Source organism: Arachis ipaensis, chromosome B2 (genome assembly GCF_059453495.1).
Source record: "Arachis ipaensis isolate K30076 ecotype BB chromosome B2, ASM5945349v1, whole genome shotgun sequence".
NCBI classification, from domain to species: Eukaryota; Viridiplantae; Streptophyta; class Magnoliopsida; order Fabales; family Fabaceae; genus Arachis; species Arachis ipaensis.
The window spans coordinates 21,277,777-21,421,955 of record NC_142437.1 but is presented as its reverse complement, the minus strand read 5'-3'; the positions used below and the strand labels follow the sequence as shown (position 1 = coordinate 21,421,955).

General features: G+C 38.8%; 2 protein-coding genes, 1 non-coding gene and 2 pseudogenes across 7 annotated transcripts; 1 reads left to right on the top strand and 4 right to left on the bottom strand.

Moving 5' to 3' along the window:
- Positions 1-69,586: 69,586 nt before the first annotated feature.
- LOC110268769 (putative WD repeat-containing protein C18H10.05) lies at positions 69,587-73,475 on the bottom strand. 5 transcript variants are annotated; one of them, XM_088505307.1, is made up of 8 exons: positions 73,275-73,475; positions 72,760-72,851; positions 72,119-72,170; positions 71,922-72,004; positions 71,641-71,734; positions 71,326-71,436; positions 69,914-70,083; positions 69,587-69,824 (listed from the first exon to the last, which is right to left on the bottom strand). In XM_088505307.1, the coding sequence occupies exons 2-6, from the start codon at positions 72,841-72,843 to the stop codon at positions 71,429-71,431; spliced, it is 321 nt and encodes a 106-aa protein (XP_088361433.1). In that variant the 5' UTR covers positions 72,844-72,851; positions 73,275-73,475; the 3' UTR covers positions 69,587-69,824; positions 69,914-70,083; positions 71,326-71,428. The 5 variants fall into 5 exon arrangements, with proteins under 5 accessions (XP_088361433.1, XP_088361435.1, XP_088361436.1 ...); XM_088505309.1 differs by having other exon boundaries at positions 73,255-73,454; XM_088505310.1 differs by having other exon boundaries at positions 69,914-70,045; positions 73,275-73,454.
- Positions 73,476-78,446: 4,971 nt separating this feature from the next.
- LOC148573230 (uncharacterized) lies at positions 78,447-86,202 on the bottom strand (annotated as a pseudogene).
- A 9,141-nt stretch (positions 86,203-95,343) lies between these two features.
- LOC148573229 (small nucleolar RNA R71) lies at positions 95,344-95,451 on the bottom strand. Its single transcript, XR_015906795.1, has one exon. It is a non-coding gene; the product is annotated as a small nucleolar RNA R71 (small nucleolar RNA).
- A 22,602-nt stretch (positions 95,452-118,053) lies between these two features.
- Positions 118,054-119,821, top strand: LOC110269189 (SWI/SNF complex component SNF12 homolog pseudogene; annotated as a pseudogene).
- Positions 119,822-120,351: 530 nt separating this feature from the next.
- On the bottom strand, positions 120,352-121,712 carry LOC110268768 (protein RETICULATA-RELATED 4, chloroplastic-like). The gene is made up of 5 exons (XM_021115646.2): positions 121,584-121,712; positions 121,419-121,472; positions 121,237-121,281; positions 120,554-120,693; positions 120,352-120,457 (listed from the first exon to the last, which is right to left on the bottom strand). Exons 1-5 carry the CDS (start codon positions 121,710-121,712, stop codon positions 120,352-120,354), a joined length of 474 nt encoding a protein of 157 aa, XP_020971305.2.
- Between the last annotated feature and the right edge of the window lie 22,467 nt (positions 121,713-144,179).

The window sequence follows — 144,179 nt, the reverse complement described above, 5'->3', positions numbered from 1 at the left end:
CAATAATAAGGCACACGTTTGCAATTCCCCGGTAACGGCGCCATTTTGATGAACGAATTTTTGCTAGTAAAGAATTCACAATAAATTCTCGTTGCAAGTATAGTTTCTAAACCAACAATAATCCTTTCATACAAAAATTTGGATGTCACAAGTAACAAACCCCTATAAAAATAATAACCGAAGTATTCAAACCTCGGGTCCTCTCTCAAGGAATTGTAGGGAGGTGTACTTATAATTGGTTATGAGATTGTATCTTTTTGGGGTTTTGAATAAGGATCAAGAAAAGTAAATTGCAAGAATTAAACTGATAGCTAATAAAGCTCTTGGCAAGGTATGAGAATTAGAAGTCCTATCTTAGCTATCCTTATCAATTGTGACATCAATTATCCATTGCTCCCACTTAGTTAACCTCTAACTATGAAGGAAAGTCAAGTGGATGAATCAATTTGATTCTTCAAGTCCTAGTCAACTCCTAAGGAAAGACTAGCTTTAGAGGGATCCAAATCAACTAGCAACTTCCAATTATCAATCAATAAAGGAGTTTGAAAACTCAAGAGTCTCCAATTATTCAACCAAAGCCAAGAATATAAAAATCTAACTTTAAATCCTCCTAAAAATTTTATCAAACACTTGGAAGACACACTATAAAAGCATAAAAAAGCAATAAGAGATAATAAAATCTAAACAACCAATTGTAAGTATCAATAACATAAATTGAAGAAAGCAATCATAAATATGAAATACCTCAAATTATATTAAATAGAAAATCAAATCTAATATGAGAATTCATAAACTAAAGTGGCAACATAAAGTAATCAATAAGGTAATTAAATAAACTAGAATGATGAGACAAATAAAAGTAGAAGAGAAACTAAATTAAACTAGGATAGAAATCTGAAATTGAAAATAGCTAAACCTAAGAATCCTAAAACCTAGAGAGAGGAAAGAGCCTCTCTCTCTAGAAAACTATATCTAAAACCTAAAATTATGTGAATGAAAGTTGCGTGAATGAATTGTCCCTCACTCTGTAGCCTCTAATCTGTGTTTTCTGGGCCGAAAACTGGGTCCAAAACCAGCCCGAAATCGCTTCCAGCGTTTTCTGCAATTTCTGCACGTGGCGCATGTCACGCGTACGCGTCAAGTACGCGCACGCGTCACCATGCAATTTTGTTTTTAGTGCGCAAAAGTCAGGTACGCGCGCGCGTCGTTCCTCGCTGGTTAGCTTATTAGTTTCTTGTGTTCCTTCCATTTTTGCAAGCTTCCTTTCCATCCTCTAAGCCATTCCTGCCCTATAAACCCTAAAAGCACTTAACAAACATATCACGGCATTGAATGGTAATAAAAGAGGATTAATCATAGCAATTTTAAGGTCAAAGAAGCATGTTTTCAATCATAGCACAAAATTAGGAAGGAAATTGTAAACATGCGAATTTTATGAATAAGTGTGAGTTTAGTGGATAAAAGCCACTCAATTAAGTACAAAATATACCACGAAATAGTGGTGCATCACTCAAGTTTAAATTTTACATCATTTTTTAATATTACAAACTAATAAAATAAATAATCTGTAGTAATTTTAACTCTTTTAATTTAAAGGGTTAAGTACTTTTTTCGTCCCTAATGTCTGGGGTGAAAATCAAATTCGTCTTCAATCTTTTTTTTTTTTATTAAAATCATCCTCAACGTTACTAAACATTTTAAAATAATCATTTTCATAAAAAATAATAACGCTTTGACGATTTTGCCCTTAAAACAAAAATAAAAAACCTCTTTTCCACTAACCTTCTCTGTCCCCCTGTATCTTTATCATCTCTCTCTCTCTGTCTTTCTCTCTCTCTCCACTACCACCACCACCACCACCACCACCACCACCAATTATCCTTAACTCTTTCCACTTGAATCCCTTACCCAACACAACCCAACACCCAACACAAAACCACACTCAGACCTCAACAAGCCCCAACAAAGAAAGTGAGTGTTTAAAGATGCGATGGAAAGTACGACGAGGAGGAAAGCTGCTGCTGCTGCCATTGGCTCACCAGAGAGAGAGAGAAAAGGTATGCGATAGAAGAAGGGGTTATTGCCGCATTCGGCGCTGTTGCTGCTGGTTCATCGCGGTTGCCGCTGGTTCGTCACTTTTGTCGTTGGAGCCTACCAAATGTGGGTGTTATTCCAGTGATACCAAGTTCTGTTTGAGATGACGCCGGTATTCGAAGCCATCAAGCTCTTCCACACTCCATCGAACTAATTCTGCCGCTGCTTAATCGTTTGTGATTCTTACTTCAAAATTGAATTGCTGTTGTCATTTGTTGTTGTTTAGATGAGAGGGTGGCTGACATTTTGATAGATGAAGAGTTATGATTGGTGTTAGAGTTAAGGGTAGTGGGTGGTATGGTAGTGGTGGTGTTAGAGATGAGAAAGAAAGTGAGAGAAAGAGATGTGCGTTGATGCAGGGGAACAGGGGGTTAGTGGTAAGGGTGAGGGAGAGGATTTTTTGTTTTTATTTTAAGGGCAAAATCGTCAAAGCATTATTATTTTTTATGAAAACGATGATTTTAAAATGTTTAGTAACGTTGAGGATAATTTTAATAACAAAAAAAGGTCAGGGACGGATTTGATTTTCACTCCAGACCTTAGAGATGAAAAAAGTATTTAACCCTAATTTAAACTAGATACAATATAACCAAAATAATTTATATTGCATTCGATTACTCCAAAGGACCACCTGCAACCCAAAGGATGCAGGATTAATATAATTGGCAATAATATTGAGTTTTTTTTTTCAAATTTATTTCTTCAGAAAGATTAGATTGTTCCTATAGAAATAATTAAACTTTTCTATTTTTCAAATTTTTTTCTGCCCTAGTGTATTTTAGTTGCTAAATAAAAAAATAGCAACCAATTGTAGCAATTAATTACTTTTATACCTTATTTTTTGTTGGCCATAAAATCTGTTGCTATTTTAATCGTTGGACTCGATTTAGCGACTAACAATTTCTAACCTAGTTTTGTGTCGGTCGTTAAATTAAAAATTAGCGATTAACTGCTTTATGCCTTATTTTTTATTATAAAATCCGTCACTTTTAATTATTAGTGACCGATTTAGCAACCAACTTTCTATCCACTAATTTAATGACTAACTATATTTTGACCTAGTTTTACATTGGTCGCTAATTTCTAATACCAAAAGTTTCCAAAGCCTAGGTTTTTATTTTGGTCGTTAAAATAGAAATTAGTGACAAACTAGAATGAATTTCATGGTGGTTATTGTTAAATTAGTTCCTAATTAAAAAATATAATCGATTATAAAATCGATTGCTATTAGGAGAGCATTTATTTTTGGAGACATGACATAGAGACATGGACAACAAAAGTTTAAAAAGTGTTTGTTGGCAGAGGCATGGACACGAACACATTGTCTCCGGGATAATTTTTTGATATTTTTTTGTCCACCCTTTTATGAAAGACAATGACGGACACGGGATTTAATAAGGTGGACACGGATTTTTTAATAATTTTTTCTTTCTTTTTTATCCATAGATATTTTTATTATTCCACCATTACCCTTTTTTAAACCTATCAAAAAACCCTAATTTGACATCTTCTCTGCAACGCCGATCTCCTCCACAATATTCTCTTCTCCCTGTTCTTTGTCTCCTATCTTCTTCTTCTTTTTTCTCTGATAGGTTCTTTCTTCATCTTCCTGTTCTCTATCTCCTCTCTTCTTTTTCTTCTTCCTCTGCTGATTCTCTTTTCGTTTTCTTTGGCAAGTTCTATCTTCTTCCTACTCTCTATAGTCTGTAGTCTCTGTAGCTGGCTCCAAAATCACCTTGTAGCAGCTACAACCTCTTCACTTTGCATTTTCAGGTCTCTCTCTCTCTCTCTTTCTCTCTCTCTCAAATTCATTGTAGTTTGTTCAATAAAAAAGACTTGCTATTTAATTAGTTTCTGCACTTGTTGAATCTAGAAAACACTCTCTAGATTTCAAGAATCTCAAATGCATCGGTTGTGTTCATATGGGTATTCTCTATTTAAGTCATTCTCAAATCCCCCATTTATGAAAGCATTACAAGTTTTTACGCATGCCACCTATTTGACCATTTGCATAGCCCAATCTAAAGCTGAAAAGGAGGATCCTACAGAGAAACCAAATAATACTGAGTGAATTGAAAATCTAAAAATTAAATATAAACAAGAAAAATTGTATTTTGTATGACAAAATTGGTGAATTTTTCAATTATGCTATGAATGAATGAATAGACAAAATTAAATGTGTTTCATTTGAATTGTATATGTGACAAAAGTGATGATTTTTTTAATGATGCTATGAATGAATGGACAAAGTTGTATGTATGTTGTTCTTAATGGAAGAATGAATAAAAAAAATTATACTGAACTCTTCTTATTTGTTTGAATTCAAAAATAAAATAATTAGTAGGTTATGTTGCTGTTATTCTTATTGCTGTTGATTATTTTTAGTATTTGTGTAAATTTTATAATAATTTATTATTTATATTTTTGACCTGTTGATTAGGGAATAATGGAACCATTGGACCACTCTGAGTAATTTAGACAATTTTTTGTTTTTTATTTTATGATTCAGTCTGAACTTCAGGCAGTTTCAATATTAGTTTTGATGTTTGTATTTTTCTATTTGAGAAACAGGAGAAGAGGATATTTTATTGATTAGGAATAGAGAAATTAATACTAATCCCTTAAGACAAGATGTGTTAAACTGCATAATAGGAGAAGGCGATAGAAATTGTATTTGGAAATTAAGGATGAGTGTAGACGCATTAGGAAGATTATGTGAGTTACTTAAAGTTCAGGGTGGATTAAGCGATGAATGTCAGGAGAAACAATTTTTGATAATATTATCTCATTATAAAAAGAATCACACACTTCAAGTTAGATTTTATAGGTTAGGAGAAACAATAAGTAGGTATTTTAATAAGGTGTTATACTCGGTTATACGTGTTCAAAGCTTATTGTTTGCAAAGGCTGTTCCTGTTCCATATGACTGCATAGATCCCCGATGGAAATGGTTCAAGGTAAATCTAGTGAATAACTGAAGTAGTGGTTTTGTCTTATATATAATTTTATAGAGCTAGTATTGACACTTAAATTTCTTTGGTTTAGGGTTGTCTAGGAGCATTAGTTTGAACATATATGGATGTAACTATTACTGAAGAAGATAAATCAAGATATCGAACAAAAAAGGGTAAAATATCAACCAACGTCCTAGGCGTATGCAATCGAGATATGAATTTTATGTACATACTTAGTGGATAGGAAGGATCCGTGATGACAAGTCATCTTAGGCTATTTTCACAAGCCTTTTTCATTAGTTTTTACTTGGTTTTCATGCATTTTTAGGCAATAAGTAAGTGTTTGAGTGAGAATTTCATGCTTGTCTTGATTCAATCAAACATTGGTAATTTTATGCATTTTCATTAGATTTCTTGCAAGATTTAGTTGATAATATGAATGATGCAAGATTTGATGATTATGCCAAGGCTTTAATGTATCTGTTTGGTTGATGATATGTGAAAAGATGAAAGGAAAAGAAGCAGAAAGCACAAAATAAGCTAAAAGGAAGAATTCTGGACACATTTTTGAAGTTTGAGCATGCTTTGGAGCCTTAGGCCACGCTTGCCCATGATTTAAACAAGGAGAGCACTCTTGGCGCGAGAACGCTACGATGCGCACGCGTACAAGACGCTTACGCGTCGCGCAAGGATTTTTGAAGACCCACGCGTACGCGTGCATGATGCATACGTGTGGATGTGATTAGCGCTCATTTGCAAAGAGAGCGCTACGTTATCTGAATGAGCACCTTCGAGCAAGTTTCGAATTTGGGATTGAAGATTTGGTAGTGATAAGCACACGTACATGACGCACACGTGTCGATCGAGCATCTATGAAGAACCACGCGTACACATGGCTGACGCATACGCGTGGATGTGGCATGTTCGAAGGGTCACGCGTGCGCGTTTGGGACGCGTACGCGTGGGTAGCATTCTTTGCATGAACGCTACGCTCGTTTGGAGAACGCTATGAGGGACGCGCAAGCCTATAGCACGCGTACGCGTCAAAAGGGCAAAAGTTGAAGGCCACGTGTACGCGTAGGTGACGCATATGCGTGGATGGGCCAAAAAGCAAAATGATGCGCAAGCGTATGGGACGCGTACGCGTGGGTGCAAAAACGCTCCGTTCTCCAAATGAACACTCGATCTCGTGGAAGTGCAACTCTGGCTCAATTAATCTTATTCAAAGCCCATTGAAAATTCAAAGCAAGCAGAGCCCATTGACATCACTCAAAGGCACAAGACACAGTTAGAATAGGAATTTCATTTATTTGTAATTTGTTTGCAATTTTAGTTTTCACTTTTGAAAAGCCTATATAAAGGCATCAGTTTCATTTCATTACAGTAGGCTGCATTAGTAGTAGGCAGCAGTAGGAGTAGGAGTAGGAGTAGAATAGAAGGCTCTCTTAATACACTTTTTCTTCTCTGCACTTTACATTTCTTCTGTACTGAATTCAGTTTTATTTCAATGCAATTTTCAATTTCTGTGATTCTCTTCTGCAAATTTACTTTCTGCCAATATTACATCTCTGTTCTTATTGAGATTGATTTACATTTCTGCAATTTAAATTTTCGGCATCTATTCTTTGAGCGATAATCCATTGAACGCCAACTCATTGGGGGGAGGAAATTTGTTATGATTCATATGAATTAACTAAAATTCTTCTTCCTCTCAATTCAATTGAATAGCTATTGGATTTCTTCTGTTTTGTTTGATGATTCATTCACTCCGGAAGGGGGTTTAAATCTGTGAATTCTTGTGTAAGCCTCGGAAGGGGAATCATGAGCATTAGAACTGAGGCTCTATCCTTCACAAACCTCTTGATCAATACTATTCGAGAGGAATTGAGATCTTGAGGATTTGTGTGGCTTATGGATGAGAAAACATGCTTAACCTCTTCTTATGACAATTATATCAAGGAATTGGCAATATTGATTGTGATTAGAGAGATTGGATTGCCAAGGAATTGGGATCCAATCAATTTCAATCTGCCATAGATCTATTCATATGATTGAGAAGGAAGTTGAGACCCATTTGATTTATTGTGGATTATGATATCTCCAATCCCTGATGAGTCTTCCTTTCTGTGTTTACGTTTTTTGCCATTTAAGTTTCTGCTGATTTACATTCTGCACTTTAAATTTACTGCAATTTACATCTTGTTAGTTCAATTTCACTCTATTCACCACTGTTAGCTTGACTAGACTAATCACGATACTAAAGTGGCTTGATCCATCAATCCTCGTGGGATCGACCTCACTCACGTGAGTTTTTACTACTTGATGCGACCCGGTACACTTGCCAGTGAGTTTGTGCGGAATCGATTTTCTCTCATCAATTTTTTGGCGCCGTTGCTGGGGATTGATTAAGATCAACAATGATTAAGTGGGTGATAAGTCTAGATTAAGTGTTTTCTTTGTTTCTGTCATTTAAGTTCTTTTAATTTTCTATTTTCTGCTGATACTAAGGTGTTTGTGTTTTTGCCTCACTAAGAAATTCTCATCTGTGATATGAATTTTAATTTTCATTGGTGATTGTGTTTTTACAAAATTTAAATGGAGTTCACCTTATCTCTTGATTAAGCCAATTTCATGGGATATTACCCACCACCACAAAATGATTCATGTCAGTATCCTAATGGTGGCTGGGAATATCACCAAGAATTAGCAGATTATGAGCAATCCACCCAGTGAGGATGTGCTCCAGAAAATGATCAAACAGATTACATGAGATATTGCCCACTGACGATGATCAATTTGCATAGGTTAGGAATTCGATTATCAAAATAGATTTGGCGTTGTAAGTATAGTCCTAACTCAACAAAGTGATCATGAATCAAATGTTATCACAATACAAAACAAATTATAACCGAGAGTATTTAGCTCCCGGGTCGTCTTCCCAAGGAATTGCAATGAAATGTACGATTATTGGCTATGAGAGAGAGAGCATGGGAAATTGGGAATGAAAGCAAGAGAGAGCAAGGGATGTAAATAGCAAGAAAGCAAGTAAACATGCAAGGAATGTAAATGGCAACTCTTGGCAAGAAGTGGGTAATCTAGGTTTCCTATCCTAGTTGTGGATCACAAACATGGCAATTGTGTGGAATCAATCCAAATCAATCAATCCTCCTTGAGAATTAGTCAAAAGACGTAATTGATCTCCATCCATAAGTCCTAGTCAACTCACTAATTACTTAGTGAAAGACTAGCATCAATGGAAACCAAATCAATTAACTAATCTCACACAATGCGGAATGGACATCCACAACTCAATTCCACCCAAACACCCAATTTCTCAACCAAGGGATTAAACGAGCAAGAAATTAAACATCAAAGCAATAAAAGTTAAAGCAATTAAATGCAAGGAAAAGAAATGGCAAGAAAGTAACTTAACATGCAATAAAGTAAATGAAAGCAAGTAAAAGTCAAAGCAATAAAATTCAAAAGCAAGAAACCTCTTGGCAAGTAATTGAGGGCTAAGGCTACCTATCCTAGCCATTGACCACAAACATATGATGATTATGAAGAGTTAATCCTACTTAGTCAACCTTATATCGAAGATAAGTCAAATAGGCATAGTTAATTTCAATCCCTAAGTCCTATGTCAACACTAAGGGGTCACATAGAGTCAAGAGAAACCAAATCAACTAACTACTCTAATATATCAAACAAGAATGGACATCAATGACTCAAGAATCACCAAAGTCATCAAATTCAAGCCAAGAGTGGAGAAAAATTAAGTAAAAACTAAGCCAAGCATTTTATCAAATACTTGGTGTGCATGAGAATAAAATAATATTAAAATACATTAAAATAAATTCTAAAACTACCAAAGCAAGAAAATAACAATAACAACTAAAGAAAGCAATAAATGACATGGAAACATAAATTTGCATTAATTGAAAGTAAAATGTAACAAGAGTGTCAAAAAACATAAATTGACAAAATAAAATAAATAACAAGAGAAATGAAGAAGAACAAGAAGCAATAACAATAAATGACTAGGAAAAGTAAATGAAAACAAGAATTAAAAGTAGAAATTGCGAGAAATTAAACTAAAGAGCGCTAATTCTAGAGAGAGGGGGGAGCTTCTCTCTCTAGAAAACAACCTACATAATGCTAATCTAACCCTAATTTCTCCCCCTTCACATGGAGTGAGGGCTTGTCTAATATAGGAAGAATCAGCTTCAGAAGGTCCAAAAATTGGGCTCTGGAGGCCCAGAAATTGCCCCCAGCGATTTGCATTAATGAGGTCACGCACTGGGACGTGTGCGGACGCACAGGTGTGCGTCCGCACACATGCTGATTTTCCACTTGTGTGTACGCACAGGTCATCGTGCGTACGTACAGATGGTTTTGCGGCTTTTGTGCGTACGCACAAGTGGTTGTGCGCACGCACACTCCAATGTGTGCTTCTCCTTTGTTTTCTTCATGTTTTCTCCCTTTGTGCATGCTTTTCCATCACTTCTTCCATCCATATTAGCCTTGTAATCCTGAAATCACTCATCAACCACATCAAGGCATCGATTGGAATAAAAGTGAAATAAAATTAGCTATTTTAAGGCCTAAAAAGCATGTTTTCACAATTAAGCATAAATCTAGAGAGAATTACAAAACTATGCTATTTAAAGGAATAAGTGTAGGAAAAGTTGATGAAATCCACCCAAATAGAGCAAATAAATATCATAAAATGTGGATTAATCACCCACCACCACAAGATGATTTATGTCATTATCCTCATGGTGACTGGGAGTATCAACAAGGAATGAGGGAGTATGAACAATCAAGTGAAATGAGCTACCTCCCAGAGCCACAAAGTAACTCATATTGTTATGACAGTTACACAAACTATGGCTGGGAAGGGAATTTCAATGATTCATATTCTAATCATTTAGAGACATCATCATTTAATTGTGCTGTCAATACATTCATGCAAGATTGCTCCCCAAGGCCACAAAATGATCCATACATTGATGAATACAACAATTAGTCAAGTTGTGGGTGGGAGGATCAAAACCAAACAGCATTCAATAGTCCATACTCCCTTGATCAAGAGCCATCATCACTTGTGCGTGCCTTCAATTCATTTTTGCAAAATTGTCCAACCTCATCTCCCAGTTATTCACTTGCGAATTCTTCATCACTTGATTTTTCCTCAACACAAAGTTTCCTCCAAGATCCATAAAACTCATCTCACCAACCACACAATTCATTTTACTACACAGAAGACTCATTTCAATATTCACAAAATTCATTTCACAACTCACAAGACTCATTCCATACCCCCTGAAAACAACTTCACCACAACACCCACTTATCCACAAAATCAGTCTCAGCCTTCATCCCTTGAGCTGGCAGTCGAACAACTCTGTCAAAGACAAGAGCAATCTTGGACAGAACAAGGAATCCTCTTCAAGAAGATGGATGGGCACTTAGAGCAAATAAGGAGAAACTTAGAACTGCTAAGCAAGGAAGATGAAGACCAATCTGTGGGTGTAAAGGAGGAAGTAGAGGAGCAAGATGAAGAGGTCTCTGTGTCAAGCAAAATTTCAATGAAGAATGAGGTGGTGAAAGTATTTGAACATGAAACTACATATCCATAGAAGCCACTTGATATGACAACGGAACATGAAAACTCACAACCCCCACAAGCTTCCCTGAACTAAAGACTCTCAACACTTGAATCTATGATTGAAAGATATGGAGAGGAGATGAAGAAATCTTGGGAAGAACAACAAACTTCTTCCATAAAAGTGCTATTAAATCAAATGTTGAGTGCAAAGGAGGAAGTGGAAGAGCAAGATGAAGAAACTCATGTACCAAGTGACACTTTGATGGATAAGGAGGTTGTGGAGGTATGTGAGCCCAGGATTTTATATCCACAGAGGCTAATTGAGGTGATAAAAGACCATGAGGACTCACTCCCAAAGGACTTAATGGAAGATCATGCAGAAGGAAGGGAGGAATCCAATCAGGGAAGTCCACACTCAAGTGAAGCAGAGAATTGCATAGAGGAAGGGTTCATTGAACCATAAATTCAAAAGGCTTTTGATAAAGATAATGCTCCAACAATCACACAACAACCATATCTTAAAATCCAAGAAGTGAAGGCAACCAACAAGAACACCGAAGAGAGGATTGTGACCAAGCTACAATTGATCATATCAACAAAAAGGAAGAGGTCAACCACAAGCAATCCAACCCCTGAACCACCAGCAAGCAAGTTCAATCAAGCCATTAACAAAAGGAAGCTTACTGGGAAGAGGCCAAGAAAGGGGGCACTGACTGGCTCCTCTTTACCCTTGAGGTCATTCCTCTTGACAAACTGGAAGAAGAGGAAGAAAGTCATCAGCTACATGTCAGTAGTTTTCCTTTCTTAGTTATTTCAATAAAGGAGTTGAGTAGGTTTCTCTGTATTGTAAAGAGCTAAGTTTGGTGTTCCACCAAAAATTTTATTAAAAACACAATGCACCCTCATCATGACTAGTTCTCAGCTCCAAACAATCAGAGAAACTACTTGACTATTGTTTAGTTTCTAGTTCAGAGTTTATTTTCTAGTTTTCGAGTTCATAGTTATTTTCTAGTTCATAGTTTACTTTCTTAATAAAAAGTACTTGATGTTTCATGCATGTATTTATTCTGCTGCATATAGAAGTAGGAAAGGAACTAAGTTTCGTGTTCCCACACCAACTTAGGTTCAGATAATCAGAAGCATAAATGCATACTAACTATTTCTCAAGTGCTTGGGAAATAAGCAACTTTCAATATCTCTTGTAAGAAGTCATTCAATCTCTTGGAGGGAAAGATACATCATCATGTGGATGGACAAAGGGAGGACATGGAACCCAACAATAATGATGACACAGAGGAAACAAATGGACTCCAAGAGGTTGTATTGTTCTCTGACTGACTTTAGCTAATATGCTAATTGAAAGTGCAAATGTCCCCTGTTGATTATTGTCTATTAGATTTATTTACTGTCTATTTGTTTTCATGCTGTTGTGGCTTGCTAGTCTAAGTGCTTGATTCACTTTCATCTTACTTGAATTATATGCTTTATTCCTCATGCTTGAATAAAAGAAAAATTATTGTGAAACAGAGAATGAGTAAAAGTCTGGTTTAATATGAGATAGAATAAGGTTATGTGGTGGTATGTGCTGGTTCATTAGTTGATTTATGAATAAGGTTAGAGGTTGGCATGACTTTGTGATGTGAACTTGAGTTACATTTCATGAGACTTGACAAAAGAAAGAGGTTCATAATAAAAGAAAAAAAATGCAAGAGAAAGAAACAAAAAGAAATAAACAAGGCTGGGCACCAATGGCTTGAGATTTGCATATATGCCTGTGATGTTCTTGTACAAAGATAAGCTTGGATAACTAGGTTCTAAGGGGTGCTTCATCCCCCGGCAACTTGGGTTAACTAACCCGGGATTGCCAACCAAAAGTCCACCATGAAGAGCTACTTTGAGACAAAGCATTTAGTGACCCAAAGAGGTGCTGTGCATCAATTTCCAAAGAACAAAATAAGCTAAATGCTTGTGATGTGTGTGTGCTAAGGAGAGGCTTGAGCAAGTAAGCCCATAGGGGTGTTTCAACACCTAGCATCTTGAACCAAGTGGGGCGGGAATGCTGGCTGAAAGCTTACTCTAAAAAGCTACCTTACCACATAGCATTAAGCCTCAACTAAGCAATAGATCTCAATCAAAAGAAAGAGAACAAGAAAAAAACTAAGGACCAAGCAATAACAAGTCTCATTTTTTGTGTAATTCAAGTAAGGATCCAAAGGAGTGTTGATGTCTCAGCCACAGAATAAAAGTCTCTAAGATACCATGCATGAAAACCGCATTAACCTGAATTGAATGTTTTCCAAATAAAGGCTTATACTCTTCTCTGTCTTCATTCATTCTCCCTGTGTTTTGCTGCTTGCTTGGGGACAAGCAAGATTTAAGTTTGGTTTTGTGATAAAAATTCATCTTAGGCTAGTTTCACAAGCCTTTTTCAATAGTTTTTACTTGATTTTCATGCATTTTTAGGCAATAATTAAGTGTTTGAGTGAGAATTTCATGCTTTTCTTGATTCAATCAAGCATTGGTAATTTTATGCATTTTCATCATATTTCTTGCAAGATTTAGTTGATAATATGAATGATGCAAGATTTGATGATTATACCAAGGCTTTGATGTATCTGTTTGGTTGATGATAAGTGAAAAGATGAAGGAAAAGAAGTAGAAAGCACAAAATAAGCTCAAAGGAAGAATTCTGGACACATTTTTGAAGTTTGAGCATGCTTTGGAGCCTTAGGCAACGCTTTTAAAAGCGTGGCCCATGATTTAAACAAGGAGAGCGCTCTTGGCACGAGAACGCTACGACGCGCACGCGTACAAGACGCTTACGCATCGGGCAAGGATTTTTGAACACCCAGGCGTATGCGTGGCTGTGATTAGCGCTCATTTGCAAAGAGAGTGCTACGTTATCTGAGTGAGAACCTTCTAGCAAGTTTCGAATTTGGGATTGAAGATTTGGTATTGACGCGCACGCGTACATGACGCACACGCGTCGATGGAGCATCTATGAAGAACCACGCGTACGCATGGCTGACGCATACGCATGGGTAGCATTCTTTGCATGAACGCTACGCTCGTTTGGAGAACGCTATGAGGGACGCGCAAGTGTATAGCACGCGTACGCGTCAGAAGGGCAAAAGTTGAAGGCCACACGTACGCGTAGGTGACGCGTACGCGTGGATGGGCCAAAAAGCAAAATGGCGCGCAAGCGTGTGGGACGCGTATGTGTGGGTGCAAAAACGCTCCGTTATCCAAATGAATGCTACGCTCTTCTGGAAGTGCAACTTTGGCTCAATTAATCTGATTCAAAGCCCATTGAAAATTCAAAGCAAGTAGAGCCCATTGACATCACTCAAATGCACAAGACACAGTTAGAATAGGAATTTCATTTATTTGTAATTTCAGTTTTCATTTTTGGAAAGCCTATATAAAGGCATCAGTTTCATTTCATTAGTAAGTAGGGTATGTTAGGCAAGTCAGGCTTCATGGACATTAGGCTGTATTAGTAGTAGGCAGTAGTAGGAGTAGGAGTAGGAGTAGAATAGAAGGCTCTCTTGATACACTTTTTCTTCTCTGCACTTTACATTTCTTCTGTACTGAATGCAGTTTTATTTCAATGCAATTTTCAATTTCTGCAATTCTCTTCTGCAAATTTACTTTCTGCCAATATTACATCTCTGTTCTTATTGAGCTTGATTTACATTTCTGCAATTTAAATTTTCTGTATCTGTTTTTTGAGTGATGATCCATTGAACCCCAACTCATTAGGGGAAGGAGCTCTGTTTTGATTCATATGAATTAACTAAAATTGTTCTTCCTCTCAATTCAATTGAATAGCTATTGGATATCCTCTGTTTTGTTTGATGATTCATTCACTCTGGAAGGGGGTTTAAATCTGTGAATGCTTGTGTGAGCCTCGGAAGGGGAATCATGAGCATTAGAACTGAGGCTCTATCCTTCACAAACATCTTGATCAACACTATTCGAGAGGAATTGAGATCTTGAGGATTTGTGTGGCTTATGGATGAGAGAACATGCTTAACCTCTTTTCATGACAATTACATCAAAGAATTGGCAATATTGATTAGAGATATTGGATTGCCAAGGAATTGGGATCCAATCAATTTTAATCTACCATAGATCTATTCATATGATTGAGAAGGAAGTTGAGACCCATTTGATTCATTTTGGATTATGATATCTCTAATCCCTGTTTCTGTATTTACGTTTCTTGTCATTTAAGTTTCTACTGATTTACATTCTGCACTTTAAATTCACTGCAATTTACATCCTGTTAGTTCAATTTCACTCTATTCACCACTGTTAGCTTGACTAGACTAATCACCATACTAAAGTTGCTTGATCCATCAATCCTTGTGGGATCGACCTCACTCACGTGAGTTTTTACTACTTGATGCGACCCGGTACACTTGCCGGTGAGTTTGTGCGGAATCAATTTTCCCTCATCAATCCGCATCAGATTCAAGAGTCCTTAGAGATGCTATTTCACATCGTAATAACCTTAAGATACCAATTGGTATGTAATAGTTAATTTTTAGGTAACAAAAACACTTCAAAATGTTCGCTCATACAAGTTTTTTAATCCTTATAATGTATCTCTTTTAATTTATAAGGAATTATTGTTTAGTGGATGCTGGTTATACTAATTGCAAGGGATTTCTAGCACCATATAGGCAAACTCGATATCATGCACAAGAATGGGCCCATGGAAGAAATGCACCTAGAAACTTTCGAGAATATTTTAACAAGAAGCACTCTTAAGAAAATTAAGAAGATATGGTCAATTTTGAGGAGTCCTTGTTTCTTGAGAAATTAATAATTATTTGTTGTCTACTGCAAAACTTTATTCAACTTAATATGGACTCCGATCCTGAAGAGGACATCTTACTTGAGGATGACTACGTACTTATTGGAGAGGAGCACGGTGGTAATGAAGATGGTGACGATGAGATGATTGATAGTGTAGAGGGCAGCAACAAATGGACTGCTTGGTGAGACAACTTAGCACATGAAATGTACACTGAGTGGATGCATAGCCATATTAATTAGTTGGCTTACTTGTTATATGTGTGCTTCATTTGAATTATTTTGATAATTTGTTGTCTTGGATATTTATTGTAAGACCTAATAGTGAAACTGTACTCATTATTGATGTTGTGTTTTGACTACATATACCACTTGCTTTAAATGTAACGTATTCATAAGTTTATTTGTTGTATGTGTGTTTTTTTGAATTAGTATGGTAATTTGTTTACAATGATGTCATAATGTGTTTAGGATGCTCACTAGAATTTTGATTGAGTTAATCTAGATAGTAGAAAAAAATGGACAGACATGTCTAGACTGATGAAGAGACCGAAACATTTGTTGGTTTTATGGAGGAGCTTGTCAGTGAAGGAAGAATGGCTAATGCGGATCAGTTTAAACCTGAATCTTTTGAGAAGCTTGCTGCGAAAATGAATGAGAGATTTTCAGGTGGTGGCTTTCAAATAAGTCATTGCAAGAACAAGGTTAAGAGGATAAAAGAAAAATATCAATTTGCTACTAACATGGTAGCCTGTAGCGGTTTTGGATGGGATGATGTGAAGCAATGTGTGGTTGTGGACAACAAAGAGATTCTAGCTGCATATATGAAGGTTAATTTTTGTGTTTGATTTGATTCAGTTAATTCTATTCTACTGGACAATTAGTTCTATCCCTCTTTGATGATCTTTTATTTGTTTTCTAGAAACAAGGAGTAAGATTGTATACTCCAGGAAAGCATTTTCCCCTTTATCTACTGTAAGACCCTGGATTTTGAAAAGTTATTGATAAATTAGTTATGATTTATTATACTTAATTAAGATTATAATTTTTTAGGGATTTTCGTATACAAGTGGAGTAATTCTTATTTATAATTTAGAGTTCTTGTAATTGAAAAATAATAAATATTTTTGTCTTAATTTTTAATATCTAGATTTTTTAACCTTAATTTATAAATAAAAGAGAGTTAATTTACTTATCTCCAATTTTTATTAAATTAGCATTTGAATGAAAATAATTTACAAATTGTAATTGGAAGGTATTTTAAAGATAGAAATTTTATATTTAAATTGGTTTTTGATTATTACTTTATCTCTTTAATTATTTTATGAAATTATACTACTAACCCTATTTTTAATAAAAATACCTAAACTACCTCACATTGAACAGACGGATTTTCTGCTGGTAAAGAATTTTACAGATAAATTCTTGTTGCAAGTATAGTTTCTAAACTAAAAAAGAATCCTTTCATACAAAAGTATGATGGTCACAAGTAACAAAATCCAATAAAATTTATAACCGAAGTATTCAAACCTCGGGTCGTCTCTCAAGGAATTGCAGGGAAGTATGATTTATTATTAGTTATGGAGAAGGGTATATTTATGGGTTTTTGAAAGGTTGAACAGAGAAATTAAATAGCAGGAAAGTAAATTAATAACTAGAAAAACTCTTGGCAAGGTATGAGAGCTGGAAATCCCATCCTAGTTATCCTTTTCAGGTGTGATGAGAATGGTTTATTGCTCCCACTTAGTTAACCCTTACTAAATAAAGGAGAGTCAAGTGGACTAATTAAGTTGATTCCTCAAGTCCTAGTCAACTCCTGTGGAAAGACTAGATTTAGAGGGATCCAAATCAATAAGTGATTCCCAATTTTCAATCAACAGCTGAGTTTGATAACTCAAGTGTCGCCAATTACTCAACCAAAGCCAAAAGGGAAAAAATCTAAATTATTTATATCATAAATAAAAGAAAGCAATCATAAATCTGAAATACCTCAAATTGTATTTAAACATAAATTCAAATCTAACATGGGAAGTTCATAGGCCAATTTGGCAACATAAGTAATTAACTAAAGTAATAGAATGAATAAAAGTAGAAGAGAAACATAAATTAAAGGAACATTGAACCTGGATTGAAGAAATAACCATACTATAAGAGAAATCCTAATTCTGAAACCTAAGAGAGAGGAGAGAGCCTCTCTCTCTCTCTAAAACTACATCTAAAACCTAAAATTCTTCATAATAAATGTTTGTTCAATGAATGATTTGATTCCCTCATTCTCCAGCCTCTATTCTGTGTTTCTGGGATTGGATTTGGGTCGAAAAAGGGTCCAGAAATCGCTGGGGGCGTTTTCTGTAATTTCCTGCATGTGGCATCCGTCACGCGTGCGCGTGGGTCACGCGTGCGCCTCATTGGAGATTTTCCTTGACACGCGTACGCGTGAGTCGTGCGTACACATCGGTCGTGCTTTTTGCTAGGCGCGCGTCCGCGTCGTCCATGCGTGTGCGTCGCTGCCATTTTCTTCAAAACTCCATTTTGTGCATTCCTTCCATTTTTGCATGTTTCCTTTTCTGTCCTCTAAGCCATTCTTGCCCTATGAAGCCTGAAAATACTTAACACACAGATCACGGCATCGAATGGTGATAAAGGATAATTAAAATTAATATTTTTAAGGCATAGGAAACATGTTTTCACATATATCATGGAATAAGGAAGGAATTGTAAAACCATGCAATTCTTATGAATAAGTGGGTGAAGAATTGATAAAAACACTCAATTGAGCACAAGATAAATCATAAAATAGTGGTTTATCAACCTCCCCACACTTAAACATTAGCATGTCCTCATGCTAAATCCAATAGAAAAGAGAAGGTAGAATGGTGGAATCTTATGCAATGCAATCTATTCTAAATGCAAGCTACCTAAATGAATCAGGCAATTCTAATTACTATCCACTTATATATAGAAAGCTTACATGTGGTTAAATTGAGTCAAATTCTTCAAGGAAACATATATGCACAGCCAAGGCTAAATTATGTTAAAACACATTCACAATTGAGTTGAGTTAATCAAAAGATTTCACAAACTTGCAAGACAATAAAAAATTAAATATGGATATATGGAAATGAGCTGTTGAACCCTCATTGGATTTGTGTATATACTCTAGTCATTCAGTGTTTGGGGTTAATCACTCTATTCTTCTCTAGTCATGCTTTTTAAAACTTTGTTCTTCATTTAACCAATCAACAAATATTTAATGTACACATGCAAACATCATGAGGTCTTTTTCAAGGTTGTAATGGGGCTAAGGTAAAGGTGAGGGCATATATATGAGGCTAAGTGAGCTATAAATTGAATCCTTGATTAGTCTAAGATCTCACCTAACATATACATACTCTATACAATTTTAAAATTATGCCTAGCTTCCCATAATTTTCCCACTTTCTTGTCACATACTCATGCATCAAATTATTTTTAATTTTATCCTATGTGCATTGATCTTTTTACTAAACTTATTAGTGAGGTAATTTTGTCTCCTTATTTATTTATTTACTTAAAAGGTTTTTTTTTTAAAAGAAAACATAACATTATCAATGCACATGGATTCTTTTTAATTATTTAAGTTTCACATGAGCATGCTCCCAAATTCTGATTATTTTATCCATTTAATCCTTTCCTATCAACCCATGTTCCCACAGTTCCCCACACTTAATTGTTACACAATCTCTATCTTAAGCTAACCAAAGATTCAATTTGGGATATTTGATTTGTTTTTCTGCTTAAGGCTAGTGATGTGGTTATAGAACAGAAAGGGATTTAAAAGGCTCAAGGGGCTAACAAGGGTGACAAAAAAGGGTAGGTTTATTTGGGATAAGTGAGCAAAGAAGAAGTAATGGCCTCAATCATATGCAAGAATGTAAATAATTAAATATTGGACATATAGAATGAAACAAAGTAAAGTCTGCAATTATAGTGACGAAGGAAGAAACACACAGGAATGAAAACTATGGTTAAATAATGTAACCACGCAATTAAGCTCAAAAACTCACAGGTTGTGTGTTCTTTGGCTCAAAAACCATATATCAGTTATGTATATCATGCAAGTAGGAATTAAGAGTTTCCATTCAAATCAATGTAAATCTTTGAATGGCTTGTATAAAAATAAGTATTTTCTTTGAAAAATGTTGTCAATTTACCAACATTTATTGCTATATATATATATATATATAGTCCAAAATGCAAAATGTAGAAATAAACAGAAATATAGCAAAAGAAAACGTGCAAGTACTGAAGGGACAATAAGATAAAATAAAATAAAATAAAATAAAATAAAATACAGAAAAATAAATAAAATAGGATAAAGAGTTTGAAATTGGTTCACCAAAATAGAATTCGCCAGAGATGGCGACCTCCCCATACTTAAATAATAGCATCGTCCCCGATGCTCAATCAAGTAGGGTGTGAAGAAGTGGCATCTCTGGAAGGGTGCTCTGCTGGTGTCTCTATGGTGGCCTGAGTTACTGCTGTAACGACCCAATTTTCAATATGTCTAGATCATACCGGAAACTGAGCGCTACCAATTTGTCTTCCTAATTATTATCTATTATTTATCATATGAGCCTGATTCGTTGTTAAACGCGTAGTTAATTTGCGTGGTGTATTTTTTTTTGAAAACGTTTGGATTAATAGACAGAATCATTTATAATCAATTCACAAGTAAAAAACGATTAAAACAGTTATAAACAACCACACAAAAATACATCACAAGTAGTTGACAACATTCGGTGATTCAGCCTTTATTAGCATATAGACTGTTAGTTAGAACACCCCTAGATATAGCTAAATAATATCTATATACATATATATACATACAACATCCCAGGTCCTGACCTGTTCAAGAGGTCCCTAAGCTGGCACCTAGGCTAGCCTAGACTCTATACTCACCTAGTCCCTCTAAACTACTAAAGCGAGGGAAAGTACGTTCTAGGTCTTCAAAACTCAAGTCAAGTGGAACGTCATCAAAAGATAGAACATCATCTGCTACTCTTCTGCACGATCAGACTTTTCCACAGGACGTCTCTCTGGTACCTCATGAAGTAGCCACACAATAGGAATCTCGTACATCGGATTTAGGTTAAAGTGCGCATAGGAACGGGGTGCAGACGTTGGCTGGTCTCACAGTATATACATATAATCAGAGAATGATATTCACCCTAGACTCAGAAGACTGCTTAGAGTGGAATCCCTTTTTGCGTACAATCGTCAGCGAACTACGGAAAGGAACTCTTACTTCCATCTGAAGGGGAAAGGGAGAGAGAAGGGGTAAGAACTGGGGAGTTATTAGTAGGGCGGGGGTTATTAGTTACGTTCATTTATTTGTGGTCGATTAGTAGACGAATAACATAATATAGCGAAGCAGTAAACAGAAGATAAAGATAGAAAGAGAAAGTAGAGAGAACAGAAAACAGAACACAAACAAAAGAATAAAAGAAAATAAAGCACAGAAATAGCATACGAGCAGACAAACATAAAGAAGTAGATCACACACAGAAAGGAATGCAACAAAGAATGATGCGCAGACAAGAATGATGCATGTTTAGCCCTAGCGCAGGCCATGAGCTCATGTGTCGGTTGGCTGCCCGCAATCCCGACATTTATCCGGTCACGAGTAATCCCGATTTCCCGAATACGATTTTCCGTTCCTAAATAAATGCGCATATAATAATAGCCGCTCATTTGAGACAGCCTCTGCTTACTGCAGGAAAATATATATATACTCTGCTTTGCTCTGGGAAGCGGAAAATAGCTATAGGTAACTTAGTTTCCCTACAGAAGCTCTGGGTTGCATTAAGCAACTAATATATATTAAATATAGCTCTGGGTTGCATCAAGCAACTAATATATATATAAATATAGCTCTGGGTTGTATTAAGCAACTAATATATATATATATATATAGCTCTTTATATTATGTTACTCTTCTCTTTATATCTCTTTACTCTGTTCTGGTTTCTCTTTTCTCTGTATCTCTTTACTCTGTATCTCTTTTCTCTTCTCTGATTACTCTTTTCATCTGTATCTATATTACTCTTTTTCTCTTTATCTCTTTACTTTACTCTGGTTACTCTATTTTCTGTGTTTCTCTACTCTGCTCTGATTTCTCTGCTTAACGTATGTATTTAAAGTTTATGTAAATTTCGGTATGAATAGTTCGCTTGTCCCAAGTATAGGTTCATTAAGTCTATACTGAAACAGTTTAACTTTTTATATAATACCTAACCCTAGTCGCAACTCAAGGACTAACTATGTTGCCCTAGTTCGTTCACTAATTTCTGTCTGTTTTTCGTTTATTAAAACCTTACAGACTTTTCTTTAGTTTTTATCTTTTCTTCAACTTCTTATCTTTCTTTTATCTTTGCCTCACTAATATGTTCTTACCACTCCCTAAGTGTTTTATGAAGGTAATTATGAGATTCTGCGCTTAAAGTTATATTTCTAATACTTTTACAGAAAACTGCCTTTTCCGCATTATTTTATTATTTTTATTAAAATATTATTTTTAATTAAATATTATTATTTAATATTTTATTATTATTTATTATTTTATTATTAAATTTTCTAAAATTAACTTTACTTTAACCTTTAACCTTTAAAATTCACTTTTTACCACCCGTAACTTTTAATATTTCTACTTTTACCACCCTAACTTTTGGAAATTACAAAATAACCCCCCAAACACCAAAATATTTACTTCCTTGCCCTTTTATGGATCAAAAAGGTGTTCTTCATTATTCTTCACCACACTCAAAGTGTTCTTCGTGTTCTTCGTATATTCTTCAGATTCTTTCTTTGTTTTTACCCGTTTTTCAGTCTTTTCAGCAACCGATTTTTACCATAATTCATAATAAATTTGCAGCCACTAAAACCCCATCTTTTCTACATTATTTTAACACAAATTGAACCCCAATTTAAGGTTTAGGGTTCGTTTTTCCAGCAGCCATGAAGAACACAAATTCAAAGTTGAATATCATCAAATTTCATCAAATTTTTACCAAAATTTCAACAAGAATCACTCATATAAAAAATCAATTTCAAGCATAACCAAACTATATCATAATCACTCAATTCAAACACAATCAATCAAGATTAATTTTACCAAACCCTACCAGGTTTTGCTGCTCCTAATTCGGTTAGACTTTTAGGTGGTCCTTAAGCACTTTTTCCTCCTAAATCACATCAAGAACAACTTTAAATCCAAAAACTCTCAACTGACCAAATCTCACTCAGTATGTTAGGAAGAGATATATCACCTTAGACTTGCTGGAAATTCACGTTTCTTGGCCCTCAAGTCAAGTTAAGCATGATTCCTAAGGAAGAACATCAAGAAAACACATGTTTTGCATGGTTTTCCTTGAAAACCGAATTGAAATGGGAGGGAGACAGCCATCTCACCTTATTTCCATCCTTTATAAGTTACATGGTTATGTAGAGGAAGAAGAGATGATCATTTTAGTGAAATCAGAGCTTTGATTTGAGTTTTAGTTCAGAAGAAATCAAGCTTTGAAGATTAAGTGTTCATGAAAGTTTCTCTCTTTTCTCTCTTGTTATTTTCGGCCAAAATGATGAAATGAGACAGCCTTGGAGGTCTTGGGGGTATAAGGTGAGTTGTGATTGGTTGGCTTGGAGGTGGATTAAAATAATATTAAAATATCTCTGGTATACAACTACTAAAACTAGGTGTACCGGAACACTCGTAAAAACATCTCTAAAAATTATTTTCTGAGCTACTAGCATAAATGACACTAGTAAAATATTTATTATGAGAATAGAACATGTATAATGAGGCCTTAGCATTGCTAAATTCATCAGAGAGTGCTGGTGCTAAGCTGCACCAGTAAACAGTAAACCCGGTTTAAATCGATTTTCTGTTTTTAACAAAAACAGACCAGGTAACCTTATAATGTCATTCAAGCATTTTCTAATACTAATATAATGATAATATTATACTATTATCTCTCTCCTCTCATGAATCGAGTCCGGTTCATCAAACAGAGACTATTTACGAAAATCAGAATCAAAACTGCTAACCGATACGGTTCAAAAACTAGGTTCTTCGCGATTGCATTATCGAGCTTGCCTCAAAGGAGGTTCTAGCTTAAGGATGACATAATAATAATGAGGATTGAGATACTTGATGATATAGCAGAGGTGTTCCCTTTACTGATCTTCTGGAGAAATCTGTACTTTTAGAAAAGATCTCATGTACTCGAAAATCAGGGTTGTTACATTCTACCCTCCTAAAAGAAAATTTTGCCACACAAAATTTTAGTTACCTAGGAATATATGCGGGTAATCAGCTTTCATCTTATCTTCTAGTTTCCAAGTGTGCTCTTCCTCTCCTCTTGGTTCCCATGCTACTTTGACTGAGCGAACAGTCTTGCCTTTTAGCTGCTTATCACTTCTTTCTACGATTTGAACCGGTGATGCTTGATATGTCAAATCATTTCATAACTGTACTGTCTCTGGTTGTAAAATGTGACTCTTGTCGGGAATATATTTCTTAAGTTGCGAGACATAAAAAACATCATGAAGGTTTGATAAATAAGGAGGAAGGACTATTTGATAAACTACTAGACCGACTCTTTTAAGTATTTGGAAAGGTTCTATGTATCGTGGGTTAAGCTTTTTAGTCTTAAGGGCTCTACCTATTCCAGTAATCGAGGTTACTTCTAGAAAGGCACGGTTTCCGTCACTAAACTCTAAGGGTCTACGTCTATTATCGGCATAGCTCTTTTGACGGCTTTGTGCTGTCTGGATCTTCCGACAAATCTCCTTTATCTCCTCAGTAGTTTCTTACACTAAGTCTCGACCTAAGACACTAGCTTCTCCATCGTCATTCCAACACAATGGTGTCGACATCTTCTTCCATAGAGAGCTTCATATGGTGCCATCCCGATATTTTATTGGAAACTGTTGTTGTAGACGAATTTGACCAAAAGCAAATACTTATCCCAGCTACTTTGGTTGTCTATCATACATGATCGTAACATGTCTTCTAACGTCTGGATTTTCTGCTCTGATTGTCCGTGTATATGAGGATTGTATGCTATACTCGTGTGCAATTCTGTTTCCAACGCTTTCTGAAAAGCTCCCCAAAATCTAGTAATAAACCTCGAAACTTGATCTGAGACAATTTATGAAGGTATCCCATGTAGTCGTACGATTCCTTGAATATATATATTCATTCTAGCCTTTCTAGAGTATAGTCAACTCGAATCGGAAGGAAGTGCGCTGACTTTGTCAACCTGTCCACAATTACCCAGATGGTATCGTGTCCTGTTGTGGTCTTTGGCAATCCCGTGACAAAATCCATAGTAATCTGCTCCCATTTCCATTGTGGTATTTCTAAGGGTTGCAGGGTTCTTGACAGCTTCTGATGTTCCACCTTCATCTTCTAGCAGGTTAAACATTTTGAGACATAATCAGCTACTTCTTTCTTTAAGCCCGGCCACCAGAACATTTGTTTCAAATCTCGATACATCTTTGTCACTCCAGGATGCATAGAAAATCTACTTTGGTGAGCTTCAGCAAGAATCTTTTGTCGTAATTCTCCAGAGTTAGGCACACAAATTCTTTTCTTGTACCTCCATAGGCCACTACGATCCTATCTCACAGCTTCTTCTACTCTGCAAGCAATGGTGACATCCAGTACAGTGCTATGGAAATCGGTCCGGCTCCAGGTACTAGATCAATGCTGAATTCTATCTCTCGCTGAGGAGGAGACTCAGGTATGTTGTCCAAGAAAACATCAGGAAATTCCTTCATCATTCAGATTCGTTCTAAGCTTAATTCACTATCATTTGAGCTAGCCGCTAACAGAACGTACCCCTCACAATCACTCCCGCCTAAGGTAACTCTTACAGAATTCAGATATAAGGTGTGGGACAGAAATGGTTTAGTACATAGACTATCAGATGGAATAACATCAGTTCTTTTAAAATAATCAAGGAAAGCATGATACTTAGATAACCAATCTAATCCTAAAATAACTTCTAAACCACATAGAGGTAAACAGATTAGATCGTGTATAAAAGTCCTGTTCCTAATAGCGAATGGTACTTGCAGGCACATTAAACTGGTCAAAGCATTTTGGGATGCAAGTGTATGGACAATCAAGTAAAAATTCAATTTAAAGGAATATAATCCTAACTCGTGAGCAATAGTTAGAGAAATAAAGAATGCGATGCACCCGAATCATACAGTACAGTTAGAAATCGATTCTTGACATAACCTGACCTTGAATGAGGGCGTTCGATTGCACAACATCGTCAATAGTGATAACAAACACTCGTCCTTGTTGTTGGGTTCTGACTGGATTTCGAGTAAATCCCTTCGGACAATCCTTGGCAACGTGTCCAAGTTCTCCACAAGCATAGCAGTTAGGTGATCCAAACTGGCACGACCTGTTACTATGCTCTTTTCCGCATTGCTTACATGTAGGGTTTATGTAAGCCTGACGGGCTCGTTTACCATTCCCTTGCCTTACTTTACCTCAAGCGATAAATCCAAACTTTATAGTATTGCCAGCGGACTCATCTACCATTCTTTTTCGACAGTCTCTTGCCCGATGTCCTTCCTTATTATAGTAGTAACATAAACCTGTTCTGAACCGGCAAAGCCTACTACCATGATGCTTTCCACGAGTTGGGCATACTACACCACTTTGAGCTTGGTGAGGTTGACTCTCATGTCCTTGTTCAATGTCACGGTTATTGTCACTACCATTATTGCGAGTTAAAAGGCTGACATCTCGGTGGTTTCCATTCCAACACTGGAATTGACCAATGGCTTTAAAGTTGCGACCTTGAGGGGCTAAATTTTGAACAAAGTCTCTTTGTGAATCCTCCCTACGTCTTGCTCGAGCTATCGCCACCTTCTTTGAACATTCTTCCACTAGTTTACTTTTATTCACCAGTTCAGCAAAATTTCATATCTCTAGCGAAACAACAGAATTCATCAGTTCTTCTCGGAGTCCTCCTTCAAACTTTAAATACTTCCATTCCTCAAAGTTTTCTGGGTTCCCTTGACAAATCTTGGAGAAACGGCACAAGTCATCGAACTTATGGGCATACTCAGCAATAGTCATATCCCCTTGTTTCAACTGCATAAGCTCCATCTCCTTAGCATCTCGTGCTACTCCCAGAAAATACTTTTTATAAAATTCGTCCCTAAAGATATCCTAAGGAATGTCATTTTTATTCTATTGTAGCAGTCGCTGTATCCCCTGCCACTAGTACTCAGCTTCTCCCTCGAGCATATAAGTAGCAAACTCCACGTGTTGTCCTTCCGGAAAATGTTGCGCTTTCAGTGATCGTTCAATACCTCGAAACCAATTATCAGTGTCAGTCGCAACGAGTGTACCCTTGAACTTAAGCGGATTAACCTTCAGAAATGTCGCAAGGGTCATAGGTCTTTCAGGATGCTCTAAGTTGTTCTCATCATTCCTATTATCTTCTCCGTATTCATTCTCGTTCCCATTTCTCACTCCGAGACGTTCAACATCCCTAGCCGCTGCTACAGCAGCTTCACGCACTACTTCAGCCACGTTGTTCATGGTAGCCATAAACGTTTCATGTTCCCTCTCGTAGTTAACATTAGGAATTCCTTCCCGTACGCCTCGTCTCCGTGAACCCATTATAGTCTTGTTCACACCAAACAATCATTGTTAAGGTGATCAGTCTTAACACTTCAAGTCAAGTGTGAACATTCCCAAAATGAAAACACAGAGACAATCATGCAACATATATCACTGGGATATCCTATACGCATGAGACACACAACAGAGTATGCAATGAAGCATAGTCAGTCCACTCCCCAGGCTCTACTGGGAACGAACTGCTCTGATACCAAATTGTAACGACCCAATTTTAATTATGTCTAGATCATACCGGAAACTGAGCGCTACCAATTTGTCTTCCTAATTATTATCTATTATTTATCATATGAGCCTGATTCGTTGTTAAACGCGTAGTTAATTTGCGTGGTGTATTTTTTTTTTGAAAACGTTTGGATTAATAGACAGAATCATTTATAATCAATTCACAAGTAAAAAACGATTAAAACAGTTATAAACAACCACACAAAAATACATCACAAGTAGTTGACAACATTCGGTGATTCAGCCTTTATTAGCATATAGACTGTTAGTTAGAACACCCCTAGATATAGCTAAATAATATCTATATACATATATATACATACAACATCCCAGGTCCTGACCTGTTCAAGAGGTCCCTAAGCTGGCACCTAGGCTAGCCTAGACTCTATACTCACCTAGTCCCTCTAAACTACTAAAGCGAGGGAAAGTACGTTCTAGGTCTTCAAAACTCAAGTCAAGTGGAACGTCATCAAAAGATAGAACATCATCTGCTACTCTTCTGCACGATCAGACTTTTCCACAGGACGTCTCTCTGGTACCTCATGAAGTAGCCACACAATAGGAATCTCGTACACCGGATTTAGGTTAAAGTGCGCATACGAACGGGGTGCAGACGTTGGCTGGTCTCACAGTATATACATATAATCAGAGAATGATATTCACCCTAGACTCAGAAGACTGCTTAGAGTGGAATCCCTTTTTGTGTACAATCGTCAGCGAACTACGGAAAGGAACTCTTACTTCCATCTGAAGGGGAAAGGGAGAGAGAAGGGGTAAGAACTAGGGAGTTCTTAGTAGGGCCGGGGTTATTAGTTACGTTCATTTATTTGGGATCGATTAGTAGACGAATAACATAATATAGCGAAGCAGTAAACAGAAGATAAAGATAGAAAGAGAAAGTAGAGAGAACAGAAAGCAGAACACAAATAAAAGAATACAAGAAAATAAAGCACAGAAATAGCATACGAGCAGACAAACATAAAGAAGTAGATCACACACAGAAAGGAATGCAACAAAGAATGATGCGCAGACAAGAATGATGCATGTCTAGCCCTAGCGCAGGCCATGAGCTCATGTGTCGGTTGGCTGCCCGCAATCCCGACATTTATCCGGTCACGAGTAATCCCGATTTCCCGAATACGATTTTCCGTTCCTAAATAAATGCGCATATAATAATAGCCGCTCATTTGAGACAGCCTCTGCTTACTGCAGAAAAATATATATACTCTGCTCTGCTCTGGGGAAGCGGAAAATAGCTGTAGGAAACTTAGTTTCCCTACAGAAGCTCTGGGTTGCATTAAGCAACTAATATATATTAAATATAGCTCTGGGTTGCATCAAGCAACTAATATATATATAAATATAGCTCTGGGTTGCATTAAGCAACTAATATATATATATATATATATATATATATATATATATATATAGCTCTTTATATTATGTTACTCTTCTCTTTATATCTCTTTACTCTGTATCTCTTTTCTCTTCTCTGATTACTCTTTTCATCTGTATCTATATTACTCTTTTTCTCTTTATCTCTTTACTTTACTCTGGTTACTCTATTTTCTGTGTTTCTCTACTCTGCTCTGATTTCTCTGCTTAACGTATGTATTTAAAGTTTATGTAAATTTCGGTATGAATAGTTCGCTTGTCCCAAGTATAGGTTCATTAAGTCTATACTGAAACAGTTTAACTTTTTATATAATACCTAACCCTAGTCGCAACTCAAGGACTAACTATGTTGCCCTAGTTCGTTCACTAATTTCTGTCTGTTTTTCGTTTATTAAAACCTTACAGACTTTTCTTTAGTTTTTATCTTTTCTTCAACTTCTTATCTTTCTTTTATCTTTGCCTCACTAATATGTTCTTACCACTCCCTAAGTGTTTTATGAAGGTAATTATGAGATTCTGCGCTTAAAGTTATATTTCTAATACTTTTACAGAAAACTGCCTTTTCCGCATTATTTTATTATTTTTATTAAAATATTATTTTTAATTAAATATTATTATTTAATATTTTATTATTATTTATTATTTTATTGTTAAATTTTCTAAAATTAACTTTACTTTAACCTTTAACCTTTAAAATTCACTTTTTACCACCTGTAACTTTTAATATTTCTACTTTTACCACCCTAACTTTTGGAAATTACAAAATAACCCCCCAAACACCAAAATATTTACTTCCTTGCCCTTTTATGGAACAAAAAGGTGTTCTTCATTATTCTTCACCACACTCAAAGTGTTCTTCGTGTTCTTCGTATATTCTTCAGATTCTTTCTTTGTTTTTACCCGTTTTTCAGTCTTTTCAGCAACCGATTTTTACCATAATTCATAATAAATTTGCAGCCACTAAAACCCCATCTTTTCTACATTATTTTAACACAAATTGAACCCCAATTTAAGGTTTAGGGTTCGTTTTTCCAGCAGCCATGAAGAACACAAATTCAAAGTTGAATATCATCAAATTTCATCAAATTTTTACCAAAATTTCATCAAGAATCACTCATATAAACAATCAATTTCAAGCATAACCAAACTATATCATAATCACTCAATTCAAACACAATCAATCAAGATTAATTTTACCAAACCCTACCTGGTTTTGCTGCTCCTAATTCGGTTAGACTTTTAGGTGGTCCTTAAGCACTTTTTCCTCCTAAATCACATCAAGAACAACTTTAAATCCAAAAACTCTCAACTGACCAAATCTCACTCAGTATGTTAGGAAGAGATATCTCACCTTAGACTTGCTGGAAATTCACGTTTCTTGGCCCTCAAGTCAAGTTAAGCATGATTCCTAAGGAAGAACATCAAGAAAACACATGTTTTGCATGGTTTTCCTTGAAAACCGAATTGAAATGGGAGGGAGACAGCCATCTCACCTTATTTCCATCCTTTATAAGATACATGGTTATGTAGAGGAAGAAGAGATGATCATTTTGGTGAAATCGGAGTTTTGATTTGAGTTTTAGTTCAAAAGAAATCAAGCTTTGAAGATTAAGTGTTCATGAAAGTTTCTCTCTTTTCTCTCTTGTTATTTTCGGCCAAAATGATGAAATGAGACAGCCTTGGAGGTCTTGGGGGTATAAGGTGAGTTGTGATTGGTTGGCTTGGAGGTGGATTAAAATAATATTAAAATATCTCTGGTGTACAACTACTAAAACTAGGTGTACCGGAATACTCGTAAAAACATCTCTAAAAATTATTTTCTGAGCTACTAGCATAAATGACACTAGTAACATATTTATTATGAGAATAGAACATGTATAATGAGGCCTTAGCATTGCTAAATTCATCAGAGAGTGCTGGTGCTAAGCTGCACCAGTAAACCGTAAACGCGGTTTAAACCGATTTTCTGTTTTTAACAAAACAGACCAGGTAACCTTATAATGTCATTCAAGTATTTTCTAATACTAATATAATGATAATATTATACTATTATCTCTCTCCTCTCATGAATCGAGTCCGGTTCATCAAACAGAGACTATTTACGAAAATCAGAATCAAAACTGCCAACCGATACGGTTCAAAAACTAAGTTCTTCGCGATTGCATTATCGAGCTTGCCTCAAAGGAGGTTCTAGCTTAAGGATGACATAATGATAATGAGGATTGAGATACTTGATGATATAGCAGAGGTGTTCCCTTTACTGATCTTCTGGAGAAATCCGTACTTTTAGAAAAGATCTCATGTACTCGAAAATCAGGGTTGTTACAGCTGCAGTCTGTGTGAGTGCCTGTGGATGTGCCTGCTGAAGCGGGGGCTCTGTCTGTATAGGGACATGTGGATCGGTTGGCTGTATCTGATGGGTCTCCTCATGATGTGGTGCAGCCTGCTCAGGTTCTGCCTGCGCAGCCTCTGCTCGTGCATCCTCCTCCTGGTCATCCGCCTCCTCCTCAGATGGCTCTGATGGTGTGTCAGGCTCAGAGGGGATGTCAGTATGGCCCAACCAGATCATAAACTTCAAATGCTCATAGCGCCGCTTGCTGCGACGCTCAGACCGCTCATATCGCTACTGGTTGCGGCGCTCCATATGGTCTAGCTGCTCAAAGAGGCGGTGCACAAGGTGGTAAATGGGCTCGGGAACAGGTGAAGGTACTGTGGTGGTGGTTGGGGCAGCAGATGCTGAAGGGGTGATAAACCCATATTTTATGGTATATTTTGTGCTTAGTTTGAGTGATTTATTCAACTCTTTACCCACTTATTCATACTAATTCAATGGTTTTACTTCTCCTTCCTTATTATGTGATGTATGTGAAAAACATGTTTCCTATGATTCTAAATTAATTATTTTAATCACTTTTAATTCCATTCGATACCGTGATTAGTGTGTTGAGTAGTTTTAGATCTTCTAAGGCAGGAATGACTCAAAGGATGGGAAGGAAACATACAAAAATGGAAGGAAAGCGCAAAATTGAGTCCTTGAAGAAACTGGTATCCACGCGATCGCATGGACGACGCGATCGCGTGCCAAGCGCGAATCAGCAGCGACGCGGCCGTATGACTGACGCGACCGCGTGGCAAGGAAAAGCTCCGAATGATGCGACCGCGTGACCATGCGGACGCGTGACAGAGGCTACGCACCAGAAATTGCAGAAGACGCTCCCAGCGAATTCTGAGGCCCTTTTTGGCCCAAATCCAGGCCCAGAAGGCATAGACCAGAGGTTATGAAGTGAGGGAATGCATCCATTCAGGGAGAGCTCGCCAATTTCCACTTCTCATGTTTTAGATCTAGTTTTGAGAGAGGTTCTCTCCTCTCTCTCTCTCTCTCTCTCTCTTAGGATTAGGATTTAGGACTTCTCTTAGTTTTAGGAGTAACTCTCAATCCCAGGTTCTTTATTTTTATTTATTCTTCCAATTTAGTTTATGAACTCTTCATGTTAGATTACAATTTCACTTATTAATGTTATTTGAGGTATTTCAATTCATGATTGGTTTCTTTAATTTATGTTATTGTTGCTTTACATCTGAAGGCATTTTTATTCCAGCAATTTTACTTTTTCCTCTTTTGGTTTTGGTTAAGAAATCAGTAACTCATGAGTTATCTTATCTCAACATAATTGATAACTGTTATCTTTGCTAATTGAATTGAACTTCAATAATCCCAACCTTTTCTTGGGAAATAAATAGGATTCGAAGATCAAACTAATTAGTCCCTTGACTTTCCTTTATTTCATGCGGCCGCGTCGCTGCTGATTCGCGCTTGGCACGCGATCGCGTCGTCCATGTGATCGCGTGGATACCAGTTTCTTCAAGGACTCCATTTTGCGCTTTCCTTCCATTTTTTTATGTTTCCTTTCCATCCTTTGAGTCATTCCTGCCTTAGAAGATCTGAAACTACTCAACACACTAATCACGGCATCGAATGGAATTAAAGGTGATTAAAATAATTAATTTAGAAGCATAGGAAACATGTTTTTCACATACATCACATAATAAGGAAGGAGAAGTAAAACCATGCAATTAATATGAATAAGTGGGTAAAGAGTTGAATAAATCACTCAAACTAAGCACAAAATATACCATAAAATATGGGTTTATCAACCTCCCCACACTTAAACAATAGCATGTCCTCATGCTATATCCCAGGTAATAAGTAAGGTTAAAGTGATAGAATGTTATGCAATGCAATCTAATCTAAATGCAACTATCTAAATGCAACATGCAATTCTAATTTATTCACTCATATATAAAGCTTACGGGTAGTTAAATTAATTCACATTCTCAAGGAGTCATATATGTAGCCAAGCCTTAGATAATTAATAAGCACTTTTACAATTGAGATGGGAGAAAAGCATTTTATGAACTCGCAAGACAATTAGATAATTCAAACAGAGATAAATGTTAATGAGCTTTTGAACCCTCACTGGATTTGTGTTTACTCTCTAGTCACTCAGTGTTTATTGGGTTAATCACTCTATTCCTCTTTTTGTTCTTCCTTTCTATAACTTTGTTCTTCATCTAACCAATCAACAATTATAGAATACAGTCATATCAAAAATCATGAGGTATTTAATTAAGGTTGTAATGGGGTCAAGGTAAAGGTAAGGATATATGTATAAGGCTAAGTGAGCTAATAAGTGAATCCTTAATTAGACTAAGATCTCACCTAACATACATACTTAGTAAAACAAAACTTCTTTACCTATTTTCCCATATTTTTCCCACTTTTGGATGTTACATGCTCATGTTTCAATTTTTTTATCTTTATCCCATGTGCATTGCTTTTATTTTGCATTTGGAGAATTCTTTTGTATCCCCTTTATTAAGTACTGAAATTTTTTTTAATGCACATGGTAATTTAATTACTTTGATTTCTCATGAGCATGCTTCCCAAAAATTTCTTAAGTTGAGTTATTTTATTCTTTTCAACTCTTCTACCTTTTGTTTTTATCATCTATGTTCCCAATAGGTTTTCCACATTTTAAACTATTCATAATTTTCTATCTTAAGCTAACCAAGGATTCAACTTGGGATTTTATTTTGTTTTTCTGCTTAAGGCTAGTAGTGTGGCTAAATAGAATAAAAGGGATTTAAAGGCTCAAGGGGGCTAACAAGGGTGATGTGAAAGGTAGGTTATTTTTGGGGTAAGTGAGCTAAAATCAAATAATGGCCTCAATCATTCCTTTGGTATGTATCTATATTCTATATTCTATATTCTTTAATGGGACATATAGATTAAAACAAAGTAAAGAATATCAGAATATAAAAGAAGGGCGGAACACACAGGAATAAAAATTATGGTTTGAATGTAACCATACAATTAAGCTCAAAACTCACAGGCTATGTGTTCTCTAGCTCAAAAATCATTTATCACTTATGTATGTCATGCAGGTTTAGTTAAAAATTCTCATTATTCTCAATGTAAAACTTATATTGAATGGCTTTAAAGTTTGAGTGTTTCTCCTTGATGAAGTGTTGTTAACTTAACTACATGATATAATGCTATATATACAAGGTGTGGGTTGTTTTGATTCTGTTTAAGTCTCTAGTTTACTTCCTTTTTTCTTTTCAATCTATTCTGAGTTATCTTATGCTACAAAGGGTAAACTATACTAATCAATCCACAATTTCTATAACTAATAAGTTAGAATTGCGACTAAGTGGCTAAAATATGAACTAAAAATGCAAAATGCAGAAATAGAGTAAAAATACATAAACAGTAGCAATGTATAAATACTCAGAAAATAAAAATAAAAATAAAAAGAAAAATACAGAAAAATAGCCAAAATAAAAGAAAGAGTCTGTAGTGGTTCACCAAAGTAATACGCTAGAGATGGCGACCTCCCCACACTTAAAATGAAGCATCGTCCCTGATGCTCACTCACGCAGGGTGTGAAGGGGTGTCATCACTGGAAGGGATGGTAGCTGGTGTCTCTGTGGTGGCTGGCTGAATGTCTGGCTGCTGGAGAGGAGGGACTGTCTGAATAGGGATCTCATGATCTGCTGCCTGGATCTGCTGGGGTGCTGCCTACTGGGTGTCTGCCTGCTCTGCCTCTCCCTGGGGATGGGTCTCTGCCTCAGGCGCATCCGCCTCTTCCTCAGATGCCTCAGAAGGTATGTCAGGCTCGGAAGGGATGTCGCCGGATCGTATCATCAGCTTCAGGTGCTCATAGCGTTGCTTGTTGCGACGCTCCATCTGGTCAAGTCGTCGAAACAAGCGGTGCACCAGATGATAGACAGGCTCTGTGGCAGGTGGAGGTGCAGTGGTGGTGGCAGGGGTGGATGGTGCAGCAGTGGAGGAAGAGGGACCGGCAGATGGTGTAGCCATATCATCAGCAGTGGCAGTCAAGAATGGGGGTCTGTAGCCCAAGGCCAGGAAGTTCCTGCTGTGCGGGATAAGCTTCTTGCACTCTGCAGCAGGTGGCCTCTCATCAGCATCCTCCCATGGCACGTCAGCTCGACGGCCTAGCTGTGTAACCAGATAGGGAAAGGGGAGAGTACCGCGGACGTGGACCCTGGCCATGTAGTGCCGGATAAAGCGTGGCAGGTACAGGTCCTTGCCCTCCATCACACACCAAAGGAGGGTGATCATAGCGGCTGGTATCTCAGTCTCGTGAGTACTCGGCATAATGTAGTTGCTGAAGATCTGATGCCATAGCCGAGCCTCATCGTTCAGGTAAATCCGCTTGATCCCTTTGGGCATGGTGGTGTTCTGACCCATGATCTAAGAAATGGACGGGTCAAGGGCAATCCGGGCCTTGACTGCATCCCAGTCAAACTTCATGAAGCGCATATCCTCCTCAGCTTTCTGATAGCCATCTGTTTGATCAGTCTTAGGCAGAAGTTTCAGAACCTCTTCTATTGCCTCCTCAGTAACCAATATCTGCTTCCCTCTGAGGTTTACTGCATCTAGGGAAGTTTTGAAGTAGTTGCAGTAGAATTTCCTAACCCAAGATGCATTAACCTCAGTCAGAGGTCTCTCCAGAAAGAACCAGTCTCGTTGTTTGATCTGATCAGAGGTGTATTGCTGGAGTTCTTCTGGGATCTTCAAAGTCCGCTCCAGGTATAGGTTTCTGGAGTTTGCAAACACCGGATACTTCAGCTCACAGTATCGGTTTGCAAACTTTACTGGGTCAGTGGCGGGAAGTAGCTGGTCGGCCTTCTCCTGCGGGGTAAAGGCTTTCTCCCGCAAGGAGGCGTCGTGCATGAGGTCGATGATAGACACGGAGGCTTCGCCTCATTTCCTTTTGCCAGTAGTGGCCTTGTCTTTGCCCCATCTCTGGGAATCTGACATCCTGAAAAACAGAAAACCAGGATATAGTAAAAATAGGAAAGCAAATAGGCAAATAGTCAAACAAAACACAAAGTGGCAAAGGAGCAATAGGATAATGAATATGAGTTAAGTAGAATGTGCATTTAGGATTGTATATGAGTGAAAAGTCTGAAAAGAAAAAATCACAATCCAAAATGTAATTGAATGCAAGTTAAATAGAAAAAATTAACATCATGCCTGGGTTAGAATGTTAAAAGAAAGTGAAAGAAAAGCAAGAAAAGAAGTCTTGAAAAGGTTAGGTTGGTTAGAGTTAAAATTAGTGAGTTAGTGAAAAATGGGTTAAAGTAAGAGGCATAATCAAAATAGACCAAGTAACAAGTAATCACAGGTAGAAGCTATAGGTAACTCATATTTAAACAATTAAAACAGTTTGATGATGATTCAAATAGAGATAAAGAAAGCAAAAATAGGAATCAAACATCAAAATTGCAGTTTATGAACCAGGAGATCAAAGAAAATAAGAATGCATGCCTAAGAATTCATGAATTGGTTTGGTGAAATTATAGGAAAGCACAGTTGAAAATGCCAAAACCAAGACATGAACAGAAATATTTCATAGAAATTTGGGCAGCATTCCGGCTAAAATAGGACTTTCCCGGAAAATAAACAGCAAACAAGCAGTTCATATGAATCCAAATTAAAGCTTGCAATTACATATACGAAATATAAACATGAAAGTTCAATGTAAAGAGCAGTAAATGCATGAAAGTGCAGCATATGAACAAGATCACAGCAGCAACAGATTTGCAAATTTGATAAAACAAAAACAAGAACAGTGCAAATAAACAGACCTAAATCCACTAACCACATCCTATGCTACCTAACAACCTAAAATCCACTACAGCATGCATATCTAACTATCCTAACATGAACAAAAACGGAAAAATAAGAATAAACTACGAACGGATAAAAGGGATTGCGTGTTGCGGAACTTGGAAGGTGAAAGAAGGAGGTTGGGGGTACAGAGGTGGCTGGGGTGGTGGCGGTGACGTTCGGTGCGGCGGTTGGCGGTGGTGGGCACGGCGGTTGCTGCTGTTGGGGGGGGGGTAGGGGCTTTGGGAAGGGTAATGGGGGAAGTAAGGGAGAGGGTTGGGGGTCGCGGGTGGTGGTGGAAGGCTGCGTGGTTGGGACGGTTGGCGGCGGTGGGTGGTGGCGCGGAGGGGAGCAGTGGCGGAGGAGGAGGGAGAAAGAAGAAAGAGGAAGAAAGAAGGGGAAGGAGGGAGGGGGGTAGGTGGCGGCGGTGTCTGGGTGGTGGCGCGGTGGTGGTGGTTGAGGGTTGGGGAAGAAGAGAGGGAGAAGAAGAAGTGGGGGGGGGGCTGCGCGAATGTAGGGTTTTGCGTGGCTGGGGGGTTATATTTTTGAATCCACCCGGCCGCGTGGAGCACGCAGTCGCGTGGTTGGGGTGAAAATGGGGTTGACGCGATCGCGTGGGGCGTGCGATCGCATGGAGGGGGTAAAAGAAGGGATGACGCGATCGCATGGGGCATGCGATCGCGTCGCTGGAAATTGTGCTAAACGCACGAATCCAGCATCGTTCCAGCGCAACTCTCTGTCTCCTATTGGGAATTGTGCAATCCATGTGACGCGATCGCGTCGCTCACGCGGTCGCGTGGGATTGGTTGTGTGCATGTGACACGATCGCATGGGGCATGCGATCGCGTGGGCCATTTTGTGCTAGACGCACAACGGCCGCATGATTCCAGCCTAACTTTCTGGACGTTGGATGTTTACGCCGATTTCCAGGTCACGCGGCCGCGTGGATGACGCGGTCGCGTGGGAAGTGTAGTTCGCCATTTGACGCGATCGCATGAGGCAGGCGGTCGCGTCGCGCACCCTTTTTTTTCTGAATTTTATATGCAGAATGCAGTGCTTGATGTGAATGCTGTGCATAATCCCAGGTTCAATAAAAATAAAATAAAATTCAAAAACAAACAAAACTAAATAAAATTAAAATTGCAAAAGGAACGATCATACCACGGCGGGTTGTCTCCCACCTAGCACTTTTAGTTAAAGTCCTTAAGTTGGACATTTGAAGAGCTTCCTATTATGGTGGCTTGTGTTTAAATTCATCCAGAAATCTCCACCAGTGCTTGGAATGCCAATAGCCTCCAGGGTCCCAAACTAAGCATGTAAAGCTTCTGAGCAGCTTCAAACAGATTTTCAGGCTTCCGGGGTGACGAATGTCAGAATAGATTCCAGGATCCCAAGCCTTGGATCTAAATTCGCCTCCGTCTTGATCTATATTTTTCCATTCGGGCGATTTAGAAAGTAGATTCTCAGCATAGTGACCAAACGTTTTCCAAGATCCATTCAATTGAGCTTGATACCAATCCATGCACTTGAAGTTGAAGCGTGGAACCTTATTGAACCTTGTACATCAGCTCTAAGCACGAGCCATTTCCCTCTTACTCTTAAAGCCGCATAGAGCTCTAAGCTGGCCATCTGTTTCAAGTAAACCATATTCAAGTGAATAAGTAAAGTTAAAAGTTAAGGATTGTACCCACTTGAAGCTTGTATTAGGTGGTAATGGCCTTGGGGAAGGTGTTTCTGGTGGTTCTATAAGTTCTACTCCCTGGTAATCTTCTGTGAATTCCTCCACTTCTTTGCAAGGGTCTTCAAATGCATCATCACCCTGGTCAAAGTCTTCTATGTCTTCCTCATCACTTGAGTCATAGATGGGAGGTTGAGAGAAATCTACCTCTGTATCATCCTCGTATTCATTTGGGGAAGGCTCTTTGATCTCAGAGAATTCACTTGCGGATGCAAGTTCATCACTAAGAAAACTTGACTTGTGACTATCATTATCAAGAGAATTTGATTCTTGGACTATTTCGTCTGATTCTTCACAAACGATTTGCCTTGGGGATTGTGCGCTATCCTCTTTAGCATTAACTGTAATGTCCTTGATGGATTTCTCTTCAGCCCTGGATTCCCATGGAGGTTCAGCATCTCCTAGATCTTCAACCAACTCTTCTTCTTGTACAATGACAGCTTCTTCTACTTGTTCGAGTACGAATTCATGCTCTGTCTTGTCCACTGGAGTTTCTAATATCTCTTTCATGCTACGCTCTTCATTAGATTGTCCACATAGGGCTGTGGTTGGTCCTTGAATGTTCGAGCGCCTAGAAGCTAATTGAATTACTGCTTGCTCCAGTTGTCGAATGGTTGCTTGAAGTTTATTTACTGTTGCCTTGAGGCGAACCTCTGATTCTCGGGGTAATGGATTTGGATATGAAACATAAGAAAGTGGTGGTGCTTGGGAGTGATTGGATTGGAACTGGGGTGGAAAAAGATCATACGGTGGCGAATGGTGAAGAGAAGCTTGTGAGTGTGGTGGTTCGAGGTTATGTTGAGAGGATGGTCTATAGGCACGGGGTGGGGCTTGTTGGTAGTTACAAGATTGTCCACCATATCTATCAGCTGGGTATGCATTGTAGAATGGTCGTTGTCCATGATATCTTGGAGGGTGTTGTTGCCTAAAGGGTTGATTAGATCCTCTTGGCTCCATCCATCCTTAATTGGTCTGACCTTGATGCATATTCCTGCTGTAACTTTTATTTCCTTCAACAAAGTTAGAACCAAACTCAAAGCGAGAGGGGTGAGAGTTCATAGTAGCAAATAAAATTAAAAAGGAAAAACAAGAATAAATAAACAAGTAAAAGAAAAATATGTACAATAACCAATAATAAGGCACACGTTAGCAGTTCCCCAGCAACGGCGCCATTTTGACGTCGGGGATTTTTGCCAGTAAAGAATTTCATAAAAACAGTCGCATTGTAGATATAGTCTCTAAACCGACAGAAATCCCTTCGTACAAACGTTTTGGTTGTCACAAGTAACAAACCCCTTAAAAATTGATAACCGAAGTATTCAAACCTCGGGTCATCTTCTCAAGGAACTGCAGGGAAGTATGTTCTTATTATTGGTTATGGAGATTGTAAAATTGGGGGTTTTAAGAATGAGGGACAAATATGATAATTGATTTAAATAGCAATTAAAATAAATCAACAAATACTGTAAAGCAAACTTTTGGCAAGGTATGAGAAATTGGAAGTCCAGGATTAGTTATTCTTATCAACAACAATGAAAGTCGAATCTTAATTCCGCTTGGTCAACCTTTACTAAAATAAAGGAAAGTCAAGGGACTAATTAGTTTGATCTTCGAATCCTATTTATTTCCTAAGAAAAGGTTGGGATTATTGAAGTTCAATTCAATTAGCAAAGATAACAGTTATCAATTATGTTGAGATAAGATAACTCCTGAGTTACTGCTTTCTTAACCAAAACCAAAAGAGGAAAAAGTAAAATTGCTGGAATAAAAATGCCTTCAGATGTAAAGCAACAATAACATAAATTAAAGAAACCAATCATGAATTGAAATACCTCAAATAACATTAATAAGTGAAATTGTAATCTAACATGAAGAGTTCATAAACTAAATTGGAAGAATAAATAAAAATAAAGAACCTGGGATTGAGAGTTACTCCTAAAACTAAGAGAAGTCCTAAATCCTAATCCTAAGAGAGAGAGAGAAATGAGATAACCTCTCTCAAAACTAGATCTAAAACATGAGAAGTGGAAATTGGCGAGCTCTCCCTGAATGGATGCATTCCCTCACTTCATAACCTCTGGTCTATGCCTTCTGGGCTTGGATTTGGGCCAAAAAGGGCATCAGAATTTGCTGGGAGCGTCTTCTGTAATTTCTGGTGCGTAGCCTCTATCACGCGTCCGCGTGGGTCACACGGTCGCGTCATTTAGAGCTTTTCCTTGCCACGCGGTCGAGTCAGTCATGCGGCCGCGTCATATGTGTTCTGCTTAAGGCGCGCGGTCGCATCAGTCATGCGGCCGCGTCGCTGCTGATTTGCGCTTGGCACGCGATCACGTCGTCCATGCGATCGCGTGGATACCAGTTTCTTCAAGGACTCCATTTTGCGCTTTCCTTCCATTTTTGTATGTTTCCTTTCCATCCTTTGAGTCATTCCTGCCTTAGAAGATCTGAAACTACTCAACACACTAATCACGGCATCGAATGGAATTAAAGGTGATTAAAATAATTAATTTAGAAGCATAGGAAACATGTTTTTCATATACATCACATAATAAGGAAGGAGAAGTAAAACCATGCAATTAATATGAATAAGTGGGTAAAGAGTTGAATAAATCACTCCAACTAAGCACAAAATATACCATAAAATATGGGTTTATCAAGGGGCAGCAGAAGATGTGGCTGCATCAGCGGATGCAGTGAGAAAGGGCTATCTGTAGCCCAGAGCTACGAACTTTCTACCATGTGGGATGATCTTCTTGTCGTCGGTGGCTGGTGGCTTCTCATCCACAAGCTCCCAGGGTACCTCAACTCGGCGGCCCAACTGAGTAACCAAAAAGGGGAAAGGCAGAGTGCCTCGGACGTGTACCCTGGACATGGAATACCACATAAATCTGGGAAGGTACAGGTCCTTGCCCTTCATCACGCACCAGATAAGAGTAATCATGGCAGCTGGCACCTCAGTCTAGTGAGTGCTCAGCATCACATAATTGCTTAGGATTTGTTGCCATAGCTGAGCCTCATCATTCAGATAATTGATCTTGATGCCTTTAGGGTGCACTGTTGACTTTCCCACAACCCATGGGACAGCAGGATCAAGAGCTATAGTGCACTTCACTGCTTCCCAATCAAAACGCATAAACCTCATATCCTCTTCAGCCTACTGATAACCATTCGGCTGATCGGATTTAGGCATGAGATGGAGGATGTCTTCAATCACCTCCTCAGTAACTAGAATCTGTTTGCCTCTGAGCTGCACTGCATCCAGGGTCATTTTAAAATAGTTGTCGTAAAATTTCCTGACCTAGGATGCATTTACCTCAGTCAAGTTCCTCTCCAGAAAGAACCAGCCTCTCTGTTTGATTTGGTCTGTGGTGTACTGTAGTAATTCGGCTAGAATTCGGAGGGTCTTTTCTAGATATAAGTTCCTTGAAGTTGCAAAGACCGAATACTTCAGTTCACAGTATCAGTTTGCAAATTTGACTGGGTCGGTTGCAGGCACTAACTGATCAGCCTTTTCCTGCGGAGTAAAATTGTTTTCTCGCCAGGAATCATCATGCAGTATATCCAGGATAGCCATAGAGGATTTTCCTCTTTTTCTTTTGCCTGTGCCTATTTTGGCTTTTCCTTTGCCTTTTGGGTCAGACATCCTGAAAAGCAGAGGTTCTAGGATACAGTTTATTAAACTAAAGCAGGAAAATAGGTAAGCAAATAGTATTTGAGCAATATAAGCATAGCTGGGCAAAAGAGGAATAAAATAGCAATATAAGCATGAATTGAGTTAGATAGATGTAGAATGTTGGACTGTATGTAAGCTGAAAGTCAAAGAATTGAAATAAAAATTACAATCCGAGATCTATGATATGCGGAATGCTTGTTTATCAGGAACAACAATAATCATGCTTTGAAATGGGTTGAAAGTAGTTAATTGAAAACTAAGAGAGAAGTTAGAAAGTTAATGCAGTTAAGAGTTAAAAGGTGGAGTTAAAGTGAGTAACATGGAATTGTAGTTCCTAATTAACAAAAATTGCACAACTTGAAGAACAATTAACTCACATTCAAGCAGAGAATGCAGGTTATTAATGATGAATCATATAAATAAAAGAAGTGCAAAATGAATAAAATCATCAATAATGCGATTTGACGAAGAAGGGAACCAGAATGAGTAGGAATGCTAGCACATTCATCCATGAATTGGCTTGGTTGAAACCAATTATTCCAGAGTTCAAAAGTACCAAAGCCAATTTATGAATGGGAGTTAAGTGAAACAATTTTCGGAAAAATCGGCAGTATTCCGGCTATAAATTGGATGTTCCCGGGTAATAAACAGCAGCAGAAATTCAGTTCATATGACAATAAAGTAGTGCACAAAAGAGTAGCAAATAGCAAGTCACATGAATTTAGAAAAAATGAATTCAATCTGCAGCAAGAATTGCAATTTAAATGGAATAATATCAAAATAGCATGAAACAGTAATGAACAGCATATGAGCACCATCAACAGCATAGCACTTTCAAAATTGCGAAACAGATAAAGCAAGCAGCAAGAATGGCACAATTATCAGACCTAAATCCACTAACCACATCCTAGCTACCTAACCACCTAAAATCCACTACGAACATGCATCTCTAACTATCTTAATTTGAACAGAATTGAAAAATATGCAAACTAACTAATTGGAACGGGAAAGGAATCGGAGTGCAGTGGAACCTGGTGTGCGCAGTAACAAAAATTTAACAAAGAGATAGGGTGGTGGTGTGGTGGCGCTGGTGGGTGGCACGGCGGCGCTGGGAGGTCTGTGGTGGTTCGGGTGTGGCGACAGGTCGGGTATGGCCGTAGTGGAGGCAGGGGAGGTGGTGAAAAAGGGAGAGGAAGAGAAGAAGGAGAGGGGCGAGGAGAGGAGTGTGGCGTTGGGGTGGTGGTGGCCGGCGTTAGAGTGCGGCGGTGGGGTTGGGTTGGCGATGGGCTAGGGGGTAGTGGTGGTGCGAGAGGGGGAAGGAGAAGGAGAAAAGAGGGTGAGAAGGGGGAAAGAGGGGGTGAGGGCGGTGCGGCGAGGGGTGGCGATGGCGGCGCTGCGGCGGGCTGGGCGGCGGTGGCAGTGGGAGGTTGGAGGGAGAAGAGAGAGATGGAGGTGGAACGTTGGGGAGGGGGGAAAAGGTGACGCTAGGGTTAGGGTTTCCGCGTCAGGGGGTTAGTGGATTCAAATACACGCGAACGCGTGGTTCACGCGACAGCGTGGATGAGGCAAAAGTGCAACGACGCGAAGGCGTCATTGACGTGAACGCGTGAATGGGGGATAAGGAAAATGACGCGTACGCGTGAGACATGCGTACGCGTCGACTAGAATTGTGCTAAACGCACAATTCCAGCGTCATTTTGGCATAACTCTCTGTTTCAATTAGGGGGCAAAATTTTCACGCGACGCGTACGCGTTGCCCACGCTTACGCGTGGTGTGTGTAAATGAAAATAACGCGTACGCGTGGCCCAAATTATGCCTAACGCATATCAGCCGCACGATTCCAGCCCAACTTTCTGGGCGTTAGATGGTGATGTCGATTTGAAATCGACGCCCACGCGTGGCCCATGCGCACGCGTGGTGTGATTTTTTTTTAAATATGCAGAATGCAAAATGCGTATGCTGATGCAGAAGTTATGAATGATACTAGGGAAGATAAAATAAAATAAAATAAAATAAAACTAAAAACAAACAAAACAAAATAAGATTAAAAATTGAAAAGGAACGATCATACCATGGTGGGTTGTCTCCCACCTAGCACTTTTAGTTAAAGTCCTTAAGTTGGACATTTGTTGAGCTCCCTGTTATGGTGGCTTGTGCTTGAACTCATCTAGGAATCTCCACCAACGTTTGCAATTCCAATAGCCTCCGGGGTCCCAAACTAGGCACGTAAAGCCTTTGATCAAGTTAAAGCAGGTTTTCAGGCTCCAGGAGTATTGATTGTCAGGATAAATTCCAGGATCTCAAACCTTGCTTTTGTACCCGTCTTCGCTGTTATCTTCATTATTCCAACCGAGTGGTACACAACCTGAATTTCCACTGAGATATCCAAACTGCTTCCGAAATTCATTCAATCGAGCTCTATACCAATCCCTGCACTTCCAATTGGAGCGTGGGACCTTATTGAACTTTACCTGCCAACTTCTATTACTAACAATCTCCCTCTTACTCTTAAAGCCACAAAGAGCTCTAAGCTGGCCATCGGTTTCAAGCAAACCATATTCAAGTGGAAAGGTAAAAATAAAGGCTAAGGATTTTACCCACTTGAAGTTTGTATTAGGTGGTAATGGCCTTGGGAGAGGTGTTTCCGGTGGTTTTGCAAGCTCCACTTCCTTGTACTCCTTTGTGAATTCTTCCATTTCCTGACAAATCTCTTCAACTGCAACTACGTCTTGATCAAAGTCTTCAATTTCTTCCTCATCACTCAAGTCATAAGATGGAGGTTGAGAAAAATCTACCTCTACATCATCTTCATATTCACTTGGGGCAAATTCTTCAGTCTCAAAGAATTCAATTACGGATGCAAGTTCATCACTAGGAGAACTTGATTTGTGATTATCATTACCAAGGAAACTTGCTTCTTGATTTGTTCCGTCCAGTTCTTCATAAGATACATGCCTTGGGGTTGTGCACTATCCCCCTTAACATCAACTGCAAATTTCTGGGCGGAATTCTCTACAATTCTTGATTCCCATGGAGGTTCAGTGTCTCCTAAGTCTTCAACGAATTCTTCTTCCTTGATAATTTCAGCTTCCTCTACTTGTTCCAGTACAAAGTCATGCTTCTTACTGTCCTCCAGAGCTTCCAGTATCTCCTTCATGCTATGTTTTTCATTAGATTCTCCACATGAAGCCATGGGAGTTCCTTGAGTACCCGAACGTCAGAAAGCTAATTGATTTATCGCTTGCTCCAGTTGGTGAAGAGTTGCATGAAATTGATCTACTATTTCTTTGAGGCGAGCATGTGATTCTTGGGTCGATGGATATGGACATGATGCATATGGAAGTGGTGGTTCTTGGGAGTAAATGGATTGGAATTGGGGTGGGTAGAGGTTAGGGTCATATGGAGGTGAATGGTTGTGATTGGCTTGTGAGTATGGTGGTTCGAAGCTATGTTGAGGAGGTGGTTCATAGGCATATGATGGGGCTTGTTGGTAACTACAAGGGGGTCTACCATAACTATTGTCTGGGTATGCGTCGTAGAATGGTCGTTGTCCACGGTACCTTGGGAAGTGTTGTTGCCGAAAGGGTTGATCAGATCCTCGTGGCTCCTTCCATCTTTGAGTAGGTTGACCTTGATGCATATTCCTGTTATAGCTTCCATTCCTTACAACAACATTGGAACCAAACTTAAAGCCAGAGGGGTGAGAACTCATAGTAGCTAATAAAAATAAAAATTAAAACAAAAACAAAAACAAATAAACAAGCAAAAGAAAATATTTACAATAACCAATAATAAGGCACACAGTTGCAATTCCCCAGCAACGGCGCTATTTTTTTGAACGGACGGATTTTCTGCTGGTAAAGAATTTTACAGATAAATTATCGTTGCAAGTATAGTTTCTAAACCAACAAAGAATCCTTTCGTACAAAAGTTTGGTTGTCACAAGTAACAAAACCCAATAAAATTTATAACCGAAGTATTCAAACCTCGGGTCGTCTCTCAAGGAATTGCCAGGAAGTATGATTTATTATTGGTTATGGAGAAGGGTATATTTATGGGTTTTTGAAAGGTTGAACAGGGAAATTAAATAGCAGGAAAGTAAATTAATAACTAGAAAAACTCTTGGCAAGGTATGAGAACTGGAAATCCCATCCTAGTTATCCTTATCAGGTGTGATGAGAATGGTTTATTACTCCCACTTAGTTAACCCTTACTAAATAAAGGAAAGTCAAGTGGACTAATTAACTTGATTCCTCAAGTCCTAGTCAACTCCTGTGGAAAGACTAGCTTTAGAGGGATCCAAATCAATAAGCAATTCCCAATTTTCAATCAACAGCTAAGTTTGACAACTCAAGTGTCACCAATTACTCAACCAAAGCCAAAAGGGAAAAAATCTAAATTATTTATATCATAAATAAAAGAAAGCAATCATAAATCTAAAATACCTCAAATTGCATTTAAACATAAATTCAAATCTAACATGGGAAGTTCATAGGCCAATTTGGCAACATAAGTAATTAACTAAAGTAATAGAATGAATAAAAGTAGAAGAGAAACATAAATTAAAGGAACATTGAACCTGGATTGAAGAAATAACCATACTCTAAGAGAAATCCTAATTCTAAAACCTAAAAGAGAGGAGAGAGTCTCTCTCTCTCTCTCTAAAACTATATCTAAAACCTAAAATTCTTCATAATGAATGTTAGTTCAATGAATGATTTGATTCTCTCATTCTCCAACCTCTATTCTGTGTTTCTGGGCTTGGATTTGGGCCGAAAAAGGGTCCAAAAATCGCTGAGGGCATTTTTTGCAATTTCCTGCATGTGGCGTCCGTCACGCGTGCGCGTGGATCACGCATGCACGTCATTAGAGATTTTTCCTTGTCACGCGTACGCGTGAGTCGTGCGTACGCGTCGCTTGTGTTCTGCGCGAGGCACGCGTTCGCGTCGTCCATGCGTGCGCGTCGTTGCCATTTTCTTCAAAACTCCATTTTGTGCGTTTCTTCCATTTTTGCATGTTTCCTTTCTGTCCTCTAAGCCATTCTTGCCCTATGAAGCCTAAAAATACTTAACACACAGATCACGGCATCAAATGGTGATAATGGATAATTAAAATTAATATTTTTAAGGCATAGGAAACATGTTTTGACATATATCATGGAATAAGGAAGGAATTATAAAACCATGCAATTCTTATGAATAAGTGGGTGAAGAATTGATAAAAACACTCAATTGAGCGCAAGATAAATCATAAAATTGTGGTTTATCACGCATCATCCCAAACCCTAACACTACACTCATCTCTCTCACCTAATCCCCCATCCACGGCTCACACACCTCACTCACTCTTCCTTACCAACACACACAGACATGGTTTTGTGAGTGGAAACAAGAAAGAAGAGAAGAAAGAATGGGAAGAGAAAAGAGGGAGATCCGGAAGGGGGGAAGAGGAAGGACGGCGCCGGCGGGCGTGATTGTCGCCGTGCCGCCATGTTGCACCGAAGAGTGTGAGTGCGCAAAGAATAGAGAAGAGAGAGAGAGAGGGCCGTGCTGCTGCCGCCGACAGAGCCACGAGGAGAGGGAGTCGCGTCCACCATTGTCTACGCAGGCTCGTGCTGCCGCGGTCGCCCCTTACCGTGAAGCCCATCGCCGCCGCTGTTGTACCTGCCCCGTCGTCGTTACCATCGTGGAGTCATCGCCATCACTTATGGCAGAGCTAGAGAGAAAGCTCGGGAGAAGAGGAAAGAGAATGATCTGAGGCTGAGCTGGGGTTCAACCACTCTGCCCAGCCACTGTTCGCGTCGTCGGTGTCGCCTTCGTCGGAACCGTCGCCATCACTGCCAGCTTCCATCTCCGTCGTGGTTGATTATGGATGAGAGGGGACGAAGCTGCCTCTGCCGCCAGAGAACGCTCTGCCGGTAAGGGTTTTAAGTTGGTTTTCCTTTTCGTTGAGTTTCCAGGAATTTCATTGTCGCTGCATGTTGTTCAGGTAGCCTCTGCCGCTTGAGGTGACTGCCGGGGCTGCCGCTAAACCGGTTCAGAGACTGCCACCATTTCAGTTCAGCTATTCTTCCTCTGTCTTGGTAAGCATTTTTGATTCGAGAATCCTTTTTGTCGTTGTTCTGTTAATTTATGCTGATGTGTTGCAGGTGTTGTCTGTCGTAGGGTTGTGTATCGATGCTTGCATGTCATGCTCGGAGTTCACGGCTCCTTCATTTTGTTAGTTCAGTAAGTATTTCTGTTTCGAGAGCCCCTGCGTTAATGTTCTGTTCCGTGTAATAAATTGTTCACGAATGTTAATGGTTTTAGGAGTTAGAAACTGAGTTTGCATGTGGCATTGAGACTGTTTCTGCTTCTGAGAAAGCAAGCAGAGCTGAGATTTTGGTTGCCGTCGATTCGGGTCGAGATGAAAGGATTTCTGTGAGGCGCTTGGGTTATGGTTTTGCTTGTCGAGGTAGGGGCCTTTTTCAGAAAACTACACTTTACGAATTGAAATTATTATATATGGATATTGATGTGAGAAAATGTATCTTTGAGTGATTGTATAAGTCTTATATAATTGTTGGTTGTCTTGGATGAATATGAATGCTTGGTTGGCTAGGTTATTGTTCATTTTTGTGAAATGGACTGTTCTTGAAATGCTTCTTTAAAGTTATTTTGTAAACCTTTGAAATCGAGTATACCCTGTTAGAAATTGATTTGAGTTTGAATTGGTGCTCTTGAAATATGATAATGATGCACTTTTGGAAACAACTTGATTTTGAACTGATTTGATTTTGAACTCGATAAAGAGGGTTGCGGAATGGTTTGGTTGGAACCCGGAAAGGGTGGCAGAGTCCAGGTTTTAGGGGAGGTGCTGCCAAAATTTCTGTGAAAATCCAAAATTCTATTCGAAATGTTATTTGGAGAGTCATGAGCCTAAGACTTGTACCATTTTACTTGAACTATTTACAAAGGTGATGAATTGTGTTTCGAAATGAATTACTGAAAAGAGAACTATGATTCAGCTTTGTTTCTTAAGAAAAGTATTTTTACCTTTGGATGCAAGACATTTAGAAGAAGCTTGTGTCTTAAGCTGTCTTAAAGGTGAAAAGGTTTATGTCTTTAAAATTAACTTGAGGAGTTCAATTGGAGGAGTTTCAGTGGTTTTGAAAGAACTTGAATCTTGATTGATAAACCTTATTTTTATGACGTTTACTTTAAAGTTCTGGTTTAGAAAAACTAAAATGATTTCCGAGCCATTGGAAACGTTTCAGATTTTTAACATGGGGTTGAAATTGGTTTTAGTTTAAGTAAAAGAAAGGATTTTGAAAATGTGGCTGGAGTAACTGATTACATGACTCGATTTGGCTTAAATTCTATTTTTATTTTTATTTATTCAAATCAAGAAAATTAAGGTTTTACAGATTTTAAACGAGTTTGAAATAAATGAGTTATGTTATTCTCCCCTAAAGACTTGAGACTCTGCTGAGGAACTTTTGTTACCAAATCCTATTTTAGAATGAATGATTTTGAATCTCGCAGAAATGGCTTTTGATTTGGTGTGGTTTCTGAAATGTTTAGAAAGATGTTGTGGAGAGTGGCCTTATTTTAAAAAAAAAAAGAGAAATTTACGTTTGAGGAGAAGTGGCTAGCCACCACGTGCTCATTAACCATGTTTTAAAAAGGGAAATTTACGTTTGAGGAAAAGTGGCTTATGAGCCTGAAATGATTTTTGGAATAGGAATTTTAAAGCCAAGGCTAGAAAGAATTGATTTTTTTATTTCAAAGTAAAGTAATATGAGAAAAAGTGATTTATGGCTTGAATGATGATTTTATGAGTTTGGTGATGTTGGATGGTGGAAGTACTATTATGTTATGAGGCGGATGACTGAGTATGAATATGGATAGTTATTGAGTTGATAAAGTGATTGTTGTACTTCTAATTATCTGAGATACGACTTTCCCTGAGTAAAAGCAGTGGCTAGCCACCACGTGCTCCAGGTTGAGACTCGATACTCTGCTGACCCTATGTCGTAAGTGTGGCCGGACACTGAAAGTTCTGGATGAGCTCGCCCCTGTGGATAAACACCAGTGTGGGTGTCGTGTATATATATATATATATATATATATTATATTGATAATTATGATTGTGAATAACTCGAGTTGGGGATGCGCGACAGAGGGACAGTCCAATGGTTAGCTACCAGGACTTGTCGGGTTGGCTTTATAATCGACAGATGAGACTCATCAGCCACTAGGATAGGCATTCATCATATGCATATGTGTGACATTGGTTGGGTGTACGTATTGTAATTGGTTTTCCTATGTGATTAATTATGTTTAATTGCTATTTGTTCTACTTGAAGTAATTGTTTGTTTGTACTTGAACTTTCCTACTTGTGTTTGTGACTGAAACTCTGTTGGATTGTGGTGATTGGTTGTAGTTTGGATTGTTTGGGCCTAGGGCCGAGGTTGATCATGAGTTGGGCCAAAGACCATGTTTAGTTGATGTTTCTGGTTTAGAAAAGTATGAAAAACTAAACTGATTCAGCATAGACTTAATGAACCTATGCCTGGAGCAGGTTGGTCATTCAAACTGTCTAGGAAAAACCTTTTGAAAGGCTTTTGATTTTTTGAAGAAATAACAGTTTCCTCTTTCAGAAAAGATTGCAGATTTTTAATGTTAAATCATCGGGTTTTGAAAGTATGCATAAGGCGGTTATTAATCACTGTAATTGTATTATTTTCACGTATCCTATTATAGTAATTCTCAAAAACCCTCTATTGAGAACCCTTTCGAAGACGATGTTCTCACTCCCCTACATGTCTTTTTTCTTTTTAGGTTATCAACGATGAGGTTCGGAAGGGCTTATTCTTTCTGTTTAGACGATAATTTGGATTGTTTTAGTATTTATGCTTCCCTTGCCTTTAATTTTGCAAGTTCTGTAAGAGGGATAGAATTTTGATATGAAATACTTGTAAATTAATAATAAGTATTTATAAGTATTATTTGTGAGTATTGTAAGTTGTATTGTATGTATGGATGTATGTTACCTATCAAAAATTATTTTGGAGTGGTAATACGGTTTAAGGTTTTAACAGGCTCATATTTATGTATTAAATACTCTGAGAGTCGTCGTAACATCATTATCTATCAGAGTCGCACAGCCGGAAGCATAAGCTTTGATAGTTAGGGTGTTACATTATGGTATCAGAGCAGTCCTTCCTGTAGAGCCTGAGGAATGGACCGACTATACTTCGATTGCATACTCTGAGTGTTTGTCATGTATTAGGTACGAGTTTTGGGTAAAGAGAATCGTGGGTTTTGGGAATGTTAGGAGTTAATTCTCGAGGTTTTTTGGTTAGGTGTCTCGAACTCTGTGAATGTTATGTAACTTGTCCTTTCTTGATGTGCCTCGAGGTCCATGTTTGCGATTCTTTTCTTGGATAATAATCGGATTATTTCCCAATCCTATCCTTTTGTTTATGTGCATTCTCGTCTGATCTAAACTGTATATGTCTGTTTACAATTCTTTGGAGTATCTCCTTTTACTTGTCTAAACTTTTCTCCTTGGCTCCTATACTCTTTGATGTAACTTTGAAAATTGTTTGATGTATCAAAAAGATCCTTGAAAACCTTAAAGGAATCATTATCAACTGAGTTGTCCTCCTTTGTAAGTTTTGTAATTCATCGGATCGGTTGAAAACTTGTTCCTTACTTCCTGCCTTGTTAATCTTGCTTGTTTTCTCTCGAATTGAGTTCCTTTCTTAAAGACAAATAAATTTCCCTTTTTAGCGCATTCTAGATGTCCTTATGAGGGTGCTATTTTAATACACTCGGAGTTTTGTTTCAAACCTTTTGAAAGAAGTATTGAACTCTTTTAAAGGAAAATTCAAATCAATCCTCCTCTTATTTGATTGCATTCATGGTCATTCTTTAAACTTTGATGAAGCTGTTTTAAAAATTAGGCATGTCCTCCTTTATATGAAAGTCTCAGAATTATATTTAACTGAAAACTTGTGTATTTGACATGCTTCACTTATTTTCTTTATGGACCCATAGGAAAATTTTATCTCGACCCTTCTTTTTAAATAAAGTTTGGTTCTCGTTGCAACTTTTATGCCCTTTTTGTTTGAATATGGATTTTTATAAATTTCCTTTGGTATCATGAGTTTCGAAAAAATAAAGGGCTTGTGAATTTTAGTAAAAACTTGATTTTTGACCAACTCTAACGAGACAGCTTGACTTTTGGACCTCCAAATTTTGTAAAACTTATTTTAAATAATAGATGGGTCCGTGAAGTTTATGACGTTCGAAGAACGGATAAAAAGTATTTTAAAACAAAAACGTTATGCATGTTTGAAGTTTGGTATGAAAATCTAAGATTTTGTAATTTTTGAAAGTTTTCAAATTTTTCTAAGGCAAGCGTATGCAGGAGAGGTGCTGTGTACGCGGCAATCCCTTTTTATCATTGTGCGTACGCGGGACCGGGGCATGCGTATGCATGACCCCTATTCTTCTAAAAACTTGTTTCTTTTACATTTCTAACTGTTCCCAACTTACTAATCTTTTCTAATCACCATTTAATTTTTATAACTAATGACTAGGTTTTGAGTACTGAGGTTGGTTATGATTTCCACTTTCGAAACTCTCCTATTCCGTTTTTTTAAACTAGGAAATTGTTTTGATGAATATAAATCAATTTTCTTTTGACTATATGTCAATTTTATGCATGTGTTTGGATAGTGATGCATGATGCACCCCGAAGACTATGTTGGTATAGAATTTCTCAATAAAATCCCGTTGCAAGTATAGCTCTTCCCAACAACAATCTTCGAGTATCAAATTTAGAAGAGAAATTGGTTATCACAAGTTCAACCCCAATAAAAGTAACCGAAGTATTCAAACCTCGGGTCGTCTCACAAGGAATGGGCAAACATGTGCTTCAACATTGGTTAGAAATCCGGGGTTGCAAGTCATGAGCAAGAAATTAAACTAGGAATCTTAACAAGCAAGTAATCTTGGAATGCAAGAAACTAATTCAATTGACTAGAGCAAGATGCAAATAATTCCAAACTAATAAAATAACAACCAATGTAATTCTATTCCAAACTAAACAAGTAACTATAACTAAGACAAGGCAATTGAGATTTTTGGGTTTTCAAATATGAATGATAAAAGTAACTCTTGGCTAATCATGGGAATTGGGGTCACTATCCTTGTCTAATAACCATATCTTGACAATTATGAGGAACCAAACTCATTAAGTTTACTTCTATACTTGAAGTATGTTAAATGGTTTGGCCAACATCAACCCATAAGGTCCAGCCTAACTACCAATTAACTTGATAGTAGGCTAGTGTCAATGGCTATCAAATTGACCAATAAGGGTTCCCAAATCATCAAATCAATTAGACCCAACGACTCAAGCTTACCCAATTCCCTTAGCCTAGGCCAAGAGTAAAAAGGACTACTCCATAATCAAAGAAAACATTTCATCAAACACATGGTAAGCATTAATAAAAGACCTATTTAAATTACAATTAAATTGGAACTAACAAGTACCCACTAACAATTATCAACATACAATCATTCAAATAACACAATTCATCATGGAAATCATCAATGCAGCAATAACAAATCAAGATCTACAAGATTCATGAAATGGATATAAAATGACAAACAACAAGGAAACATAAAACTAACACAAGATCTAAACAAAATTATACTAGAGAATTCAAATTGAACAATTAAAACTAGTAATTAACAAGATCCAATTCAAAATTCAACAAGGGAAGATCAAATTAAAGCTATATCTAGAGAGGAACAAGGATTTCTCTCTCTAGAAGAACAAAGAACCAAAACTAGCTAAAATTTATGTCTATGTGTAAAATGATTGATCCCCCCTTTTCCCTATCATCCTTGGGTCTTTTCCATGCAGAAACAGCTTGAATTTGGGCCTGATGAGCCTCAAAAATCGCCAGGCACAATTTTCTTTAATGAGGTCACGTGCAGCCTTCCGCACGTGCACGCCATGCGTGCGTGCGCGCTGATTGCTTTTGTGATCCACGCATGCACGCCATGTGCGCGTGCGCGTCGATGGGATTTCTCTTATCCGCACGGATGCGTCCAACCTTGCGCGCCGCTTCCAGCTATCCTCATGCACGCATGCGTGTGAAGTGCGCGTGCGCGCCCATTCTGAAGTTCCCAAAATTCAAATCTTCATGTTCCTTCCTCTTGTGCATGCTTTCTTTCTCTCTTCTAGGCCATTCTTGTCCTAAAATTCCTGAAATCACTCAACAAATACATAACGGCATCGAATGGCAATAAAAGAGGATCAAAATATAGCAATTCTAAGCCAAAATAAGCTTGTTTTTCATCTTGAAGCAAAATTAGGAAGAGAACACAAAACCATGCAATTCTAGTGAATAAGTGTGAGAAATATTGACAAAACCCCCCAAATTCTACATAATATAAACTACAAAATTGGGGTTTATCAAATCTCCCCACACTTAAACCAAGCATGTCCTCATGCTTAAAATAAAAAGACCAAAGATCATGGTGAGAAAGGGTTTATGAAATGCAAACTACCTAAATGAATATAGGCAACTAAAGTAAAATCATCTATCTACTTGGTCAAGGGTAAATCTATCCTTCAAGAACACATATGAGCATACGGGGTGAAAATGCTATGTAGTTCATGAATCCTACCAATTTGAACATCAACATGGAGTGCATATAACTTGCTAGATGAACGCTTGTGAAAGCCAGGAACAAGGAGTTGAGCATCGAACCCTCACCGGAAGTGTATCCACTCTATTCGCTCGAGTGTATAGGGTTCGTCACTCAATCCTCTCCTAATCATGCTTTCCAAGATTTGTCTTTCATCTAACAATCAACAATTACTTAATGCATACTTACAAGTATCATGAGGTCTTATTCATGGGTTGTAATGGGGCTAGGGTGAAGGTAAAGATGTATATGGTCAAGTGAGCTTAAAATTTGAGTCCTTGATTAACCTAAGATCCCACTAGACACATAGAACAACCTATACAACTATAATACAATATCTAGCTACCCATATGTTTCACTTTTCGCATACTCATGCATTCCCTTCAATTCACATCCCACATGCATTGTTATTATTACCTTGTCTTGGGGCATTTTTGTCCCCTTTCATTGCTTTCTCTTTTTTTTTTGGTCCCCTTTTTCTTGGGGTTTCATGTACAAAAGTTCCAATGCATATGGCTCAATGATTCAATACATGAGTATGTTCCCAAATCCTAGAATTTTCAATGACAACTACAATACACCTCTTTACATCTACCCAAATTCCCAAGTACACCCTCCCATTTGAATGACACACACCCTAACTTACCTAAGCTAATCAAGGATCCAAATCTAGGGACATTCATTGTTTTTCGTTTAGGGTTGTTGATGCGCTCTTTTTAAGAACAAAGAGGGTTTATCATAGGCTCAAAACTGGTTAGTAATGGTAGATAAAAGGGTTAAGGCCGTTTAGGAAAAGTGACTATTGAAATGATGGCCCCAATCATGTAAATGCATTCATACATAAAGTAATGGACATATAGAATCAGACAAAGCAAGGATTACAATCATAGAGAGAGAACAATGCACACAAGAATGGGAATTAATGGTTAGAAGATATAACCACACAATTGGCTCAAAACTCACATGCTCCTGTTCTTAGCTCAATCACTATGTTCCAAAATACATTCTTGAAGTAAGTTTTTCACAAAATTTTTTTTTTCAAAATTGGTAGGGTACCCCAAAACACAGTTTCTTGGGAAAGAAGTCATTATTTTGACCAAGTAACTCTATAGGAACTAGCTATCATGCAAGGAGGATTTACAAGCAAAACTAACTACACATGCAATGTACTAACTGCTAAGCAAAAGATAAATTCATGGGTGTTGAAAGGAAGAGATTGTTACCCATGGAGATCGGTCGAACGACCTCCCCACACTTAGAATTTAGCACGGTCCTCCGTGCTACCAACAATGTGCAAAGGACGGTCGGGACCGGAACCTTCACTATCCCCTCCATCAGAGCTTCCATCACTTGAGTTTGAGGTGGATGTGAATATTTTGGGTTCCTCCATGCTAGGGGTAACACAACGCAGAAGCTTCTTGATGTAAGTGTACCGGCGTTGGTTGCGCCGCTCATATCTATTAATCTTCTGGTGCAGATCTTCTATCCTTTGATGTGTGGATCTTTGTCGTGGTGGTGGCGATGAGGTGGAAGGAATAGTAGATGGAAGGGCTATGTCAAGGCTTGGGTCGTTCATGGGGAGATGTAAATATTTTTCGCTTGGGACCACATCGCCCTTAGCCGGAATTATAGCCTTCGTATCCATATCTTCCCAAGGAACACCCGCAGCAGCAACTAAATCGGATACCAATGCTGGAAATGGCAAATTACTCCGGGCGTGGACTTGTCCCATCGCTTGCTTGACAAGAAGTGGAATGTTCACCGGTCTCTTCGTGAGAATACACCAAACAAGCAAAGCGAGATCCGCCGTGAATGACGACTTATGAGTGCTAGGTAGCACATAGTGGGATAAGATCTGGGCCCAAGCTCTAGCTTCTACAGTGAAGAAACGTGCGTCAATGCACTTGGGCCTCATCCTGAATCGACCATGGGTCCAAAATATCTCTGGTTCAGCAATGACTCGGAGGATCGAGTCCCAATCAAATCCAAACTTTTCTCACTGACGTAAGACCTCTTGGTAGCCATCCATGTCACGTGTTACCGGTAAGACATTAAGCACTTGCTGAATGGCCTCTTCTGAAACCGATACTTGCTTTCGGTGCACGTATACCGATTGAAGAGAGGGAAGATGGTAGTTAGTGTAGAATTCTACCACCCATGAGAGGTTGACCTCTTGTGGTTTTCTCAGAAGAAACTCTCATCCTCACCGTTCAATGCGGGGTAGAATACAAGGAGCAACTTTGTCCGGCGGAGTGAGTAGATGCTCAGCATGATAGTTCCTCTCAACCATGGCGGGGAACACAAGTTCACAGAAGCGGTTGGAGAACTTTGAAGAATCTTTTGCCGGTTTGCTCTTCTCGTTCTCATCAATAGGAGCGGGTGCCTTCGACTTCTTAGATAGAGGTTTGGCTCCTAATGAATAATGCGCCTTAGAGTTTGACCTTTGGGGTGCCCTCTTTGCGGCCGGTTTCCTTGAAGCTTTCTCCTTGCCTTTCTTGGTGGCCACCCTGAGAAAGGAAGGGAAATAGGAAAGCATTAAACCCAAAGAACCATCTCAACAAAAATATGCAAGTGAAAGATATTGCCCAAAAGAAATATTGTAACAAAGTAATCATAGAAACATGGGTCACAACACTTGGCATGGGATGCAAGAGAAAGTAAAGCATGCAATATGGCATGAGAAGAATAATCTCAAGCATCCATAACAAAGAGCAAGTCATGTTCAATGAGTATCTAATTAGCAAGCAAAGTGGACTCAATGCGTATAGAAGACAACAAGTGAGTAAGGAGGAAGCACCAAATTGAAGATATATGATTAAAATAAACCAAGATGGCAATCGTGCATTTCCTCGAACATTTGGTCTGCATTTATCAAGCAATGAGCAATTACGAGATACTCAACCAATTTGAAGCCCAAAATGAAATATCAATCATCACATAACATCACTTACATGACAAAGACAATGAAAACAATCAAGAAGAACCATCAAAGCAAATTAAATTTAAATTCAACGACCATGGAAAAACATGAAGAAGGAAAAAGTGAACAAACAAAAAGTAAGTAGTAAAAGCGTGCAACTAAAAGAGAAAATAAGTAAATAAACAAGAAAAATCTAACTAGAAGAAGAGACCATGCAAAGAAAGTAATAGATGTGATATGGAAGAAGTAAAACCTTGAGAAGTGTAAAAGAACAAGGTGGAGTTTTCTTTTGTGAAGATGAGAAAGAGAAGAGAGAGATGTAGGGCCACCGGAATGGTGGTAGTCGCCGGTAAGTGGCCGGAGACGGTGGTGAAGTAAGGAAGAAGAGAGAAGAGAAGAGAGGTGATGGAGAAGGAAGAAGAAAAAATAGGAAAGAAGATGGAAGAGGGATATGAGCAGGGCGCGCCAGCTTTAAAACTGGTTAGCGCGACGGTGCGCGCGCGCACGGTACGCTGGCGCGTCGGTGAGGGTTAGTCGAGGGACGCTTGCGCGTCATTGGCACGTACACGTGAATGCAGCTGTGCCCCTGGCACAGGACAGGCACAAAGTTGGCCTAAGTCTCGGGTAAATTGTACCAGAGTTGGCATGCAACACAGGCGCACGGACGCGCACAGTGCGCGGATGCGTGCCTGAGCCAATTGGCGACCGGCGCGGATGCGCGCAGTGCGCGGACGCGTCAGTGTGGGCACAGATTAGGCACAAGTATGGCACAACTCTATGGTTTTTGTACCAGGGAGTTCTTATAGCGCCATCGGCGCGCGCGCGCACAGTGTGCTTGCGCGTCGATGGTCAAATTGCAAGGGGCGCGTAGGCGGCACATATGTTGGCGCGTGGGTGCCTAGCACGAAATGGGCAGAAAGTGGGCATGAGTCTCGGGTTTTAGGCTAAAGAGTAAGAAATACACCTCCGGCGCACGCGCGCACAGTGCACTCACGCGCAGATGCCCCTTTTTCCTTGCCTTTTTTTTTATACAACATAGGAAAAAGCTATTCTAACACATTTTTGGCAGGTGTTCAAGCTAGTAGTCAAGGAAACACTTATAAATTCATGCACCATTCAAGACAAAGCATTTTCTCTAACTTCAACAATTCATCCATACCAAAATGATGAAAACTATATAAACATCCTATCTATCCAACAAGAACAATAAAACTAATAATCCTATGCAATCAACAACACCAAGAAGTCACAAAATTCACAAGAATCTAAAGCTAAAAACAAGAATGAATACACAAGAAAGATCTTACCACGGTGGGGTGCCTCCCACCAAGCACTTTTCTTTAACGTCCTTAAGTTGGACGCTCAGTCGCTTAAGCTTCTCCTCCTCTAGGTGCATCCGTTAGCAGGAACACCTCTAGTTCTTTTGGGAGCTTGTAGCCATGGTACTTCTTCACTCTATGTCCATTCACCTTGAAAGTTGCTTCACTTTTAGGATCAAACAACTCCACCACTCCATAGGGCTTTATTTCCTTCACCTTGAAGGGTCCTTCCCATCTAGAACGGAACTTGCCAGGCATGAATCTAAGCCTCGAGTTGTAGACAAGAACCTCATCACCTTCTTGAAAATCCTTCTTCCGGATGTGATGATCATGAAATGCCTTAGTCTTTTCCTTGTAAATCCGGGCATTCTTATACGCTTCATTCCTCAAACACTCGAGCTCCTCTAGCTGTAATTTTCTGGCTACACCCGCCTTGGTTGGATCCATGTTGCACTGCTTTACCGCCCAATAGGCTCTATGCTCAATTTCTACCGGTAGGTGGCATGCCTTACCATAAACGATTCAGAAGGGACTCATCCCTAACGGAGTCTTGTAGGCCGTCTTATACGCCCATAGTGCATCTCCTAACCGGAAGCTCTAATCCTTCCTTTGTGGATTGACCACTTTCTCCAAGATTCTCTTGATCTCCTGGTTGGACACTTCCGCTTGTCCATTGGTTTGCAGATGATAAGCAGTGGCAACCTTATGCAATACCCCATAGCGCTTGAGTAGTGCCTCTACTTTCCTGTTACAAAAGTGGGATCCTTGGTCGCTCACGATTCCTCGTGGCGACCCATAACGACATATAATGTGATTTCTAATAAAAGAAACAACGGTATTAGCTTCGTCAAGGCGGGTAGGTATTGCTTCTACCCATTTTGACACGTAGTCAACCGCTAACAGAATATATAGATACCCACTTGAGTTGGGAAATGGTCCCATAAAGTCAATGCCCCATACATCAAATATCTCACAGAACAACATAGGTTGCTGAGGCATCTCATCCCCTTGGGACGTATTTCCCGACTTTTGACACTGATGGCAAGACACACAGAACCGGTTAGCATCCTTGAACAAGGTTGGCTATCAGAATCCACAATCCAACACCTTTTTAGCTGTTCTTTGTGGGCCAAAGTGGCCACCATATTCGGACGAATGGCAAGCTTCAAGAATAGGTTGAATTTCAGATTTTGGCACACATCTTCGAATTACTTGGTCTACGCCTCTCTTCCACAAGTGAGGGTCATCCCAAATGTAGTATTTGGAATCACTCCTCAACTTGTCCCTTTGATTTTTAGAAAAGTTGGGAGGGAAGATTTTCACAACCAGGTAGTTCGCCATTGGGGCAAACCAAGGAAAACTATCCGACACAGCATGCAAACTATCCAATGGGAATGAGTCATTGATTGGAAATGGGTCAAATTTTAAATTCTCAAGGCGGCTTAAATCATCCGCAACAAAGTTTTGAGACCCACTCCGGTCCCTAATCTCAATGTCGAATTCTTGCAAAAGCAAGATCCAACGTATGAATCTAGGTTTTGACTCATTCTTTGTCAATAAGTACTTTAAAGCTGCATGTTCCGTGTATACCACTATCTTGGACCCTAGCAAATAAGATCTGAATTTATCTAAAGCATGAACAATAGCTAGGAGTTCCTTTTCCGTAGTGGTATAGTTGGATTGTGCTGCATCTAGTGTCTTACAAGAGTAAGCAATGACATAAGGGAGTTTACCATCGCGTTGTGCAAGCGCGGCACCTCCAGCATGGTTTGACGCATCGCACATTATCTCGAATGGCAATGTCCAATTGGGGCCTTGCACAATCGGTGCTGTGGTAAGAACTCTCCTTAACTCTTCAAATGCATTCACACATGCACTGTCAAACTCAAAATCCACATCTTTTTGGAGTAGGCACGACAATGACAAAGCAATTTTGCTGAAATCTTTGATAAAGCACCTATAGAATCCTGCATGTCCCAAAAACGAGCGGACCTCCCTCACAGATGAGGGGTGAGGTAAAGTGGTGATAACATCGACCTTGGCCGGGTCTACTGAAATGCCTTCATGAGAAACTACATGTCCCAACACTATGCCTTGTCTTACCATAAAGTGACATTTTTCAAAATTCAAGACAAGGTTAGTGTAAACACATCTAGCTAAGACCTTGGCCAAGTTCTCTAAGCAACAATCAAATGAAGTTCCATAAACACTGAAGTCATCCATAAAGACTTCCAGACAATTTTCCATTAGATCAGAAAAGACACTGGTCATACACCGCTGAAAAATAGCAGGTGTATTACATAGTCCAAATGGCATCCTTTTGTAGGCAAAGGTGCCAAAAGGGCAAGTAAATGTTGTCTTTTCTTGATCTTCAGGAGCGATGTGAATCTGGAAGTAACCAGTGAATCCATCAAGAAAGCAATAATGGGATTTACCCGCCAAACGGTCCAGCATCTGGTCGATAAAGGGCAAAGGGTAGTGGTCCTTTCTTGTAGCGGCGTTCAACCTCCTATAATCGATGCACACTCGCCACGCATTTTGTACTCTCTTGGTGACCACTTCACCATCATCCTTTTTAACCGCAGTGATGCCCGATTTCTTGGGAACAACCTGGACCGGGCTTACCCATTCACTGTCAGAAATTGGGTATATGATATCCGCATCAAGTAGCCTAGTGACCTCCTTCTTTACCACATCAAGGATGGTCAGGTTGAGCCTCCTTTGCGGTTGCCTAACCGGCCTAGCTCCCTCTTGTAGAAATATACGATGCATGCACTTGTGAGGGTCAATCCCCATAATATCGGCTAGGCTCCAACCAATTGCCTTCTTGTACTTTCTTAGAACATCTAGGAGCTTTTCTTCTTCACTAGAAAGCTCACTAGCAATAATGACTGGAAACTTTTGGTTGTCCTCTAAGAAAGCATACTTTAAATGAGATGGAAGAGGCTTCAATTCACTCTTTGCCTCAAGCTGAGGTTCCTTTTCATCAAGCTCACGGAGTTCATTCTCAACAACATTCTCGTGTTCATCCTCTTGGTCATCCGTCTCTTCAACAATAGGGTAGCATAACTTGTTGTGGTCTTCTTCTCGCATTTCCGCCACCACTTCATCGATTACATCACATCGGAGAACGGAATGCTCTTCGGAAGGATGCTTCATGGCTTCTTCCAAATTGAACTTGATAGTTTTGTCTCCAACCTCAAAGGAATATGTGCCGGTGAAGGCATCTAACTTGAACTTAGAGGTCTTGAGGAAGGGTCTACCAAGTAGAAAGGAAGATGGGCTTCTATTTTCTGTTGGAGGTATTTCAAGAATGTAAAAGTCAACCGGAAAGACCAAGTCCTTGATTGCCACAAGTACATCTTCCGCTATTCCCATCACAGTGATCACACTTTTATCGGCTAATGCAAACTTCTCCGCCGACTTCTTTAATGGAGCTTAATTCAACCGCACAAAAATAGATAATGGCATGATGCTTACGCAAGCTCCTAGATCACACATACAGTCATGAAAAGTGCGTCCACCAATACAACAAGACACTAAACAAGGTCCAGGGTCACCATATTTTTTTGGAATAGGTTCCATCAAGGAAGAAATTGAACTACCCAAGGATAATGTCTCCAACTCTCCTATCCTATCCTTGTGTGTACATAAGTCTTTCAGAAATTTTGCGTACTTCAGAATTTGTTGGATAATATCAAGAAGCGGTACGGTTACCTCAACTTTCTTGAACACTTGAAGCATGTTCAAATCAAATTCTAGGATCTTCTTTTCTTTCTTCACCAAGGAAGGGAATGGGATAGGAATGGACTCATCCACTATAGCTTTCCTCTTGGGTTCCTTAAGGCTTACTCCTTCTTCATCATGCTTTTTGTCTACCTCTTCCTCTTCATGTGGAGCTTCAACGACCACCTCTTCTTCATGGATGTCTTCCATGACCCTAGGAGGTATCTCCTCCAATGTAGTCTCCGACCGTAGAGTGATGGCGTTGAGACCGCCCTTGGGGTTTGGTTGGGGTTGGAAAGGTAGGCTAGAAGAGCTTGAGGGTTGGTTGGTGTTGTTGGAGGATGACATGGACATCTTCGAAATTATGTCGGTAATATTGGCCAGTTGAGCGCCCATGGTATCGAATTGAGCCTTGTAGCTCTCATCCCGTTTCTCCATAACGGCTCTAAGCTCATCAAATTGATTAGTGGAAGATGAAGAGGATTGGTTGGATTGTTGTCTATAGTGTGGTGCTTGGTATTTGGTGTAGTTGTTTTGGTTTTGGTTGTGGTGACTTTGGTTGGCTTGGTGGTTGTTGTTGTTGTGTTAGTATTGAGATGAAGATTGGTTGTTGTTGTAATGAGAAGAAGAGTTGTTCCATCTTTGGTTTTGATTGCTCCCTTGTGCATTGTCCCTCCACCCTTGATTTTGATTACTACCATGAGAGTAGTTGTTTTGGCCTTGAGAAGGATAGGGCGGACGATTGTTATAGTTCACATTGGCCACGACAAGCGCATGCTCTTCTTGAATTTAATGGCATTGATCAGTGTAATATGTGGTGCTAGAGCACAAACAACAAATTTTATGAGGGCCTTCAAGTTGAGCAACTTGAGGTGGGGCTTGGATGGCTTGGATGGAGTAGTATTCCTTTTGATCTTTTTGTATTTGAGTGAGGATAGTGGTCATGTCCCCAAGCACCTTGGTTAAGCTTGCTTTGGAAGGGGGTGGTTCTACCACACCCTTGAGAGGATTACTTCTCACCCTCACATGTTGTGTAGCCTCGGCAACATCATTTATCAATTTCCAAGCTTCTCCCTCCGTCTTGTTTTTTGAAAGAGAACCGCCACTAGAAGCGGTGAGCAATCTTCTATCTTCCGTACAAAGACCTCCAGTGAAGTAACTAATGAGCAAGTGAGTGTTCAATCCATGGTGTGGACAAGATTCCAATAGCCTCTTGAACCCAATACTCATACAAACTCTTTTGGTCCTTTTGCATTATACCCGAAATCTCCTTCCGGATGTAGTCGGTCTTCTCTGGTGGGAATAATTTATCTAGAAACTCTCTTCTTAAGAAATCCCAATTAGTCACAATCTCATCTGGTTGTGAATAAAACCACATCTTTGCTTGCCCTTCAAGAGAGAAAGGGAAGGCAAAAACCATAATAGCCAACTCATCGGCTCTATGCCTTCGAGCCGTAGAATAAGCAACTTGAAAATCTCTTAGATGTCAGATGGGGTCTTGACCTGGCAACCCATGATACTTAGGAAGTAGATTTATCAAGCTACTCTTCAACTCAAATTTTGGGTCAAGGTTAGGATACATTACTTGCAAAGGTTGAAGTATGATATCCGGAGCTCCTTGCTCGTGCAAAGTGATCCATCGTGGCTCCGCCATGTATGGCTCACCTGTAGGATGCAAAGATGTATTAGTAGTGCCAACAGAAGAATAAGAAGTAGCGGACTCCAAGTCACTCTCGGTACCGTCTAGTGATTCGGTATGTTCCTCAAGAGAGGCCGAAGTACTAGCTGTATAATCCAACCACCGTCTAGCTTGCCGAGTGTGTAACAAAGTTCTTTCAATCTCAGCATCGAACTCGGCTAAGCTAGAATTCGGTTGAGACCGAGTCATCAAACTTGGAAGTCATAGCACACATACAAAAGAAATCTAAACAATAGCTAAGTATTGAAAGAAGGTAAACTATCTACAATATTCACATATTCACATAACCAATATCAAGGCATATGTTGCAACCATTCCCCGGCAACGGTGCCAAAAATTTGATGCGCTCCTAAGACTATGTTGGTATAGAATTTCTCAATAAAATCCCGTTGCAAGTATAGCTCTTCCCAACAACAATCCTCGAGTATCAAATTTAGAAGGAAAATTGGTTGTCACAAGTTCAACCCCAATAAAAGTAACCAAAGTATTCAAATCTCGGGTCGTCTCACAAGGAATGGGCAAACATGTGCTTCAACATTGGTTAGAAATCCGGGGTTGCAAGTCATGAGCAAGAAATTAAACTAGGAATCTTAACAAGCAAGTAATCTTGGAATGCAAGAAACTAATTCAATTGACTAAAGCAAGATGCAAATAATTCCAAACTAATAAAATAACAACCAACGTAATTCTATTCCAAACTAAACAAGTAACTATAACTAAGACAAGGCAATTGAGATTTTTGGGTTTTCAAATATGAATGATAAAAGCAACTCTTGGCTAAGCATGGGAATTGGGGTCACTATCCTTGTCTAATAACCATATCTTGACAATTATGAGGAACCAAACTCATTAAGTTTACTTCTATACTTGAAGTATGTTAAATGGTTTGGCCAACATCAACCCATAAGGTCCAACCTAACTACCAATTAGCTTGATAGTAGGCTAGTGTCAATGGCTATCAAATTGACCACTAAGGGTTCCCAAATCATAATCCATTAGACCCAATGACTCAAGCTTACCCAATTTCCTTAGCCTAGGCCAAGAGTAAAAAGGACTACTCCATAATCAAAGGAAACATTTCATCAAACACATGGTAAGCATTAATAAAAGATCTATTTAAATTGCAATTAAATTGGAACTAACAAGTACCCACTAACAATTATCAACATACAATCATTTAAACAACACAATTCATCATGGAAATCATCAATGCAGCAATAACAAATCAAGATCTACAAGATTCATGAAATGGGTATAAAATGACAAACAACAAGGAAACATAAAACTAACACAAGATCTAAACAAAATTATACTAGAGAATTCAAATTGAACAATTAAAACTAGTAATTAACAAGATCCAATTCAAAATTCAACAAGGGAAGATCAAATTAAAGCTAGATCTAGAGAGGAACAAGGATTTCTCTCTCTAGAAGAACAAAAAACCAAAACTAGCTAAAAATTATATCTATGTGTAAAATGATTGATCCCCCTTTATCCTAGCATCCTTGGGTCTTTTCCATGCAGAAACAGCTTGAATTTGGGCCTGATGAGCCTCAGAAATCGCCAGGAACGATTTCCTTTAATGAGGTCATGTGCAGCCTTCTGCGCGTGCGCGCCATGCGTGCGTGTCCGCCGATTGCTTTTGTGATCCACTCGTGCACGCCATGTGCGCGTGCGCGTCGATGGGATTTCTCTGATCCGCGCAGATGCGTCCAGCCTTGCGCGCCACTTTCAGCTATCCTCATGCACGCATGCGCATGAAGTGCGCGTGCGCGCCCATTCTGAAGTTCCCAAAATTCAAATCTTCATGTTCCTTCCTCTTGTGCATGCTTTCTTTCTCTCTTCTAGGCCATTCTTGTCCTAAAATTCCTGAAATCACTCAACAAATACATCACGGTATCGAATGGCAATAAAAGAGGATCAAAATATAGCAATTCTAAGGCAAAATAAGCATGTTTTTCATCATGAAGCAAAAAAAGGAAGAGAACACAAAACCATGCAATTCTAGTGAATAAGTGTGAGAAATATTGACAAAACTTCCCAAATTCTACACAATATAAACCAAAAAATTGGGGTTTATCAATGCACCTCAACATTTTCTTCTTACTTTTTCAAACTTTACATAATCTTCTTCAACTTGAGTTTGTATTAAGGTAAGGTCACATCTATGCTTTCGTCGTTCATTTACAAATGTGTTGTTGCATATTTTCTCTTTCGGAATGTAAAATAAATTTCTTTAGTTCTGATTCTTATGGGCAATGCATTCGAAAGAGTTTCATCCATACTTGAATCTTGTGAGTTTGTCTTTGGCCTTGGATTTTCTTTTTTATAAACCTCATATTCCTTGACTCAGCTTGAATTCGTTTCAGACTGTTGTATTGTTTTCTAATCCTTAAGGTGGTCTCTTAAACTCTTGTGGACGCCATCCTTGTCACTTGTCCTTTATCTCTAGTCTTGTATCTTTCTGAATAAACTCAAAGGTTGCCTTAGAGTAACATATGACCTTTAAGCATAGCAAGCGAAACATTAGCCTCTTTAGAATGCTGTCCGTGAACGTAAAAGGGTGGATCGGTAAGTGTGTAACGTTATGAGGAGTGTGGTAGTTTTGTTCCTTGTGAAAGTTTGCGGGTATTAGGATTGTGACCGGTTATAGGGTTGTAAAGTAGTGGATAGAGTTGGAAAGTTGAAACTCTGAAGTGGGTACGATATCTGTGAGTCAACGTTATATTTGTTGCCTTAATACCAGCCTGCCTTGTGACCTTTGGCCACTTTAACTACCGTCTTACTTTTGCGAATGCCTATCTTAATACCAACCTACCTTGTAAACTTGCATTTCTTTTTCTGTTTCTCTAATTCTCGGTAAAATCTTGAAACCATATGACCTTATGCATCGAACCTTCTTGTATCTTCTGCCTTACACTATACCCTACCTTTATATTTAAGTCTCATGATTATGTGGTATTTGAACAATTATATGTATATCTATATATGCTAAGGTTTCTTACATTTCTAAAAAGCATTCAAAAGTAGAATACTAAGAGCCCATTTGGGAAGTAGCAGAAGCTACTTTTTCTGACTTTTGAATTATGAAAAGTCACAGTACGCGTGTTTGGCACTATTTTAAAAAGAACTTTTAACTTTTCGAAAAGTTAATTCATAGCTTTTTGAAGAAGTAGAAATATATGACTTCTCCTCCTCGATAAGTTATTCTATCATTTCCGTAAAAAAATGACCTCAAAACAAAAAAATCTACTTTCATTCTTGGCTCTGTAAAAAAATACTGGAAATACTGGCCCCCCACCACCATTTTCACCCAAGGTTCCATCTGCTAGAAGCATTGGCCTTCCACCATCATTTTCAAGTAATGATTTATCTGCTGAAAATATTGACCCTCCACCACCATTTTAAAACAATGTTCCATCTGAACCACCTATTGCATATATTCCTTCCAGTTTTTTTTATCATTTTACCACTCTATTTTTATTATTAAAATTATATTTAACATTGTGTGTGGTATAAAATCTCAGTTTTAATTTTATTTTTTTTCCATGTGATTTTATTTTTATATAGTTGCTATTATTTTTATAGTTAGTTATAGCAAGTTCTTGACCCCAATAAAAGAGGAGGGAATTCTAATAGAAGTAAAAAAAAATAAAAAAATAGCAATAAAATATACATTGACACACATTTTACATTTGTTTTTTATTTTTATCTACCATATCATACACAATAAAACAACAAACACTAACTACATAATAATTTTTTTGGCATTACCATCAACATTATTGTGAATTAAAATTTTATTACTATTTACCACATACAAGAATACCGATGTGGGTGAAGATGAAGTAGAAGAACCAGTTTCTACCTAAAAAATAGAACTAATAACAGAGCAAATAAAGAATTAATTGTCTAAACAATTGTATTCTTAGTGATTAGGTTGTAGAAAATCAACATTCAATATTGAAAAGTATTTGTTATCATCGTTGTTTTAATATCCTTTTTTGTGAAAAAATTGTATTTTTTGAGTTATTTATCCAAACGCTACAACTTTAAAATAAGTACTTCTATAACTAAAAATCCAAACACAAAATAACTTATTTATAAGCTGCTATTAATAAAAGTCCTTATAAAAAGAGCTTATTTAAGTTGTTTACCCAAACTGGGCCTAAGACCAGGTACTATCTTATGTATTACTTGAATTTTCGAGAGCAAAAGTTTTTATAAGCAGGGTAGAATATAAGACCCCGGATTTTGAAAAGTTATTGATAAATTATTTATGATTTATTATACTTAATTAAGATTATAATTTTTTAGGGATTTTCGTATACAAGTGGAGTAACACTACAAGAAACACCGTTAAAATCGACGGCCAAATCGACGACTTTGCCGTCGATAATATTAAAAATCGACGATAAAATTGATGATGTTAGTCGTCGCTTTAAAACGTGTCGATTTTTCAAAAACCTAATAAAATCGACAGCTACAGTGTCGATAATATAGGTTTAAGATTTTTACATATTTAATAAAAGCGACACCTTTGTCGTCGATAATATTATCTAAAATCGACGACACTTGTGTCGATATTTTTATTTATTAAAATTGATAAATTAGTTGTCAATTTAATTATTAAATTACCGACATATTTTCCATTTTCTTTTGTCTATTTTACATTAAAAATCGACAACATTGCCGTCGATTTTTGTCTATGTTAAATTTAAAAAGCGACAGCATTGCCGTCGATTTTATTGTAACCAAAGATGCAAATGATAAGAGCGGGGTCATATAGAACCACAAATTGGAATCTAAATTCATTAATTTCATATTGTAACAAATTAATAAACATACACTAATTATGCCACTACTATAATGTTTATAGAAATAAAAAAGTTTTATAAGATGAAAATGAACTACTCACAAGATATGCTTTTACAAATAATTCAGAATAATCCCTTGTCTTTATGAATTGCTTCAAGATCTCATTGCGCTCCATATCCAGATTGTTATCAAGCATATCAATATAGCTGCATTTTTAATGGAAAAATGAGACAACTCAATTAAACACATGAAGAGCACACTAAATAGGAAACCCAATAACAATAAGAATCCATACATGTGGCTGAAAGAAACCATCAGAGTCCTCATCGAGTTCACTCATATCTATTCTTGCCTGTGTAAGTGAAATCTGAATGGCCATAACGATTAGGTAGCAATCATTAGATATCAGATAGATTCAAGGTACAAGCTATGGTACAATAACACTGTTGACCAATAACTGAGAATCTGAAGTGAATAGGCCTCTTCTCTTAATAACTTGGTTATATAACTGTGGTACAATGGTTTTTATATTTTCTTTCATATAGACAAATTCTATCGGTTTCAATTGTACCTTGAGAACTATTAATAAGGTTAATTATTTGGAGCATCTTGTATGAGAATTTGATTTAAGGCAAAAAAGCAACTTGAGCATTGTGCAATTTTTATCCCATCACTTCACATGTTTCTTATCAGCTATTTTATTCAAATGGGAACTTCTTGAATAGCAATTATTTTGAATGAAACACCCTTTTTTTTTAGTACAATGAATTGGGTTAAAAATTGGTCAATCAAGACATGCTCTTGTGATTCCACTCAAATTTGTCAAAATTCACTGCACGTACACACATAACACATTCGATGATTTAAATAAGTATAATATATAGCATATAAAATATTACATTATACATCTATGTATTATTAATAAGCTACTTATTAATAAGCTACTTATTAATGTAAATACCAGATAGGATGACTAAGTTATTGAGATCAAGTCCATCATTGTTAAACTTAGTTTGCAGGGTGGTGAAGTTATCAAATAGAGCAGGAATATTTTTTGTTGCTTCTAACAAATTAGAAACTAAACCATCCCTTCTACCTATTGGAACTTTCCAGAGGAGTCCACCCTGAAGAAAATTTCATGTTAATTATATAATATTAGTGTTGATGAATGATTATTATGTTGATGTACTCACAATGGCAACAATAGAGTCTCTGGCAGCCAAAGTAAGATATTAGCACAAGAAACAACACCAGCGCATGCAGCTTCTACAAGGCTCTTTATTCCCTCAATGAAGTCAAACCCTCTCACTGTCAAGTTTGGCGGAGCATTCTTCTCAGCTTGCTTGTTTCTGTTGTTCAGAAGCACTGATCCATCACACCCTTGAAAATTAAAACTTGGGTTATTTTGAAACACAACAAGATAATTAGTAATTATTTAAGTAATAACTAAATAATTACCCTAATAAAACAATCATGAAAATGTATTCTAATTAATGCAGCTGCAAGTGAAGGAGCATTATAGATGTGCTCATTCACAAAATCAGAAATAATCTTCTCAACTTTTGGGCAACTTTTAGCATGGAAACCCAAGCTAGTAGCATCATCTATTACACAATTTTCTCTTAAGCAAACCCACATTGCATCCAAATCATCAGCAATCAGTGTTCAATATTCAAGAAAAATGTCACCAACTAAGAAAAGTATCACAAGTTTAAGCAGATATAACCAATGAATAAGTTAGCCAGAAAATGATACCTTCAGAAACATGTACTTTGCCAATTGCTGTACTGTATGACTGACTGATCCTTCTTCAGGTTTCTGCATGAAGGCACATAAATTTTCAAGAACGTAGTTAATCATAGTTACCATATACAAAGATACATGAAAAAGAATAGTTACCATAGAATTAACATAATACATTTTATACACAAGAAAGTAGTTAATCAAACAGTGTATTCACTACTTATATTATCTTTCTAAAAAATTCAATTGATATATAACTAATGTTGGTTAAATAAATACCTTTAAACTTTTGAACCAGATCAACACCATCAACAACCCGAATTCGTGAATCAGCAGATGTGATAAGTACCTCTGATGAACTTCCTGGGGCAAACTGTTCATGAGCTTCAATTAGAAAGATTAGCATAATTGAATAAGCATTGTAACAAAGTAAAAGCATATCAAACTAATCAGGCACCCTTCTTTGGCCTTTTGGTTTTATTTTTCCTTTGTTCAACATTTTTTACAAGAAAAAAGGAGCATATTTCATATAAGAGCACAGTAGTAAATGATTCTTTTACTTGGAAACATGTAATTTTTTTGAGATGTGATTTCTTCTTGTTGTTCTGCAGATTGATATGACTTTTTTGTTGCAACTTATTTTCTGAACAAAAGGTAAAAATATAACAATCAGTGCCCCCCGCAATCACCAGAAAATAGTGCATGGACAGGCACAGTTTATAAAAATTATTAGAAAATAAAGTCTCAGCGATGGTACCTGATGCGTTATATAAGTGGCAACTGCCCTTGTAAGAACCAACCAGTGCACTCTACAGGAACCAGCAAATTTGATTGAGACTCAACTAAAAAAGTTGAATTTCCAAATGTTGTGAATGGATGCATATTAATCTTTAGACCAACCTGACCATCTGGTGTATAACAAGCAACAGTAACCATCTCATGCATATCAGTCCAATCAACAACCTGCCTATCAGGAATGCTCCATATGCGAACCTTAGCATCCAAGGATCCGCTAATGAAGTAACTATCATTAACAGGATTAAACTGGATGCAAGTTACTGTGACAGACAGAAAATAGATTGAAGCAGAAGGTATGATTGGCAAAAGAAAACAAAAAGTTGACGGAGGAAAAATATTGCTTTCACTGATAAACTTAACCATCCTATTACACATTAGAGGACTTGTGTACAATTAATCCTATATGCAGCAAAGACAGATACTCTGACAAAATTGTACCTGTCTGGCACAATTATGGGGCAAATTGGGTTTGATTTGGTAGGGATATGATGCACTGGGAACTAATTCAAATTTTATTGTGAAGAGGGAGAAGACTACTATGATATAGACACATAAATTTTATACTAGAACGAAGTATGAAAAAGTAACGATTTCACATGCCTTCTTGTAGAAACTTGGAATTGTACCAGCTTCCACGCTTTTCTTCTGCTTTTCTTTGAAAATGTCGTGGAAAATCCTCTTCATTTCAAGCTCTGAAAAAGAGCAAGTTAGGGTTACAGATTAAGTGAAACCATAGTTCCAAATTCTAATACAATTTGAATTAATTGCTGAATTGAACAAAGAGATTGAGATAACAGAATGAAATTCTTCATATAGCAGGTAAAACCAAAGCAGCTACAGGGAAGAATAAAAAAATGAGATATGGAGCAAGCAGAGACTTTACAAAAATCACAGAAACTTAAAAAAAAGAAGGAAATCAACCATTCGCAGAGCAGAGAAGAAGAACTACATTCAAAAATCATAAATTCAAAATCACAATTCACAAAACAAGGAAACAGCATAGAAAAGTAAAGAGAAAAGGAACTATGAAATCATTTGTTGCAAATTAAAGTAGCACTCGTAATAGTTCATTGACAAATTTCTGGAGATTCATACGAAGAAGGAGGTGTTACGACGTGTTTTCGATCTGAAACAAGGGGCGAAGGGGCGGCGGCGCGTGTGTGACGGGTGCGAGAGCAGCAGAGCAACAACACGGTGGCAGCAGAGCGAAAAGGCACGGCGGCATCAGAGAAGGAGGGTTGGTGAAATGGAGAAGGCGCCAATTGGGGTTAACTTTTGAGATAAACTGAGGTGAACTGGAGAGAAACGAGGGACGCAGGAACTAAACGCGGGCAAAAATTTTTTGTTGATAAAAATCGACGGAATTTACCGTCGATTTTATTTGGAAAAAAATCAACACTTTAGCCGTGTATTTTATATAATAAATCTAAACCATCCTTCTCATTTTAAAAAAGATCTTCATCGTTTAAATTTATTGACGGCCAAAGCCGTCGATATAATAAATATTAAAATTGACGACAATCCTGTCGATTTTAAAGGAAAAAAAATATCCCAACCCAATCTCTGTCGGCAATGCAACACTGGCAGAGGAACGTTCTAAGTTTCTAAAATAATAGACGACTCGGTCGTCGATTTTAATATTTTATTTTTAATTTTTATTTTCTTATCTTATCGACGACAAACTGTCGAAAATTATCGACGAAGATTTTTCCGTCGATTTTTAGCGTCGATAATTGCCCTTTTTCTTGTAGTGTAATTCTTATTTATAATTTAGAGTTCTTGTAATTGAAAAACAATAAATATTTTTATGTTTTAATTTTTAATATCTAGATTTTTTAACCTTATTTTATAAATAAGAGAGATTTAATTTACTTATCTCTAATTTTTATTAAATTAGCATTTGAACGAAAATAATTTACAAATTGTAATTGGAAGGTATTTTAAAGATAGAAATTTTATATTTAAATTGGTTTTTGATTATTACTTTATCTCTTTAATTATTTTATGAAATTACACTACTAACCCTATTTTTAATAAAAATACCTAAACTACCCCACAGTACCCCAAACCTTAACACTACACTCATCTCTCTCACCCAATCCCCCACCCATGGCTCACACACTCAGCACACACCTCACTCACTCTTCCTCACCAACACACAGACATGGTTTTGTGAGTGGAAACTAGAAAAAAGAGAAGAAAGAAAGGGAAGAGAGAAGAGGGAGATCCAAAAGGGGGGAAGAGGAAGCACGGCGCCGCGGGCATCACTGCTGTCGCGCCGCCGTGTTGCACTGAGGAGGGTGAGCGCACGAAGAATAGAGAAGAGAGAAAGGGTTGCGCTGCTGCCGCCGACAAAGCCTCAAGGAGAGAGAGTCGCGTCTGCCATCCTCTACGCGGGCTCGTGCTGCCGCGGTCGCCCCTCGCCGTGAAGCCCGTCGCCGCCGCTGCTGTACCCGCACCGTCGTTGTTCCCGTCGTGAAGTCATCGCCATCACTTATGGCAGAGGCAGAGAGAGAGCTCGGGAGCAGACGAGAGAGAGAGAGATCTGAGGCTGAGCTGGGGTCCAAACACCGCGCCCAACCGCTGTTCGCGTCGCCTTCGTCGGAACCGCCGCCATCACTGCCAGCTTCTATCTCCGTCGTGGTTTATTATGGATGAGAGGGGACGAAGCTGCCTCTACCGCCGGAGAATGCTCTGTCGGTAAGGGTTTTAAGTTGGTTTTCCTTTCTGTTAAGTTTTTGGGAACTTCATTGTCGATGCATGTTGTTCAAGTCGCCGCTGCCGCTTGAGGTGGCTGCCGGGGCTGCCGCCGAATGGGTTCGGAGGCCACCGCCGTTTCAGTTCAGCCATTCTTCCTCTGTCTTGGTAAGCGTTTTTGGTTTGAAAAGCCTTTTTGTCGCTGTTCTGTTAATTTATGATGAGGTGTTGCAGGCGTTGTCTGTTGTAGGGTTGTGTATCGATGCTTGTATGTCGTGCTCGAAGTTTGCGGCTGCTTTAATTTGTTAGTTCAGTAAGTATTTCTATTTCGAGAGCCCCTGCGTTAATGCTCTATTCCGTGTAATAAAGTATTCGTGAATGTTAATGGTTTTAGGAGTTAGAAACCGAGTTTGCATGTGGCGTTGAGACTGTTTCTGCTTCTGTGAAAGCAAGCGGAGCTGACGTTTTGGTTGCCGTCGATTCGGGTCAAGACGAAAGGATTTTTGTGAGGCGCTTGGGTTATGGTTTTGCTTGTCGAGGTAGGGGCCTTTTTCAGAAAACTACACTTTATGAATTGGAATTATTATATATGGATATTGATGTGAGAAAATGTATCTTTGAGTGATTGTATAAGTCTATGTAATTGTTGGTTGTCTTGGATGAATATGAATGCTTAGTTGGCTAGGTTATTGTTCAGTTTTGTGAAATGGACTGTTCTTGAAATGCTTCTTTAAAGTTATTTTGTAAAACCTTTGAAATCGAGTATACCCTGTTGGAAATTGATTTGAGTTTGAATTGGTGCTCTTGAAATATGATAATGATGCACTTTTGGAAACAACTTGATTTTGAACTGATTTGATTTTGAACCCGATAAAGAGGGTTGCGGAATGGTTTGGTTGGAACCCAGAAAGGGTGGCAGAGTCCACGTTTTAGGGGAGGTGCTTGATAAGCCATTATTTTATGATTCATATTGTGTTTAATTGTGTGGTTTTATCAAATCTTTGCCCACTTATTCATATGATATGCATGTATTTACAATTCCTTCCCAAAATCACTCTATGATTGAAAACTTGCTTCCTAGAGACTTTTAATTATGTATTTTAATTCTCCTTTATCCCATTCGATGCCATGATTTGTGTGTTAAGTGTTTCAGACTTCATAGGGCATGAATGACTTGGAAATTGGAGAGGAGGCTTGCAAAAATAGAAGGAACACAAGAAACTAAGGAGAAGACCAGCGAGCAATGACGCGAGCGCATGGCCCACGCGAACGCGTGAAGTGAAGAATTTGCAACGACGCGAACGCGTGCCTGACGTAAATGCGTGGATTGGAGTCTGCACGAATGACGCGGATGCATGCCTAATGCGAACGCATGGCAAGGAAAAACGCTGAATGACACAAACGTGTGGACGACGCGTACGTGTGACCTGCGCAATCTGCAAAAATAACAGAATACACTGGGGGTGATTTCGGGCCATTTTTTGACCCAGTTTTTGGCCCACAAATGCAGATTAAACCTATGGAACATGTAGAAACTCAACGCGCATCCACACACATTCAGATTCATCACATTAGGATTACACTTAGTCTCAGATCTGAGTTTTTAGAGTTACATTATATTTATAGTTTATGCTTTTTCTTGGATTTATGGATGTTGAAGGTCATTACCTCCGTTGAAGACATTACTTTAGTTTGTTTCCTTACTCCCTTAATTTTAATTAGTTACTCATTGATTCTGTTCAGATGATTACGTTACATTTTGAATTTATTAATATATGAAGTTATTTTTATTTTAATTCTGATCCTCTATTTTATTTTAATCAATTATGTCTTCTCATATTTTTATGATTATTAATCTCATGTCAGTGCTGCCGAAATTTCTGTGAAAATTCAAAATTCTATTCGAAATGTTATTTGGAGAGTCATGAGCCTAAGACTTGTACCATTTTACTTGAACTATTTACAAAGGTGATGAATTGTGTTTCGAAATGAATTACTGAAAAGAGAACTATGATTCAGCTTTGTTTCTTAAGAAAAGTATTTTTACCTTTGGATGCAAGACATTTAGAAGAAGCTTGTGTCTTAAGCTGTCTTAAAGGTGAAAAGGTTTATGTCTTTAAAATTAACTTGAGGAGTTCAATTGGAGGAGTTTCAGTGGTTTTGAAAGAACTTGAATCTTGATTGATAAACCTTATTTTTACGACGTTTTGGGAAAAGTTTAAAGTATCCTTTAAAGTTCTGGTTTAGAAAAACTAAAATAATTTTCGAGCTGTTGGAAACGTTTCAGATTTTTAACATGGGGTTGAAATTGGTTTTAGTTTAAGTAAAAGAAAGGATTTTGAAAATATGGTTAGAGTAACTGATTACATGACTTGGTTTGGCTTAAATTCTATTCTTATTTTTATTTATTCAAATCAAGAAAATTAAGGTTTTACAGATTTTAAACGAGTTTGAAATAAATGAGTTATGTTATTCTCCCCTAAAGACTTGAGACTCTGGTGAGGAACTTTTGTTACCAAATCCTGTTTTAGAATGAATGATTTTGAATCTCGCGGAAATGGCTTTTGATTTGGTTTGGTTTCTGAAATGTTTAGAAAGATGTTGTAGAGAGTGGCCTTATTTTAAAAAAAAAGAGAAATTTACGTTTGAGGAGAAGTGACTAGCCACCATGTGCTCAGTAACCATGTTTTAAAAAGGGAAATTTACGTTTGAGAAAAAGTGGCTTATGAGCCTGAAATGATTTTTGGAATGGGAATTTTAAAGCCAAGGCTGGAAAGAATTGATTTTTTGATTTTAAAGTAAAGTAAATTGTGAAAAAGTGATTTATGGCTTGAATGATGATTTTATGAGTTTGGTGATGTTGGATGGTGGAAGTGCTATTATGTTATGAGCCGGAATGGCTGTGTATGATAATAAATTATGGCTGATTGTGGAATATGTTATGAGCCGGATGGCTGAGTATGAATATGGATGGTTATTTAGTTGATAAAGTGATTGTTGCACTTTCAATTATCTGAGATACGTGTTTCCTTGGGTAAAAGCAGTGGCTAGCCACCACGTGCTCCAGGTTGAGACTCGATACTCTGCTGACCCTATGTCATAAGTGTGGCCGGACACTGTGAAAGTTCCAGATGAGCTCGCCCCTGTGGATAAACACCAGTGTGGGTGTTGTGTATATATATATATATTGATAATTATGATTGTGAATAACTCGAGCTGGGGATGCGCGACAGAGGGACAGTCCAATGGTTAGCTACCAGGACTTGTCGGGTTGGCTTTATAACCGACAGATGAGACTCATCAGCCACTAGGATAGGCATTCATCATATGTGTAACACCCTACCATACAGAGTCTTATGCTTAAGTCATAATTCAGAGATGGCAAGGTATTACGACCTCTAAAACAAAAATTTAGTACGTATAGTAGTATGAATAATTGATTATAACTAGGAGCCTTTGTAGAAAAAGGGGGTAAACAAAAACCGTAACTCGAACGCGCAACACTCCGATCGATAACGTAACGAGCAAAGGATAAGCTAACGCAAGATCATATGTATACAAAGGAGTGTCAAGAACAGGAATATCAAGACTCAAAATCCGGCTGCAAAGATAACCGGCCTGAGCATAGCAATATATACATATGATAAAATAAAGGGAACCCCAAAGGAAACCCAAAGGGACACAAATACAGAAACCTATTCTCCAAAATCTCCTATAAGAGGAGTCATCACAGTTTGTATTATTTAATGGAGATAAAAGTATCTAAACAAGATATATAAACCAAAACCGAGCCCCGAGAACAAAGATCTTCGCTAATCCGGAAGTCTCCAGCATGCCTCAGCGAGAAACCTCACGTCCTGCATCTGAAAACCACAAAATCCGCATGGGTGAGAACCAGAGGTCCCCAGCATGGTAGCAGCTTCCACATATATAATACATAATAATAGAGGAGAGCCGAAGGCAATCCTAGAACTTCCTCCAGATAATATCAAAGCTTATAAACAAGCTAAACCGTAAGTGGCAACTGACTAAAGATTCTTCAGTCTAACTAATACTTCCCTTTCCAATTCCTTCAGACCTCCCAACCACCAGCAGGAGTATAATATAGCAAACACAGTTATATCAGACAAGAGATTTACAAATAGAAACAGATAAGGCATTTAGGCAATTAGCAAGTAATATGCAGTCAAATAGGCAATCTCAAACAATTCATGTAGTATGCTTATGATGCATGCCTGTCCCTAGTGGCTGATGATATCATCTGTCGGTTATAGGGCCAACCCGACAAGTCCTGGTAGCTAACCATTGGACTGTCCCTCTGTCGTGCATCCCCAACTCGAGTTATACTCATCATAAACTTGATCATAATCATGATCCATATCCATCACCCTCACTGGTGAATATTTATCCATCACCATCACTGGTGAATATTTATGGGGACGAGCTCATCCGGGCCTTTCACAGTGCCCGGCCACACTTACGATATAGGGTCAAAAGAGCTTCGAGTCTCAACCTGGAGCACGTGGTGGCTAGCCACTGCTTCCTCCCAGGGAAACCCTCATCTCCGATGGTGGAAGTGCAAACATTCACAATTCATTCAACAGCATATATGCATTTATACTTAGCCATAATCATGGCTCCGCCGTAACACGGCAATAGTCTAGCCATCCGACTCACGGTTAAATCCATAACCAGCCAATTCATTAATAATTACGGCCCTTCGGCCCATGGCACAACAAGCACTTCCACCGCCATCCTCCGCATCTCACATAATCATCTTTGATCCTCAATGATCATTCATTTTTCCCCTTGCTTCACTCGCAAATTACCACATTCACTAGCCCTTTTTCTCATGCTAGGCATATCATAATGATTCAAGACATAAGTGGTGAGATCGGAGGCTTAGAAGTATGAAATTTAGTTTTTAAAACTCAAAAATCAACTTTGGGATGAAAACAGGGCCACGCGTACGCGCACTCCACGTGCACGCGCGGATGGCCAAAAACTCATCGACGCGCAAGCGTCATACGCGCGAATGTGCGGGTTGAAAAATTAGCCAAACGGCGCACACGCGTCAGCCACGCGTACGCGTGGGTACTCTTACGTCCCAGGCACAAAACTGGCACAACTTTGGCACAACTCTCGGGAAAATGGCTGGGCATATGGCGCAGCGCATCGACGCGCCCGCGCACACCACGCGCACGCATGGATGGTGCTTCTTGGAAGAATGGTACGCACGCGCCAAGTGCGCCTACGCACGGAGGGTTATTCTGCTAAAATTTTTCTAAGTTAAAAGCTGCAGAATTCACAGGTTCAACCCCCAATCTTCTGACGGTCATAACTCTCTCATTTTAAATCATTTTTCACCCGTTCTTCGAACGGCATAGACATCCCGAATCCAATTTCATTTCTAAATAGATTTGGCACAAATCAGAGATCCATAGTCCAAGTTATGTCCCGTCAAAGTATGCCCAAAAACCATGTTTTCATACAAAACCACAAAGTGCCATTTTCAAAACAAGCCACTTTCAACTCTTTTCAAAATCAATCAAAACATGCCAATTTCAACCCTTTTCTTTGAAATCATTCAAAATGTACCAAAATCAACAACAAGCCATCCTCAACTCACACATTGACACTACCAAAATTTCCAAAACCACATCCAACCATTTTAACACTTCTCAATCAAATGGCTAAAGGACAAACACAATATCATATCATACATTCTTCCTCATCCCAATTTCCAATAATACCATTTCCAATCAACCATCATTATACATAATCATTATCATACTCACCATCAACATGGTACCACCCACCAATTCAACCTCAATCATCCATCAAGCATATATCACAACATGCATTTCTCATATATCACACAATCAAGGCATCAATATTCATAATCACATATATGATCATATCATATATCTCAACCATTCAACAACATCAACAATTCAATGCCTATCTTAGGGCCTCTAGCCTAAGTATTTCCTACCACATTACATATTAGATACGGGAAACCGAAACCATACCTTAGCCGATTTCCCAAGCTCAACCAGAGCACTTCCAAACCACTTGTCCACAAGCTCTCAAGGTATCAACACCTCTAAGAACAGATTTTATCACACAAAACCCTCTTCCAAGCTTTCCAAAATCACCAATGAAGCTCCAATATTCATATATACACAACCTAAGCCACAATCATCATACCCATACACAACATCTCAATGCCCAAACCTCATAGAACAACAAATTACACTAGGGTTGAGAATCTTACCACACCCAAGGTCCAAGGAGACAAGATTAACCTTCTCCTTCAAGAGAGTTGGGTCCTATAACATCAAAGAACCCAAAATCTCAACATTTTTGCTCATGAAACTCGAAATCAAGGGCTGGAATTTCGAACAGTAAAACGTGGCTTACCTCAAGATTAATTGTATGGGTTTTGTAGAGCTCTCCGCGGTGAACGTGTGGCCACAAACGGGGTGGCAATCGGAGCTCTAGATCAAAAGTTATGGTGGTTTGAAGATCAACCAAGGGAGAGAACTTGAGAGAGTGTTCTTCCCCCCTCCATATTAGTTTTCAGCGTGTTTGAGTGTGTTGTGAGGAGAGAGAGTGCTGAAAACTAGGGTTTTGGTTTAGTTATGTTGGGCCAAGGGCCCACTTTGGGTCCGGTTGGTCCGGTTTGGCCCGTTCGGTCCAATCTTGGTCCGATTTCTATAAAATTGGTACCGAAATTCTCGTCTCAATCTCCTCTATCACATTTAGCCATAAAAATAACATTTTTGGCTTTCTAGAATAAATTCTCATTTTATGGGTTAGTTAGTCGTTAATTGACCGGGTCTTACATTCTCCCCACCTAATTGGGAATTTTGCCTACAAAATTCAAATTCAATTACCTGAGAATAAGTGCGGATAATCCGTTCGCATCTCCGACTTAAGTTCCCAAGTGTGTTCCTCAACACCGCCTCGACTCCAAGCCACTTTGACCAATAAAACCTCTTTTCCACGCAACCGTTTGATACTAGTATCATCAATTCTGACTGGAGCCACTAGAAGCGTCAAATCTTCCCTTAACTGAACCGATTCGGGTTCTAACACATGGCTAGCATCAGGGGTGTACTTCCGAAGTTGCGACACGTGAAACACATCGTGCAGGTTCGAAAGATGAAGCGGTAGAGCCACCCGATACGCCACCGGCCCAATCCTCTCTAGGATCTGAAATGGACCAATGTATCGAGGATTCAACTTCTTTGCTTTAATCGCTCTACCTACTCCTGTGGTTGGAGTAACCTTATGGAAAACATGATCTCCTGCCTCAAATTCCAAGGGCTTCCGCCTCTGATCGGTGTAACTCTTCTGACGACTCTGCGCCATAAGCATCCTATCTCGAATTTTCTTGACTTGTTCAGTGGTCTCAGCTATCATTTCCGGCCCCAACAAGCCTTTCTCTCCAGCTTCATACCAACATAGCGGAGATTGACATTTCCTCCCATACAATGCCTCATACGGAGCCATTCCGATGCTCGCATGGTAACTATTATTGTATGCAAACTCTACTAACGGCATATACTGATCCCAACTCGCCGGTTGGTCCAAAACACAAGCTCTCAACATATCCTCTTGTGTTTGGATCGTCCTCTCGGATTGACCATCTGTTTGAGGATGGTAAGCTGTACTCAAGCTTAATCGGGTTCCAAAAGCTTTCTGAAATCCACCCCAGAACCTCGAAGTGAAACGAGGATCTCTATCAGAGATTATAGTAGCAGGTACACCATGAAGTCTCACAATCTCCTTTATGTATAACCGAGCTAGCTCCTCAAGGGTGTAAGTCATCCGAACGGGTAAAAAGTGAGCTGAATTCGTCAGTCGGTCCACGATCACCCAGATAGCATCAAAACCAGTCCTAGTCCTTGCCAATCCCGACAGAAAGTCCATTGCAATACTTTCCCACTTCCATTGCGGAACCTCTAAAGGTTGCAACATCCCAGAAGGTCTTTGATGTTCAATCTTTACCTTTTGACAAGTTAAGCACTTTGAAACATATTCCGCCACATCATTCTTCATACCCGGCCACCAAAACATCGCCTTTAAATCATGGTACATCTTAGTACTTCCCGGGTGAATGGAGAATCCGCTTTTGTGTGCCTCCTTTAAGATATCTTGCCTCAAAGTGCCAACATCCGGCACAATGATCCTACCCTTGAATCTCCATAACCCGTCTTTTTCTTCCGACACTCTCCACTGTTTTCCTTGCTCGATAGCCGGTAACACCTTCCATAACGCTTCATCGTTTTCATGAGCCTTTAGGAGTTCGGACTTAAAATCACTTGAGATTTCTAATCGGCTCAAACACAAGGTTCCAGATACTTCTCGAGCACCAATTTTTAGACTCTCGAATCCCTTGAGCAACTTCTCCTCTTGAAGCATCATCCAAGACGCATATAATGACTTCCGACTTAACGCATCCGCCACTATATTCGCCTTTCCAGGATGGTAATTTAACTCAAAGTCATAGTCTTTCAACAATTCCATCCACCTCCTTTACCTCATATTAAGCTCTTTCTGATCAAAGAGGTATTTCAAGCTCTTGTGATCGGAGAAGACTTGGAACTTAACCCCATAGAGATAATGCCTCCACACCTTCAAGGCAAACACGACCGCAGCGAGTTCCAGATCGTGCGTAGGGTAACTAACTTCATGAGGTCTTAACTGTCGTGAGGCATACGCCACCACATTATGATGCTGCATCAGCACGCACCCTAGGCCCTTTAACGATGCATCACAGTACACCTCAAAAGGCTCGTTCGGCTCAGGTAACACTAACACAGGTGCAGTGGTCAACTTTTTCTTCAATGCCTGAAAGCTCTCCTCGCACTCAGGAGTCCAAACAAACAGAGTGTCTTTGCGAGTTAACTTTGTCAACGGCAAAGCTAATTGCGAAAAGCCTTTGATGAACCTTCGGTAATAGCCAGCTAAACCCAGAAAACTCCTTATCTCAGTTACTGTGGTTGGTTGCTTCCAATCCATCACAGCTTCTACCTTGGTTGGATCTACGGCTATTCCCTTCTTACTCACCACGTGACCCAAAAACTTCACCTCATCCTTCCAAAACTCACACTTAGACAGTTTCGCATAGAGTTTCTTCTCCTTTAAAATCTGCAACACGGTCCTCAAGTGTTCTGCATGCTCTTCTTCAGTCTTGGAGTAAATCAGTATGTCGTCAATGAAGACAACAACGAATTTATCCAGAAACAGACGGAATACTCTATTCATGTAATCCATGAATACTGCAGGAGCGTTCGTCAACCCAAAGGACAATACAGTATACTCGTAATGACCATAACGAGTCCTGAAAGCGGTCTTAGGGATATCCTCACCCCTCACCCTTATCTGGTGATAACCGGATCGCAAATCGATCTTAGAGAAAACCCCAGCTCCTTGTAACTGGTCCATGAGATCATCAATTCTCGGCAATGGGTATTTATTCTTTATGGTGACCTTGTTCAACTGCCTGTAATCCACACAGAGCCGCATACTTCCATCTTTCTTCTTTACCAGTAACACTGGAGCACCCCACGGGAAAACACTTGGTCGGATAAAGTTCTTACCCAACAATTCCTCTAACTGAGACTTTAGCTCGGCCATCTCTAACGGTGACATCCTATAAGGAGCACTTGAGATTGGTCCCGCCCCAGGCACCAATTCAATAGCAAACTCGACCTCTCGGTTAGGTGGAAATTCCTCAATATCATCGGGAAACACTTTCGGAAACTCACACACTACCGGAATCTGATCCAACCTTTGATCATCACCCGAAACACCCGCGGTTAACAACAGAATACCCTGACATTCGATTCCGGAACAGTTCACCATCATTGAATTCAAGTAATAATTATTCACCACGACCGGCCCTTCTGTATCTTCCGGCATAAAGTACACCGACTTGGTAGAACAATCAAGCAGGACATGATTTTCGGATAACCAGTCCAATCCCAAGATAAGATCAAGACCGATCATCGGTAAGCAGATTAAATTATGGACAAAATCACGCTGCTTGAACCTAAACGAAACTTTCGGGCATCCTAGCCTAGTTACCATGGCTTCATGGGTAGCGTTATACACTTTTAAGTCATAACCTAAGGTTACGATCTTCAATCCTAATTCATGGGCTTTCTCAAATGCAATAAATGAATGCGATGCTCCCGAATCAAATAAAGCATTTAAAGTTCGACCAGCCATTTCACAGTTACCTCGAATGAGTGTCTCAGATCCTTTTGCACCCACAGCTGAGGTGGTGAACACCCGACCAGTCTGTTATGCTTTCCCAGCACCTTGCTTCTACTTCTCTGGACAACTTGTGGCTTTATGCCCCACCTTTCCACAATTATAGCACAAACCCCATCTGGCCTTGCATGGTACTCCCGGATGGTGACTTCCACACCTAGTACAAGCTTGATCATTCTGAGGCTGCTTCCCAAACCTTTTCCATTGGGAGTAGTTGTTGTTGGGCCTCCTAAAAGAACCTCCCCTCTTGAAAGACGGACCTCTAGGTGCAAAGCTCTTCCCTCGGTTCTGTGGAAATGACCCTTTGTGACTTCCTTTCTCAGCGGCTACCCTCTTCACACACTTTTCAGCAACCCTACACTTGTTCACCAACTCGGAGAAAGTCCTAATCTCCATTGGCCCTACCGAACCGAAAATATCGCTCCGGAGTCCTCCTTCGTACTTAACACACTTCCATTCCTCATATTCCACTGGAGTCCCTTGACACATACGAGAGAATCTGAACAGCTCCTCAAACTTGTCAGTATACTCAGATACGGACATAGCACCCTGCTTCAGCTACAACAATTCAAGCTCCTTGGCCGTCCTAGCAGAAGTCGGAAAGTACTTCTTATAGAACTCCTCTTGGAAGACATCCCAGGTGATATAATCATCACCCTACTGCAGAAGGCGTCGGATACCCTGCCACCAATGCGACGCTTCACCAGTGAGCAAATAGGTAGCGAACTCCACACGCTGCCCTTCAGGTACCACCTGCACTTGCAGTGCTTGTTCCATGGCTTGAAACCACGTATCGGCTTTAGTCGGGCTAGTAGTTCCCTTGAACTTCGGTGGATTAACCTTCAAAAAGTTCGCCAGTGTCATCGGACCCTGAACTCCACCTCCGTCATTACCATGGTTGTTCATCTGTTGACCAAGAGCCTCAGCAGTGGCTTGCATAGCAGCAGCCATGTTCTCCAATGCAGTCATAAAGTTCACCGGGTCATTAGGGTTAGTCTCCGGCGCACGAGCATTCGTATGTTCTCTCCCACGGCCTCTACCGCGTCCACGAGGCGCCATCTGGTTCCTATACACACCAAACAATCGATATTAAGTTGATCAGTCTCAATATCGGAAGTTTAGTGCTTCAAAGTCCCAAATGCATGCTCATGAACGTTTATGCTAACTATATCAAGTAGATATACTAACAGCACATAACACACATACAGAGAATGCACAAAAGCATAGTTAGTCCATTCCTCAGGCTCTACAGGAACGAACTGCTCTGATACCATAATGTAACACCCTACCATACAGAGTCTTATGCTTAAGTCATAATTCAGAGATGGCAAGGTATTACGACCTCTAAAACAAAAATTTAGTACGTATAGTAGTATGAATAATTGATTATAACTAGGAGCCTTTGTAGAAAAAGGGGGTAAACAAAAACCCTAACTCGAACGCGCAACACTCCGATCGATAACGTAACGAGAAAAGGATAAGCTAACGCAAGATCATATGTATACAAAGGAGTGTCAAGAACAGGAATATCAAGACTCAAAATCCGGCCGCAAAGATAACCGGCCTGAGCATAGCAATATATACATATGATAAAATAAGGGGAACCCCAAAGGAAACCCAAAGGGACACAAATACAGAAACCTATTCTCCAAAATCTCCTATAAGAAAAGTCATCACAGTTTGTATTATTTAATGGAGATAAAAGTATCTAAACAAGATATATAAACCAAAACAGAGCCCCGAGAACAAAGATCTTCGCTAATCCGGAAGTCTCCAGCATGCCTCAGCGAGAAACCTCACGTCCTGCATCTGAAAACCACAAAATCCGCATGGGTGAGAACCAGAGGTCCCCAGCATGGTAGCAGCTTCCACATATATAATACATAATAATAGAGGAGAGCCGAAGGCAATCCTAGAACTTCCTCCAGATAATATCAAAGCTTATAAACAAGCTAAACCGTAAGTGGCAACTGACTAAAGATTCTTCAGTCTAACTAATACTTCCCTTTCCAATTCCTTCAGACCTCCCAACCACCAGCATGAGTATAATATAGCAAACACAATTATATCAGACAAGAGATTTACAAATAGGAACAGATAAGACATTTAGGCAATTAGCAAGTAATATGCAGTCAAATAGGCAATCTCAAACAATTCATGTAGTATGCTTATGATGCATGCCTGTCCCTAGTGGCTGATGATATCATCTGTCGGTTATAGGGCCAACCCGACAAGTCCTGGTAGCTAACCATTGGACTGTCCCTCTGTCGTGCATCCCCAACTCGAGTTATACTCATCATAAACTTGATCATAATCATGATCCATATCCATCACCCTCACTGGTGAATATTTATCCATCACCATCACTGGTGAATATTTATGGGGGCGAGCTCATCCGGGCCTTTCACAGTGCCCGGCCACACTTACGACATAGGGTCAAAAGAGCTTTGAGTCTCAACCTGGAGCACGTGGTGGCTAGCCACTGTTTCCTCCCAGGGAAACCCTCATCTCCGATGGTGGAAGTGCAAACATTCACAATTCATTCAACAGCATATATACATTTATACTTAGCCATAACCATGGCTCCGCCGTAACACGGAAATAGTCTAGCTATCCGGCTCACAGTTAAATCCATAACCAGCCAATTCATTAACAATTACGGCCCTTCGGCCCATGGCACAACAAGCACTTCCACCGCCATCCTCCGCATCTCACATAATCATCTTTGATCCTCAATGATCATTCATTTTTCCCCTTGCTTCACTCGCAAGTTACCACATTCACTAGCCCTTTTTCTCATGCTAGGCATATCATAATGATTCAAGACATAAGTGGTGAGATCGGAGGCTTAGAAGTATGAAATTTGGTTTTTAAAACTCAAAAATCAACTTTGGGATGAAAACAGGGCCACGCGTACGCGCACTCCACGCGCACGCGCGGATGGCCAAAAACTCATCGACGCGCAAGCGTCATACGCGCGAACGCGCGGGTTGAAAAATTAGCCAAACGGCGCGCACGCGTCAGCCACGCGTACGCGTGGGTACTCTTGCGCCCAGGCACAAAACTGGCATAACTTTGGCACAACTCTCGGAAAAATGGCTGGGCATATGGCGCAGCGCATCGACGCGCCCGCGCACACCACGCGCACGCATGGATGGTGCTTCTTGGAAGAATGGTGCACACGCGCTAAGTGCGCCTACGCGCGGAGGGTTATTCTGCTAAAAATTTTCTAAGTTAAAAGCTGCAGAATTCACAGGTTCAACCCCCAATCTTCCGACGGTCATAACTCTCTCATTTTAAATCATTTTTCACCCGTTCTTCGAACGGCATGGACATCCCGGATCCAATTTCATTTCTAAATAGATTTGGCATAAATCAGAGATCCGTAGTCCAAGTTATGTCTCGTCAAAGTATGCCCAAAAACCATGTTTTCATACAAAACCACAAAGTGCCATTTTCAAAACAAGCCACTTTCAACTCTTTTCAAAATCAATCAAAACATGCCAATTTCAACCCTTTTCTTTGAAATCATTCAAAATGTACCAAAATCAACAACAAGCCATCTACAACTCACACATTGACACTTTACCAAAATTTCCAAAACCACATCCAACCATTTTAACACTTCTCAATCAAATGGCTAAAGGACAAACACAATATCATATCATACATCCTTCCTCATCCCAATTTCCAATAATACCATTTCCAATCAACAATCATTATACATAATCATTATCATACTCACCATCAACATGGTACCACCCACCAATTCAACCTCAATCATCCATCAAGCATATATCACAACATGCATTTCTCATATATCACACAATCAAGGCATCAATATTCATAATCACATATATGATCACATCATATATCTCAACCATTCAACAACATCAACAATTCAATGCCTATCTTAGGACCTCTAGCCTAAGTATTTCCTACCACATTACATATTAGATACGGGAAACCGAAACCATACCTTAGCCGATTTCCCAAGCTCAACCGGAGCACTTCCAAACCACTTGTCCACAAGCTCTCAAGGTATCAACACCTCCAAGAACAGATTTTATCACACAAAACCATCTTCCAAGCTTTCCAAAATCACCAATGAAGCTCCAATATTCATATATACACAACCTAAGCCACAATCATCATACCCATACACAACATCTCAATGTCCAAACCTCATAGAATAATAAATTACACTAGGGTTGAGAATCTTACCACACCCAAGGTCCAAGGAGACAAGATTAACCTTCTCCTTCAAGAGAGTTGGGTCCTATAACATCAAAGAACCCAAAATCTCAACATTTTTGCTCATGAAACTCGAAATCAAGGGCTGGAATTTCGAACAGTAAAACGTAGCTTACCTCAAGATTAATTGTATGGGTTTTGTAGAGCTCTCTGTGGTGAACGCGTGGCCGTAAACGGGGCGGCAATCGGAGCTCTAGATCAAAAGTTATGGTGGTTTGAAGATCAACCAAGGGAGAGAACTTGAGAGAGTGTTCTTCCCCCCTCCATATTAGTTTTCAGCGTGTTTGAGTGTGTTGTGAGGAGAGAGAGTGCTGAAAACTAGGGTTTTGGTTTAGTTATGTTGGGCCAAGGGCCCACTTTGGGTCCGGTTGGTCCGGTTTAGCCCGTTCGGTCCAATCTTGGTCCGATTTCTATAAAATTGGTACCGAAATTCTCGTCTCAATCTCCTCTATCACATTTAGCCATAAAAATAACATTTTTGGCTTTCTAGAATAAATTCTCATTTTATGGGTTAGTTAGTCGTTAATTGACCGGGTCTTACAATATGCATCTGTGTGACATTGGTTGGGTATGCATATTGTAATTGGTTTGCCTATGTGATTAATTATGTTTAATTGCTATTTGTTCTACTTGAAGTAATTGTTTGGTTGTGCTTGAACTTTCCTACTTGTGTTTGCGACTGAAACTCTATTGGATTGTGGTGATTGGTTATTGTTTGGATTGTTTGGGCCTAGGGCCGTGGTTGATCATGAGGTGGGCCGAAGACCATGTTTGGTTGATGTTTCTGGTTTAGAAAAGTATGAAAAACTAAACTAGTTCAGCATAGACTTAATGAACCTATGCCTGGAGCAGGTTGGTCATTCATACTATCTAGGAAAAACCTTTTAAAAGGCTTTTGACATTTTGAAGAAATAACAGTTTTCTCTTTCAGAAAAGATTGCAGATTTTTAATGGTAAATCATTGGGTTTTGAAAGTATGCATAAGGCGGTTATTAATCACTGTAACGATTTTATTTTCACGTATCCTATTATAGTAATTCTCAAAAACCCTCTACTGAGAACCCTTTCGAGGATGATGTTCTCACTCCCCTACAGGTCTTTTCTCTTTTCAGGTTATGGACGACAAGGTTCAGAAGGGCTTATTTCTTTCTGTTTAGATGATAATTTGGATTGTGTTAGTATTTATGCTTCCCTCGCCTTTAATTTTGCAAGTTCTAGAAGACGGATAGGATTTTGATATGAAATACTTGTAAATTAATAATAAGTATTTATAAGTATTCTTTGTTAGTATTGTAAGTTGTATTGTATGTATGGATGTATGTTACCTATGAAAAAGTATTTTAGAGCGGTAATACGGTTTAAAGTTTTAACAGGCTCATATTTATGTATTAAATATTCTGAGAGTCGTCGTAACATCGTTAGCTATCAGAGTCGCGCAGCCGGAAGCATAAGATTTGATAGTTAGGGTGTTGCATCCACATTTGGAGAAAATATTTTGTAAGGATAGGGCAAACAGAATTACTGTTGTATGCGGCAATGATGCTGAAGAAGAAGTGCAACAGGATGGAGATGAAGAAGTTGATTAAGAAGATATGGGTATGTTTAACTCAAACCATGACTTCAGTGAATCTCTACTCCTACAATCGAATTCTGTGGCTTCATCTTCTGAAAAGAAACAAGGAAAAAAGCCATACTCATCTAAAAGGGCAAAAGATACCAAGATGATGAAGGAGTTAACTGACACCCTGAAGTATGTGCTCGATCAACAGGCAAAGCGTTTGGATTCTTTTGCTTAAGCTATGGGAAAGACTCATGAGAAAAAAAAGGTTGGTGATATTGATGAGCAGATAATTTATACGCTTTTTGGCATTGTTTTTAGTATGTTTTTAGTAGGATCTAGTTACTTTTAGGGATGTTTTTATTAGTTTTTATGTTAAATTCACATTTCTTGACTTTACTATGAGTTTTTGTATTTTTCTATGATTTCAGATATTTTCTAGCTGAAATTGAGGAACTTGAGCAAAAATCAGATTCAGAGGTTGAAGAAGGACTGCTGATGCTGTTGGATTCTGACCTTCCTGCACTCAAAGTGGATTTTCTGGAGCTACAAAACTCAAAATGGCACGCTTCGAATTGCGTTGGAAAGTTGACATTCAGGGCTTTCCAGAAATATATAATATTCCATACTTTGGCCGAGTTTAAATGACGCAAAAGGGCATTGAACGCCAGTTCTATGCTGCAGTCTGGAGTTAAACGCCAGAAACACGTCACAAGCCAGAGTTGAATGCTAGAAACACGTTACAAACTGGCGTTCAACTCCAGAAAGAGCCTCTGCACGTGTAACATTCAAGCTCGGCCCAAGCACACACCAAGTGGGCCCCGGAAGTGGATTTATACATCAATTACTTACTTCTGTAAACCCTAGTAACTAGTTTAGTATAAATAGGACTTTTTACTATCATCTTTAAGAACATCTTTTGATCTTTGATCAGTTTTATTCGATCTAGACCTCCATGGGAGGCTGGCCACTCGGCCATGCTTACCCTATATTCACTTATGTATTTTTCAACGGTAGAGTTTCTGCACTCCATAGATTAAGGTATGGAGCTCTGCTATTCCTTATGATTTAATGCAAAGTACTACTGTTTTCTATTCAATTCAACTTATTCCGCTTCTAAGATATCCATTCGCACCCAAGAACATGATAAATGTGATGATTATGTGACGCTCATCATCATTCTCACTTATGAACGCGTGCCTGACAAACACTTCCGTTCTACATGCAAACAAGCTAGAATGAGTATCTCTTAGATATCTAATACAGAGGACCGAGTCCGAGATATTAGAATCTTCGTGGTATAAGTTAGAACCCATGGATGGCCATTCCTGAGATCCAGAAAGTCTAAACCTTGTCTGTGGTATTCTGAGTAGGATCTGGGAAGGGATGGCTGTGACGATCTTCAAACTCGCGAGTGCTGGGCGTAGTGATAGACGCAAAAGGAGGGTGAATCCTATTCCAGTATGATCGAGAACCTCAGATGATTTGCCGTGCCGTGACAAAGCATTTGGACCTTTTTCACAAGAGGATGGGATGTAGCCATTGACAACGGTGATGCCCTTACATAAAGCTTGCCATGGAAAGGAGTAGGACTGATTGGATGAAGACAGCAGGAAAGCAGAAGTTCAGAAGAACGAACGCATCTCCATACACTTATCTGAAATTCTCACCAATGAATTACATAATTATTTCTATCTTTATTTTCTATTTATTTATTTATTTTTGAAAACTCCATAACTCTTTGATATCTGCCTGACTGAGATTTACAAGGTGACCATAGCTTGCTTCATACCAACAATCTCCGTGGAATCAACCCTTACTCACGTAAGGTTTTATTACTTGGACAACCCAGTGCACTTGCTGGTTAGTTGTGCGAAGTTGTGAAGTTATGTTTGGACCATGGTATTGTGCACCAGTTATTGGCGTCATGCCAGGGAGAGAACGAACAACAAATTTTACAATCCCAATCTGAGTAACAATTTCACGCATACCAAGTTTTTGGCGCCGTTGCCGGGGATTGTTCGAGTTTGGACAACTGACGGTTCATCTTGTTGCTCAGATTAGGTAATTTTCTTTTTGTTTTATTTTCAAAAAATTTTCAAAAATCTTTCAAAAATTTCTCCCTTATTTTCGAAAAAAAAATAAAAATAAACATTCTTTTCAAAAAAAAATTTTATTATGTTCTTCAGAATTTTTAAGAATGAATTCTAGTATTTCATGAAGCATGTTGAAGCCTGACTGGCTGTAAAGCCATGTCTAAATTCATTTGGACTGGGGCTTCCAACCCAACATTATCAAGAGCAAGCTAGTTGTTGCTAATCCACCTGCTGCTGTTCCTGATCCACCTGATTTACATGCTAAAGCTTGGCTGGCTATTAAGCTATGTCTAACCCTCAGATTGGAGCTTTAGACTAAGAGTGCAAGATTCCTGGAATTCATATTAAAAATTTTGGAATCCTTATTTTTCTTTTTCACATTAATTTTCGAAAAATCCAAAAAAAAATTTTGAAAATCATAAAAATCAAAAATATTTTGTGTTCCTTGTTTGAGTCCTGAGTCAAATTGTAAGTTTGGTGTCAATTGCATATTCATTTTGCATTTTTCGAAAAAAATCATGCATTCATAGTGTTCTTCATGATCTTCAAGTTGTTCCTGGCCAATCTTCTTGTTTGATCTTCATATTTTCTTGTTTTGTGTCTTTTCTTGTTTTTCATATGCATTCTTGGATTCATAGTGTCTATACATGAAAACTTTCTAAGTTTGGTGTCTTGCATGTTTTCTTTTCTTGAAAAGTTTTCAAAAATATGTTCTTGGTGTTCATCTTGACATTCAAAGTGTTCTTGGTGTTCATCTTGACATTCATAGTGTTCTTGCATTCATCACATGTTTTGATCCAAAATTTTCATGCATTGAGTCTTTTTCATGTTTTTCTCTTTCTTCATTAAAAATTCAAAAATCAAAAAAATATCTTTCCCTTTTTCACTCATAAATTTTCGAAAATTTGAATTGACCTTTTCAAAACTTTTTAAAATTTAGTTGTTTCTTATGAGTCAAATCAAATTTTCAATTTAAAAATCCTATCTTTTTCAAAAATCTTTTTCAAAAATCAAATCTTTTTCATTTTTCTTATTTATTTTCGAAAATTATAAAAATATTTTTCAAAAATCTTTTTCTTAATTTTATCTCATAATTTTCGAAAATATCCTCAACAATTAATGTTTTGATTCAAAAATTTCAAGTTTGTTACTTACTTGTTAAGAAATATTCAAACTTTAAGTTCTAGAATCATATCTTGTGATTTCTTGTGAATCAAGTCATTAATTGTGATTTTAAAAATCAAATCTTTTTCAAAACTAATTCTAATCATATCTTTCTATCATATCTTTTTAAAATCTTATCTTTTTCAAAAATTTGATTTTAAAATATCTTTTCTAACTTCTTATCTTCTTATCTTTTCAAAATTGATTTTCAAAACTTTTTCAACTAACTAATTGACTTTTTGTTTGTTTCTTATCTTTTTCAAAACTACCTAACTAACTCTCTCTCTCTCTAATTTTCGAAAATATCTTCCCTCTTTTTCAAAAATTCTTTTTAATTAACTAATTGTTTCAAATTTTAATTTTAATTTTCGAAAATCACTAACCATTTTTCAAAAATAATTTTCGAAATTCCTTTTTCTCTCTCATCTCCTTCTAATTATTTATTCATCTACTAACACTTCTCTCCCATCCAAAAATTTGAACACTACCTCCCTCTCTGTGTTCGAGTTTTTTCTTCCCTTCTTTACATTACATTCTTTTCTTCTTCTACTCACCTAAGGGAACCTCTATAACTGGGCAAAAAGGATCCCTATTATTATTATTTTTTTGTTCCCTTCTTTTTCATATGAGCAGGAGCAAGGATAAGAATATTCTTGTTGAAGCAGACCCTGAACCTGAAAGGACTCTGAAGAGGAAACTAAGAGAAGCTAAAATATAACAATCCAGAGATAACCTTATAGAAATTTTCGAACAGGAAGAGGAGATGGCAGCCGAAAATAATGATAATGCAAGGAGGATGCTTGGTGACTTTACTGCACCTAATTCCACTTTACATGGAAGAAGCATCTCCATCCCTGCCATTGGAGCAAACAATTTTTAGCTTAAACCTCAATTAGTTTCTCTGATGCAGCAGAACTGTAAGTTCCATGGACTTCCATCTGAAGATCCCTTTCAGTTCTTAAGACTAATGGAGTAGATCCTGAAGTCTACAGGCTCATGCTTTTCCCGTTTGCTGTAAGAGATAGAGCTAGAGTGTGGTTGGACTCTCAACCCAAAGATAGCCTGAACTCTTGGGATAAGCTGGTCAAGGCTTTCTTAGCCAAGTTCTTTCCTCCTCAAAAGCTGAGTAAGCTTAGAGTGGATGTTCAAACCTTCAGACAGAAAGAAGGTGAATCCCTCTATGAAGATTGGGAGAGATACAAGGAACTAACCAAAAAGTGTCCTTCTGACATGCTTTCAGAATGGACCATCCTGGATATATTCTATGATGGTCTGTCTGAATTAGCTAAGATGTCATTGGATACTTCTGCAGGTGGATCCATTCACCTAAAGAAAATGCCTACAGAAGCTCAAGAACTCATTGACATGGTTGCTAATAACCAGTTCATGTACACTTCTGAGAGGAATCCTGTGAGTAATGGGATGCCTTAGAAGAAGGGAGTTCTTGAAATTGATACTCTGAATGCCATATTGGCCCAGAATAAAATATTGACTCAGCAAGTCAATATGATTTCTCAGAGTCTAAATGGAATGCAAGCTGCACCCAACAGTACTCAAAAGGCATCTTCTGAAGAAGAAGCTTATGATCCTGAGAACCCTGCAATAGCAGTGGTGAATTACATGGGTGAACCATATGGAAACACCTATAATCTCTCATGGAGAAATCACCCAAATCTCTCATGGAAGGATCAACAAAAGCCTCAAGAAGGCTTTAACAATGGTGGAAGAAACAGGTTTAACAATAGTAAACCTTTTCCATCATCCACTCAGCAACAGACAGAGAACTCTGAACAAAATACCTCTAATTTAGCAAACTTAGTCTCTGATCTATCTAAGGCCACTCTGAGTTTCATGAATGAAATAAGGTCCTCCATTAGAAATTTGGAGGCACAAGTGGGCCAGCTGAGTAAGAAGATCACTGAAACCCCTCCTAATGCTCTCCCAAGCAATACAGAAGAAAATCCAAAAGGAGAGTGCAAGGCCATTGATATCACCATCATGGCCGAATCCAAGGAGGAAAGGGAGGACGTGAATTCCAAGGAGGAAGACCTCCTGGGACGTCCAGTGATCAATAAGGAGTTTCCCTTTGAGGAACAAAAGGAATCTGAGACTCATCTAGAGACCATAGAGATTCCATTGAACCTCCTTATGCCCTTCATGAGCTCTGATGAGTATTCCTCTTCTAAAGAGAATGAGGATGTTACTGAAGAGCAAGTTGCCAAGTTCCTTGGTGCAATCATGAAGCTGAATGCCAATTTATTTGATAATGAGACTTGGGGAGATGAACCTCCCCTGTTCACCAATGAAATAAATGCATTGGATCAACTGAGATTGCCTCAGAAGAAACAGGATCCTGGAAAGTTTCTAATACCTTGTACCATAGGCACCATGACCTTTGAGAAGGCTCTATGTGACCTTGGGTCAGGAATAAACCTCATGCCACTCTCTGTAATGGAGAAATTGGGAATCTTTGAGGTACAAACTGCTAAAATCTCATTAGAGATGGCAGACAATTCCAGAAAACAGGCTTATGGACAAGTAGAGGACATATTAGTAAAGGTTGAAGGCCTTTACATCCCTACTGATTTCATAATCCTAGATACTGGGAAGGATGAGGATGAATCCATCATCCTTGGAAGACCCTTCCTAGCCACAGCAAGAGCTGTGATTGATGTTAACAGAGGTGAACTAGTCCTTCAATTGAATGAGGACTCCCTTGAGTTTAAAACTCAAGGACATCCTTCTGTAAACATGAAAAAGAGGCACAGTAAGCTTCTCTCAAAACAGAGTCGACTAGAGCCCCCACAGTCAAACTCTAAGTTTGGTGTTGGGAGGCCACAACCAAACTCTAAGTTTGGTGTTGAACTCCCATATCCAAACTCTAAGTTTGGTGTTGGGGAGTCTCAACAATGCTCTGAACATCTATGAGGCTTCATGAGAGCCCACTGTCAAGCTATTGACATTAAAGAAGCGCTTGTTGGGAGGCAACCCAATTTTTATTTAATTATATTTTTTATTAGTTATATGTCTTCATAGGTTCATGATCATATGGAGTCACAAAAATAACTGAAAAAATTGAAGAAAAATCAAAAACAGCAGAAGAAAAATCACACCCTGGAGGAGGATCTTACTGGCATTTAAACGCCAGTAAGGAGCATCTGTCTGGCGTTCAACGCCAGAACAGAGCATGTTTCTGGCGTTGAACGCCAGAAACAAGCAGCATCCTGGCGTTCAGACGCCAGAAATGCACACTAAGGAAGAGCTGGCGCTGAACGCCAGAAACAAGCATCTGGCTGGCGTTCAACGCCAGAAATATGCTGCATCTGGGCGTTGAACGCCCAGAACAAGCATCAATTCGGCGTTTAAACGCCAGAATTGCATGCAAAGGCATTTTACATGCCTAATTGGTGCAGGGATGCAATTCCTTGACACCTTAGGATCTGTGGACCCCACAGGATCAACTCAGCATCTGTGGACCCCACAGGATCCCCACCTACCACCACTCACTCTTTTCCATCTTCCCAATAAACACTCTTCCCCAAAACTCTTCACCAATCACCTCAATCTCTCTTCCTTATCACCACTTCACCACTCACATCCATCCACTCTTCCCCATAAACCTACCTCATAAACTCCACCTACCTTCAAAATTCAAAACCAATTTCCCACCCAAACCCACCCTATATGGCCGAAATTAACCCCCCCTCCCCTCCCTATATAAAGCCCTCCATTTTTCCTCATTTTCACACAACATAACCCTCTCTTCCCCTTCTTGGCCGAATACACCTCTCCCTCCTCTCTTCCATATTTTCTTCTTCTTCTTCATCTATTCTTTCTTCTCTTGCTCGAGGGCGAGCAATATTCTAAGTTTGGTGTGGTAAAAGCATAAGCTTTTTGTTTTTCCATTACCATTGATGGCACCTAAGACCGGAGAATCCTCTAGAAAAGGGAAAGGGAAGACAAAAGCTTCCACCTCCGAGTCATGGGAGATGGAAAGATTCATCTCAAGACCACTTCTATGATGTTGTGGCCAAGAAGAAGGTGATCCCCGAGGTCCCTTTCAAGCTCAAGAGAAATGAGTATCCGGAGATCCGACATGAAATCCAAAGAAGAGGTTGGGAAGTTCTAACAAACCCCATGCAACAAGTCGGCATCCTAATGGTTCAAGAGTTCTATGCCAATGCATGGATCACAAGGAACCATGATCAAAGTAAGAACCCGAACCCAAAGAATTATCTCACTATGGTTCGGGGGAATTACTTAGATTTCAGTCTGGAAAATGTAAGGTTGGCGTTCAACTTGCCAATGATGGAAGAGAATGCACGCCCCTACACAAGGAGAGTCAACTTTGATCAAAGGTTGGACCAAGTCCTCATGGACATATGTGTGGAAGGAGCTCAATGGAAGATTGACTCAAAAGGCAAACCGGTTCAACTGAGAAGACTGGACCTTAAGCCTGTAGCTAGAGGATCGTTGGAGTTCATTCAACGCTCAATCATTCCCACTAGCAACCGGTCTGAAGTTACTATAGACTGGGCCATCATGATCCATAGCATCATGATTGGAGAAGAGGTGGAGGTTCATGAGATTATACCTCAAGAACTCTACAAGGTGGCTGACAAGTCCTCCACTATGGCAAGGTTAGCTTTTCCTCACCTCATTTGCCATCTATGCAATTCGGCTAGGATTGACATAGAAGGAGACATTCCCATTGAGGAAGAGAAGCCCATCACTAAGAAAAGGATGGAGCAAACAAGAGAGCCCACTCATGGAGCTCAAGAAACACGTGAGGAAGCTCATCATCAAGAAATCCCTGAGATACCTCAAGGGATGCACTTTCCTCCACAGAATTTTTGGGAGCAAATCAACACCTCCCTAGGAGAATTAAGTTCCAACATGGGACAATTAAGGGTGGAACTTCAAGAGCACTCCATCATCCTTCATGAAATTAGAAGAAGATCAAAGAGCAATGAGGGAGGAGCAACAAAGACAAGGAAGAGACATAGAAGAGCTCAAGGACATCATTGTTTCCTCAAGAAGGAAACGACACCATCACTAAGGTGGACTCATTCCTTGTTCTTATATTTTCTGTTTTTCATTTTCTTTATGTTAAATGCTTATCTATGTTTGTGTCTTATTACATGATCATTAGTATTTAGTAACTATGTCTTAAAGTTATGAATGTCCTATGAATCCATCACCTCTCTTAAATAAAAAATATTTTAATTCAAAAAGAACAAGAAGTACATGAGTTTCGAATTTATCCTTGAACTTAGTTTAATTATATTGATGTGGTGACAATACTTTTTGTTTTCTGAATGAATGCTTGAATAGTGCATATGTCTTTTGAAGTTGTTGTTTAAGAATGTTAAATATGTTGGCTCTTGAAAGAATGATGACAAGGAGACATGTTATTTGATAATCTGAAAAATCATAAAAATGATTCTTGAAGCAAGAAAAAGCAGCAAAGAACAAAGCTTGCAGAAAAAAAATGGCGAAAAAAATATAAAAAAAAAAAAAAGAAAAAGCAAGCAAAAAAAGCCAAAGCTCTTAAAACCAAAAGGCAAAAGCAAAAAGCCAATAGCCCTTAAAACCAAAAGGCAAGGGTAATAAAAAGGATCCAAGGCTTTGAGCATCAGTGGATAGGAGGGCCTAAAGGAATAAAATCCTGGCCTAAGCGGCTAAACCAAGCTGTCCCTAACCATGTGCTTGTGGCGTGTAGGTGTCAAGTGAAAACTTGAGACTGAGCGGTTAAAGTCGAGGTCCAAAGCAAAAGAAGAGTGTGCTTAAGAACCCTGGACACCTCTAATTGGGGACTTTAGCAAAGCTGAGTCACAATCTGAAAAGGTTCACCCAGTTATGTGTCTGTGGCATTTATGTATCCGGTGGTAATACTGGAAAATAAAGTGCTTAGGGCCACGGCCAAGACTCATAAAGTAGCTGTGTTCAAGAATCATCATACTGAACTAGGAGAATCAATAACACTATCTGAACTCTGAGTTCCTATAGATGCTAATCATTCTGAACTTCAATGGATAAAGTGAGATGCCAAAACTATTCAAGAGGTAAAAAGCTACAAGTCCCGCTCATCTGATTGGAGCTATGTTTCATTGATATTTTGGAATTTATAGTATGTTCTCTTCTTTTTATCCTATTTGATTTTCAGTTGCTTGGGGACGAACAACAATTTAAGTTTGGTGTTGTGATGAGCGGATAATTTATACGCTTTTTGGCATTGTTTTTAGTATGTTTTTAGTAGGATCTAGTTACTTTTAGGGATGTTTTTATTAGTTTTTATGTTAAATTCACATTTCTGGACTTTACTATGAGTTTTTGTATTTTTCTGTGATTTCAGGTATTTTCTGGCTGAAATTGAGGGACTTGAGCAAAAATCAGATTCAGAGGTTGAAGAAGGACTGCTGATGCTGTTGGATTCTGACCTCCCTGCACTCAAAGTAGATTTTCTGGAGCTACAGAACTCAAACTGGCGCGCTTCCAATTGCGTTAAAAATTAGACATCTAGGGCTTTCCAGCAATATATAATAGTTTATACTTTGGCCGAGTTTAGATGACGCAAAAGGGCGTTGAACGCCAGTTCTACGCTGCAGTCTGGAGTTAAACTCCAAAGTGGGCCCTTGGCCCAACATAACTAAACCAAAACCCTAGTTTTCAGTACTCTCTCTCTTCACACAACACCAAAACACGCTGAAAATTGAGATGGAAGGGGGAAGAACACTCTCTCAACTTCCTTCTCTCACTTGATCTTCAAACCACCATAACTTTTGATCTAGAGCTCCGATTGCCGCTCCGTTTGCGGCCACGCGTTCACCGCGGAGAGCTCTACAAAACCCATACAATTAATCTTGAGGTAAGCCACGTTTTACTGTTCGAAATTCCAGCCCTTGATTTCGAGTTTCATGAGTAAAAATGTTGAGATTTTGGGTTCTTTGATGTTATAGGACCCAACTCTCTTGAAGGAGAAGGTTAATCTTGTCTCTTTAGACCTTGGGTGTGGTAAGATTCTCAACCCTAGTGTAATTTGTTGTTCTATGAGGTTTGGGCATTGAGATGTTGTGTATGGGTATGATGATTGTGGCTTAGGTTGTGTATATGTGAATATTGGAGCTTGATTGGTGATTTTGGAAAGCTTGGAAGAGGGTTTTGTGTGATAAAATCTGTTCTTGGAGGTGTTGATACCTTGAGAGCTTGAGGACAAGTGGTTTGGAAGTGCTCCGGTTGAGCTTGGGAAATTGGCTAAGGTATGGTTTCGGTTTCCCGTATCTAATATGTAATGTGGTAGGAAATACTTAGGCTAGAGGCCCTAAGATAGGCATTGAATTGATGATGTTGTGGAATGGTTGAGATATATGATGTGATCATATGTGTGATTATGAATATTGATGCCTTGATTGTGTGATATGTGAGAAAATGCATGTTGTGATATATACTTGATGAATGATTGAGGTTGAATTGATGGGTGGTGCCATATTGTTGGTGAGTATGATAATTATGTATAATGATGGTTGATTGAAAATTGATATTGTTAGAAATTGGGATGAGAAGGATGTATGACATAATATTGTGTTTATCCTTTGGCCTTTTGATTGAGAAGTGTTAAAATGGTTGGAGGTAGTTTTGAGAATTTTGGTAAAATGTCAATGCGTGAGTTGAGGATGGCTTGTTGTTGAATTTGGTACACTTTGATTGATTTCAAAGAAAAGGGATGAAATTGGCATGTTTTAATTGATTTTGAAAAGAGTTGAAAGTGGCTTGTTTTGAAAATGGCACTTTGTGGTTTGGAATGAAAATATGGTTTTTGGGCATACTTTGACGGGACATAACTTGGACTACGGATCTTTGATTTGTGCCAATTCTGTTTAGAAATGAAATTGGATCCGGGATGTCCATGCCGTTCGAAGAACGGGTGAAAAATGATTTAAAATGAGAGAGTTATGACCGTCGGAAGATTGGGGGTTGAATCTATGAATTCTGCAGCTTTTAACTTAGAAAATTTTTAGCAGAATGACCCCTCGCGCGTAGGCGCACTTGGCGCGTATGCGCCGTTCTTCGAGAAAGCATCATCCACGCGTGCGCGTGGAGTGCGCGTACGCGTGGCCCTGTTTTCATCCCAAAGTTGATTTTTGAGTTTTAAAAGCCAAACTTCATACTTCTAAGCCTCCAATCTCACCACTTATGTCTTAAATCATTATGATATGCCTAGCATGAGGAAAAGGGCTAGTGAATGTGGTAACTTGCGAGTGAAGCAAGGGAAAAATGAATGATCCATGAGGATCAAAGATGATTATGTGAGATGTGGAGGATAGCGGTGGAAGTGCTTGTTATGCCATGGGCCGAATGGCCGTAATTGTTAATGAATTGGCTGGTTATGGATTTAACCGTGAGCCGGATGGCTGGATTATGCTGTGTGGCGGCGGAGCCATGTTTATGGCTAAGTATAAATGCATATATGCTGTTGAATGAATTGTGAATGTTGGCACTTCCACCATTGGAGATGAGGGTTTCCCTGGGTAGTAGCAATGGCTAGCCACCATGTGCTCCAGGTTGAGACTCGAAGCTCTGTTAACCCAATGTCGTAAGTGTGGCCGGGCACTGTGAAAGACCCGGATGAGCTCGCCCCCATAAATATTCACCAGTGATGGTGATGGATAAATATTCACCAGTGATGGTGATGGATAAATATTCACCAGTGAGGGTGATGGATATGGATCATGATTATGATCAAGTTTATGATGAGTATAACTCGAGTTGGGGATGCACGACAGAGGGACAGTCCAATGGCTAGCTACCAGGACTTGTCGGGTTGGCTCTATAACCGACAGATGATATCATCAGCCACTAGGGACAGGCATGCATCATAAGCATACTACATGAATTGTTTGAGATTGCCTATTTGACTGCATATTACTTGCTAATTGCCTAAATGCCTTATCTGTTCCTATTTGTAAATCTCTTGTCTGATACAACTGTGTTTGCTATATTATACTCCTGCTGGTGGTTGGGAGGTCTGAAGGAATTGGAAAGGGAAGTATTAGTTAGACTGAAGAATCTTTAGTCAGTTGCCACTTACGGTTTAGCTTGTTTATAAGCTTTGATATTATCTGAAGGAAGTTCTAGGATTGCCTTCGGCTTTCCTCTATTATTATGTATTATATATGTGGAAGCTGTTACCGTGCTGGGGACCTCTGGTTCTCACCCATGCGGATTTTGTGGTTTTCAGATGCAGGACGCGAGGCTTCTCGTTGAGGCATGCTGGAGACTTCTGGATTAGCGAAGATCCTTTGTTCTCGGGACTCTGTTTTGGGTTATATATCTTGTTTAGATACTTTTATCTCCATTAAATAATACAAACTGTGACGACTCCTTCTAGAGGGGATTTTTGGAGAATAGGTTTTCTGTATTTGTGTCCCTTTGGGTTTCCTTTGGGGTTTTCTTATGTTATCATATGTATATATTGCTATGCTCGGACCGGTTATCTTCGCAACCGGGTTTTGAGTCTTGATATTCCCGTTTTTGACACTCTTTATATATATGATCTCGCGTTAGCTTATCCCGGTTCGTTACGTTATCGATCGGAGTGTTGCCCGTTCGAGTTACGGTTTTACCCCCTTTTTCTACAAAGGCTCCTAGTTATAATCAATTATTCATACTACTATATGTACTAAATTTTTGTTTTAGAGGTCGTAATACCTTGCCATCTCTGAATTATGACTTAAGCATAAGACTTTGTATGGTAGGGTGTTACATTAATAGCCACTAGTCGCGACCCGCGAAGTTTAGGTCGGCTAGGGTACATTATGAAATTAGTTGACAACAGTATATCCTAATCTCTCCCGAAGGAAACATGAGAGCCTCTATAGGCAAATTCAAAGAGTTCAATACATAATATAAACTTTCCAAAACAAAGGTGGAGAGATTCTAATCAAAACACAAAGTAGAGGAAATAAAGATCTTCGCCGTCTCTCAGACGACCCACAACTCACTTCTGGGCACCTGGACCTGTATCTGAAAAACAAGAGATATATACGGAATGAGAACCCCGGGCCCATGGGTTCCCAGTACGGTAAAAGTGCCAAATAAATTCAATGTACTGCAATAAAAACTCACTAAGCATCCTAAACTTCTTCACCAATTATTCATCCTAGGTTCTCGCTAATCCATGAATAGGCAACTGTCATAAGGGAGTGCTAAATTCAATTCATGTTTCACATGTTTCCCAACTCGCTGACTCTTCCACGAATCAGACTTAGAATCATAAGCAAAACCATCACTAGTTGTTCTGCCTCAGCAGTTCTATATCAATACATCATCATGCAATCGCATCATCAATTCATCCCATCAAGAACAGCCCTCACACCCACCGACACCAGCATGAGGGGCCTCTCAGTTGTACAAACACAAGCAATACAGGCAAGTAATACACAAACATGATACAAGTAGAACAAGTAGCATATAGTCAGGTAACATGGCATATATGATGTAGAAATCCAAGACAAATGGCAAACCCAAACAATTCAAACATATGCAAATGATGAATGCCTACCCTATGGCTGATGATATCATCTGTCGGTTATATAGCCAACCCGACATGTCCTGGTAGCTAACCATTGGACAGAAACACCCATTGCGGAGCAAGTAGGTTTGAGCTACAACCCCCTTGCTACTACCCTCTCAACCCAGAGCCAGTGGAATAACCACTACTGCGGCTACTACCCAGGCGGGTGTTTAAAAGCTCAACCTGGAGCGAGTGGATTCACCACTACTGCCGCTACTACCCAGGCGTCACAATCTCTGACCTGGAGCAAGTGGGACGAACCACAACCCTTGCTACTGCCCAGGTATCTCAAACATATATTCATTCAATCTCAATTCATATTATCAACATTCATTGTTACCAAATCTCAGACATTAACTTGGAGCAAGTGGGACGAACCACAACCCTTACTACTACCCAAGTATCACAAATAAACATTTATTCATAATCACCCTTCATTATTATCAATTCTCAGACAATAACCCGGAGCAAGCGGGACGAACCACGACCCTTGCTACTACCCAGGTATCACAAATACACATTTATTCAAAACTCCATGATTAAACTCGTTTATCATAATCCTCCTTTCCCGTCTCATACCCGGAGCAAGTGGACAACGCCACTGCCTACTAGCCGGGGTCGCACATCACATTTCAATATTTTTTCATTATTATCCATTTAACATATTCATTCATTAATCATATATGCATTTATACTCAGCCATAAACAATAATGGCTTTGCCGTAACCCGGCAATAACTCAGCCATCCGGCTCATGGTCCAATCAAGAACGGGCCATTTATCAATAAATATAGCCCTCCGGCTCATGGCATACACGGTACTTCCACCGTCATCCTCCATATCTCATATAATCATCTTTGATCATCATTGATCATAACTTTTCCCCTTGCTTCACTCGCAAGTTACCACATCCCCTAGCTCCTTTCTCATTGCTAGGCATATCATAATGATTTAATACATAAGAGGTGAGATCGGAGGCTTAGAAGTATGAGATTTGGCTTTTAAAACTCAAAAATCAACTTTGGCATAAAAACAGGGCCACGCGTACGCGCACTCCACGCGCATGCGCGGATGGCCAAAAACTCATAAACGCGCAAGCGTCATACGCGCGAACGCGCGGGTTGAAAAATATCCAAACGGCGCGCAAGCGTCAACCACGCATACGCGTGGGTGCTCTTGCGCCCAGGCACAAAACTGGCACAACTCTGGCACAACTCTCTGGAAAATAGCTGGGCATATGGTGCAGCGCATCGACGCGCCCGCGCACACCACGCGCACGCATGGATGGTACTTTCTGGAAGAACGGTGTGCACGCGCCAAGTGCGCCTACGCGCGTAGGGTCGTTCTGCTAAAAATTTTCTAAGTTAAAAGCTGCAGAATTTACAGATTCAACTCCCAATCTTCCGACGGTCATAACTTCCTCATTTTAAATCATTTTTCACCCGTTCTTCGAACGGCATGGACATCCCGGATCCAATTTTATTTCTAAAAAGATTTGGCAGAAAACGGAGGTCCGTAGTCCAGGTTATGTCCCGTCAAAATATGCCCAAAAACCATGTTTTCATACAAAACCACAAGGTGCCATTTTCAAAACAAGCCATTTTCAACTCTTTTCAAAATCAACCAAAACATACCAATTTCATCCCTTTCTTTGAAATCAATCAAAATATACTAAAATCAACATCAAGCCTCCTCAACTCACACATTGACACTTTCTCAAACTCAAACACATTTACATATCATACACTCTTCCTCATGCCAAATTTCAACAACACTATTTCCAATCAACCATCATTATACATAATCAATATCATACTCACTATCACGTGGTTTCACCCACAAATCAACCTTAATCATTCCTCAAGCATATATCACAACATACATATCTCTAATGCATCATCATACCATCAAGGCATCAATAGTCATAATCACATATATGACCACATAATATGTCTCAACTAAAACCAAACATACCTCATCTATATAATTTCACCCAAATTTACCAAATTCCACACTTCAACTCCTCAAACCTTATTATTCAATAATCAACCCAATCATTCATATATTAATTACTGGAAATTCATCCAATCACTTGTGTCATCATACAATGCACACATCACTTACCTTTCTTACCTCTTTCCGGCCTCCGGCCCAAAATTCACGGCCTCCGGCCCAATTTTCACAATTTAAATGCATAAACCACAAATCAATACTCATTACCCAATACATCAAATTCTCAATACACCAAGCATACAAGGCCACACAATTCTCAACCCAATCATTAATTCACATTACATACCAACTATGCATATTAGCACCAACAATTTACACAATCCAAACTTAATCCTAGGGGCATCTAGCCTAGGAATTCTCATCACAACACACGGTACTTAAATGAAACTTAAACCGTACCTCTTGTAGCCAAACCAATTGAGCCTCTTCTTTGGAATTCTTCACCAACCTTAGCTCCAAGCCTTACCAAAGCTCCTCAAGCAATACCAATCTCCCAATTGTGCACCAACATCACCAAATACACTAACATAACCAATATCACATACATACATCAACCTAGGGCTCATAAAATTGACAAATCACAAGGGTTTGCACACTTCTTACCTCAGCCCATATGAAGTAGGGATAGAACCCACTTAGAATCCATGTTGGAGTATCCCTAAACACCCAAAATCACAAGATTTCAACACTAACTACCCAAAAACGTGTAACAGTGGGGAATTTCGAAAACTGGGCAGATATGAATAAAATACTCACCACTAAACTTAGATATAATTGTAGAGGATGAGAAGAGCAACGCGTGGCCGCAAACGGCTCGTCAATTGGAGTTCCGTAGCTCAAGTTATGGTGGTTTGAAGATCAAAGAGAGTTAGGTTTTCTCTCTTCTCTTCTCTCTTCTCAAATCAGCGCCCCAACCCTTCTTTTTAGGGTAAAATGAGCTGAAATGCTCATAACTAATGTTTATATATGTTGGGTCTTGGGCCCACTTAGGCCCGGTTCACTTATTTTTGTCCGTTGGCCCAATTTTGTGCCAAAACCTTTAAGATTAGCGCTCTAAATCGCACTTTAAATATTTCTACCTTCCCTAATTATAATTCCTCATTTCTTAATCTCATTTATTCATAATCAATTTCCTCAGCTGTAGTACCAGACAAATCTCAGCCGGTACTGCCGGTCAAAATTCCACTGCGCGCTTTTACGCAGAAAACTATGTTTTCCGACTCGGAAAAATTCACTGAATCCAAATATCATATTTAAATTATCAAATTCCAATTGCCAAATCTTCCAACCATATTCGCTCCTATTTAACTTATTATTTAATTAATTTCGGTTAGACCGGGTATTACATTCTACCCCCCTAACAGAAATTTTCGCCCTCGAAAATTCCATTCATCACTATCCTCTCCCTCTACCAAGCCAATTACCACTAATCACAGCTCAACTCCAAGCATAACCTCCAAACTTACTTTCTTATTCTCAAACCCTCAAATTTCTACATGACTTGCTATTATAAAGTCTCTGACTCATCAATCAAAAACCCCTTTCATTTCTAGAAAGCAAATGAGTTTGAAATAACAATTTAACAAAATCATAAGAATCCGCCTTCCTTTAATAATCTATAAAAGCATTCGAGACACATCTCTTTCGTTAAAGTTACTCATATAAAAAATTATCCTTAAAACCATAACCAACACTCTTTCAAATTTTTGGAGAAAAATTTTCAATAGTACCTCCCCAAAAATTGGAGTTTACCACCCGTCATGGGCTCCCTCAAACCAATCTCAGTACCGCATCTGTATTTCAATTTAGTGGCTTTCACATTCGTCTTTCAAAACCAATCATTATAAATCTCAATCTAATTCCAAGGTCACTATGACCAAACATCATGGTACTCATCTCTCAAACACGACAACTTGCACTCTCTCATCATCTAAATCCAATTATGCATCAATGATAATTTCCTCATCCGCTTTAGAACCATCAAAGCTCGCAGCCGCAATCAATTCCAACTATTTGGGGATCATTACTTTTAATAACCCACTTAACCCTTCTAGTATTCAAACTTAAGATATTATAGTAAAGTTTTATAGCTCCTAGTTGTAGCTATCCTGTGTTACTGCTTCCGCAAGTTTCTGCTGCTTTATTCTTATCTCTCGCCTAGTACGAGCTCTATTACTTACTTCCTCAAGTACTCAACCACAACTTAGCATGACTAGCATTTCAAATCAACGTTTCCAAATCCCTCATTTAGGACCATTCCTTATCTATTTAAATCAAAGGAACTAAAAGTCACGGGTTCAATTCGTTTTACCAAAAATCCAGAAATCAACCAGCTACATAACAAACACAACACATCATTCTCAACAAAAAAATCATTTACATCACAGGCATTTATCCATTTGTATCAAGGCAAATCCTTACTCGGACCATCCGGTTTGCACCTCAATTTAATATTAAACTCAACATTCCCAGTTTTACTGTACAGGCGGTATTATAAAATCATGCACTATCCTTTAAGCCTGATTATTGCAATTACCTCAATCTTACTGTCGTAATCGGCCCGCATCCTGACTCTCTCCTTGTTGGCAATTTCTTGATACATGCCCTGGTAACCCGCACTTGTAATATACACCTAACCCCAATCGGCACGGCCTATTTGGGTGATGACTCCCACATCTCTGACAGCTCGAAACATCAGAAGCAGCCGCTGCCCGTTTTCCCTTACCATTCCTTTGGGACTCCTCACTCGTCGCAAAGTTATTCTGTCCTTGGGGAAAGTGTTGTACGTATCCTCTCTCCTTAAACTCTCGACCCCTTGGTGCGAATCCTTGGTTGTGCTCTCTATGATTTCCCTTCTCTGCAACCCTCCTTTTCACACACTCTTCAGCAATTCTGCTCTTATTCACCAACTCTGAAAAAGTTCGGATCTCCATTGGTCCCACTGAACTTAAGATGTCGCTCCGAAGCCCTCCTTTATACTTAATACATTTCCATTCCTCGAAGTCTCCCAGAGCTCCTTGACACATGCGGGAAAACCTGAATAGCTCCTCGAATTTGTCTGTATACTCAGATACGGACATAGCACCTTGCTTCAGCTGCAGTAACTCCAATTCCTTGGTTGTCATGGCAGAATTCGGAAAGTACTTCTTATAGAATTCCACCTGGAAGGCATCCCAAGTGATAGGATCATTCTCCTGTTGCAGGAGACGTCGAGCCCCTTGCCACCAATGCGATGCTTCCCCCGTGAGCAGATAGGTAGCAAATTCAACACACTGCTCTTCAGGCACCAACTGCGCTTGCAGTGATCGCTCCATGGCCTGAAACCAAGTATCAGCTTCAGTCGGATTGGTGGTTCCCTTGAACTTAGGTGGATTAACCTTTAAGAAGGTTGCCAGTGTCATCGGGCCCTGAGCTTCCCTTCCGCCATTGCCATTATTGTTTATCTGTTGCCCAAGAGCCTCCGCAGTGGCCTGCATAGCAGCAGCCATATTCTCCAACGCCGCCATAAGGTTTACCGGGTTATTCGGGTTGATTTCCGGTTCCTGCGTATTAGTACGACCTCTTTCACGTCCCCGACCGGGTCCACGAGGTGTCATCTGGTTCCTATACACACCAAACAATCGATATCAAGTTGATCAGTCTCAATATCGGAAGTATAGTGCTTCAAAGTACCAAAGGTACACTCATGGACTTCATGCTAGATGTATCGGTTAGATACCCTAACTAGCACAGGCACAGACTCAGAGTATGCATTGAAGCATAGGCAGTTCCATCCCTCAGGCTCACGAGGACGAACTGCTCTGATACCATAATATATATAACATAAGTAAATAGCCACTAGTCGCGACCCGCGAAGTTTAGGCCGGCTAGGGTACAGTATGAAAGTAGATGACAATAGTATATCCTAATCTCTCCCAAAGGAAACATAAGAGCCTCTATAGGCAAGTTCTAAAAGAGTTCAATACATAATATAATCTTTTCAAAACATAGGTGGAGAGATTCTAATCAAACACAAAGTAGAGGAAATAAAGATCTTCGCCGTCTCTCAGACGACCCACAACTCACTTCTGAGCACCTGGACCTGTATCTGAAAAACAAGAGATATATACGGAATGAGAACCCCGGGCCCATGGGTTCCCAGTACGGTAAAAGTGCCAAATAAATACAATGCACTGCAATAAAAACTCACCAAGCATCCTAAACTCCTTTTCACCAAGTATCCAGCCTAGATTCTCACTAATCTATAAATAGGCATCTGTCGTAAGGGAATACTAAATCTAGATCACATCTCATATGACTCCAAACTCGCTGACTCTCCCACGAATCAGATTTCAGAATCATAAACAAACCCATCATCAGTCGTGCTGTCTCAGCAATTCTATATCAATATATCATGCCCTCCTTGGAACTAGTGAAACCACATCACTGCGTCTACCCAGGGAGCTCAAATCATCTCAACTAATGATCACCATCATCATGCAATCGCATCATCAATTCATCTCATCAAGAACAGCCCTCAACCTCCACCGACACCAACATGAGGGGCCTCTCAGTTGTACAAACACAAGCAATACAGGCAAGTAATACACAATTAGGGTACAAGTAGAACAAGTAGCACATAATCAGGTAACTTAGCATATATAATGTAGAAATCCAAAACAAATAGGCAAACCCAAACAATTCAAACATATGCAAATGATGAATGCCTGCCCTATGGCTGATGATATCATCTGTCGGTTATCAAGCCAACCCGACATGTCCGGTAGCTAACCTGGGCACAGTCTCTCTGTTGCGTATTAATATCATTAGAGGGAATATGTGCCCTGTCGCCATTAGAGGGTATCTGCGCCCTGTCGCCATTAGAGGGTATCTGCGCCCTGTCGCCATTAGAGGGTATTTGCGCCCTGTCGCCATTAGAGGGTATCGGTGCCCTGTCACCCTTACAACCAGAGAGAAAACACAAGCATGCTTACATTCAACATTTTTCATCATTATTCATTTATCATATTCGTTAATTTATCATATATGCCTTTATACTCAGCCATAATCCATAATGGCTTTGCCGTAACTCGGCAAGAACTCAGCCACCCGGCTCACAGTTCAATCCAGAACTAGCCAATTTATCAACATGGCTCCGCCGTATCCGGCAAGAACTCAGCCATCCGGCTCATGGTCCAATCAAGAACCAATCATTTATCAATAAATATAGCCCTTCGGCTCATGGCATACACGGTACTTCCACCGCCATCCTCCATATCTCATATAATCATATCTGATCATCATTGATCATAACCTTTTCCCTTGCTTCACTCGCAAGTTACCACATCCCCTAGCTCCTTCCTCATTGCTAGGCATACCATAATGATTTGATACATAAGGGGTGAGATCGGAGGCTTAAAAGTATGAGGTTTGGCTTTAAAAACTCAAAAATCAACTTTGGCATGAAAACAGGGCCACGCATACGCGCACTCCACGCACACGCGTGGATGGCCAAAAACTCATCAACGCGCAAGCGTCATACGCGCGAACGCGCGGGTTGAAAAATATCCAAATGGCGCGCAAGCGTCAGCCACGCGTACGCGTGGGTGCTCTTGCGCCCAGGCACAAAACTGGCACGACCCTGGCACAACTCTCTGGAAAATAGCTGGGCATTTGGTACAGCGCATCGACGCACCCGCGCATACCACGCGCACGCGTGGATGATGCTTTCTGGAAGAACGGCGCGCACGCGCCAGGTGCGACTACTCGCGTAGGGTCGTTCTGCTAAAAATTTTCTAAGTTAAAAGCTGCAGAATTTACAGATTCAACCCCCAATCTTCCGACGGACATAACTCTCTCATTTTAAATCGTTTTTCACTCGTCCTTCGAACGGCATGGACATCCCGGATCCAATTTCATTTCTAAACAGATTTGGCAGAAAACAGAGATCCGTAGTCCAGGTTATGTCCCGTCAAAGTATGCCCCAAAACCATGTTTCCATACAAAACCACAAAGTTCCATTTTCAAAACAAGCCATTTTCAACTCTTTCAAAATCAATCAAAACATGCCAATTTCAGCCTTTTCTTTGAAATCAATCAAAATATACCAAAATCAACATCAAGCCTCCTCAACTCGCACGTTGACACTTTCTCAAACTCAAACACATTTACATATCATATACTCTTTCTCATGCCAAATTTCAACAACACTATTTCCAATCAACCATCATTATACATAATCAATATCGTACTCACTATCACGTGGCTTCACCCACAAATCAACCTTAATCATTCCTCAAGCATATATCACGACAAACATATCTCTAATGCATCATCATACCATCAAGGCATCAATAATCATAATCACATATATGACCATATAATATATCTCAACCAAAACCAAACATACCTCATCTAAATAATTGCACCCAAATTTACCAAATCCCACACCTCAACTCCTCAAACCTTATTATTCAATAACCAACCCAATCATTCATAGATTCATTATCTGAAATTCATCCAATCACTTGTGTCATCATACAATGCACACATCAACTTACCTTTCTCACCTTTTTTCGGCCTCCGGCCCAAAATCCACGGCCTCCGGCCCAATATCATAATTTAAATGCATAAACCACAAATCAATACTCATTACCCAGTACATCAAATTCTCAATACATCAAGCATACAAGGCCACACAATTCTCAACCCAAATCATTAATTCACATTACATACCAACTATGCATATTAGCACCAACCATTTGCACAATCCAAACTTAATCCTAGGGGCATCTAGCCTAGGAATTCTCATCACAACACATGGTACTTAAATGAAACTTAAACCGTACCTCTTGTAGCCAAACTAATTGAGCCTCTTCTTTGGAAGTCTTCACCAACCTTAGCTCCAAGCCTCACCAAAGCTCCTCAAGCAATACCAATCTCCCAATTGTGCACCAACATCACCAAATACACTAACATAACCAATATCACATACATACATCAACCTAGGGCTCATAAAAATGACAAGTCACAAGGGTTTGAGCACTTCTTACCTCAGCCCATATGAAGTAGGGATAGAATCCACTTAGAATCCATTTTGGAGTATCCCTAAACACCCAAAATCACAAGATTTCAACACTAATTACCCAAAAACATGTAACAGTGGGAAATTTCGAAAACTGGGCAGAGATGAATGGAATACTCACCACAAAACTTAGATAAAATTGTAGAGGATGAGAAGAGCGACGCGTGGCCGTAAACGGCTCGTCAATCGGAGCTCCGTAGCTCAAGTTATGGTGGTTTGAAGATCAAAGAGAGTTAGGTTTTCTCTCTTCTCTTCTCTCTTCCCAATTTCAGCGCCCAACACCCCTTCTTTAGGGCAAAATGAGCTGAAATGCTCATAACTAATGTTTATATATGTTGGGTCTTAGGCCCACTTAGGCCCGGTTCACTTATCTTTGCCCATTGGACAATTTTGGGCCAAAACCTTTAAGATTAGCGCTCTAACCCAAAACAGAGTCCCGAGAACAAAGGATCTTCGCTAATCCAGAAGTCTCCAGCATGCCTCAACGAGAAGCCTCGCGTCCTGCATCTGAAAACCACAAAATCCGCATGGGTGAGAACCAGAGGTCCCCAGCACGGTAACAGCTTCCACATATATAATACATAATAATAGAGGAAAGCCGAAGGCAATCCTAGAACTTCCTTCAGATAATATCAAAGCTTATAAACAAGCTAAACCGTAAGTGGCAACTGACTAAAGATTCTTCAGTCTAACTAATACTTCCCTTTCCAATTCCTTCAGACCTCCCAACCACCAGCAGGAGTATAATATAGCAAACACAGTTGTATCAGACAAGAGATTTACAAATAGGAACAGATAAGGCATTTAGGCAATTAGCAAGTAATATGCAGTCAAATAGGCAATCTCAAACAATTCATGTAGTATGCTTATGATGCATGCCTGTCCCTAGTGGCTGATGATATCATCTGTCGGTTATAGAGCCAACCCGACAAGTCCTGGTAGCTAGCCATTGGACTGTCCCTCTGTCGTGCATCCCCAACTCGAGTTATACTCATCATAAACTTGATCATAATCATGATCCATATCCATCACCCTCACTGGTGAATATTTATCCATCACCATCACTGGTGAATATTTATCCATCACCATCACTGGTGAATATTTATGGGGGCGAGCTCATCCGGGTCTTTCACAGTGCCCGGCCACACTTACGACATTGGGTTAACAGAGCTTCGAGTCTCAACCTGGAGCACATGGTGGCTAGCCATTGCTACTACCCAGGGAAACCCTCATCTCCAATGGTGGAAGTGCCAACATTCACAATTCATTCAACAGCATATATGCATTTATACTTAGCCATAAACATGGCTCCGCCGCCACACAGCATAATCCAGCCATCCGGCTCACGGTTAAATCCATAACCAGCCAATTCATTAACAATTACGGCCATTCGGCCCATGGCATAACAAGCACTTCCACCGCTATCCTCCACATCTCACATAATCATCTTTGATCCTCATGGATCATTCATTTTTCCCTTGCTTCACTCGCAAGTTACCACATTCACTAGCCCTTTTCCTCATGCTAGGCATATCATAATGATTTAAGACATAAGTGGTGAGATTGGAGGCTTAGAAGTATGAAGTTTGGCTTTTAAAACTCAAAAATCAACTTTGGGATGAAAACAGGGCCACGCGTACGCGCACTCCACGCGCACGCGTGGATGATGCTTTCTCGAAGAACGGCGCATACGCGCCAAGTGCGCCTACGCGCGAGGGGTCATTCTGCTAAAAATTTTCTAAGTTAAAAGCTGCAGAATTCATAGATTCAACCCCCAATCTTCCGACGGTCATAACTCTCTCATTTTAAATCATTTTTCACCCGTTCTTCGAACGGCATGGACATCCCGGATCCAATTTCATTTCTAAACAGAATTGGCACAAATCAAAGATCCGTAGTCCAAGTTATGTCCCGTCAAAGTATGCCCAAAAACCATATTTTCATTCCAAACCACAAAGTGCCATTTTCAAAACAAGCCACTTTCAACTCTTTTCAAAATCAATTAAAACATGCCAATTTCATCCCTTTTCTTTGAAATCAATCAAAGTGTACCAAATTCAACAACAAGCCATCCTCAACTCACGCATTGACATTTTACCAAAATTCTCAAAACTACCTCCAACCATTTTAACACTTCTCAATCAAAAGGCCAAAGGATAAACACAATATTATGTCATACATCCTTCTCATCCCAATTTCTAACAATATCAATTTTCAATCAACCATCATTATACATAATTATCATACTCACTAACAATATGGCACCACCCATCAATTCAACCTCAATCATTCATCAAGTATATATCACAACATGCATTTTCTCACATATCACACAATCAAGGCATCAATATTCATAATCACACATATGATCACATCATATATCTCAACCATTCCACAACATCATCAATTCAATGCCTATCTTAGGGCCTCTAGCCTAAGTATTTCCTACCACATTACATATTAGATACGGGAAACCGAAACCATACCTTAGCCAATTTCCCAAGCTCAACCGGAGCACTTCCAAACCACTTGTCCTCAAGCTCTCAAGGTATCAACACCTCCAAGAACAGATTTTATCACACAAAACCCTCTTCCAAGCTTTCCAAAATCACCAATCAAGCTCCAATATTCACATATACACAACCTAAGCCACAATCATCATACCCATACACAACATCTCAATGCCCAAACCTCATAGAACAACAAATTACACTAGGGTTGAGAATCTTACCACACCCAAGCTCTAAAGAGACAAGATTAACCTTCTCCTTCAAGAGAGTTGGGTCCTATAACATCAAAGAACCCAAAATCTCAACATTTTTACTCATGAAACTCGAAATCAAGGGCTGGAATTTCGAACAGTAAAACGTGGCTTACCTCAAGATTAATTGTATGGGTTTTGTAGAGCTCTCCGCGGTGAACGCGTGGCCGCAAACGGAGCGGCAATCGGAGCTCTAGATCAAAAGTTATGGTGGTTTGAAGATCAAGTGAGAGAAGGAAGTTGAGAGAGTGTTCTTCCCCCTTCCATCTCAATTTTCAGCGTGTTTTGGTGTTGTGTGAGGAGAGAGAGTGCTGAAAACTAGGGTTTTGGTTTAGTTATGTTGGGCCAAGGGCCCACTTTGGGTCCGGTTGGTCCGGTTTGGCCCGTTCGGTCCAATCTTGGTCCGATTTCTATAAAATTGGTACCGAAATTCTCGTCTCAATTTCCTCTATCACATTTAGCCATAAAAATAACATTTTTGGCTTTCTAGAATAAATTCTCATTTATGGGTTAATTAACCATTAATTAACCGGGTCTTACATTCCGCTTCTAAGATATCCATTCGCACCTAAGAACATGATAAATGTGATGATTATGTGACGCTCATCATCATTCTCACTTATGAACGCGTGCCTGACAAACACTTCCGTTCTACATGCAAACAAGCTAGAATGAGTATCTCTTAGATATCTAATACAGAGGACCGAGTCCGAGATATTAGAATCTTCGTGGTATAAGTTAGAAACCATGGATGGCCATTCCTAAGATCCGGAAAGTCTAAACCTTGTCTGTGGTATTCCGAGTAGGATCTGGAAAGGGATGGCTGTGACGATCTTCAAACTCGCGAGTGCTGGGCATAGTGACAGACGCAAAAGGAGGGTGAATCCTATTCCAGTATGATCGAGAACCTCAGATGATTAGCCGTGCCATGACAGAGCATTTGAACCTTTTTCACAAGAGGATGGGATGTAGCCATTGACAACGGTGATGCCCTTACATAAAGCTTGCCATGGAAAGGAGTAGGACTGATTGGATGAAGACAGTAGGAAAGCAGAAGTTCAGAGGAACGAACGCATCTCCATACACTTATCTGAAATTCTCACCAACGAATTACATAAGTATTTCTATCTTTATTTTCTATTTATTTATTTATTTTCAAAAACTCCATAACTATTTGATATCCGCCTGACTGAGATTTACAAGGTGACCATAGCTTGCTTCATACCAACAATCTCCATGGGATCAACCCTTACTCACGTAAGGTTTTATTACTTGGACGACCCAGTGCACTTGCTGGTTAGTTGTGCGAAGTTGTGAAGTTATGTTTGGACCATGGTATTGTGCACCAGTTATTGGCGCCATGCCAGGGAGAGAACGAACAACAAATTTTACAATCTCAATCTGAGTAACAATTTCGCATGTATCAGATATGCTTAGGGAGCTTGGGTTCACCGATGATGAAATCATTTCTGTTGCACTCAAGTTCTCCATAAATCCTCAACTGGAAAAACCTTTTGGTCACTGGGAAATAGTAAAAAAATTGCATTTGTTAGAGCTATATTGCATACTTAGAGTTTATCTCTTTTCAAGAAACATAGTTGGAGGTTGGATTTATAGTACATTTGGTTTTTTAGACTATCAATTTGACACATGTTAATACATAATGAGTATTGTCGGCAGAATTTGGTATCTTAGACTTATAACAATTTGGTATTTTGTGCAGAATTAATTTTCAATATGTGTAGAATTGTTTCTTTTGTTAATGTTAATGTAGAATTTTAGTTAAAACTAGTGCAGAATTTTGTTTAACATTACTGCAGATAAGTTATAATTAGTTTTCAATTTCAATTCAATTGTACGAAAGTTTCTTTTGTATGTTTAAATGCAGAATTCAGATTTTTTTTTTCAATATGATGAAGTTTCTTTTGTTTAGCTAACTACCATTTTCATTCTCTTCACTAATAAAGACATCACTGAATTTTTTGCTGCTAGTTCAAGAATAAGACAGGCTGCTTCTGCCATGAAGCTGTGATATAATATTAATCCCATTCTCATAAATTTAGCACGTATGCATGCATGTCAGTTAGTTAGTTAGTTATTTAGTGGAAAGATATCTTGCTTGTGAATTTGAAAGTGCATTATTAGTAAGAGAAATTTAAGCTTTCACCAGCATTGACTGAGGTTCTTGGTATTGAGGTTGATACTCGTCCCAAAATTATTGGTGTAATATGGCATTATGTAAAGGCCAGGAAATTGCAAAACCCAAGTGACCCTTCTTTCTTTCACTGCGATCAGCCTCTACAGAAAGTATTTGGTAAAGATAAGATGAAATTTACTATGGTTTCACAGAAAATATCACACCATTTGTTTCCTCCACAGCCTGTACTTTGGGAGCATAAGATCAAGCTCTTAGGAAATTGTCCAACTGGAACTGCTTGTTATGATGTAACTGTTGATGTTCCATTTCCTATTCAGAGGAAGTTGTCTGTACTATTGGCCAATGTGGAGAAGAACAAAGAGATTGAGCTATGTGATGAATCGATATGTGGAATCATTAGAAAAATCTACGAGCACTGTAGGAGACGAGCATTCTTTCTTAGTTTCAGTCAATCTCATGTGGATTTTATTAATGCCATGATCGAGTCTCAAAGCAGGGATCTGAAACTTGCAGCTGGAGAACCCAGTCGCAACACTGAAAAAGAGCATCGATCGGATTTCTACAACCAACCATGGTAATCTTTCTAATATATCTCTTATCTAGTGTTTTGGTATCTGCCAATTTAATTTGTTTTCTTTATTTATCTGCATTTCTCTTCTATGATGTTAGACATGGTAATGATTGACCTAAAGATATTACTTTAGAATGATGTATAGTCTACTAATCAATAATTTCAAAAATTGTCAAGTGAGAATGATGCGTGACAAAACTATGACTATTATTTAGTTGGACTTATCTAGCCATTGGGATGTTTTATTTCACTTCACTTTCAAATGGCTAGAATGCATAAGATGCTTTTCCTTCTGTTCATTTGCAAGTTATCAATCTTCATGACATTTTCCTTCCATAATGTGAATACAAAAAATTCAACATGATATTTTACATGCTGTTTGACAACTTGGACAGGGTCGAAGATGTTGTTATTAGGCATTTGAATTGCAAGTCGGCATCAGGGAGCGACGCACTAGGAAGCACATGATGCCAGCAGTATCAGGTTTCATTAATCATTCTTCCATTTTGGCGACACATGTGAAGATGTATTTTGGGAATTTTTAAAGTAGCTAGCTTTCCAAGCAGCTGGAACCAATGTTGCACCTTTTGTAATGCAATATATGTTGTATGAGTCAATCTGAGAACAAATAGTTGCAATGATGCTAATTGTCCTATCATGAAAAAAATGTTATCGGTTTCAATTCACTGTTTGCAATTCAATTTGGTGGAATGTTATTTTTCTAAAAGCACCAATATGATGAAACAGCCACACTTTGAAAAGGGGTGTGGCCTGAAGAACCATAACTATTTGTTGCTTGGTTCTTGACACAAGGATGGAAGTAAGCCAAAATCAATTCTAAACTAAATCAATTTTAGTATAATTGATTCTACCAGCAGATCGCAGGCACACTTTAAAAAGATTATGATAATACTAATATCTACCATGATTCACTCAATTGAACAAATTTCTGATCAACAAACCTAGGGATATAATGAACTAAAAATAATAAAGGATCCTCACAATGATGGTAAGGGAGTCAATTGAGCCTCTTTAAGCAACGTAGAAGCAGCTTGTGACAATCTAGATGCCTGCAGGTGTTCATGAATTAGAAGCAAAAGTTCCCTGCATAAGAAAAATATAACAGTGACATCAGAAGGGTCAGAAAGGGACACACAGGAGGAGAAGAGGAGGGAAGGTATTGCTAATTACATAATTTACCTGAGGTTGCTAGAAACTGCCATATAGACACCATAGGTAGCATTGGTAGATAATATTGGAACATTTTCGATTTCTTCAGAGGAAGACATATCAACTGCCTTCTTTGCATTAATCAAGGTATTTGTCACAACTGTCCTAACCTATATATATACAAAATAGAGTATGTGTCAATGTTTAGACTCAATTGATACCATTTTCCTTTAAAATGGTGAGGAAGAACATTTGGTTGGATTAAATGTTTGAGCGCAACGTTATGGATATATATATCACATTATCACAGATCCTTTAAAGAAAATTGATTAGTGATTTTCATATTCATATTTGAAGAACATTTATGACAGCGTTTCTTCATTATATTTGATTTATAATTCATGGAGTTAAAAACAAGTTCAACAGCGAAAGAAGCACAAGTAAACAACCAAAATTTAGATTAGAACTGCATCATAGACAAACTTAACCATAGATACAGAAGCATAGAGCTAACTAAACCGTACCGCTAAAACAAAAATATGAAAAAAAGTTAATTAAATAACAACCATAATTATCAGGTGTCAAAAGGATCATTAACCACAATTAGGAGAAACATATATTAAAGTAAAGGAAAAAATAGATTCAAAACTTATTAAAAGAAAGCATAAAATGTAAGAGAATGAGAAAAATCGCAGAGGATAATGAGAACTAACCAGTGATGATGCAGTTCCAATAGCAAAAAGCTTAGCCCCAATACGCTGTAGAGTGTAACCGTTTGTATAACAATTAGTTGCATATACTAAAAACATATATACTAAGAGAAGGCAACAAGAAGGAAGAAATTGAATTAGAATTATAAAGTGTAATAAGACAAAAGTTATGAAATTTTACACACCGCTATTGCACCAAATCTCTGTAACAAAGAATATAATGTCCCAGAGAGAGCAACCTGGGAAAGAAATTAAGCACAATACAAACACTTAGTAGGGAAATCAAAATAACAATAATAATTGCAAAAGTAATCAACATCAATTAATAATCTACAAGATTATATAGAGACCTGGAATGCATTATCCGGACAGTTGTGGAAGAACTTAACAATAGGGCCTGCATTGATTCCAAGCGGCGGTCTAAGAGACATAGTAGGTGCAGGAAGATAAACCAGCATGAAATCTGCAAGTATGGCCATCACCTAAGAACAACAGTATTGGGGAAAAGGGGTGTTTGCCATTGAATTCCTCACTTGACTATATCCTTAACAAATAGTACTAATAGTCAAATTAGGGATTTCAGATTTTTAGATTTTAGAAATTGACGAAGAAGAGAGTCCGAGTTGGTGTTTAGGGAGGGGTTAGGGCAAGGAGAGAGAGACAGAAAGATATGTCTATTTTGGTCATTTTGAATAATATTTTAGTTTTGTCCATGTCTATCCAAACATAATACTGAACATTACATTAGTGTCTTGTACATTGTATCCAAACACAATACACAAAACATAAATTTTAGTGTCTCCGTTCTATTGTCTCTGTCTCAGTGTCATATTTTGTCCTGTCTACAAAAACAAACGCTACTTTAATGATCGATTTAGTCACTAAAATTAGTTACTATATCAACACACTAGTAATTAAAAAATTAGATTGTGTTTCCCTTTCTTTTTTTAACCCTTAATTCACCACATGATCATTTCACAATTAATTTTTTAATAAATGTGACAATTGGATTTTAGTTTGCCATTATATATAAGTTTTATCAATACATTATAATAAATTCTTACAGAAAATCAATTAGCATTATTATATAATAATGAGTACTTTTGAAAATTCATTGAATTCATCAAGAGACAATTAAACTTGGTCAAAAACAATAAACAAATCTAAAACAACACTTTACTATAGCGAGAACTTATTTAGTTTTGTTTCAATTTATAATTTGCAACTCTTATTATATATCAAAAAGTGACATACACAATCTAAGTAAGCAATATCCTAGTTCTAGCAGAATCATATTAAATATAATATTATTTAAATTGTTTTTAGACCTATATAAACCTAATCAATTGTCGTAAACTTGTTGCAAGACAAAAGAGAAAAGATGCCTATGGCTAGAAACATAATTGTAATGTTGATCATTGCAGTGATTGTTTGTTCTACTATTATCGTAGAATCTCATGGCATTATTACTCTAGAGAGGTACTGGACTCCATCTTATTATACTGCATCTAAAAAAGGCTGTTTCATTGGATGTCGTAGAAGCTATGCACGTAATAACGTTGTAAGACCCGGTTAATTAATGGCTAATTAACCCATAAATGAGAATTTATTCTAGAAAGCCAAAAATGTTATTTTTATGGCTAAATGTGATAGAGGAAATTGAAACGAGAATTTCGGTACCAATTTTATAGAAATCGGACCAAGATTGGACCGAACGGGCCAAACCGGACCAACCGGACCCAAAGTGGACCCTTGGCCCAACATAACTAAACCAAAACCCTAGTTTTCAGCACTCTCTCTCCTCACACAACACCAAAACACGCTGAAAATTGAGATGGAAGGGGGAAGAACACTCTCTCAACTTCCTTCTCTCACTTGATCTTCAAACCACCATAACTTTTGATCTAGAGCTCCGATTGCCGCTCCGTTTGCGGCCACGCGTTCACCGCGGAGAGCTCTACAAAACCCATACAATCAATCTTGAGGTAAGCCACGTTTTACTGTTCGAAATTCCAGCCCTTGATTTCGAGTTTCATGAGCAAAAATGTTGAGATTTTGGGTTCTTTGATGTTATAGGACCCAACTCTCTTGAAGGAGAAGGTTAATCTTGTCTCCTTAGACCTTGGGTGTGGTAAGATTCTCAACCCTAGTATAATTTGTTGTTCTATGATGTTTGGGTATTGAGATGTTGTGTATGGGTATGATGATTGTGGCTTAGGTTGTGTATATGTGAATATTGGAGCTTGATTGGTGATTTTAGAAAGCTTGGAAGAGGGTTTTGTGTGATAAAATCTGTTCTTGGAGGTGTTGATACCTTGAGAGCTTGTGGACAAGTGGTTTGGAAGTGCTCCGGTTGAGCTTGGGGAATCGGCTAAGGTATGGTTTTGGTTTCCCGTATCTAATATGTAATGTGGTAGGAAATACTTAGGCTAGAGGCCCTAAGATAGGCATTGAATTGTTGGTGTTGTTGAATGGTTGAAATATATGATGTGTTCATATATGTGATTATGAATATTGATGCCTTGATTGTGTGAAATATGAGAAATGCATGTTGTGATATATGCTTGATGGATGATTGAGGTTGAATTGATGGGTGGTACCATGTTGATGGTGAGTATGATGTTGATTATGTATAATGATGGTTAATTGGAAATGGTATTATTGGAAATTGGGATGAGGAAGGATGTATGACATGATATTGTGTTTGTCCTTTAGCCATTTGATTGAGAAGTGTTAAAATGGTTGGATGTGGTTTTGGAAACCTTGGTAAAGTGTCAATGTGTGAGTTGAGGATGGCTTGTTGTTGATTTTGGTACATTTTGAATGATTTCAAAGAGAAGGGTTGAAATTGGCATGTTTGATTGATTTTGAAAAGAGTTGAAAGTGGCTTGTTTTGAAAATGGCACCTTGTGGTTTTGTATGAAAACATGGTTTTTGGGCATACTTTGACGGGACATAACTTGGACTACAGATCTCTGATTTGTGCCAAATCTGTTTAGAAATGAAATTGGATCCGGGATGTCCATGCCGTTCAAAGAACGGGTGAAAAACGATTTAAAATGAGGGAGTTATGTCCGTCGGAAGATTGGGGTTTGAATCTGTAAATTCTGCAGCTTTTAACTTAGAAAATTTTTAGCAGAATGACCCCTCGCGCGTAGGCGCACTTGGTGCGTACGCGCCGTTCTTCGAGAAAGCGCCATCCACGCGTGCGCGTGGAGTGCGCGTACGCGTGGACCTGTTTTCATCCCAAAGTTGATTTTTGAGTTTTAAAAGCCAAATTTCATACTTCTAAGCCTCCGATCTCACCACTTATGTCTTAAATCATTATGATATGCCTAGCATGAGAAAAAGGGCTAGTGAATGTGGTAACTTGCGAGTGAAGCAAGGGAAAAATGAATGATCATTGAGGATCAAAGATGATTATGTGAGATGCGGAGAATGGCGGTGGAAGTGCTTGTTGTGCCATGGGCCGAAGGGCCGTAATTGTTAATGAATTGGCTGGTTATGGATTTAACCGTGAGCCGGATGGCTAGATTATTGCCGTGTTACGGCGGAGCCATGTTTATGGCCAAGTATAAATGCATATATGATGTTGATTGAATTGTGAAGGTTTGCACTTCCACCATTGGAGATGAGGGTTTCCCTGGGTAGTAGCAATGGCTAGCCACCATGTGCTCCAGGTTGAGACTCGAAGCTCTTTTGACCCTATGTCGTAAGTGTGGCCGGGCACTGTGAAAGGCCCGGATGAGCTCGCCCCCATAAATATTCACCAGTGATGGTGATGGATAAATATTCACCAGTGAGGGTGATGGATATGGATCATGATTATGATCAAGTTTATGATGAGTATAACTCGAGTTGGGGATGCACGACAGAGGGACAGTCCAATGGCTAGCTACCAGGACTTGTCGGGTTGGCTCTATAACCGACAGATGATATCATCAGCCACTAGGGACAGGCATGCATCATAAGCATACTACATGAATTGTTTGAGATTGCCTATTTGACTGCATATTACTTGCTAATTGCCTAAATGCCTTATTTGTTCCTATTTGTAAATCTCTTGTCTGATATAACTGTGTTTGCTATATTATACTCCTGCTGGTTGTTGGGAGGTCTGAAGGAAGTAGAAAGGGAAGTATTAGTTAGACTGAAGGATCTTTAGTTAGTTGCCGCTTACGGTTTAGCTTGTTTATAAGCTTTGATATTTTCTGGAGGAAGTTCTAGGATTGCCTTTGGCTTTCCTCTATTATTATGTATTATATATGTGGAAGCTGTTACCGTACTGGGGACCTCTGGTTCTCACCCATGCGGATTTTGTGGTTTTCAGATGCAGGACGCGAGGCTTCTCATTGAGGCATGCTGGGGACTTCTGGATTAGCGAAGATTCTTGTTCTCGGGACTCTATCATGATTTATATATCTTGTTTAGATACTTTTATCTCCATTAAATAATATAAACTGTGATGACTCCTTCTAGAGGGGATTTTGGAGATTAGGTTTTCGGTATTTGTGTCCCTTTGGGTTTTCCTTGGGGTTTTCCTTATTTTATTATATGTATATATTGCTATGCTCGAACCGGTTACCTTCGCAGCCGGATTTTGAGTCTTGATATTCCTGTTTTTGATACTCTTTATATATATGATCTTGCGTTAGCTTATCCTTGCTCGTTGTGTTAGTGATCGGAGTGTTGCGCTTTTGAGTTGCGGTTTTTGTTTACCCCTTTTTTTCCACAAGGCTCCTAGTTATAATCAATCATTCATACTACTATACGTACTAAATTTTTGTTTTAGAGGTCGTAATACCTTGCCATATCTGAATTATGACTTAAGCATAAGTCTCTGTATGGTAGGGTGTTACATTATGGTATCAGAGCAGTTCGTTCCTGTAGAGCCTGAGGAATGGACTGACTATGCTTCTGTGCATTCTCTGTATGTGTGTTATGTGCTGTTAGTATATCTACTTGATATAGTTGGCATAAACGTTCATGAGCATGCATTTGGGACTTTAAAGTACTAAACTTCCGATATTGAGACTGATCAACTTAACATCGATTGTTTGGTGTGTATAGGAACCAGATGGCGCCTCGTGGACGCGGTAGAGGCCGTGGGAGAGGTCGTACTAATGCTCGTGCGCCGGAGACTAACCCTAATGACCCGGTGAACTTTATGACTGCGTTGGAGAATATGGCTGCTGCTATGCAAGCCACTGCTGAGGCCCTTGGTCAACAGATGAACAACCATGGTAATGACGGAAGTGGAGTTCAGGGCCCGATGACACTGGCGAACTTTTTGAAGGTTAATCCACCTAAGTTCAAGGGAACTACTAGCCCGACTGAGGCCGATACATGGTTTCAGGCTATAGAGCGAGCACTGCAAGCACAAGTGGTACCTGAAGGACAGCGTGTCGAGTTCGCTACCTATATGCTCACAGGTGAAGCGTCGCATTGGTGGCAAGGTATCCGTCGTCTTCTGCAGCAGGGTGATGATTATATCACCTGGGATGTCTTCCAAGAGGAGTTCTATAAGAAGTACTTTCCGACTTCTGCTAGGACGGCCAAGGAGCTTGAATTGTTGCAGCTGAAGCAGGGTACTATGTCCGTATCTGAGTATACTGACAAGTTTGAGGAGCTGTTCAGATTCTCTCGTATGTGTCAAGGGACTCCGGTGGAATATGAGGAATGGAAGTGTGTTAAGTACGAGGGAGGACTCCGGAGTGATATTTTCGGTTCGGTGGGGCCAATGGAGATTAGGACTTTCTCCGAATTGGTGAACAAGTGTAGGGTTGCTGAAGAGTGTGTGAAGAGGGCAGCCGCTGAGAAAGGAAGTCACAAAGGATCATTTCCACAGAACCGAGGGAAGAGCTTTGCACCTAGAGGTCTGTCTTTCAAGAGGGGAGGTTCTTTTAGGAGGCCCAACAACAACTACTCCCAAGGGAAAAGGTTTGGGAAGCAGCCTCAGAATGATCAAGCTTGTACTAGGTGTGGGAGTCACCATCCGGGAGTACCATGCAAGGCCGGATGGGGTTTGTGCTACAATTGTGGAAAGGCGGGGCATAAAGCCGCAAGTTGTCCAGAGAAGCAAAAGCAAGGTGCTGGGAAAGCACAACAGACTGGTCGGGTGTTCACCACCTCAGCTGTGGGTGCAGAAGGATCTGAGACACTCATTCGAGGTAACTGTGAAATGGCTGGTCAAACTTTAAATGCTTTATTTGATTCGGGAGCATCGCATTCATTTATTGCATTTGAGAAAGCCCATGAGTTAGGATTGAAGATCGTAACCTTAGGTTATGACCTAAAGGTACATAATGCTACCCATGAAGCCATGGTAACTAGGCTAGGATGCCCGAAAGTTTCGTTCAGGTTCAAGCAGCGTGATTTTGTCCATAATTTAATCTGCTTACCGATGATCGGTCTTGATCTTATCTTGGGATTGGACTGGTTATCTGAGAATCATGTCCTGCTTGATTGTTCTACAAAGTCGGTGTACTTTATGCCGGAAGATACAGAAGGGCCGGTCGTGGTGAATAATTATTACTTGAATTCGATGATGGTGAACTGTTCTGGAATCGAATGTCAGGGTATCCTGTTGTTAACCGCTGGTGTTTCGGGTGATGATCAAAAGTTGGATCAGATTCCGGTAGTGTGTGAGTTTCCGGAAGTGTTTCCCGATGATATTGAGGAATTTCCACCTAACCGAGAGGTCGAGTTTGCTATTGAGTTGGTGCCTGGGGCGGGACCAATCTCAAGTGCTCCTTATAGGATGTCACCGTTAGAGATGGCCGAGCTAAAGTCTCAGTTAGAGGAATTGTTGGGTAAGAACTTTATCCGACCAAGTGTTTCCCCATGGGGTGCTCCAGTATTACTGGTAAAGAAGAAAGATGGAAGTATGCGGCTCTGTGTGGATTACAGGTAGCTGAACAAGGTCACCATAAAGAATAAATACCCATTGCCGAGGATTGATGATCTCATGGATCAATTACAAGGAGCTGGGGTTTTCTCCAAGATCGATTTGCGATCCGGTTATCACCAGATAAGGGTGAGGGGTGAGGATATCCCTAAGACTGCTTTCAGGACTCGTTATGGTCATTACGAGTATACTGTAATGTCTTTTGGGTTGACGAACGCTCCTGCAGTGTTTATGGATTACATGAATAGAGTGTTCCGTCCGTTTCTGGATAAATTTGTTGTTGTCTTCATTGACGACATACTAATTTACTCCAAGACCGAAGAAGAGCATGCGGAACACTTGCGGACCGTGTTGCAAATTTTAAAGGAGAAGAAACTCTATGCGAAATTGTCTAAGTGTGAGTTTTGGAAGGATGAGGTAAAGTTTTTGGGTCACGTGGTGAGTAAGAGGGGAATAGCCGTAGATCCAACTAAGGTGGAGGCTGTGATGGAATGGAAGCAACCAACCACAGTAACTGAGATAAGGAGTTTTCTGGGTTTAGCTGGCTATTACCGAAGGTTCATCAAAGGCTTTTCGCAATTAGCTTTGCCGTTGACAAAGTTAACTCGCAAAGACACTCTGTTTGTTTGGACTCCTGAGTGCGAGGAGAGCTTTCAGGCATTGAAGAAAAAGTTGACCACTGCACCTGTGTTAGTGTTACCTGAGCCGAACGAGCCTTTTGAGGTGTACTGTGATGCATCGTTGAAGGGTCTAGGGTGTGTGCTGATGCAGCATCATAATGTGGTGGCGTATGCCTCACGACAGTTGAGACCTCATGAAGTTAGTTACCCTACGCACGATCTGGAACTCGCTGCGGTCGTATTTGCCTTGAAGGTGTGGAGGCATTATCTTTATGGGGTTAAGTTCCAAGTCTTTTCCGATCACAAGAGTTTGAAATACCTCTTTGATCAGAAAGAGCTTAATATGAGGCAAAGGAGGTGGATGGAATTATTGAAAGACTACGACTTTGAGTTGAATTACCATCCGGGAAAAGCGAATATAGTGGCGGATGCGTTAAGTCGGAAGTCGTTATATGCGTCTTGGATGATGCTTCAAGAGGAGAAGTTGCTCAAGGGATTCGAGAGTCTAAAAATTGGTGCTCGAGAAGTATCTGGAAACTTGTGTTTGAGCCGATTAGAAATCTCAAGTGACTTTAAGTCCGAACTCCTAAAGGCTCATGAAAATGATGAAGCATTATGGAAGGTGTTACCGGCTATCGAGCAAGGAAAACAGTGGAGAGTGTCGGAAGAAAAAGATGGGTTATGGAGATTCAAGGGTAGGATCATTGTGCCGGATGTTGGTACTTTGAGACAAGATATCTTAAGGGATGCACACAAAAGTGGATTCTCCATTCACCCGGGAAGTACTAAGATGTACCATGATTTAAAGGTGATGTTTTGGTGGCCGGGTATGAAGAATGATGTGGCGGAATATGTTTCAAAGTGCTTAACTTGTCAAAAGGTAAAGATTGAACATCAAAGACCTTCCGGGATGTTGCAACCTTTAGAGGTTCCGCAATGGAAGTGGGAAAGTATTGCAATGGACTTTGTGTCGGGATTGCCAAGGACTAGGACTGGTTTTGATGCTATCTGGGTGATTGTGGACCGACTGACGAAGTCAGCTCACTTTTTGCCCATTCGGATGACTTACACCCTTGAGGAGCTAGCTCGGTTATACATAAAGGAGATTGTGAGACTCCATGGTGTACCTGCTACTATAATCTCTGATAGAGATCCTCGTTTCACTTCGAGGTTCTGGGGTACATTTCAGAAAGCTTTTGGAACCCGATTAAGCTTGAGTACAGCTTACCATCCTCAAACAGATGGTCAATCTGAGAGGACGATCCAAACACTAGAGGATATGTTGAGAGCTTGTGTTTTGGACCAACCGACGAGTTGGGATCGGTATATGCCGTTAGTGGAGTTTGCATACAATAATAGTTACCATGCGAGCATCGGAATGGCTCCGTATGAGGCATTGTATGGGAGGAAATGTCAATCTCCACTATGTTGGTATGAAGCTGGAGAGAAAGGCTTGTTGGGGCCAGAAATGATAGCTGAAACCACTAAACAAGTCAAGAAAATCCGAGACAGGATGCTTACGGCGCAGAGTCGCCAAAAGAGTTACGCCGATCAGAGGCGGAAGCCCTTGGAATTTGAGGAAGGAGATCATGTTTTCCTGAAGGTTACTCCGACCACAGGAGTAGGTAGAGCGATTAAAGCAAAGAAGTTGAATCCTCGATACATTGGTCCATTTCAGATCCTGGAGAGGATTGGGCCGGTGGCGTATCGGGTGGCTCTACCACCTCATCTTTCGAACTTGCACGATGTGTTTCACGTGTCACAGCTTCGGAAGTACTCTCCTGATGCTAGCCATGTGTTAGAACCTGAATCAGTTCAGTTAAGAGAAGATTTGACGCTTCCAGTGGCTCCAGTTAGAATTGACGATACTAGTATCAAACGATTGCGTGGAAAAGAGGTTTCATTAGTCAAAGTGGCTTGGAGTCGAGGCGGTGTTGAAGAACACACTTGGGAACTTGAGTCGGAGATACGAACGGATTATCCGCACTTATTCTCAGGTAATTGAATTTGAATTTTGTGGGCAAAATTCCCAATTAGGTGGGTAGAATGTAAGACCCGGTTAATTAATGGCTAATTAACCCATAAATGAGAATTTATTCTAGAAAGCCAAAAATGTTATTTTTATGGCTAAATGTGATAGAGGAAATTGAAACGAGAATTTCGGTACCAATTTTATAGAAATCGGACCAAGATTGGACCGAACGGGCCAAACCGGACCAACCGGACCCAAAGTGGGCCCTTGGCCCAACATAAATAAACCAAAACCCTAGTTTTCAGCACTCTCTCTCCTCACACAACACCAAAACACGCTGAAAATTGAGATGGAAGGGGGAAGAACACTCTCTCAACTTCCTTCTCTCACTTGATCTTCAAACCACCATAACTTTTGGGGATGCACGACAGAGGGACAGTCCAATGGCTAGCTACCAGGACTTGTCGGGTTGGCTCTATAACCGACAGATGATATCATCAGCCACTAGGGACAGGCATGCATCATAAGCATACTACATGAATTGTTTGAGATTGCCTATTTGACTGCATATTACTTGCTAATTGCCTAAATGCCTTATTTGTTCCTATTTGTAAATCTCTTGTCTGATATAACTGTGTTTGCTATATTATACTCCTGCTGGTTGTTGGGAGGTCTGAAGGAAGTAGAAAGGGAAGTATTAGTTAGACTGAAGGATCTTTAGTTAGTTGCCGCTTACGGTTTAGCTTGTTTATAAGCTTTGATATTTTCTGGAGGAAGTTCTAGGATTGCCTTTGGCTTTCCTCTATTATTATGTATTATATATGTGGAAGCTGTTACCGTACTGGGGACCTCTGGTTCTCACCCATGCGGATTTTGTGGTTTTCAGATGCAGGACGCGAGGCTTCTCGTTGAGGCATGCTGGGGACTTCTGGATTAGCGAAGATTCTTGTTCTCGGGACTCTATCTTGATTTATATATCTTGTTTAGATACTTTTATCTCCATTAAATAATACAAACTGTGATGACTCCTTCTAGAGGGGATTTTGGAGATTAGGTTTTCGGTATTTGTGTCCCTTTGGGTTTTCCTTGGGGTTTTCCTTATTTTATTATATGTATATATTGCTATGCTCGAACCGGTTACCTTCGCAGCCGGATTTTGAGTCTTGATATTCCTGTTTTTGATACTCTTTATATATATGATCTTGCGTTAGCTTATCCTTGCTCGTTGTGTTAGTGATCGGAGTGTTGCGCTTTTGAGTTGCGGTTTTTGTTTACCCCTTTTTTTCCACAAGGCTCCTAGTTATAATCAATCATTCATACTACTATACGTACTAAATTTTTGTTTTAGAGGTCGTAATACCTTGCCATCTCTGAATTATGACTTAAGCATAAGTCTCTGTATGGTAGGGTGTTACAAACGTAATGAGGAGGGACTGCATTAAGAAATGCTTTGTTTGATATGGAGCAGTTTGGTAACTGTAAGTTTTATTTTTTATTTTCAATTGTATAATTAGATGTTGTAATCATTTTGGGTTAGTCCTGGATAGCTCATTTGTCCGATAAGTAAGTGTTAGAGTTTGAATTCCATCATGTGCATGTAGCAATCTATTGGCTAGCGACAAATCTTTAAATAAAACTCCAGTCTACAACGAATTAGTTATTGGCCTGCCGAATAAAAAAATATTATAGAAAATAAAAAACGATCTTTTATTTTAGTTTAATTTCTATCATTAATTTGAACCTAAAACACTAATTCCATTATTCCATACTATTATTACTACTATTAGTGTTGATGATTGTGTATGTTCTAAGTCCTAACATTCTTTTTATTATAGGTGTTGTTGATATCTAAATTTGTCCGTCGCCTCTACAACATTTTTTGTCTAAGACAACATTTAAAAAATATTGCTTAAAGATTGAAAAAGGGTTGTCTTTGATCTATGGCAACACTTTTGGACCTAAGAAAACGTTTTTGGGGTCCTTGCAGATGCAGCCATTGTCTTATATCAAGGCAACACTTTTTTGCTTCAAAAGCAATGTTTTTGAAAGCAACTCTTTAAAAGCATTGCCTACTCTGAAACAAAGACAACACTTATGAATAGACTTTAATGCAACGCTTATTAAGTGTTGTTTTTCCTAGTAATTTTGCAACGAATAAAAAGCATTGCCTATTCTATTGCTATAGCAACCCTCGGAAGTGTTGCATATTTGATCAACTATGGCATCACTTTAGAAGTGTTAGCTCTTCTATTATCACTATGACTTCAATCCAGCAGCGTTGCCTATATTATTATTACTATGCATTTCACCATTCTTCTCATACTACATTATCTACTACCTATAGCTACAATAATTTGAGTATTCTATTATAAAATTAAAGATACAAAAAAGAAACAAAATCTCAATTTATTCGACTTGGATAAATACTATCAAATTAAAATATTTCAAATACACTATTATGAAATGATTTTCTAATTCACATATCAAAATATAAAAAGATAATTAAATAAGCCCTCTAGATTAAATACATGACTTAGAAAAAAAAGCTAAATATATTTGTTTCAAAGTTTTATCAATCTTCTTGCATATATTTCTTGTTGAATCCTAGTTCTTGTCCCTTGTACAAGCAATGATAACTATATCTGCAAAATAAGATGTATAACAATGGTATGAAACTTACAGACATAGTAAGAACATACTACCAGTCACATATATACAACAAAAATAAAAAACAAAGTATTTTTTATTACTTGAAACAAATCAATAGTAGTGATGACACTAAATAAAAGTACCAAAACCAACAATAAAAACATGAAGAAATAAAAACTTTTTCATCATTACTTAGTCATGTCAAGGTAGGCTATGCATGTAATTAATCAAATCACAAAGAAGCCTAGTAAATCACACATATGTACCTATTTAATTTGTCCTATTTTTATTTTATAGTAAAACTTTAAAAGTCATTATTTATTGTAAGAGAGATTTATATATAACTGGTAATTATTAGTGGATGTGTGATGCAAGATATATATATAAGATAAGATTTTTGTATTTGTAATTTGTGAATATAAATGAAAGCAAAGCAATAAATCAAAGTTAATAAAGAGGAGGAAGGGGGGAGGGAGGGGGAACCTGATTTCTGGAGAGTCAGTCTGCCACGCCAAGAGATGCTTATCTGCATCACTTGGATACTTGAGAAAGAGACCAGAAAATAACATCAGAGTCCTTTCCATAATCGTATAAAGAGACACCAAGGTTTTTGTATCCCAGCCCCAAACTTTGAACCTTTCTTTCCTTCAATTCATTCATTCATTCATGGGGCTCGCTGGTCTGACCTGGCCTGGGCTGGGGTGGGTGTGAGAATCTAAAAGCAACAAAGAAAGATATACTATATTACCTTCATCATCATATCATTTTCATCTAATTACCTTTGTTAAATTTTTACTTATTTGCATTAACTACTCACAAGTAGTATCAAAATTAATAAATCAATTTACTCCTTAAAAATGATAATAAAAGGAAAAACAAAATAAGAAACTACTCACAGGTATTGGAGACTATCTAATTGGCCGAGAGCGGAAGGAATCGCCCCAGAAAATCAATTACTGGAAAGATCCAATGTGTGAAGCTTTGGAAGGGTTCCAAGCTCTGGCAGAATTTGACCAGAGATATTGTTGTTTTGTAGTAACCTACCCATAACGTGGAGAATTATGCTTAGGTTTCTCAGAAGGTGATACAAACTCCAATACTACAGACATGAAAATGAACACTAAAGGAATACTGGAATAGAAAAAGGAAGATGTTGAGGTGAATACACATAAGGACAAGCACTACTTAGAAACTAGTAATTGTAATAACCAAAACAAGAAGAAAAATAAGATAAACATGTAGTGTTTGTAGAAGAAAAAAGTTGAAAGCTTAGCTACAAAAAAATCATTGAAAGGGAAAAATATGAATGCAAAATTGGAAAGAAGATTTGTTCTGAGTCCTACACTTGGCAAAGATTTGTTAGGTTTTCAATTGCTGCAGACAAAGTTCCAGAAAGAGAATTCCTTTGTTTTTCATGTATGTATCTTCAGTGATATAGCAGAATTCCTGCACATTCAATGGTTAATTTCCTCATACTTCCTGAACATTGAGAAATGAAAAAAAATAATAATTAATTAATTAATTTGAATTATAAAGTTTGATCAGATATACCATAAAGAAAGGCATTGAATGAAGGCCTACGATGCAATAAGCATGGAGGAAACACCAATAAACTGAACACCGAGGATGGAGAAGCAGTGTTTATAGATAGGAATTTATCAATGTAAAAAATGGAGAGAAAAAGAATCTCTACTGCACACAACATATCACTAATTGCTTTATTTTCATGAAAGTTCTAAGTATAACAGTTTTGAACACTAACATGAATTTAAGTATACTGAGAATTGAAGAACTTGTCAAGAAACTCTCTTGAACTTTGTTGAATCTATCAACTTCTTCCTCCTCCCTGAAGAAGTAAGTTTAGTTAGGCAAAGAAAAAGAAAAAAGTGAAGGTAATTGGAAGCATTGTGAAAAACTTAGCAGTAAATTGATTGAACTGGAAGCATTCTCAGCCAACAATTAATAGGTACATAAGTTTATATAACCTCTCATGAACCTCTAGTAGCATGGAATGATGCAATGACTGTGTGGAGATTTCATCCCAATTATTCTTCTTCTTTTCCCTCCATATACACAATATAGACCTGCATATACATATAACACTTTATTCATTTTTGCATTTATTGTTAATAATTGTATACACTAAATTAAAAATAACTTGACACAATATAGACCTGCCTATAAATATAGCAAATTATTGTCTCTTGAAATCACTAAAAGGTGAAACATGATATTTAGTTAGTTAGTATATTACTATATCAAGGATCATAAGTAGAAAAACTTGGTTCCAGAGCATATAGTCGAACAATGCAAACATTAAAATATATAAGAAGGGAAGGCAAAGGATAACGTATCCACTGATTACCTCAGCTGCTACCACAAGTAACCTGCACATATATCAATGAAGCTTAGTTTTTATTATTGAGATGAATACAATCTCTTCACTATAACAGTATTATCTTAAAGCTATACTGTTATAGAAAAGCAATACATTTTTTATGCAAGTTATGTTCAATTAAGTTAATTGCTAAAAAACTTATACCACTATATGTATATCACTTAGCTTGAATTTAAGAAATTAATACCACTAAGCCTGGAACTGGAGGATCTGTGTGCAAAATGGAAGAATCTCCTCAGTGTTTTTCATCAGAAGAAAGAAAACCTTGGCAGGAGCATCAACAACTCTGAAAGCTTCTACGGTTGCCCGTACTAACCACAAGCTAGGGAAAACATTGAAAATTTAGCACAAGAAAATCAGAAAAGACGCACATCATGATGATGAAAGTGAAATAGAAAGAAAAGGAAAAATACACAGTACATACACTTGTTTATGAACATGTTTGGGCCTCGAACCTCAAAGCATAGCATTATATGCTAGCGACTCGAAAAAGCATATTCAATAAGCACATAACTAGACCCTCTCAAAGAACATATATACATCCTAAACACATTCCTCAATTTCCCCAATCTGAGAATAGAATTAGCTTCCTAAGATTACGGAGGAGAAAAAACCCTATCTTGAGACATAACTGCAACGAGTAGTGAGGATTACAGCAGAGACGGCTTAGGTAGAGCAACGAGGACGTGAGGCATTGACGAGCCGACAACGACCTTTGAGCAGCGACGACGACCAGAGACGGCTCAGGCAGCGCAAAGCAGAGAATAGGGATTACAGCAACGGCAGATTCGGCAGCGCAAGGTAGAAACAGAAACAACAGCGCAAGGCAGAGATAGCTCTAGAGGTGTAGGAAGCGACGGTGGCGACTTCTCTCTCCATTGTCACCTTCTTCATCTTTCTCTTCTTCCTCCTTCGACGACGGATCTCCCTTTCTCTCGTTCTCTTCGTCATTCTCCGTGTCCCTCCCCATCGACGTGCTCACTTTTTGAAGCACAATGTAGAACCCTAAACCTAGCCCCTTTCCTTGCTCGTTCTCGTTTGTGAACTACTTCTATTATTTCCTGCTAAGTTGGATTCATTTTATTTCAAAATTGGTGGAAAAGCAAAGCTACATTATGTACCAATTATAAGATTTATTTCCGAGAGGTATTAAAAATTTTAGGCAACACTTAGGAGACAAAGTTTATAATAAATTTAAAGATAACACTTATAAAATGTAACATATTGACTTTATAATAATTGTCTTATATATTTGATAGAGCAACACTTGTTAAGTATTTTTTAATTTATTTAAGACATCACTTATAATATGTTGGTTAAAAATATGTTGTAATAACTCTATTTACTAGCAATTAGTATAAAGTATTGTCTATTTTTATTTTAGGCAACTCTTTTAAAGTATTATCTTAAAAATATGTTACAATAAATAAAAAATGTGGTAATAAGAAACCGTTTTTTTTTTAATATCTTTACAACAAATTTTATAACAAGTTCATTTTCGCATTTTAATATCTATGTGATTTATGGGTTAGGTGTTCTACCTAAAAATGGTGTAATGTGGTGATTTAAGTAGATACGGCATCTCCTAAAATTAATCATCATCATTATTATCATCATTATCATCATTATTATTATTATTATTATTATTATAAGCAAATTTTATGTTTTTTAATAATAATGTTATGCTTCTCACCGGTTTTCTTTGTGGTAGTCACCTTCCTTTTATCTTCTACAAACCCGCTTGCTATTCTGATCTGTTGTATCTACACCACTCACTGAAGAATTATGTTTCACTCCTCCATAGATCTATGATTCATTCTTTAATTTTTTTTGTTTCTGTTTAACTTTCTTTCTTTTTTTTTTTAACAAAAAAAAAAATTCTAGCTGTTGTTTGCCTTGTTTACAGTGATTGTTGATATTTGCTGAACGTGGATGATGATCAATTGGTAGTACTGGTAGAACATAAAGATAAACATGAGATTTTTATCTGAAAAATTTAGATTTTTATATAAATATTAATAACTTATGTCAGTTGATTTTTTTTTATATGAAAATTATTGTTGTATTATTCTTAGTTATGGAGAAGTGGTATTTTTTAATTTAATATAGAGATAGTCACAAATAAAAAAGTTCGACTTATTCATTTAAAAATAAAAAAAAATTAAAGTTCACAAATCGAAAGGTAGATTTTTTAAAGTTCACAAATTGGAGGGTAGGTTTTATGTTTTAAAAAATTTAAAAACTTAAAGTTCATAAATTGGAGGATAAGTTTTGTGATTTAAAAATTTTAAAAAATAAAAAATTTACAAATCAGAAGGTAGGTTTTGCATTTTAAAAATTTTAAAAAATTATAATTTATAAATCAGACTCTCTGATTTGTAATCTCCATATAAAAAAAACACACAAAGTTCACACATTGTTAAAAAACATTACTATAAACTCAATATCAAAATTAAAAATTTCAACTTATGTCTACATCTTTAATATTTATAATTTTATATTTATGTCTTATCATGTACGAACGAGACATGATTAAATAAGGGTGAAAATTTAATTCAATCCTTATCAATTTACAAAATAAAAAATAAAATTCCTAACAAAAAAATACAGTTCATGACATTATTATTTTGGATAAATATAAACTTTCCATTTTAAAAATCCATTAAATATTAACAAAAATTAATTTTATGATGATTTTATTTATAATCTATAGGGGTTTTAAATTTTTAAAAAATGTCATGTAGTAAAAAAAATCAATTAAAAAAAATCATTATTATACTATATTTTTTCTTCATTCTTATCATTATAATTTTTATATTTATTATTTTTATTGTATCACCATATCTTATTATTATTATTATTATTATTATTATTATTATTATTATTATTATTATTATTATTATTATTATTATTATCTCTTTTAACACAACTAACATCATAGTTTTTTTTTACCCTATTTGAAGATTTTCAAGTGAATTTAGAAGGGAAAACTGAATCAAGAAATTATTTTTACGCATGAATAAACAAATTATGCAAAATTCTGATTTTAGGAGATTATTTTTTATTTTATTTCGTGATTATGCAGAACAGCAAATGCATAAAATAGAGAAGAAGAAGTAAGAGAAGAAGAAGTAAAAGAAGAAGAAGACGACGAAGAAGAGTGATGCCTCTATATATCCTGATTCGGCCATGAAGTGCAATATGACCTACGTCTAGTCTCCACGACAACAATAGTATAATTTTTACTCTAATCAAGATAGATTATAAATTACCAATTCCAAGAAACTCACACTATTGTAAACTACCTAAGTTATCCCAAGTTTAGTAAATCACCTAGGTGCTAACCCAAGCTAGTTAAAAGAAATCAAGTACGCTATAACCCAGCACACTTTCAAAATCAAAACTCTCAATCAAAGGTTAAAACGGATTTTGTATGCACCACTCTCTTTGCTTTTTGTATCTCTCAAAGTAAGCTTGAATCTAGACAAGAGAGAAGTAAGAACCTAGTAAAAAATAAGAAAAATAAATGCTATTTTGTGTGATCTACAATATGAACAAAAATGATTGTCTTCTTCCTTCATGGTTCATCAATATATAGAGTTTCATATCTCTTCTTTAATGTAGGAATAATTTTTCTTTTATATCAACTAGGCATTGCACCATTTATGCTTGAGGTCGTTGGTATTGAATGGAGATTCTTTCCATCTTGGTTCTTCATTTTTCACGTGCAGCAGTTGTCCATTAGTGTGCAATAGATTCTATTCTATTTACAAAAAAGTGAAAAACTTTTCTTTTTGAACTCAAAATCATGGTGCCTCATTTTCCTATCTTGTCTTGAGATCTTCTTATTTATGTAGACGCTTTTCATAATATTATCTTGCTTGATATGTCATTATTGATTGATTTCTATAATGCTCATAATCATAATAAATTAGTTAAACTAGAAAATAATCGATTATGTTTGTCATCATAAGGTATCAAAACAAATCTTGACTTAACAATCTCCCTCTTGATGACAAACATGATTAAACTCGAAAAAGTAGAGAGTAAAGAGAGGATTTTCATAAATTTTAAGAAGCAACCCCTATTTATGAGCATCCATTAATCAAGCTTAATAGCTTAAAGCTATGGAACCAAATCATATACAAAAACAACACACACTTGCCAAAGAAATACTAGACATAGTTTGATGTATATTTAATATCCTACCACACAGAGCTTTACGCTTAAGTCGTAATGTAATACCCGGTCTAACCGAAATTAATTAAATAATAAGTTAAATAAGAGCGAATATGGTTGGAAGATTTGGCAATTGGAATTTGATAATTCAAATATGATATTTGGATTCAGTGAATTTTTCCGAGTTGGAAAACATAGTTTTCTGCGTAAAAGCGCGCAGTGGAATTTTGACCGGCAGTACCGGCTGAGATCTGTCTGGTACTACAGCTGAGGAAATTGATTATGGGTAAATAAGATTAATAAATGAGGAACTATAATTAGGGAAGGTAGAAATATTTAAAGTGCAATTTAGAGCGCTAATCTTAAAGGTTTTGGCCCAAAATTGGGCCAATGGGCAAAAATAAGTGAACCGGGCCTAAGTGGGCCCAAGACTCAACATATATAAACATTAGTTATGAGAATTTCAGCTCATTTTGCCCTAAAGAAGGGGTGTTGGGCGCTGAAATTGGGAAGAGAGAAGAGAAGAGAGAAAACCTAACTCTCTTTGATCTTCAAACCACCATAACTTGAGCTACGGAGCTCCGATTGACGATCTGTTTGCTGCCACGCGTCGCTCTTCTCATCCTCTACAATTCTATTTAAGTTTTGTGGTGAGTATTCCATTCATCTCTGCCCAGTTTTCGAAATTTCCCACTGTTACACGTTTTTGGGTAATTAGTGTTGAAATCTTGTGATTTTGGGTGTTTAGGGATACTCCAACATGGATTCTAAGTGGGTTCTATCCCTACTTCATATGGGCTGAGGTAAGAAGTGCTCAAACCCTTGTGACTTGTCATTTTTATGAGCCCTAGGTTGATGTATGTATGTGATATTGGTTATGTTAGTGTATTTGGTGATGTTGGTGCATAATTGGGAGATTGGTATTGCTTGAGGAGCTTTGGTGAGGCTTGGAGCTAAGGTTGGTGAAGACTTCCAAAGAAGAGGCCCAATTGGTTTGGCTACAAGAGGTACGGTTTAAGTTTCATTTAAGTACCATGTGTTGTGATGAGAATTCCTAGGCTAGATGCCCCTAGGATTAAGTTTGGATTGTGTAAATGGTTGGTGCTAATATGCATAGTTGGTATGTAATGTGAAATAATGATTTGGGTTGAGAATTGTGTGGCCTTGTATGCTTGGTGTATTGAGAATTTGATGTACTGGGTAATGAGTATTGATTTGTAGTTTATGCATTTAAATTATGATATTGGGCCGGAGGCCGTGGATTTTGGGCCGGAGGCCGAAAAAAGGTGAGAAAGGTAAGTTGATGTGTGCATTGTATGATGACACAAGTGATTGGATGAATTTCAGATAATGAATATATGAATGATTGGGTTGGTTATTGAATAATAAGGTTTGAGGAGTTGAGGTGTGAGATTTGGTAAATTTGGGTGCAATTATATAGATGAGGTATGTTTGGTTTTGGTTGAGATATATTATATGGTCATATATGTGATTATGATTATTGATGCCTTGATGGTATGATGATGCATTAGAGATATGTTTGTCGTGATATATGCTTGAGGAATGATTAAGGTTGATTTGTGGGTAAAGCCACGTGACAGTGAGTACGATATTGATTATGTATAATGATGGTTAATTGGAAATAGTGTTGTTGAAATTTGGCATGAGAAAGAGTATATGATATGTAAATGTGTTTGAGTTTGAGAAAGTGTCAACGTGCGAGTTGAGGAGGCTTGATGTTGATTTTGGTATATTTTGATTGATTTCAAAGAAAAGGCTGAAATTGGCATGTTTTGATTGATTTTGAAAAGAGTTGAAAATGGCTTGTTTTGAAAATGGCACTTTGTGGTTTTGTATGGAAACATGGTTTTGGGGAATACTTTGACGGGACATAACCTGGACTACGAATCTCTGTTTTCTGCCAAATCTGTTTAAAAATGAAATTGGATCCGGGATGTCCATGCCGTTCAAAGGACGGGTGAAAAACGATTTAAAATGAGAGAGTAATGTCCGTCGGAAGATTGGGGGTTGAATCTGTAAATTCTGCAGCTTTTAACTTTGAAAATTTTTAGCAGAACGACCCTACACGCGTAGGCGCACCTGACGCGTGCACGCCGTTCTTCCAGAAAGCACCATCCACGTGTGCGCGGGCACGTCGATGCGCTGTACCAAATGCCCAGCTATTTTCCAGAGAGTTGTGCCAGGGTCGTGCCAGTTTTGTGCCTGGGCGCAAGAGCACCCACGCGTACGCGTGGCTGACGCTTGCGCGCCGTTTGGATATTTTTCAACCCGCACGTTCGCGCGTATGACGCTTGCGCGTCGATGAGTTTTTGGCCATCCACGCGTGCGCGTGGAGTGCGCGTACGCATGGCCCTGTTTTCATGCCAAAGTTGATTTTTGAGTTTTTAAAGCCAAACCTCATACTTTTAAGCCTCCGATCTCACCCCTTATGTATCAAATCATTATGGTATGCCTAGCAATGAGGAAGGAGCTAGGGGATGTGGTAACTTGCGAGTGAAGCAAGGGAAAAGGTTATGATCAATGATGATCAGATATGATTATATGAGATATGGAGGATGGCGGTGGAAGTACCGTGTATGCCATGAGCCGAAGGGCTATATTTATTAATAAATGGTTGGTTCTTGATTGGACCATGAGCCGGATGGCTGAGTTCTTGCCGGATACGGCGGAGCCATGTTGATAAATTGGCTAGTTCTAGATTGAACTGTGAGCCGGGTGGCTGAGTTATTGCCGAGTTACGGCAAAGCCATTATGGATTATGGCTGAGTATAAAGGCATATATGATAAATTAACGAATATGATAAATGAATAATGATGAAAAATGTTGAATGTAAGCATGCTTGTGTTTTCTCTCTGGTTGTAAGGGTGACAGGGCACCGATACCCTCTAATGGCGACAGGGCGCAGATACCCTCTAATGGCGACAGGGCGCAGATACCCTCTAATGGTGACAGGGCACATATTCCCTCTAATGATATTAATACGCAACAGAGAGACTGTGCCCGGGTTAGCTACCGGACATGTCGGGTTGGCTTGATAACCGACAGATGATATCATCAGCCATAGGGCAGGCATTCATCATTTGCATATGTTTGAATTGTTTGGGTTTGCCTATTTGTTTTGGATTTCTACATTATATATGCTAAGTTACCTGATTATGTGCTACTTGTTCTACTTGTACCCTAATTGTGTATTACTTGCCTGTATTGCTTGTGTTTGTACAACTGAGAGGCCCCTCATGTTGGTGTCGGTGGAGGTTGAGGGCTGTTCTTGATGAGATGAATTGATGATGCGATTGCATGATGATGGTGATCATTAGTTGAGATGATTTGAGCTCCCTGGGTAGACGCAGTGATGTGGTTTCACTAGTTCTAGGGAGGGCATGATATATTGATATAGAATTGCTGAGACAGCACGACTGATGATGGGTTTGTTTATGATTCTGAAATCTGATTTGTGGGAGAGTCAGCAAGTTGGGAGTCATATGAGATGTGATCTAGATTTAGTATTCCCTTACGACAGATGCCTATTTATAGATTAGTGAGAATCTAGGTTGGATACTTGGTGAAAAGGAGTTAGGATGCTTGGTGAGTTTTTATTGCAGTGCATTGTATTTATTTGGCACTTTTACCGTACTGGGAACCCATGGGCCCGGGGTTCTCATTCCATATATATCTCTTGTTTTTCAGATACAGGTCCAGGTGCTCAGAAGTGAGTTGTGGGTCGTTTGAGAGACGGCGAAGATCTTTATTTCCTCTACTTTGTGTTTGATTAGAATCTCTCCACCTATGTTTTGAAAAGATTATATTATGTATTGAACTCTTTTGGAACTTGCCTATAGAGGCTCTTATGTTTCCTTTGGGAGAGATTAGGATATACTGTTGTCATCTACTTTCATACTGTACCCTAGCCGGCCTAAACTTCGCGGGTCGCGACTAGTGGCTATTTACTTATGTTATATATATCTATCTGTTATCTATCTCTTAATCTCCTCTACGCCTTGTCCGTATATCATTTTCGGCTTCACGGTTTATCTTTTGTTGTCGAAACGTGAGTGATACGTCTTCGCGATTTTATTTCTACTCTTTTCAGGCTTCTCGATTAATACTCTTTTCGAAATTACCTATATTTATATATCAAAAACCCACCTGAGAGTCGTACCACCGTAATATCATTGATTTATGACTCGAGCATAAGGATT

Coding starts and splice junctions, on each gene's coding strand:
- LOC110268769 (XM_088505306.1), bottom strand. CDS start 72,534: ATGTGTAATAGGATGGTTAAGTTTATCAGTGAAAGCAATATTTTTCCT. Junction 72,171..72,261: donor GTTATACACCAGATGGTCAG/GTTGGTCTAAAG, acceptor TGGTTCCTGTAG/AGTGCACTGGTTGGTTCTTA. Junction 71,735..71,921: donor AAAAAATTACATGTTTCCAA/GTAAAAGAATCA, acceptor GCTCATGAACAG/TTTGCCCCAGGAAGTTCATC.
- LOC110268768 (XM_021115646.2), bottom strand. CDS start 121,712: ATGGCCATACTTGCAGATTTCATGCTGGTTTATCTTCCTGCACCTACT. Junction 121,282..121,418: donor AGAGATTTGGTGCAATAGCG/GTGTGTAAAATT, acceptor TACACTCTACAG/CGTATTGGGGCTAAGCTTTT. Junction 120,458..120,553: donor GCAGTTTCTAGCAACCTCAG/GTAAATTATGTA, acceptor TTTCTTATGCAG/GGAACTTTTGCTTCTAATTC.